This window comes from Notamacropus eugenii, chromosome 5 (genome assembly GCF_028372415.1).
Source record: "Notamacropus eugenii isolate mMacEug1 chromosome 5, mMacEug1.pri_v2, whole genome shotgun sequence".
In the NCBI taxonomy this organism is placed as follows: Eukaryota; Metazoa; Chordata; class Mammalia; order Diprotodontia; family Macropodidae; genus Notamacropus; species Notamacropus eugenii.
This window is the reverse complement of record NC_092876.1, coordinates 244,822,278-244,966,456: the sequence shown is the minus strand read 5'-3', so window position 1 is coordinate 244,966,456 and position 144,179 is coordinate 244,822,278. Positions and strand designations below refer to the sequence as shown.

Sequence of the window (144,179 nt, the reverse complement as noted above, 5' to 3'; positions counted from 1 at the left end):
GCTATAGTAGTACCAAGGACAGCAGCAGTGACTATTTCTGGAGCTCTGGGCCCACAGATTGGGGGGGAATTGAGCACTGACTGTACACCCTCCTCACCCCCACTGAAAGTAGAGATCGACCTTAACAAAGAGCTCAAAAGTCAAGTAAATGGCTAAGGAAATGAGTAAAAATCAGAAAAAAGAATCAGACTATAGAATCTTACTTTGGGGACAAGGAGGACCAAAACATGCAAACAGAAGAAAACAAAGTTAAAGCACCTTCATCCAAAGCCTTCAAGAAAAATATGAATTGATCTCAGGCCATGGAAGAACTCAAAAAGGATTTTAAAAACCAAGTAAGAGAGATAGAGCAAAAATTGGGAAGAGAAATGAGAGTGATGCAAGAAAATCATGAAAAATGAGTCAACTGCTTGCTAAAGGAGACCCAAAAAAATGCTGAAGAAAATAACACTTTAAAAAATAGACTAACCCAAATGACAAAAGATATTAAAAAAGCCAATGAGGAGAAGAATGTCCTATAAAGCAGAATTGGTCAGATGGAGAAGGAGGTTCCAAAGCTCACTGAAGAAAATAATTCCTTAAAGATTAGAATGGACCAGATGGAAGCTAATGACTTTATGAAAAATTAAGAAATTATAAAACAAAACTAAAGGAATGAAAAAATAGCAGACAATGTGAAATATCTCATTTGAAAAACAACTGCCCTGGACATTAGATCCAGGAGAGACAATTTAAAAATTATGGGACTACCTGAAAGCCATGATCAAAAAAGAGCTTAGACTTCATCTTTCAAGAAATTATCAAGGAAAACTGACCTGATATTTTAAAACTAGAGGGTAAAATAAATATAGAAAGACTCCATTAATTGCCTCCTAAAAGAGATCCTGAAAGAGATTTCCCAAAAGGAAAACTCCTAGGAATATTATAGCCAAATTCCAGAGATCCCAGGTCAAGGAGAAAATATTGCAAGCAACCAGAAAGAAACAATTTGAATATTATGGAAATATAATCAGGTTAACACAAGATCTAGCAACTTTTACATTAAAGGATTGAAGGGCTTGAAACATGATATTCCAAGGTCAAAGGAGCTAGGATTAAAACCAAGAATCACCTACCCAGAAAAACTGAGTGTAATACTTCAAGGGAAAAAATGGTCATTCAATGAAATAGAGGACTTCCAAGCATTCTTGATAAAAAGACCAGAGCTGAATAGAAAATTTGATTTTCAAACACAAGAATCAAGAGAAGCATGAAAAGGTAAACAGGAAAGAGAAATCATAAGGGACTTATTAAAGTTGAACTGTTTATATTCCTACATGGAAAGATAATATTTGTAACTCTTGAGACTTTCCTCGGTATTTGGGTAGTTAGAGGGATTATATCCATATAGACAGGGGGCCTAGGTGAGTTGAATAGGAAGGGATGATATCTAAAAAAATAAAATTAAGGGATAAAAGAGAAATATATTGGGAAGAGAAAAGGAGACATAGAATGGGGCAAATTATCTCTCACATAAAAGGGGCAAGAAAAATCTTTTTCAATGGAGGGAAAGAGGGGGTAGGTAAGAGGGAAAAAGTGAAGCTTACTCTCATCACATTTGGCTTAAGGAGGGAATGACATGCACACTCAATTTGCTATGAAAATCTATTTTACACTACAGGAAAGTAGGGGAGAGGGGATAAGCAGGGTTTGGGGTGGGAGGATAGAAGGGAGGGCAAATGGGAGGAGGGAGTAATTAGAAGTAAACACTTTTGAGAAGGGGTAGAGTGAAAAGAGAGAATAGAATAGATGGGTGGCAGGATAAGATGGAGGGAAATATAGTCTTTCACAACATGATGATTATGGAAGTCTTTTGCTTAACTACACATATATAACATATATCAAATTGCTTGCCTTCTCAGTGTAGATGGGTGGGGAGCGAGGAAGGGAGAGAAGTTGGAACCCAAAGTTTTAAAAATTGTTTCATATGCAACTAGGAAATAAGATATACAAGCAATGGTGTATAAAAATCTATCTTGCCCTACAAGATAATAGAGGAGACAGGGATAAGGGAAGGGAGGGGTGTGATAGAAGGGAGGGCAGATTGGCAGAAGGGGTAATCAGAATGCATGCTATCTTGGGGTGGGCAGAGGGGAGAAAAGGGGAGAAAATTTAGAATTCAAACTCTTGTGGAAATGAATGTTGAAAACTAAAAATAAATAAATAAAGTTGAAAAAAAGAAAAAAATTGTATGCATTAACCACTACATTAATAATTATATACATCATAAAGTTCACATAAAAATTGACATCATAAAGGATGAAATAATATTTTGACAATATTTTATTACTAGTACAAATGGGTTTTTTGATTTCATTAGAATATGAATAATGTTATTTTAGTGAAAGTAATATGATTGAATATGCTTTTATTTTGGAAAATCCTGTTTTTTTCTGGTTGATGCAGCAATTTGTCTAAAATCTAAGTTCTAAGCCAACAAGCATTTAAGTGTTTCTATTCCAGGCACTGTTTGTTTCAATACTTGTTTTAACAATTGTCATTGCTGGGGGAAAAACACTGGATAATACATCTCCATCTTCCCTGATTTCAATCAGATGTTCTTTAAAACTAATCAGAAAATGTTGCATTTTAATATTTTTGACACATGGATCTAAAATCCACTGAAGCTTGACACAATCATTTTGTCTGCAAAGTTACAGTCAACAGAATTACGTGAAATTGATCTGTTCTTCCTCTCCCCAGCTTTTTTTTTTTTTTTGGCCAATTGAACTAATTATTTTGACATCTTGACAACATTCAATGTATGCTTTTGATTATTGTGCAAAGATCATTTGGGTCAATTATCTATGTGACTATTTTTTCCAAAGGAATTATATGAGAGAATTGAATACACATGAGACAATGTGACTTGGGAGGTATTGGATAAACATCAATATGGATGGTCAAGTCCCCTAGTATGAAGGCACAGGTTGGGGAAGAGACAAAGAACCAGGTATTGAACTCTAAGAAAACGAAAGGGAGTGACCTGGGGGCCAGCAGAGAACTGCCACAGGGATCTGGATAGGCTCATAAACCCAGGTGGAGCGAACTTCAAATAAGGAGAAGCCGCTAAATGATGGCGGAAAAAGGATTTGGAAGCAGCAGCAAGGTGCAGAAAAATATGCCGCCTCCTCCTTCTCCCAATGCAACGTGTGTGTGTGTGTGTGTGTGTATGGGTACATGTGTGTGTGCATGTGTGTTTGTGTATATGCGTGTGTATGTGTGTGTATATGCGTGTGTATGTGTATGTGTGTGTGCATGTGTGTGTGTGTGTGTGTGTGTTAAGAGGTTGATGAAAGGGAGCAATGGGAGAAGGTGTGCATCTAGCACTGGAGAGGATAGTTAGGGATACATTATTCTCTGAAGGAAGCCAGATCTCTGTGACAGATGATAGGAAAAAAAGGAAAGTTTGTTAGTAATAGCACAGGGGTTCCAGAGGGCACAATGGAAGAGGGGAGCACAAGTGAATTGGGATATGAGATCAAGGAATGGTAGGAGGGAAGAGGGGTAGCTGTCACTTAGTTAGCCAGGAATCTGCTACACCAAAATTGGGAGAGGAAGAGGTGAGTTTGTTAGCCATAAAGTGGGGATGTGGTTCCTATTGACTACAGATTTCACACTCAAGGGTTCTGTGAATGGCAGAAGATGGAGTCAGTTCTGTTTTAAGCACTAGGGAAGAAGAGAGATCAAGTTTGGTTTCAGTCTCTTCCACTATCACTGAGGTTTTGATGGAAGAAGCCTGGTCTCTGAGACTTTGGTACTGCCTGGGTTTTTGTTGTAAAGTCCTGGTGCCAGAGGTTCTGGTCTTGGAGAAGAGAGACCTGGTAACCAATGCTCTGATCTTAGAGGTGAGGGGATCTGGTGTCTGAGGGTCAGGTTTGGTGCTGGGTCCTAGAAATAAAATACAGATATTGGGGTCCTAGTGATGAGAGATGAGGCATATAAGGTTTAGGGATCCAGTTCATCATAATACTTCCTACCTTTTCCAAAACAATTTTATCCTATCACTATGGGATAAAATTTCTCTTTTTAACTTTTAAGGCATCTCTATGTACCATTTACTTGTCAATTAATCAATAGTTAATAAACTACTTGAAAAGTACACTTAACAATCCTGACATTCCCCATAAGAGATATTCTTCCTTTGCAAATGTATACACTGTTTTATGTATGTTCAATTCTCTCACATAACTCCTTAGGAAAAAAAAATTAATCACATAGATAATTGCTCCAAATGATTTCAATAACTGAAAGTACACACTGAATGTTGTCAACAAACAATTGGTTGAATTGGCCACAAAAAGACTGGGGAGAGGAAGAAGAGGTCAAGTTCATATAATTTCGTTGTCTGCAACTGTGCAGACAAAAATAAAATCTACTTGATTGAATTTTTTTACTTCTGAACAGTATAACACAATCTAAATAGTTATCAATCAAAATACAACAAATTGTTAATTCTCTTTTCTTTAGGAGATTTACCTGGTTTCATAGGATGCAAACATTTAAGTAGTCCCAAAGATTCTGCTTTTGATCCAGCTTGACGCAACTTAGCAATTACAAGAAACAGATGAAGGTGTTTTTTCTAGCAGAACTCCAGGTCCCATCAGACTATAACTACTGTAATCAATCATAAAATGCAAACAGTGGGGGGATTTTTAAGAAGGCTTCTTATCATCACTAAATATAGTGTTCTGCACACACTAGGAACTGAAAAAACGCAGTGGAGGACTGTTTTTAATCATCATACATGGAGCCACCCAATCAAGTGATTTCATCGATGGTTCTTTTTGTATGAAAATAATCCTATCAGGGAGTCACAAAGCTGTCCACAAAGACTACAGGAGAACATTGCCCTCAGGATACTTTGTGCATGGTTCCATCTTAAGCATTGTTGCATGTGATGCTCCCTAAGCAGCCACAGCTATTGTGACATGTCTGGTTGTGTGTGTGTCTGTGTATGTGTGTGTCATTTTTGCAACCAGTTCCATTTACTGAAGACAGATGATACATAATCACCAGTTCATCTTTTGAGAACCTTTTATATTTTTTTAATGTGATATCCAGTAACATGTTTTACTCCACAGAACTAGCCACAGAAAATTACTTTGAGGATTCTAAAATACACATTTGTAAGACTTAGCCAATCCATGGATTGGAAGTAAAAATCCTTTAATTTAAGTGATAGCTGCAGGATCTTTTTTTTTTTTAAATACTAGCTAGTCAGAAACACACAGCTACTTACATAGGCTTGTTTGAGATTTTGTTTCGCTCTTTCCAATCAATGAAGGAGCTAAAAAATGACACATGACCTGAAAAATATATATATTAGATATTACATATTTAAAGTCAAGTCAATCATTTGACATCAATCATTTAAAAGGAAAAAGAAAAAATAAAGATGTTAAATGAATAATATGAAGTACTTTTATTATTTTCTACCCTTTTCCATTTACATGTGCTGAAATGTTCAACATTTTACGCACATTCTCTATATGCGTCCATACACATCAATGAAAGATAGATGAATCTAGACTGATCCAAACTGCTCCCTACTCTGTTTCAATTTGACCGAGGTCATTTCGCATTTGCTATTTGTCAAACTGTATCTCGTAGAACTGTACTTTGATATGGAACACTTTTGGAATGATTCAATTAAGTTTAACCAAATTCAGTCTAATACTAAAGGCAACCAAGATACAACTAGCATTTTTTTTTTTTTTTTGGTCTAGACCTATGATTTCAATTCCCAGTGTGGCAACTACTTTTCCTGATATAGATTAGCAACTTGTACGCAATTTATAGTCTTAGAATTTCCTTTGGGCACTGAGAGAATAAGTGCTTTGCACAGTCACGTTCTAGTATGAGAAAGGAAGTGAACACAGGTCGTACTGAATTCATGTCTTCTATCTATTATCCATACTGCCTCTCACAGCTAGCAATAATCTAAGCTAAACAGTGGTGGTCCAAAGGATTTTTTCTCCAATTCTTTTTTTCCCCTTAAAATCTAACAAAACTGAAAAATTTTGAATTATACCCTTTTTTTTTAGAGTGATGAAATGGTTAGCATAGGGTTGCTTATCTTAATGTATGCTTCCTAGGTCTTTATTTTCTTAAATAGCTACTAAAAATCTAGGCAATAAAAACATTTTCATCTGAAGTGAATTTGTCAGGCATTCTTTATCAATGATTTAGATACAATCAGCTATTGGAGAATCTAGGTGCGTTTACACCTAACAGCAGAAACTAAATGAAAGGATTAAGCTTAAATGGGAAGGATCTTATCTCTTTGGGAACCAAGATTCAACAGGTAGAAAGTGAAGAAAGAACTGCTACCTAATGGATTTAACACAGTAAAATACTTTTCAGTTCTACACTTATTTGATCCAGGAAAGGTAGTGTGGGATTCTGCCAAGTGTTTCCCTCCTGCATCAGGGTAGCAAAGCTTTTGATTCTTATTTCTTAATGGATTCAGACATTGGGTTCTGGAAAGCTATGCCAGAAAGGCTTTGATTACAGACCTGTATACCTATCATCTGATCAACTGTATACCTATCATCTGAAGACCAATCTAGTTAGTCTTTCATCATCATTGTCATCATCGTCATCACCATCATCATCGGCATCAAAAGTTTATCCTGTTATTTTTTTTTTTCTATTTGGAGATGGGGTGGGGGAGAGAAGCTCATCAACTGTCTACTAAGGTATAGAGGGTTTTTGAATTATATTAGTGGAGTGGGTAACAATACTGGGTTGTTTTTTGTTTTGTTTTGTTTTTAGCATAGAACTTGTAAAACATTCTAAGATAGAGAAGCTTGTTTCAGTTAAACCTATGACTTTCTTAAGTCCATGAAGATGATAAAAATGTATCAGAGCCTGACTTGAGCAAATGTTTTCACTCAGTTTCCACATCATTAAAATGAGAGGGATTAGACTAGTTCTAAATGAATATTCCTGTGAATCCAAAATTATTGATGGTCATCTCTCAAAAACTCAGACCAAATGGACAAGGACTCGTGTGTCAAAAGTGAATTTGGAATAAGGAGATTTTCCTTTTCCTAAAATCAGTATGTTCTGTATAAGCCTGACATAGTGAAGGCTGTCCCATGCAGAACACATACATTTTCTTGTTTTATTGTAATGCTAAAAGTATTGGTTTCTATAACTGTTTTAACTGGTAAAAACGGAGATGTTCAGTTCCTAAAAGGTTTGTAATCTAATTTACAACAAAAAATTAAAACTTTTCAAAATAAATACAAATAGAAATTTGTAATGATTTCCCAAGCAAACTAAACCTTGAAAGTTAATTTGTCAAACACAATTGTTTTATGATCATGCCAGTGTAAGCTAAGTTTCTCCCTGAAACAAAGGCCCATCTTTTTAATACCATTATACTTCCAAGGTTGTTGCAAGATTGTAAGTCATGAAACACTGTAGAACCCAAAAAAGTGAAACTGAAAATTGCCCAAAGGTCAGTCAGTCAACAAGCATTTAATTAAGTACCTATTATGTTTCAAGCACTGGCAATGCTTTACAAAGATAGGCAAAAGATAGTCCCTGCTCTCAAGGAGCTCACAGTCTATTGGGCAACAGAAAGACTTGTGTGCATCAGCAATCTGTGATACCTTATCAACCAGGCATCACGAAGAAAAAATGGTGCAAAGATTTTTAAAGAAATGCATGACTGAAAAAGACAGGCTGGTCATGTGCAATGCTTGAAGGATAAGTTGTTAATGGTCCATGAGAAGGCTTTCAAGCCTATTGGTTGGACTCTCTGTGGCAAATTTATAAGAGGATATGTACAAGAGTCATATAGGAAGGGTAAGCATGGATGGGGTATGATCTGCATCTTCATAAGGACTCAGATTCAGTTGAATATTTGAGTCAGGGATCAAGTTAGCTATATATTGTCAAGAATGTCAAATAAACAATTGCATATCTTTGACTCTCTCCTAAAATTTCTATTCCTTTTTTCCCTCGGAGAAAAGAAAATGAAAATTTATTTTTACCCACAGGGCTTTTAAATCTTGACCAATTACCTTTTCTGATAATTTGTAGTAAGTTTTGGGTTGTCCAAAGGAGGAAACTATCCCTCTTACAACAGAATTAATTTTTATCCCCTGTAAAGAACAGATTTTGCCATAAATGGAGTCAAAGTGCTATATAACAAATAATCATTGGCTCTTGGAGTTGAATAAACAGATCCAATTCAACCATGTAATTCTTACACTATGAAGGTTTAAATTAGTTATCTGTTCCATTCTACTGAGCATAGATCTAAAGATTTAAGAAGCAAATGAATTCTGTCATCTGGATTGCACTGGAAAGAAGACGAAAATTAGAATGTGCAAAAGAGGAACTGAGCTAATAAAAATCAAGGGAAAAAAACCCCATAGTTTTTCTGATATCTACAACAAAGCTCAAGTGCTATAATATAATAAGGCAAATAAATCATTTGTCATAACTCTTTAAGTGACTCAGGGAAAGATGACAGCTATGCAATAATAAATAAGACAACTTTTGTTTTTATTCTGCTTCCACAAAAACTTCAAATATTTAATACACACTCACACACACACACACACACACACACAATCTGCAACTAAATTGATTGCTCAAATCATATCATGAAAACAATTTTTAACCTACCAGATTCCTTAGATGCCATAAGAAATAAATTATAAATGAGAATCAAGAATTTTATACATACATTCATACATACACACACACATATGTATGTATGTATGTATGTATGTATATAATTTGGACTTACAAGGAAACCTAGAAGTTCAGAGACTACATAGATATTATGGGAATAGTTGTCATAAATATGGGAGAAAATGTATTTTATTGTTGAGGTCAATTCAAAATAGCATTACTAAGAGCCTCCACTAGATTGTAAGCAACTTAAGGGGAGGGACTATGTTTTTTATCTCGTTATCCCCAGGAAGGTCTTTTACACAGTAGGTATTCGATGTTTCTTCAATTGAATTGAAACCCCCAGCCCCAAAATAACATTGGGGCAATTCCTTTTCTATATTCTTATATAGTACATGATGCCAAACAACTTTGATCCTTAGTGTCCACAATCACATAGTACTACGAAGTTTCAAAGTACATTATTTTTTTTAAGACTTCCACAATATGGACATTTTCTGGTTCTCTTCTGTGACCACTCACTCCTCAGTATTCTTTGGTCTTGGGGTAGAGAAATAAGTACTCTCCCTTCATCCTCCATCCTGACTGCTCCTTCCCCCTTCCCCCTGCTGCCTTGAACATATCCATATGGGTTCTATATCTCTCAAACCCCTCTTCCAGTCCCTGACTTTTTACTTCAGAAGCACCACTTAGTGTGATTCAGGGTGCTCAGTATGACAACAAAATCAGCAGAGGCAGAGATCAGTGGCAAAAGTGGCATGTGATCACTACCACCCACTCCTGGTCCTTGTCCTCCTCTGCTCTCTCTATCATACTCTCTAGAATACTTATCTATTATTAATAAAACTGACCATTCTAGATCTCTTCCTTTTCCATCTTTTGTTGCTCAGTAAACCTAGTTTTCCCCAGAAGACATCACATCTTGTGGCATTATTCTCTCATCCTCTGATACACATGATCAAGGGAAGTTAGCAAACTTCTTGCGCCCTATTGTCACTTTCAGATACCAACTCTGCCATCATCATTCAACAATCATCTGCGCTTTTAAAATTCACCTTATTCTGTCTGTATCCTTGTAGCTATCATCTGTGGACTCTAAGTCACTCTCCTTCCTCCCTATAAGGTTAGCATTTGGTTCACAGTCTTTTTCCTATGTCCTTTAACCACCCTGGTCTGCCAGTTTCTCAAATTCTTTTTTGCAGTTCAGTTCAACCACACACAGTGATGGTCATACCTCAAATGACTTTCATTTCCAAACCCTTCCACTCTACTGATTTTATTCCAGGTACCAGAATTCCTAGTTACGGCTCTGGCAATGGAGATGGGATAGTGATAGAAGTTCATAAGCAGAATATTCCAGATAATAAATAATAGTCCATTTTGGGGAGACAGGATGGGTCAGGCAAGTGGTTGGTTCCCTGGCATTACTTAAAGTTTACATTCTGATCTCATACAGACTTCCCACTTGAACCCCCATTCCAGCAATGGGTTTTCCTACCTGTCTTGATTTTCTGGATTTTAGTATTTCATAGATATCTAGTAAGGCAGCTAAGTGGTGCAGCGGATAGAGCATTAGACTTGGAATCAAGATGACTCATCTTCATGAGTTCAGACACTTACTAGCTAAATGATCCTGGGCAAGTCACTTAACTCTGTTTGCTTTAGTTCCTCATCAGTAAAATGAGCTGGAGAAGGAAATGACAAATCACTCCTGTATCTCTGCCAGGCAAACCTCAACTCAGGTCACCAAAAGTCAGGCATGACTGAATAACAGTTATCAAATGGTAACTGATAGGGTCTGGCTTTTTAATTTATGTTTGCTCTTCTCCCAACTTGGATCTTGACCCCTCTGTCCATGGCAAGGACTGCCCCTTTACTCACCCCTGAGTTGATTGTGGCACATCCCTAAGGCTCTTCCTTTGTCTCTCCTCTCTATACACTCTCTCATTAAGGGTTCTTGATCATGTCCATGGCTTTATGACTTCTATTTAGATGGCCTGAATATCTATATATTTATATATCTATGTGCATATGTTTGTGTACACATACAAAGACTGTACATTTTAACTCAATATCCGTGCCACACAATCACAAACATACTTGGGGGGTGGGGGTGAACACAAGCTGCCCTTAATCATTGGAAGCATCTAAGGGAGAGTAATTAACAACTGTGGACAGCTGTTTCTTTCTTCTTCCCCACAAAGCTATGTGTCTTCCCCTAGGATTCCCAGCTGTAATAAGAGGGTGAGATCAGAATTAGATTTTACACACACACACACACACACACACACACACACACACACACACACACACACACACACACACACACACACACACACACCTTATTGGGTAAGGAAGAAACAGCATTCAAATAGCTCTCCACAACTGCTACTGATTAAGTATACTTTGTGTGACAATCTCACAGATACATTTGTGTGGAGTCTAACATGTTCACCAAATTATACAGAATGGGATGGATAAGGATTGTTATGTGGATCAGATGAAGGTATATCTAATAAGGGTAGAAATTTAGGGAAGACTATGAGGGAGAGAGGGTGTCTGAATGCAGGATCAGAATGAATTTGTGTTTACAGTGAATGAGAGGAAAGACATTCGGATGCCTCTCCTTTGAAGACATTCTGCCTTGGATCCATAGGGGTTGTATATGTGTTCCAGGACTAGGTAAGCTATTGTCTTACTTAGTTGGTCAGAGCAGTTCTGGGTCCTGGGTCCTCTGTAGATCTTCAGAGTGCTATTCACATTAGACAGTAGACAGTAAGCAGCTGACTGAGCCTCAGGATTCACTTAATGGGAAAAGGAAATGTTTAGGGAAAAGTCAATGCAACCAGAGTCGGATGTAAGGGTAATTAGTAGCAAACGGGAAGTGATTGGCAGGGTACACGTGTGTATGGGAGAGGGGGAAGGACAGGGAAGGGAAGAGGGGTTATCTGTGTCATCCCTGGGATCCAGGTCCACCTCGGCCTGCTTGATACCTCCACCAGAATGTTCCACTAACTACTCCAATTTAATGTGTCCCAAACTGAATTATCCTTCCCTCTGAAACTTTCTTCTGTTAATTTTCCCATTTCTGATGATGGTGCCACCCTTTCCGCAGTCACTCAGGCCTGAAACCTTGGTCACACTGTCCTCTTTCCTCTCCATCACACCCCACATCCCATCAGTCCTTGAGGCCTGTTGATGACTGTGTAGCACCACACTGCTTACACATACTTCCTTCCCTTCACTCCTCCCTGCCACCACCTTAGCTTAGGTCCTTGACATCTTTTACTTGTTATTGTGACATCACTGGAGATAATATTTATCAAACACTATTTAGCACAGGGTCTAGCAGTTATGTAAATGTTTATTCCTTCCGCTTCCCCTTTTAATTTTGGTCAATCTCAGATCTCTGATTCTCTAATCATAATTGCTGAAGTATTCTGCTAAATGACCAGGCTTCACTGCATTACTCCTCTGCTCAAAAGCCTTTAGAAGATCAACATTTTGTATAAATAAAACAGAAGCTTTTCAACCTGAATGAATGAAAAATCATTTCTCAAAAATCTACTATGTATCAAGCATTATACAAAGTTCCAGGGATACAAACATAAAAGTCCCTGCCCTTAAAAGGTAGCTAGGCTGCACAATGGATAAAGCACTAGGTCTGCAGTCAGGATCTTGAGTTCAAATACAGCCTCAGGCACCAAGTAGCTGTGTGACTCTGCACAAGTCACTTAACCTCTTTCAGCTTCAGGTTTTCCTGGCTAAATTTCTTTCTCAAAGACCAAATCTTAAACCCACTTTACTCAGGAGCTCATAGACTGGACAATAGGTCCCTGCCTAAGCACCACTTAAGGACTACTTTGGGGGCCCTCCTGGTTCAGAGTGAAAGTAAATAGTAACTTTTTCTCATTTTGGCCAGCAACCCTGAGGGTATTCCCTCCCAGTTTGATTTTTTTTTTTTTTATTAAATGGGTCATCCCTTGACTCACTTTTTAAAGAGGGCTATTCCCTGAATGGGTGTTATCTCACTCAAAATGAGAACCTGAAAAGATGTTAGCCTAAAAGGGCCAGGGTCTCTCATAACATCTGAGATCCAGATGGCTCTGGAGGAGAAAATGAGGCTGGTGACCTTGCACAGCCTTCCCTCACTCAAACTGAAGTCAACTGCAAGTCATGTCATCATCTCCCTGATGTCATGGTCCTCTTCAAAAACAAAGGTCAAACACAACAACAAAAACCTCAACTGTAAAATGGCCTTGCATAACTATTGTAGGATCAAATGAGATATTTGTAAAGCACCTAGAACAGTACCTGGCTGTTTGTCCTTTGTTCTTGAAAAGAACACCATAAGGATAATTTCATGACTTGCTTGTGAGGCAGAGCTTCACAAAGCAGTCTGCCTCACTCTCTCCTCCAGAGTAATCAAAGTATCAAAGTCCAGTGGCGAGACAACAGTAAAGGGTTGGGTGGATGACCTTGGCCTTTCTAAACTAAGGTCTTTCCCAGATCTCAGTTTGTCAGAGGCAAAATCTATTCAGTGACTAAAAATTGAGATAAAAGATGGCCTGATTTAGGAAGACCCTTAGCATTTCTGGCCAGAACAGAAAACGATTGCTATTTACACTCATTCTAAACCATCAAATCTAAACATGCAGCCACAGAGTCTTTGGTTGGGGATATTACTGGCCATTCAGTGAGAGCCAGAAATTTAGGTTTGGAGGCTCCCTTTGAAACACAATGGGCTTTATTAAAGCCAGTTTTTTCAGAGCTAGATGGTATTTCAATAAAGCCAGGTACACAGTAGGTGATAGATAAATGCTTATCCTCTTCTTTTAAGGAGCTTACATACTGATAAGGGGGAAATAACACATATAGGGAAATAGTGAAGGGAGTTGATTTCAGGAGAGTCACTAGATCCACAGGGCAGTGGATGGCCATGCCTTTCCAGAAGCTGTGATACTATCCATTTGATTACTGATCTCAGAGCAAGAAGTGGAAAAGAGCTATGTGAGTCAGGGTGGGATGCAGAGTAGGAGGTGATGGTAGACATGAAGAAGCATAGTTGATGGCAAGATGTGGATAGATGTGAAGAGAATTTTGGGGCTGGTGAGTTTGCACCCTTACTCACCAATCAAGGGAGCTCAGCCTCAGGGCAGTTCTAAATCTGAATGAATTAACTCTCTTGGAGGAAGAAAAAGATAGTCTATAGAAGTCTAGTTAACAGGGAGGATGATGGGGGGAAGTTCAGGGGAGATGGCAAAATGTCAGGAGTGAAGGATCACTGTAATTTAGCTTCTACTTACCTTTCAGGCTATTTCATGTCATAACATTCTCTATCTATTATCTCTATCAATATTCTATGGTTCAGTCAAAATGAATAGATTACTGAAACCAATCTTATCTTCTGCTTGCTTGACTTTGTATACACCACATACCATCACCCATTTCCATGTCTAGAATTTGTCCACACATTCCTTTTGACATCTGTCAAGATCCAACTTGGATGAGATTTTCGTAAGACTTTTCAAGTAGAAATGATCCCCAACTCGAATTTCTCAGACCACTCAAATAACTTATATGTGTACAAGTCTTACCCCCTCCTAATTATAATAATAATAGCTAACAGGTATATAGTACTTAACTATATTTCAGGCCCTGTGGTAAGGGCTTTACAATTATTTTGTTTGATTCCCATGACAACCCTGGGAGGGTGGTATTTTTATTATTCCCATTTCACAGATAAGGAAACTCACCTAGAAAAACTCAGATAGTAAGTGTTTGAGGTTGAATTTGAGCTCAGGTCTTACTGAATCCAGGCCTAGCACTCCATCCACTACATCATCTGCTAGACTGTAATCTTCTTGAAGGCAGGGGCTATGTCATTTTTCATCACAGTATTCCCTCTACCTAGGGTAGTACCTTTTACATAACTAACACACTTATTAAAGGTTTGGTGACCTGAATTTTTAAATTGCTCTCACAAATCCCCTATGAAATAGGACAGTATTTATCCAATGCTTTACAAATGCTGGAAGCACCACTAATCATAAAACAGTGGACTTGGGCTCCTGCAGGCTGGATGTAATTTAAGGCTTGATTCCGAAAAGGAGATAATGATAAGACTCAGCTTCCTAGCATTAATCTTCTGGCGGGGGTAAAGTTACTGTTTCTAAAATTGGATTGCTTCAAAATCCAAATAATTAAATCAAAACAGTGTTATGCAAAGGTCAAAGAATTATAATATTCTATCCTGAGAATTTTTTTTAACATGTAAGGATATTGAAATAAGGGCATTATAATAGAGGATTCAGAGAAAAAGGCTGCTGAACCCTTCTGGGGGCCTGTCTTTACACATCTTAGCCTCATCATTTCCATTGATTTCTACAAAAAGCTATAAAAGTCACGCAGTTAGTTATACAATAGTGCTACAAGTAGATGGAAATTTCATGGATTTTCTTATCAGCCTAGTAATTTTCAGTACATTTCCAAGTTTAAGAATGTTTCCATCTTAAAGTTTTGAAAGACAGTTTGTGCTGACACAAGCCTGTAGCATTCAAAGCCTTAACATTCACTACTCCTAAAGGCCCAGGGGCAAGAACAGGATTTGAAACAATTCAATCCAGCAGAGATCCAGGAAACCACGATCTAGTCAAAGATTACAGGGTTCAGTGGTGACTGAACTTCTCTTCCTAATTCTCCTGATAATATACATCAAACCAGGGAGCCGTCAGCATAACAATCACTGCCTTCCTGAGATGTAGTTTATGAGTGTAAGTAAGGACAGGTACTTCAAGGTCACTTAAGGTCTTTTTTAAAGTGATGAGGGAACATTTGGGTAGCTTACATGGGAAAACTTTCAGGCTAGCAAACTGTAATTTTGGAAAATGCTGGCAAGGAATATATGACCATGTTGGTAAATGTTCAGGCTGTGGTGGGATTTCAAGAGCTTCTGGAGGGAGGGTGGGATACAGGGTTGATTGGGATATGATCCAATAAAGTGAAAGAGTCCCTGAAAGCTAGGTCACAGAGACTGCCTTAGGAAAAATGGTTAAGAAGGGACTTGCCTATGCCTCTCCTCATTCAGAGTGCCAGCTAGCCTCCATGTGGCTGGAGACACTAATCTCAGACAATTAAAATCAATTCGAGTCTATCCTTCCTTCATAGTGCTCTGTTTCAGGTGCATTCCTCCACTTTCTTTTTTTATTAAAAAAAAAATACTCCTTTTCTTTAGCTCCCTATATTCTAGCTAGCTGGCAAGAAGTAAAGCAATGTCATGTACATTGTAAGAACCGAATAAATCTTGTTAGATTGGACTGGTTAAATCAAATCCCACCTACAGTGCAAGACTGATCACAGTTTAATGGGTTACCCATTCAAGGAGAATGTGAATTTAAAGGAAACCTAGAGATAGTAATGTTTTAATCCATTTTTAACTGCAGAATGTCAAGCACCACATGAGGTAGGTATAAAGGAGATTTTGTTGAACTCAGGGCCTTATGTTCTACTGGTGACATGTAAATCACTCAATGAAAGCATACATACCAAATTATGCAAATTAACCCAAAGGAAGAATGCTAATAACTGGAGGATCAGGAAAGGGCTTGTGTAGGAGGTAGTACCTACAATGTACTTCAACAGAAGTTAGGAATTCTATAATGCAAAAGTAAGGATAATAATATCTAGTGTTTGTAGAGCACTTTAAGGTTTGGGAAGCACTTTAAAATTTTAGCTCATTTTGTCCTCATAACAACACTTTGAGGTAGGTGTTATTATCACAAATAAGAAAAACTGAGACAGATAGATTAAGTGACTTGCCCAAGGTCACACAGCTAAGAAGAGTTTGAGGTCCAGATTTGAACTTGGGACTTCCTGTCTCCAGACTCAGTACTCTGTCCATTGTACCACCTAGCTGGCACTAGGAGCTTATTGCATTCCAGACCTATAAAAGATGAAGAGAAAGGAGTTCCTGAAAATGCAAGCTTAGCACCATTCTTGGTATACAGTAGTTGTTTAATTAATGTTTGTTGGCTAAATGACTGGAAGGGATGGAATCAGTTATACAAGTGGAAGGATTAGCCTTGGCAAGAATTTTCATCAGTTCTTCATCTGAGGCTCCAACAAAGGAGAGAATGGAGAAGGATGCTGAGGGTGTTGAAATGTAGAGTAGAGGACGAGAAATTTCTCATTACACATGGCTTCCATTTTCCCAATAAGAAGCAGGTAAAGTCTTCCACGGTAGGGATATTAAGTAGTTGAGGAAGTTGGAGAAAGTCCTTCCATTTGGAAGAGTTGCTATGATAAATGTGATATTTACAGGGCTCTATCCTGGACCCTCTTCTTTTCTTCATTTATTTTACTTCACTTGGGAATCTCATCAGCTTCCATGGATTTAAATATCATTTCTATGCTGATGATCCTTAAATCTACTTATCCAAGCCTAACCTCTCTGTTAACCTCCAGACTTGCAATTCTGACTGCCTATTAGATATTTCAAACTGAACATTCAGTAGACACCTTAAAGTCATTATGTCCCATACCAAACTAATTATCTTTCCTCCTAAATGTTCCCTCCTTTAAATTTCCCTACTGTTTAGCCAAGGGCACTGCTCAGGCTTATAATCTCTCTCAGCTCTCTACCATTGCCATACATAGCCTGCTTGGTTGATCTCTGCCTGCCAAGTTTCTCCCCACTCCAATCCATCCTACACTTAGTTATCAAAGTGATTTTCTTAAAGTGCTGGTACAGCCACATCACCCTTCTACTCAATGAGTGGCTCAGGATCACCCCAGGACCAAATATATAATCCTATTTGACACTCAGAAATCTTCACTACCTAGATACCCCCCTCATGCACACCCTTTCCAGTCTTCTTATGCCCCCTCATACTCCCCTACCTACTCTTTGGTCTAGTGACACTGCCTTCCATGTTGTTCCAGTCCAGCTCCAAACATTTTCTTTGTCTTTCTCCCATGAATGAAAAGCTTTTATTCCTCATTGCTCTGGCTTCCCTGCCTTCCTTCAAGTCCCAGCTAAAATTCCATCTTTTTCAAGAAAACTTTCCCAATCCCTCCTCAGTCCCAGTACCTTTCATTATTTCCTATTTGTCCTTATGCAGCTTGTGCATACATACTTATTTGTCTGTTGTCTCCTCCACTAGACTAGGAACTCCTCCAGGGCATGGCATATCTTTTGCCTTTCTTTGTATTCCTAGTGCTTAGGACACAGAGTGGTGCTTAATAATGTTTACTGACTGACATCAGATTCAGGGAATGGATGGCGACTCAATCAAGGAAGAATAACAGGATTGTCACACATCACCGAGGGCCCAGTGAACAAATTTAGAGTGAACTTCAGCACCACAGCTGAATGACTTTCTCTAGTTTTTAACAGCACGTAATTAGGAACTGAAAATGTAGAAGGTAGGGGTAACCCAGGGTTGGACTTTAGCAAGGTATGACTTGATGATAAGACAAGGGGACAAGGAATTCAACAGTGACTGAGTGTATGGTCTGAAACGATCAACCAGTGAAAGTTATGTCACAACAAGAGTATTAAAAGTGGAAGGAAGGGGAGAGGTAGAGAGTTGACTATGAGCAATGATGAATACTACATTTAAGAGACACAGTGAAAGACTGACTGATAGGAGGTTGTGGACAAAGAAAGGAATTTCAGAATTTGGGATGACATAGGTATGGATGATGGTAGGAAGAAGCTAAGTTATAAATAGCTTTAAATGACACACAAGACTTTCTATTTGATCCCAGAGGTAATAGGGAACCACTGGAATTTATTGAGTAAAACAAGGTGACCATGGCTATTTATACTTTAATAATATCACTTTGGTAGTACAGTGTAAGACTGAGAAGAAACTTGGGGCAGGGAGAAGGCTACTGAAAGAGTTCTGGCAAGAAATTACATAGGCTTGAATGAGGGTGGCAACATGAATGGAAAAAAGAGGACGTATAGGAGAGATGTTGTAAAGTTTAAACATGACAAGAAAAAGCATGGATTGCCTAGGTAGGGTGACAGATGTCAAGGATGACACAAAGCTGGGATCATTCTAAATGCCTAAAAATGTTTATCATGCCTCCTCTAAACCTCTTCTCCTCCAGGTTAAATATTGCCAATTCCTTCAATGGATCCTTGTATCATGGGGGTTTCCAGTTCTCTCAATATTCTATTTGTCCTCTCCTAGATATGCCCTGTTTTGTCTTTTTTCTTTCCTAAAACATGGCACCCAGAACTAAATACAGTATAAAGGATTGCTGAATTATTACTTTTCTTGTTCTGGGCTTGATGCCTCTCAAAATATAGCCTAAAACAGAATTAACTTTTGTCTGTAAGTCATGAGTTCCACGAAATCCTAGTTTTAAAATGAGGAAATGTCAAAAAAAAAAAAAAAAAGCACAACGAGCCTCACTGACATAAAACTTGGTAGTTTTAAAGTCTTGAACAAGCTAGATCCTTTGCATGCAAGATTTGCTTTATATAAGACCTAAATTAGAATGAAGGTTGAAGCATGAAAAATCAATAACTACTTTAATCACTCAATTAAAGCTCTGAAAAATCATTCCAGCTTTGTTGGTAACACTTTTAACCTTGCACCATTTAAAATGAAAATACCAACTGAGAAGTGCATTTATTATACAATTCTTATATCAATATTTACTGAGCACCATAGCAATGCACTGAGCACTTTGTCAAACGTGTCCCTAACCACTCAAACTGCTGCTGGAATTTAGGGCAATCCTCTATTTTCACAGAAAATCCAAGTGAAAGCTTGAAAATCCTACACTGTATTTCTGCCAGTTTAACTTGATTTATAGGGTTTAACCGAGAGCTCTTCAAGTAAACACTGTAAGTCAGGCATCAGGCACATCCTCTTGAATTATGATTATTTATAGTGATTTTCAGTGATCTGAATAAGTTCCTCTAAATTTGAAAACAGTGACAAACAAGTTTCAACAACATGCAAAATGAGGGACAAACCAGTATTTAATCTGTAATGCCTATGATTATATGCAGACTCCTAAATAAGGAAATTAGAGGCTCCGATTTACAATATAAGATATACTTCATATCCTGAGAGCCTTGAAGACTCTAAAAAATCACAGGTCACATAACTGTGCTTCTTTCCATTTCTGCTTATCAAAAGAAGCTCAAATGGAGAACATCAGTCACATCAAGCTAGTAGCTGACTCTGTACTTGACATCCTGCTATGGTATTTTTCTCCTTGGCAATTTTAATAGACCCCTTTAGCAGAGTCTGTTAAGGCTTTCCTAGTGAGTCAGAAAAAGGAACAAATTTCCAGTTCCAAAAAGGATAAGGACTAAACTTGCGATTTCATTGAAACAGGAAACTCCCAGATGAGGAAATTCCCTTTAGGATGCTGGGTAACACCTTTGCAACTTAAAATCTTAAGACTTGCTTAGAGTATTTAGAGGTTAAGTAACTTACCCAGAATTAAACAGCCAGTAAGTGTGTCACAAGATGGAATTCAATCCTGATTTTCCTGATGCCAAGGCCACCTCTCAAATGAGATAAGTAAAGCACATAGCATAGTGCCTGGAACACAGTAGGTGCTTAATTAAGGGTTGTTCTCCTTCCTTCCCTTCCTCTCTCTATGACAGAAGTAGTTCTCAAAGTATGATCCTTGGAGGCCTCCCTGCTGACCCCAGTCAAAATGCAGAAGCCCATAAGAGAATCCAGCTGACTTCTATCAAAAGTCAGACACTAAGGAGATTTACAAAAATATGTAAATCAATGCCACTCTTCTCACCAATTTTTTGTTTTTGAATATATAATTACTTTTCACTAAAAATATTCACATTACATTAACGTAATGGGTTTCCTATTGTTATTTTTAAATGAGCTGACAAATACAAAGTGGACAGTGTGCAGGGCCTGGTATCAGGGAGACCTGAGTTTCAACTCCAACCTCAGTTTTTCTAGCTTTGTGACTTTGGGCAAAACACTTAATCTCTGCTTCCCGTCTGCCTCCATTTGCCTCATCTGTAAAATGAGGATAATAATTATTTGCAGGGTTGTTATGAGGATCAAATGAGATATTTGTAAAAATGTTTAGCACAATACCAGAGACATAAATAGATGCCATAAAATGCCAGTTGGTATCATTATTTAAAATAATCAGTTTTAATTTCTATACAGTAAATATCAGTAGATATAATTCCTACAAACAAATTTAGAGAATCTTAAGTAATGTTTAGAATTGTAAAGGTATCTTCAGATAAAAAAGTTTGAGAATCACACTATAGCATGCTGAAGTCTCTCAAAATTTTGACATGTTTTTTAAAATTTCTGTGGCTTCCTCTTCTAATTCATCAAGGTTATTTCCTAAGTTGCCTTACCCTATCTCAATTATTATTTAAAAGGGATTATTTCTTAAAATTAATTCTCTAGCTCCCCATTCTAGGGTCTTAGTAAGGATAGTTTATCTGTATCTAACTCAAGCAAGGAAATTTGCCTTGAAGGCCTGCCTCTCAATACCACAGATAAAACATTTTTTACTTTCTAATTAGTAGGAATTTGCTTAGTTTTGTTTATACGCACTATTTAAAAGTGGTCCATAGAACAGGTCAAAATTCTAAATTAATTTACTTCTGGAATGTCTGCTGCAGAATTCTGTATAAACACCCAAACTGACAATTTCAGATATAGCATGGCTAGAGGAGTATTTATCTCCTAGAGGGCTTGAAAGAACAAAATTTCATTTAGTGACACACTGACATCTAGTGGAGATTTATTGTGTACTAAGAGATACCTGTAGTAGGCTTATAAAAGAAAAAACCAACCCTCTCTATTTAATGGGGCAGAACCTCAAAAGTAACACAAATCATAATGTAATACTCACATGATGCACGAGGAGAAAAAAATAAACAAAGGCAGGCATATATTCCTCAAATATTAAAGTTCTGCTAGTTTAAAAACCCTGTCCATCTGACAGGAGAAAAGTTAGATGGGGGTGACATGGGGGTCAAAGTCCCACCCTGTAGGTGACAAAGCAGCCCATCAGAAGTAATGCAAACCAAAAATCTCCTCCAAATTCCATAATTCAAAAAGCCCAACCACAAGAATGTTTTAAGTGGCTCTTTTTGTCATCTACATTTGGTGACAATATGTTAAAATCCAACAAAAAATCTAACAACTTTTCCATATCCTCAGAAATCATTTCTGGGTCTTTGAAGTGAAAATTTATTGGTTCCAAAGTAAGTTTCTGTAAGTAAATATGCATGGTAAAATCACTTGGCACATTGGCAAGAATTGATTCAAACCTGCTCATTTAACGCTCTGCATTTAGTTAAGGTTTCAAAATGTAAACCAAAACCAATGTTTCTACTATCCTGAGCTTTTCAAGTTACTAAGTTCACAAAAAAATAAATTCTGGCTTCTGTTTCCTCAAAGGGCTCAATTCCAAAAGACTGGAGGGATATACTGAAATGGCCAGGGGAGATGCCAATTTTATTTCCCAAGTCAAACTTGAACATGTATGTACATGTGAGAAAATGAGATACAATTAAATATCTGGTAGGAATCTGTTAGAACATTTTGATCTCTAATAGAACATAAGTAGCAAATCTATTGCATGATTTATGTGAAAAATAACAATAGTTGACATTGATATACTTTCTTGTTTCACAAAGTGTTTTGCATATATCTTGTGTGGATCCCAAAGTGGATCTTATCTTCACACAACACAGTATACTCAAATATAACAATCTCTAATATAATTTACCAGCTACGTATAATGAGATTTTATTAAATACATTAGAGTACTAATAGAATACTTAATACTAACTAAAGGTTTTTACCATTATTTCTTCCCTATAACAATACAGAAAAATTTATTAGTATTCTTATCCCAATTTATACTTCTTATTTCAAGGATCTGGACCTTGGTTTCCTTGTCTACTAAATGAAGGAATAAGGATAGCTTCTGAGGTTCTTTCTAGCTCTACCTCGACATTCCTATGAAAGGCCTATTGCTGTACTTTAATCTTTTCCTCTTTGGCAAGATCTGTTCAAACTTGTAGTCTACTTACATGGAATCCAAAATTCCAGGATCACTTCCATGCCACATGAGGTGGTATCAGATAAAATTAATGTCCAGAAAAATATGGTACAAAGATTTGATCACTTAACAAACAAGGTACAGATTGAAAGGTTTTAGAATTCTCAATTCTGTAACGAACTGTTCTGACTTCAATGTTCAAATTGTCCACTAAAAACTCAGGAACCAGAATCAAAATTAGTGAACTTTGCTACTGCTTTAGCATCCTGCCTCACTCATAAGGTTATTTTTACTGGCCAGTTGATGATCCAAAGATTCAAACGTGGCAATAAAGCCATAAATATAGAATTGCAATGTCCGGGCTTATGTCTTCCCAGACAAAGGGCTGAGATGCTTCAGATGAATTATTCAGAGAAAAAAAGCATTCATTAAGCATGTTATTTGTGCTGGAGCTTCCTTTGCTCCCACGTATACGCTACCAAATGAAGGTGGAGGCAATTATATACCCTATTGACTAGGTCCACTACAAATTTGTGTTTATAGTTTCAACTATAGATTGTCACTGTAGCAAGGCAATCCTTTTACACCATCCAAATGGCTATCCCACTCTCCAGAGGCTCTTACACACCTTTTCATCCCTCCTCAAACCTCTCCTGGTTCCTCCTCCCCCATCTTCTCAGCTGAGAACCTTGCCTCCTATTTTATTGAAAAATTGAGTCCATTCACAAAGAGCTCCTTCTCCTCATTTCATATAACCCAGATGCCTTCTGCTACCATCTCCCATGAAAAGGCAAACCCCTTTACATTCACTACTGATTCCATTTCATTCTATTTTCTCTAGCAGAGTGCCTCAAATTCATCTTCAATTCCTCAACATCTACGGGCTGGTTTCCTGTTGCCTTACAAACATGCCCATATCTCCCCCATCCTCAGAAAAACCTCACTTGATTTATCCATCCCTACCATCACCCTGCATCTCTCCTGCCTTTTGTGGCTAAGTTCCTTGAGATTATCTCCAATAGGAGCTCCCACTTTTCTTTTCCCAGGATTCTTAACTCTACTGCCTTCATCACTGAATGACCTCATCATTCAAATGAAGCTGCTCTCTGCAAAACTATCAATGATCTCTTAATTGCCATAATCAATGGTCATTTTCAGTCCTCATCTTTAAGGATCTCACTATTGATCACCCTATTCTCCATGCTCATTTCTCTAGTTTTTTGTGATACCACTCTCTCCTGGTCCTTTTAGGTGCTAGGTGGTACACTGGATAGAGGCCTGGGCCTGGACTCAGGAAATCCTGAGTTCAAATCCAGGCTCAAATCCTAACTGTGTAACCCCTGCCTGCTTGAGCTTCCTTGACTATAAAATGGGGATGATAATATGGCCTACCTTCCTAGGATTGCTGTGAGACTCAAATCAATCATTCAATATTTATTAAGCATCTACTAAGTGCCAAGCTACTGTGCTAAGCACTGGGAACAGAGAAGGACAAGTCTTTGCCCCAGAAGCTTCTAATGTAATAGGGGAGATATGTTAACAAATACATACAAAGCAAGCTATCTACAGGAGAAATGGGAAAAAAATAGAAAGCACTAGAATGAAAATAGGTTAGAAAAAGCTTTCTGTAAAAAATGGGATTTTAGTTGGAACTTAAAGGAAGCCAGAGAAATTAACAGGTAGAGTTTAGGAAGGAAAGCATTCCAGACATAGGGGGCAGCAAGAGAAAATGCAAGGAACAGAGATTGGAATGTTTGTGGAATACCCAGGAGGCCAGTGTCATGGCAGAGTAAAGGTAAGGTAAGTTTGAATGTCAAACAGCATTCCGTATTTGACATCTGTAAATCAGGTATTTCTATAGTGCTTAGCAGTGCCTGGCACATAAGAGGGAATAAATAAATGCTCGTTCCCTTACTTCTCTCCTATTTGATCACTTTTCCTTAGTGTCTTTTGCTAGAACTTCCATCTAGATCATACTGGCTAACAAGGTCTATCCTATAGGGCTCCATCCCAGACCTCTCCATTGGCCTGTTGGACGTCTCAACTGGATATCTTATTAGAATCAACAGGACCAGAAGTAAACTCATCATCTGCCTCATTAGAGGAAGCTAAGTGGGGCAGTGGAGTGCTGGACCCGGAGTCCGTAAGACCTCAGATACTCCTTAGATAAGAGCTAGGTGGTACAGGGGATAGAGCACAGAGTTTGCTATTAGGAAGACTCATCTTTCTGAGTTCAAGTCTGGCCTCAACCACTTAGTAGCTGTGTGACTGTGGATAAATCACTTAATTCTATTTTGCCTCAGTTACTCATCTGTAAAATGAGCAGCAGAAGGAAATGGCAAACCATTCTATTTTTGCCCAAAGGGGATCACAGAGAATAGGACACAACTGAACAATACCACCACTTGCTAGCTGTGACCCTTGGCAAGTCACTTGTCTGCCTCAATTTTCTCACCTGTAAAACTGAGATAATATAATAGTACCTACCTTTCCAGGGTTGTTATGAGAGTCAAACAAGGCATTTGTAAAGAGCTTCACATAGTGTCTGGCACTCCAAAATCACTACGTATTTCTTTCCTTCTTCCCCTTTACCTCTAGCCCTCTCCACTTCCAAACACCTCTATTAATGTTGAGAGCACCACTGTCACCCCAAGGGTTCCCAACCTAGGTATCATCCTCAATTCCTCTCATTCTCACCCTTTAAATCGCTCTTTTGCAGTTATAGGGAAACAGCCATCCAGGAACAATGGCAGAGGTGATTGCAGAGGGAAGGTTGAGGCAAGAGCATGTATACCTGCATCGGAGAAGGGTTCAGTGAGGAAGCTATGGCTAGGGCTTATTCCCACAAGAAACAATCACTAATCAGGAAAGCAGGAATCTCAGAGTGGAAGTTCATTGATTCAGATCTGCCAAAGACCTTAGTAGTCTAATCCAACTGTCTCATTTTACAGATTTAATGACTGATTTGCCACAAAGTAGTAATCTTCAGAGGCACTGTATGAACTAAGATGCAGTGCTCCTATGGCTGACCTTGTCATCATGTGCCTTATGTTTATGATTCCTGTTGTGTGGGAATTGGCTTTTAAAGTCTCCTGGCCTACTGCAGACAGGAACATTCCCATTCTCACCCTTTCAACCTGGTATTCCCATGGACTGGACTACTAACTATTGAACTTTTAGTAAGATTCAGTGCTATACTGGAAAAAACTGGATCTTCCAGGGGTACGGAAACTGAATGAGGGAAATGAAATTAATGTCAGTCAATCAACAAGCATTTAATAAAGTGTTTATTCTGTTATGTACCAGTCACTGTGTTAAGCCCTTAGGATACAAAGTAAAAATCCGAGTTCCAGCTCTCTGTGAACGAATGAAAAATATTTATTAAGTGCTTACTACGTTCAAAGTACTATGTACTAAATGATAGGGATACAAACAGAAGAGTCAGACTCCCTGCTCTCAAGGAGCTCACATTCTGATTGGGGAGAAAACACATGGAAAGTTTTAGCTGCAAGTCAGATGAAAAAGCCCCATTATCCTTAGGAAGGAACCAAGGAGCCAATGGCAATACCTCTTTAATGTCATTTCACTGACAAAATTGTATCAGTTTTTAAGGTTGAAGCATTCAACAGTGCCAAGGACCCTGGTGGCAAGAACTTTCTTTTCTGGGTCTTTAATAGATGTGTATCCAGGCCCTGCAAGAGCAGCAGGCATTAGAAGATGCTTCCCAGGATCGTGTCTGGGCTGCAAGTACTGCTATGTCAAAGGTTCTTGGGTTCAGGGTCCTGGACTCTCTTCATATGGGTCTAAGCGTAGACTGGTGGTGGTTTGATCTGCCTGGCACAGGCTACTACAAGGAGCTCATGGTTCAATGTGGGAATACTGTAAAATAAACACACTGTGAATGAAGGTCATTGGAATGGGAATGTAGTTTGTGTGTGTGTGTGTGTGTGCGCGCGCGCACACGCACACTCCTCCACGCTGAAGGAAGCCTGAAAATTTCCAGAAAAGTTAATGGGGAGGTAAAAGTTCATGGATTGGGGACATATGTAAAAGCCTGAAAGAAAATCAAATAGGACCAGTGTCCTTAGACTACAGAGTATGTAGAAGAGAATAAAGGATAAGGAAATTGAAAAGGTAGGAAGAGACCAGATGGTGACAGGCTTTAAAAACAAGAGAGAAAAATTTCTATTTGACTTTGGATGTAATGGAGCTATTGGAGTTTATTGAGGAGGGGAGTGACAAGGTCAGAGAGGCACTTTAGCAAGGTCACTTTGGCAGTCGGGTGAAGGATGAACCGTAGTACGAGACCAACCAGGGGGTACTGCAGTGGTCTAAGCATTATGGGATCAGAGCCTTCACAAGTTATTGTCAGTGTAAGCAGTAAAAGGGCGTGTAGGAGATGATAGTTAAAAAATGGCAGGACCCAGGAAGACAGGATATGTGGGATGAGAAGGGGGTGAGAAATTGTGAATGACACTGAGTGACTAGCACAGGGGTTTTCTGGAAAGTAAGGAAGTTTGGGTGATAAGTGTCTTAGGCATGCTGAGTGGGGGATGTCTTTAGGTTTTTCAAGTAAGGAGTCTCAGCTGAAGTCCTACCTTCTAGAAGAAGGCTTTCCTGATCCCCCTTAATGTTGGTGACTTCCCTGTAGGTTATCTCCAATTCATCCTGCATTTAGCTTGTTGCGATATCATCTCCCCTATCAGACTGTGAGCTCCTTGAGAGCAGGGACTGTCTTTGGCCTTTCTTTGTATAGAGGCGCAGTGCCTGTCCCTTAGGCACTTAACAAATACTAGCTAACTGACTCAGGAGCATGTGGGCTTTGATATTTTATGTCCACTTATCTCCTATACAGTGCATTCTCATGCCTATATATAGTATTATCTCCAGTTATGGCATTATTGATAAAGTTCATGATAAAGTTCTATCCCTTCACTGAAAGGGATAGAAGAGTAATCCAGGGTCTGGATTTGAAATCAGACACCCTTAGTCTGTATGATGGCTGACTAGCTACATGACTAGCAAATCATTTCATAAAATTAATGGCTAACATTTACATAGCTTTTGGGCAAATCATTTAATAATAATAACAGCTAATATTTATGCTTTAAGGTTTATTCAATGCTTTACATGTTGGCTCATCTGATCTCACTTAACATCTTAGGGCCTCAGTTTCATTTGTAAAACGAGGAGTGGAAGTTAGACATTAGGGGATTTCCAAAGTCATGATGATCTTCGAATTCCTTCCATACCCTTTTCATGTAAAGTTCAGAAAAACAATACACAGTCATGGTAGTATGTAATAGTGGAAAGAACACTGGATTTGGCATCAGAAGATCTCGACTTAATTCCCAGCTATGTGACCTATATGATCAATAAGTTTCAAACTGCACAGGCTTCAAGTTTCCTCATCCAGGAAATAGAGATTGGAGCAGCAATGGCACTGGGACTTAAGAAATGGTTTTCCCAGTGCTCCTCACATCTTCACTGTGCTCTCAGTTATGTATGCAGAATTTAATTGGTAGATGACTATGGTGGTACACACCTGTAATCCCTGCTACTGGAAGGCTGAGGCTAGTGGATCACTTGAATTCTGAGAGTTTGAAGTTCTGGGAACCTGTTGTGGTAACTAAATGTCAGCATTAAATCCAGCACCAATATTGGTAAATCCTCAGGAGCACCGTATTGCCTAAGGAGGAGTGAACCTAACCAGGCTGGAAATACAACAGATCAAAGTTACTCTGTGGATTAGTTCACGTGATTAGGCCTGGGTGTGGCTGGGAAAGATAAGAAGATCTAGTCTATAGGGAAGAAAAATGAAGCAAAAGAATCTTAACAGATGAAAGGCAACAAATTATACATAATCTCATAGCTTTAGGACAGTCAGCACTCAAAAAAAGAAATATCATACATACTCTGTTTCAAAAATTTCAATCAGGGTTTGGGATTTATGCCCTGAGATGCTCTGCAAATGGAACAGATGAATCACCACCCTGAACCCTTTATAACAAGATTCAAGTAACTAACTCTTAATTCTCATGACTCTAACGGATTGACTAAGAGATGTGAAGCTTGCTCAATTTACTGAGAAAGCTGTTGCTTCTGTTAAACGTCTTACATAGAAACATCAACATACAAAAATTCTTACTATAAATATGTTGAAAGAAATTTATATGATCAATTAAATTCTATATTTCTAATCCATCATATAGAAAATGTTTTATAATGACCTTAAATTTAAAATAATTTGAACTTTTTTCCCAAGTTAATTTTAGTCATAGCTATAATATACATAAATCAGCTAGCTTCAAATAAACCAACCAACAAACAAAAAAACCCCAAAGAGAATTATCATAGGTAAGCTCTAATCTTTAAGTCTATTGACCCAGTATCGAAAAAACATTGTTAAAGCTGCTAACTTTTACATAAAACTTCCTAGAGTACCATTTCATTGTAAGCTCTATTATACTATAAACTCTTGGAGAGCAGGGATTATCTTTTGCCTTTCTTTGTATCTCCAGAGCTTATCAAACTGCCTGATACATACTTCATGCTTAATAAATGTTTATTGACTTGGCTAAAAACTTGGTTTTATTAATAACCTTAATATATTGCTATTACATGTACACATGCATACACACACATACAACACACACACACACACACACACACACACAAAGTTCTAAGTGCCGAATTACTGCAGAATATTTGTTTTTTGGGTCCAAAGCTATGCATCAAAATCCTAGTTCTTCTTCATAAGTATTACCTCTGCGACCTTGATTTACTTCTGCTGACCTCAGTTTCCTCAAATGTAAAATGAGGGTACGAGGTTATTGGTATTCTAGCCCATTCTGGGGCCCTTTCCGGCTTGTGTAGTGCCAATACGTGAATGTCATTTCCAAGATACTTCCATATAATTTCTAAGGTGAGCCAAAACACTGAAATATCAAAATCCTGCAAAAGATTGTACTGAATTGCCCACTTGCCACTGAGTTATTTTGGTCTGAACAGAAGGCTCTCAATTTTAGCACTGCCAAATGTTCCCAGGCACAGAAGCAATACGCCATCTGTCCTGAAGTGGGAAGTATATCAATTCACAAAATCCTTGGTGAGCCCAACCAAGTATCTTAAATAACCCCATTCTTGGTTGCTTGAAAACTTAACGTGGCCATTAACAAGGTTAGATGGATCATAACTTTGAAAAGATGGTAATATTCATGCAGGGTGACTGGAAAGCCTTGACTTATATTCTTGACTCCTTAGTCACTACCACTACTGCTCTGAGAAAATATTCATTAGCGATGGACCTCAAAGCAGCCCTCAAAATACTACAGAAATAAGGGCTTTTGTCAGAACCAGTAACATACTCAAACATAAAGTGTTGCCAGGCAAGAGAGTGAGTTTGTCACTGGAAGTATTCAGGCAGAAAGGGCCGGAATCACTAATAAGGGAGGCTGCAGAAGGAATTCATCTATCATGCAGCATAAAATAAATGTCTTCTAAGCCACCTTCCAACTCTGAACTTCTCTGGAAGAGTACTAAATTGTTACTTCATTTATTCACCAACACTTACGGAACACCATGTGCAAGCTATGATGTTAGGACTGCAGGGAAATAAAAAATGAATAAGAAATGGTCCCTTCTCAAGTGGTTTACAATCTAGGAAGGCAGATACAACTGCGCACAAATAACTATGATGCAATATAGAATGTGATAGGAATTGTGGCTGCTTAATCCCATGTTAATATAAGCTATGAGGGAAGGCCTTCAGGGAGGATAAAGACTTGAGATATACCTTAACAGAATTTGAAATATCACTAGTGGAACAACTGAGGTGACTCAGGTGATTGTACAAAATTCCCTCTGGTGTGATTTTCATAGTTAAGCTTAAGGTCACTTTTACTGCTGGAAGAATTAGGAAGCTAGTCATTTATATTTCTCTAAACACATTTTCTTATGAACATCAAAACAATTCAAACAATTTAGCTTTCGAATACTTGTTTCTAGCTGTCACAAAAAGTAAGATCAAGATTCTGTACCCACAACTAATTACTGAATTATGATACTGATTTAATCATACTGACTTGTTATATAATGTGAGAAAGTCAAATTAGGACATATGTATATTGCCCTTCTGTGCTTGACTGCAATAGCTTTTTATGGCCCTAGAAATGCATTACATTTGCCAAGCTAACAACAATGGTGGTTGAAATCTACATAATTTGAAATGCATAATTTAATTTGTTAAAAAAAATTAAAGATTCATCCTCTTAATTTCAGAGTCCTACTTACACTGTGGTGTACTGGTATTTTAAATAAAGTAATAGCCTTTATATCATCAATACATTCCCATAGTAACCTGGTAGCGTAGAAAACTTTTGCTGACAAGACAATTGTCAAACTCAAGTGTGTCATACACATAACTAAGCCCTGCAGTACCACTGGCACTCCAGAGTATGCCCTTCAAGGAAAGGATGGAAGCTTCCATAAATATAGGTAACAGAACAGGAGAACTGTGTATAGTGTGGCTGGCATGATTCCCTTCATTCCTGTCAAGAATGGCAGAGCCTATTTGTCAACTCTAAAGGTTCCAATATATTTTTGCTTGCAAAGTCACATCAGGAGGTTCTTCTAGGACTGCCAATACAAAGCTGGTAAATCAGTCACTCATTCCAAAATGATCTTGGAAGCAATACCGGCTACTCAGCATATGTATCCTATTAGATGTTGGGAGAGAAAGGGTGAACTTGGAACAATGAAGGAGGCCATATAAGTGGGTAAAGGATTTACATAATAAAAGGGAGATAAACTGCTTTGAAAATCTGCAGGATTCATTTCAGATTCCTCTCACCCATGACAATAATGTCATGAATTATTTTTTACTATTGAGAAAATGCATTAACAAAATATCCAGTAATATGTTTAGACATTAAGTAAATGGATTTGTTTACATAATCAATGCAACTATAAAAGTACTGTTAATTGAAAAATGATAATGCATGGTATAATTATTAAAGAATTATTATGTAATTTATTTTTTAATTTGCATTGGCGTAAAAAAAAAATCAATTCATGATGTTCCAGGTCATGTCATTAAAATTCTGTCCAGGGATACAACATAAGTATAGATTAAGTAAGTCTGTATCACATGCCAATAGCACAGTAATTTAGTTGGAAATGGGTTAACAGTAGGATTCATACTCAAAATTTGCAGTTAAGGGTGGTTATTTTATATTGTGATAAACAAGCCAAACATTGACAAAGTTAGAATATTAACTCAAGTCCCTAGAAACACCTTTAACAACAGAAAATAAATAAAACTTCAAAGTTCCTTATTACAAAGGACAACACATTTACATCCTATTGTAAATGTTAAACTCACTTAAATTTTAACACACTGATGTATTTTATAAATATCAGTGAATGTGTAACACTAGAATACCCTGATAATTCTGTGGAAAAAAATGATGTATTTATTATTGAATATTTGACTTAGTCCACAATACAAAAGTCTGTGGATGAATATTTAGCAGTTGGATAAACAAATCAGTGTCATTTTCAAATATTTATAACAATCTTTACTCAAATCAACAATAATTACCATATAAATTCTATTAAAAGGCACAAAGATAAAAAGATAAAAATTATGGAAATTTCTAGCTACATGATGAACCCACTGAGCTCTCAAATAATCTGCCAAATTAAAAAAACCCTCTGATACCTAATAACTATGATATAATTTTCTGTTCTTCATGGGGAAAAAGTAAAGATTCTTTATAGCCACTAAAAGTGAGCTTGTAATTTTTAAAGTTTCTTTCTGAGATATTAAAACAGAACATTAAAAATGAAATGATTTAGTAAAAGAGAAACTAACTTTTGCCTGAAAAGTTGTCAAGATATAAATTAATATTGTAATATTTATTTAAGTTTATACAGAAAACAGACAAGTTGGGAGTAGAGCTTCAAAAAGCATGTTCAATAAAAATTGATGTTGTTATAAAAGCAACTAATAAATGGTATTAATTATACCTTTTGCTTAATCCAACCTTAAGTGATGCTTATTAACAGAACAGCTTCACATAGAGCCAGCCACCTGTTTGATGACATCTCTTCCAAAGCTTTACTAATACTAATACTAATACGCATAACATAACATAAATATAGTAATAATGTAATTTCACTGAGATTTTGCTTTTGTTGTAACCAATGAAATCGCAGAATGCTAAAGTCAGAAGGAGCTTAGAGACTGACTTGGTTCAGCATTCATTTAACAGAGGAAGAAACTGAGGAGTAGAGGGATTAAGTCATTTGCCTAAAATTATAAGGTTAACCAATGGCAGAACCAGGAGTAGATTCCAAGTCTTTTTCCTACTACACCAAGCCACCATTCTAAGGGGATAGATACTGTAGACATGAATGCATGTGTGAACTCATCACGTCATGCTATGATCATTTTGAGGGACTCTCGACAACTTATAAAAACATCTTTCGAACCTGTGTTTCTAGGTGTGGGTAAGGTCTACAGGATGATAAAACATGATTCAGTTTCTCTCTGGCTATACCTACTGAACACTGATTGAGGGGACCAGAACAGAGAAGGAAGAATCTGAAATTTTGGAAAGCTGAAGTGATGTAGTTAACCAGTTAAGTACCTGATGTGATTTGTAAGCATCCTTATCTTGAAATCATCCCTTTCTCACTAAGCAGGAGTGCTTAAACTAGGCTTTAAGAAAAAAATCTCAACAATCTTCTCTCTCTAACCCAAAACTTACCTGTCCATCCCATTTTTAGTATTTGGAAATTTTCATATGCCTAATGCATACACCAAATCATGAAATTTTTTTGTTCCCATATTTCAAGGGAAGTGGGCACAGGGGAGGCAGTAGTACAGTGGAAAGTAGGAATGGTTAAACACCTCATTTTCTCAGTCTGGTGAGTGGGAAAAAACCCACTGGTACAAAGTGAGCAGGACCTCAGAAGTATATTTTCACTCCTTAAATTAGCTACACTCAAGGATGTTCCAACAGTCAACTCTGACTATACAAGTACCACAGAAATGTATTTATTGTTTAACCCATTTCCCTTAGTAAAGAAGGTTTCGTGAAAGCTAGACCAAATGCATAATTTTATCTTTGCACACATTCCTCTAAGACTTTTCTATTTTAACAAAATTATTTTCCACATACACTTAGAGGCACTCTTAGTGATAATGCACACAACTAAGAAGAGATTATTTTTTGACCCTGAATCAATTTTCCCATTAAGGGCTACATACCATGAACTTTATGCCAGAGATTTCTAATCTGGAGGTTGTATTTAATAACTACAGAAGAGACCTTTATAAAATTACCCTGGAATTCCAATTGTTATTGGACAATAATACCTCAAAAGTTATCCTAGTCATGATATAGAACTTTCTACTCCCAATTGTAAAAATTGCAACAAAAATAAAAAATCCCTGATTGCTAATAAATAAAACCATAGGATGTGTAAGAGTGTGATATTTAAAAACACTGAAATGAATTTTTAAAAAAAGCAATACTATTATGTGCTTTTCTACACTAATTCTACAAATCCATTCCACCTTAATAACTAACCAATTTTTTTTTGCTTAACTTTGTCCTAGGAAGTATTTCTGCTGAAATTAATATTAATAATGTGAATGAATACATTCTATAAAAATTGAAGTCCAGCAGCATAATAAAAATCTGAAAAAGGGCCTATTCACAAGAAAATATGAGATATTCGTATTATATAGTAATATCTAATATTATTGATTTGATAGATATCAACTCAGAAGCAAAAAATCCCAAAGGCAGTAAGTTACAGTGGAAAGAGCTCTGGGTTAGGGTCAAGCAGCTCTGTGTGTGTTCGTCCTTCATTGATGAAGCACTGAATTCTAATCCCGGCTCTGCCACTAACTAACTACAGGTTAGTTAGGCTAACTACATATTACAGCCTAAGAAAGTCATTTCAACTCTTAGAACCTCAGTTTCCCCATCTATAAAATGAAGGACTAGATTGGAGTCATCTGTCACACACTGCAGCTTCATTGCAGCCCACAATACTCCCTAATGAGGCCTGAACAAGATTAAAAAATAATTGGGAAAATTTAACTAAATTAAATAAAAATACTGTAAAAAATTACTAAAATGTTAATTTGTGGTTTTCTAAGTTAATATGCAGCCCCAAAAGATACATATATATAGTTTCGTGGTCTGCTTTTCTATTTGGAGTTTGATACCACTGGATGAAATGATCCCTTAACATCCCTTCCAGCTCTGAAATAATATAATTTATATTATGAGTAACCTGAGTTATCTAAAATATCTCATTTTTTTAGCCCTGCATTAGGACTTTTTATATGATCCAGGGTGGTCCAAAGACTCTCCAGTAATTAATTACAGGTTAAGCTCATTATAACTCAGGGGAGCAAGTTTATACTTTCAATTAGGTTTAATAAAAATTAAATATTTAAGGTTCCACAATTAGCACTTAATAGTGTGCCCAGCATTTTTATCTTGTCCATAAATATACCAGATACATCTACTGTTGATCTATAAATCCCTTCAAAGATTAACTTAGAACATTAAGACAAGGAAACTACACCTCCGGGAACATGTTTATTGTGTTCGAGATGATACATTAGGTGCTCGCTCTCTGAGCTACAAAGGGTAAAAGGAAATCCTTTCATTACAAACTGACAAAGGTAAAAGGTAAAACATTTTCCACAACAGCATGTACCACATAATTGGAAATAGATCTGGGTTTAATACAAATGACATAATTTCTAGTCATCTAACAAGCTACTTTAATAACTTCATACAGATTATGAATTAGGCTAAAATGCACTATAATATTTGGTAGACTTCAGGAACAGTATCCTTAGTACATCACAAAATACATTTTGATATCCCAAAGAAGCAAGACTTGCAAGTAGGCATTTTAAACATAACTATTCTACAGCTACAAAGTTCTACTCATGATAGCATTTACCTTTTTGGGCAGTCTCCCAGTCTTCAAAGGATAAAAGCAGAGAGTAGAATCAGTATAACATATACACAGAAGTCCGTATTGTAAAGGCTATAAAGATTTGCTGCACAGTGTAAAGAGGCCTCCTGCTTCTTCGCACTGAGCAAAAAAGATGCCATTTATGTTGCATATCTCTTGGTCCACTGTCTGGCTATCCTGTCATGTTCTGCTCTGTTGGTCAAATACTGAGTGGCTATGCTCCCAACCAGAGGATCAGCTGTAAAAAGGGAAGAAAATTAGAAAATATTTTATTAAGTCTTTAATGACTTTAATGATCCAGTATACCAGTCTCCCAGAAACGAAAAGGCTGTTTTTTCCAGCAGTTACCTGACAGAATGGCAAGAGAATTTTTTTTCAAAGTCAAAAAAAAAAAATAATGAATGGTTGAAATTGTCATGATTGGCCGATCACTCCCCATAATCCACCCCACCATTTGCAAAATAAATAAACAAGTAAATGAATAAATAGATAAATAAATGAATAAATGAATGAATAAATAAATGGTCTTGCTCATTAAGGAGTTTCTAAGAGAAGGTATCACTAACAGGCCTGTTTCTATTTCTTGTAAGATTAGTGCTGAGATATATTATTAATAACAATGATGCTAACAAAATTTAAAAAATATTTTATATTGATTTTATATTCACCTACAATTAAAGAATACCAGGCATTTCCATCGTTTGAGATGAACATTTATTTTTTGCCATTGTGTATCTCTTATGGTTTAGTAGGTTATCAATTTCAACCACATTAGTTAATATCTTTGATTATTATGATGCAACAAAATCAAATGCAAAATAGCTCAGCTGAAACAAAAATTACCTCAATAGATATATAATTATCTTTAAAAAAAAAAAAACAAAACCAAAAATCAAGTGTGACAGTCAAGTGCATTTATGTATATTACGTATTTTAAACTTTAGGGTTATCCAGAAAGTCCTGACATAATATGGTTTGGCAGTCCATATCAAAATAACCAAATTAGAGATTTCAGAGCTGCAAAGGGTAATTTCTAATTACCTTAGAAATTCTTTAGTCCAATTCCCTCACTAGCAGTAAGTATTTTTATGTGCTGATTCAGCTTAATATACAATTGACTACTTCTACCAAGAAAGAAACTGAAAAACTCTTCCATTCATCTGTAAGTGTCTGACTTAAAGGGCATGGGGATCAATAGAAAAGAGACCCTGCTTTATTCCTCTCAAAAGGGAACAGTGACAGGGCAAAACAAATACCAAAAGATTAAGAGAAAGAGCAGCACTTCAGGATGAAATTGCTTTTTAAAAAAAAAAATACTGGAGAACTAACAACTGAACTAAAAATGAAACTTATACTAATGTTTTCTCATTATTTCTCCTATTCATCAGTAGTTACTTAATTTTCATTCCACATTTGAGATGACTGGGGAAAGACACAGAGTGAAGTGATTTGGATGTATTACTTTATGCTTAGGATTTGCTTACCAGGGTTGCAATCTGTCAAGAGGGAACAAATAGACAGCAAAACCTTTGAAATAGTCAGAGCAGGGCTCCAGTTGTCTTTAAGGATATCCAGACAGATGACTCCCTGACTGTTGATGTTGCAGTGATAAATTCTGGTACGGAAAGTAACCTAAAGGTAGTCAACAGTGAAAATGGAATAAAAATTCATCCTTCATAACAGAAACCTCAAAGTCTCGCTTATCAACAGCAGTAAGAAAGGTGTTATCACAGAGATCATAAAATACCAAGCAGCAGAAAATTCACCTGGGGATCCCCTTTTTGATATAGAGCAATTGGTCTAATATAGTAGAAATATATGGTTTATTTGGTTAATTAGGTCAACATGACTGATTTAAGTAGCCCCTTGTAGATAGCACTTTGAAAGAAATGACAGAGAAAGATTAAATAGAGTCAGGGAGTTGAAAGAGCTTATGTAAAAAGTTGGGAGGGTAAATGGGAGAAACCCAAGATGCTCTGTTTACCTCCACGTGTCTATCCCTTACCGTTTCCTTTTAAACTTCCTCATACTGAACTAAAAAACCATAATGAGAGTGCCAAAGAAGGCAACACAATTTCCTCAATTAACAAAATCTGTCTTACCTAAAAAAATCTGTTATCAGGTAGGTTTTCCAATAGCAAAAAGTATCATCAACTGTGTCAATTCTTGTCACAACAAAAAACTTATCAAAAAGCAATACAGTGGGGTTTGGAGGAGTGGCTCTAGAAATGGCCACTTCAGCTACTCCTCCACTTTCATTTCCCCATCTGTATTCTCTCAGATGGCTACCTCTCGTATTAGACTGATAAGACAGTGCTGAGCAAATACAGCTGCAAAAATGAGGCAAAGGCAGCCTCTATAAGATAAAGAAGCATCCTTTGAAAGTGAGGGTATGAGAAGAGGCAAGCCACAAGAAAGCATAGTAGGACAGGTAAGAGGTAGACCGGTGAGAATATGGATTATTCATGTGCAGAGTATTAAAAATGGACTACAAACAATGATGTAAAAGGAAAGAATCATTAATCTTGGTTTAAGCAAGGCTTTAATATAGCACACATTTAGTAATTTATCAGAGTCCTTCCAGCAACCAATAATCAATTAGTAACTATTAACTGGTGTTCCTGAGGCAGCAAGATGGCTCAATGAATAAAACACTGGGCCTGGAGTAAGGAAAAGTCGAGTTCAAATCTGGCCTCAGATAAAGGTAGCTGTTTGCTTTAATCCACTGGAGACAGAAAAAGCAAGTCCCTCCAGTAACTTTAACAAGAAAACCAATGGACAATACGGTGCACAGGATGATGAAGAGTCCGACATGCCTGAACCACTGAACAACAAGTGTTCCTGAGTGGTAAAAGAGAACGATATTTACATTATTTTTGAGGAAATTCCAATATCTTGCTTGAACTTAGATATGTTTTCAAACTTATTAATGGAGAAAAATGATGCTATCTAATATATAAGAGAACAAGAGAGAAACAAGAATTACATTAAGTTTTCATCAGCCACATCAAACTGTCAGACACCCTCACTTAAAATAACGAGGAATTAATAAAGGGATTACAATGACTTAGTAAAAGTGTGTGGAAAAAAAAACTATTCTTTAAAAAACCAAAAATAATAATAACAAGTAATAAAAAGTGGTAATTAGTGATGATACATAAAATTCACAAAGGGTGAGAGGAAATGGGAAGGTCCTCAGAGACCATCTTGTCCAACCTCCTCATGTTACAGATGAGGAAAGTGAAGCCCAGAAAGGCTGATATCTGCTGTACCACACTGCTCCCCTTTGTTCCTTGATTTGGCACCATAATTTTGGGGGGAGGGAAGGAGAACCCTAAGGGGGATGAAATACAAAGCATTTTTCAAACTCTGAATGCAGGAAATCATTTCTTTCTGAAAAGTATTTTTCTTTCTTACTTGTACGATTTTGTTCAGCAAGAAATTGTTTATTGACCTTTCAACATCAATAACTCAATTTCTACTTGAAGAAACTGAGCATGTAAAAATAAATGTCAATAATCCAGTACACTCACAGGCTTATTTCCTTAAGATCTGGCTTATTTTATACAGTTTAATACATTTATATTGTGGTACTTTTGAAGGCTAATGGGCAGACAAACGAAAGCAGTTACCATTTTAAGGGTTTTCAGCCAATTAAAGATTTTACTCATGTGAGACTATGTTTATTCTATAAGGTTGAATCTTCCAGGCACACTGTGATAGGGATTTGTTAGGATCCCAGGAACTTTGTGAGCAGTTCTCAGTGGTGTTAATTGTATTTTTAGATAGCAGAGATCATTTCTCCCTCTACACTAACCTAATCACAGGCAAAAATAAACTGTATTTGAAAAATAATGAGGAGTACGTACTCTCGCTATAGATATTAAATAGGACAGAATCATGATAAGGAATAAATATTTAAAAGAAATAAATGTTGAGGTACCTGCCTTTATACTATTACCTCTTAACAATGTTACTGACTTTAAATTAGGCTTCTTCACCTAGAGTTGTTAACTTATAAATTATAGATTTAAACCTGGAAGAAACCTCCTATTCTCCAGCCTTTCCATTCTTTGAAGCCTCAGGGACTGTTCATATTTATTTAGGCACCACTCTAAAACTTTTGGCCTCTGGCTTGCCTGTTCTTAGTCTGAAAGTGAGAGAGCTCTGTACATTGGTTAACTAAACTTCATTATGTTTTTCCTTCTACATGAAAATGGTTCAAAGCCATCTTCCCTACCCTTTGTCTACTCAACCCCTAAAATTCAGGTGGAAACTGATTTCACAGACAATGAGGTAGTGTGGCAGTTTTTCCCTATGACAATCTTTTGCTTAAGTAAGATAGAAAACATGCTTATGACTCCATGTATGTATTTGTTCTGAGTTTTCTCATTATTTGGTCTCTCTACTAGATTATAATATTTTTGAAGGCAGGGACCCATTTATCTTTGTATCTTTCTCAGCACCAGGCAGAATGATTTGGTCCTGGTTTGCTGAATGGATGAATAATGAAGAACGCAGTTCTAAGGAATAAATACATGATCTGAGAGGTTTGCCAACTCCTATGTTTCTGTCAGTCATGTCTGCTTCATTCCTCCAAGCCATTTTTAAGCTTCATAAATGCTGGCTGCCTGAGTGATATCCTCAGTTTTTATACTGCTCCCTTAAACTATCATTACATAAAACTCACATAAATCAAATTATTTCATCTATGATATTTTGAAATACCTCTTTTTTTAAGAGGAATGGGCAAATACTAAAAAGACCCTTCCTTACCTTTGGTGGCTTAAATGGATAATCTGATGAAAATGTGATATCCAGAAAAAACACACCACCTTCGTATACAGAACCTGGTGGTCCAAGTATAGTTGATCTCCATTCATAAATGTTATCTCCTTTAGGCCCAGCACTATTAAGAAAGAGAAAAAAAAGTATATCAGTAAACAATATTTTAAATGTGCTCTCACATTTAGGGCAAACTGGCATTGTGGAAGGCTAAAAAAGTTTAGATTACTCTAAAAGAAGTAAATTTGGCATTCTCTGATGCCCCTGTTTCTCAACATCCTTCTATTCAAAATGACTGTAATGCAATCATACTTTTATGTTGTTCATGATGCTTGATAGATGAATACTGATTGAAAAGAATACTGGGGTTAATATAACTGATATCACCGATTGTATCATCCACATTTTCCCAGTGATCTTTAAATTACTCATTATTCTGACTTTCTGAGCATGGGTGCTCAGACACATTATATGTGCAGGTTGTACTGGATTTTGGTATCATGGATCACATAAGAGCTGAAAGGGATTTTGGAGATCAGATTGTCCAACTTCCCCATCTTTCCCAGAGATGTGGAAACTGAGGCTCAGAGAGGTAAAGCAATATGTCCAAGTTCATATAAGTTTACTATAATGTGCTTACTTGATTAAAAATAGGTGATACCAACAATGATACATTAAACCACATTAATAACTACTGGCTCAAAGGCAAAATATCCAAAAAAAAAAATCAGACCAGTATTAAAATCATTGTCTGTATACTGATTGATTTTTAATAAAAATTTAAGATGCAAATTATATCTCTGGTTTGGAAGGGAGGGATAGTACCTATATCGAGATGAGGAAAGGAGGGTGTTGAACATTTTGAGGCACAGCTAACTACAAGTCATATCTTGAGTAACTGGATAGAGGCCAGCTTGAATTTTAAATACTTAAAAAATATTTTCTGTTTTAATTTAATGTCTATATTAACTAACGACAACTTCTTAGTCAATTAGCATCATTAGAAGTTGGGTGTTCTGTACAAGTAAATTTCCCAGATAACTGATACTTACCTATTTAAGGCTCAAGATTTTTTAAAAAATCAAATGACTTAAATTTTGAAGGAAAAAGATCACACACTTTTGAATACAAATTAGTTGGGGTTTTTTTTGACCAAGGGTCTTCATTATGAACACAAATTACAATTACTGTTGTTGTACTGTAAACAGAATGATGCCCTCAAGGACTTCTGAGCTATCTAGGGATTTCTCCCTTGAAAATCCTGGTCTCCTCCAGTTATATTTTTACAATGGCAATTCACTGAATCATAGGAACCATAAGATGGGTTGGTAAAAAAGCCAATTAATTCAATCTCTTCATTTTACAAGTCAGGGAACTAAGGTCCAGGTAGGTTGAGTGACTTACTTAAGATTACACAGAAGTAAATGTCAGAGATGGGATTTGAATTCAGCTTGTAACTTTTCATTACACCACACGGCCTTACTGTATATTCCCTGTGCACCCAAGCTACAATCATGTGCTACTGTTAGCATGTTGGTATTGCAAAACTGATTGGTGATACAGAACTGTATGGTGAAGGACCTAAGTGTGGTTTCACCTTTCCCACAAAATACTGCCTGTAAGTTTTATAGTTTCTGTTCAGTGGCCATTTTTGCTCACTTTTGAGTTCACAGTTATGTTTGAATTGTAAAGGTTGCCAAAAGGAAAGTGGCTTGCTACAGTATAGCAAGCTGTTGACAAGCCTAAATTCTGCCAGGACTACTTTAATGAACACACACACACACACACACACGCGCGCGCGCACACACACGCATGCACGCACACACGCACGCACGCACACGCACATGCACGCACACATGCGCACACACACACACACACACGCTACAGGTTTTAAAAATAATTTGCTCTCCTGGGCAATTAAATGCGCCTCCTTCAAGCTTGACTGCAATATTAATTTACTTAGTACACTCTTTCTTCACTGACAATAAAAAAGCAAGCCATGCTAATTCAGGACGTACAATTATAGGTTTGTTTTGTTTTTTTTAACTGCAAGGATCTCTAAGGGTCTCTAGTCCAAATCACTCCTTTTAGAGAAGAAGGAACTAAGACCCACAGATGTACAGTGATATGCCCAGGGTCTGATCTGTAACAAATAGGCTGGGATTTGAACTCATATGCATGAAATCCAGCACTCCCTCCTATACATCACAGTGGTGGAATTGTGAACTCAACTTTGCTTACAAAACTATCAATACGGCCTAATGCCAACAGCAGGGTAGATGAATGAGAAAAAAATCATTAATTAGCATCCCCTTTATAGTTCCATTATTTGTTTGAAATCAAGTTATTCTGTGAATGGAATATCATTATTCTTTCATTTCTTTCCTTCTCTCTGCCAAATATGATGCTTATCAGTCTTTTCAGTTCTACTTATATCTTCTTTACTGATGTAACTAATAATAAAAAAAACAACAGGCAGGTAAATAAAGTGTCAAAAACAGTAACGAACTTGGAAATTTTCAGTGAACAGCTGCTCTTACTGTTGAACAATGACATTACTTGAAACGCTAACAGCAGGGCTACCAATGTCTTAGCATAATCCATTTTCTCATTGCCTGAATACCGATTGAGTAATTACTCTTTGCCAGGGATCATAAACACTATTCACTTCTAATACTAACTACCACAAAGAAATTTTAAGCATTAAATTGATTGGAAGAAGCAGTGAGGAAGTGGAAGACTAGCTTTTTCTAAGTGAAGGCCTGTATTTAAAATCCCAAATCACTTACTAGTTGTGAGATCTTGGGCAAGGTACAACATTTCCGTGGCTCTCTTACTTACAACTCACAATAAGGTTCTGATGATCATCAAACGAGATAATAGCTGCAAAATATTCTTTAAATTGCCACGTTATGTAAAAATCAGCTATCATCATTATTAATTCTTCCAATGAAGACAATTGATTTTTCTCCCTCCTGACTTCCTATCTTACCATCTTTTTTGGTGTGTTCAGCCAAATGTCAAGGTTATCCAGAGACTGTTTTGTTTTTCTCCTCATGAAAAATAAACTCATAAAAATTGGGTAGGTAGATATACTAATGTACTATTTGTGGTATTTTGAACTGGTCTAGTCACTCTGAAAAGCATTTTGGAACTATGCCCAACACCACTAAACTGTATATCCATTTACCCAGCAATCCACTACTACCTATATACTCCAAAAATATCAAAGAGATAGGTATGAAAATATATCAGCTCCTTTGTATTATCAAAACAACTGGACATAATGGAGGTGACCATTTATTAGGAAATAGTTAAAAATATTGTTATATGAATGTAATAAAATAGCACTGTGCCATAAGAAATGATGAAGTAAATGGTTTTGATGAAATGGATCTGGAATGACCTACATGAACTGATGTGAACAGTGATTAGAACCAAGAGAACCACTGATGTACAGTAACAACATTATATTTAAAAAAAAAACCCCAAAACCAAAACTTTGAAAACTCTGATCAATATAGGCCACAATTCCAGAGGACCAAAGATATCCTGAAAAGGAGGTAATAGGACTCAATTTAGAATGAGAAATGTGTTTTTGAACACAGCTAATGAATAATCTTTTTTAATAATTATTTTGTTTTCAGCGTTCTATAATCACCTCCATATATCTTAGATTCTTTTCCCCTTTCTGCCCCCCTCTTTTCCCCCTCCCTCCCTGAGACAGCGTGCAATCTTATATAGCTTCTACACATACATTCATCCTAGTCATGTTGAAGAAATCAATTAAAATGAATGGGAGAAACCATAAAACAAAACATAACACAAGAGAAAATGGTCTGCTTCATTCTGTGATCCACTTCCATGGTTCTTTTTCTGGATGTGGAAGGCATTTTGCCTCAAAAGTCCAGTAGGAATTTTTAGGTCCTTGCATTGCTATGAAGGACTACCAGAAAAATTCCTTACACACTGTGGTTGTTGCTGTGTTCAAGGTTCTCCTGGTTCTGCTCCTTTCACTCGGCATCAGTTCATATAGGTCCTTCCAGGCCTCTCTGAAGTCTTCCTGTTTGTCATTTCTTATAGCCCAATAGCATTCCCTTACATTTACATACTACAACTTGTTCAGCCTTTCCCCAATTGATGAGTATCCCCTTGATTTCCAGTTTTTGGCCACCACAAAGAATGCTGCTATAAATATTTTTGTACATATGGGACCCTTTCCCATTTTTATGATCTCTTTGGGATACAGTCCCTGAAGCGATATTGCTGGATCAAAGGGTATGTACATTTTTGTAGGCCTTTGGACATGGTTCCAAATTGCTCTCCAGAATGGTTGGATCAGCTCACAGCTCCACCAACAATGAATTAGTGTTCCAACTCTCCCACACCTTCTCCAACATTTATCATCTTCCTGTTTTGTCATGTTAGCCAATCTGACAGGTGTGGTGTGGTATCTCAGAGTTGTTTTGATTCGCATCTCTCTAATCAATAGTGATTTTGAGCATTTTTTCATGACTATAGATATCTTTAATTTCTTCCTCTGAAAACTGCCTGTTCATATTCTTTGACTAATTATCAACTGGGGAATGATTTGTATTCTTGTACATTTGACTCAGTTCTCTATATATTTTAGAAATTAGGCCTTTAACATAGACACTAGTTGCAAAAATTTTTTCCCAGTTTTCCGTTTCCATCCTAATCTTGGTTGCACTGGGTTGCTTTGTGCAAAAACTTCCCAATGTAATGTAACCGAAATTATCCACTTTATACTTCATGTTTTCTACCTCTTGTTTAGTCAAAAATTTCTCCATTCTCCATAAATCTGACAAATACACTATTCCTTGCTCCACTAATTTGTTCATAGTATCAGTCTTTATGCATAGATCATGTACCCATTTGGATTTCATTCTTGTGGACTGGTCAGACACTGGTCTATGTCCAGTTTCCAACACTGTTATCCAGTTTTCCCAGCAGTTTTTGTCAAACAGTGAGTTCTTATCCTAGAAGCTGGGGTCCTTGGGTTTATCAAACAGTAGATTGCTATATTCATTGACTATTGTGTCTTGAGTATCTAACCTATTCCACCGGTCTACCACCGTTCCTTAGCCAGTATCAAGTGGTATTTGATAATTGCTGCTCAATTTGAGATCTGGTAGGCCTAGAAGAATAATCTGTTGTCTGACTGAATATCTTATTGCAAAGGTTTTCCTTTCCTTTTGTTTTTGTTTAATTGGGGATGAGGAATGGAAAAAAGAGAAAATGAGAATGCTTGCTAATTGAAAAAATTAAAAGGTTTTGGCAGAAGAATTAATGTTAAGATATAAAATCTTTAAATCAACTAATTCTCTCATATAATGATGGATTTTTCCCTTTTTTTCCCCCTATTTTTCCAACTAATAAAAAAGTCAGTGAATATTCCAATCTTCCCTTATATAGATAATGTTTCACAAACACAAAGACTTCACTATAACATTAGTTTTACTCTACATGAATAGTAAAAGCTTACTAATACAGGGAATAAAGTGATGTCTTATATTGACTAGATTCTTAGATTTTAAATACCTTAATTAAATTCTAATTTTAAAGATTAGTACAACATAGTGATAAAAATGATTTTTCTCTTCCCTAACAGCCCAGGATTGACCACTATTCAATCTTCTTTACCTGGTTATTCATTATACCCCTCCCACCCACTAAGGATGGTTAGCCTCCCAAAGTTCTGAATTAAGTCCTTTCTACACTCTATCCTTTTTTGAATCCAAGGTTTCCATTATTATCTTTATGCAGAAAATTCAGAAATCAATATAGTCTCCCTAACATCTATTTTGAATTCTAGTCACTTGTTACAGCCCCCATCCCCTCTTCCAATCATCATCATTTCTGTTTTCTTTTATCCTTCTAGGCTTGTTGGTTCACAAGCTCGGAGTCATGCATTTTCTCTTTCTGGACCTCTAAATCCAATCAGATGTCCCTTTTTGATCATTCTGCCTCCATATTTTCTCTCCCATCCCATCTCTTCTCTCCACTCAGCCTCTAAACTCTAGTTATGACCTTCATCATGCTGGTTTCTTTCAAGTACCAGCTAAAATTCTACCTTTAACAGAAAGCCATGAGCAATCCCTCTAAAACCTAGAGTGTCTTCCTTTGGTTGGTTATTTTCTATTCATTCTGCCCATAGTTTGTACACACACAGTTATCTGCATAGTGTCTCCCTCATTTGACTGTGACCTTCTCAAGCAGGGGCTGTGTCTTACCCTGTCTGGTATCCTCAGTGCTTAGCACAGTGCCTGGCACATAGTAGGCACTTAAATGCTTGCTCTGAATGTCTTATCTCACCACCTCTGGAACACACTCCTTCCTCATCTCGTCTTCAAAGCCAGGTGCTTTCACTTGAGACCTTTATTTCCTGATCTCCTCCCTGCCTTATTAGCCCTCTCCCTGTGAAATTTACTTTCTGATACCTTTGAATTTTATTACTTGCATACACTATATTCTCCTAGTTGAATGTAAAGCCCCTTGAGAAAAGGAGCTGTTTGGTTTTTATTTCTGTATTACCAGCACCCAGAAAACTGCCTTACATACAGGTGTTGAAAAAAATTGTTGATGCGGATTGAAAAAAAAATTGTACATTTTAGTACAAATAAATGTTTCTAAACTAAAGCAGGAAGTCATAGTTTTTGAAATACATGCTGTCAGATTCCAATGAAAAATTAATTGTATTACAAAAGTTCATTTATAAGTGCCTGAATTTCAGAATTCATTTCCACACAAAAGCAATAAATGGTTAGATTACTGAGACAGTCTATAGGACTCTATTTGATTGGAAATAAATAAATGCACTTCCTATGCAATAGTGATTTTTGAAAAGACCACAATGCACTCAGGCTAAACAGTCTGTTCCCAGACCGTGAATATGGTGATAGAATTGGGTCAAAGGGATATATATTTAACTCAAATGTGAAATGAAAGAAGGAAGGCAGCAGGAATGGAGAAATGCAAAAGAAGAAGGACTTAAAAACATAAAAACTGGCCCCCAAGAGGGAATGAGGAGATTCTTTTGATCTTTTAGAAGAGTCAGAAGTACTGCCCTTCATAATGAAGGAAATGAAATAGTATGGTAGAGATTGGAAATCAGAAGACCTGGGTTCCATTAAGTTGGGCATGCCCTTGCTTTTAGGGGCCTGAATTTCTTGGTACAGAAAATGAGGGGACAGACTACAGGTTATCTTCTAACTCTAAGAAATTACTATAGAGCAGCTTACCAAGCAGCTAAGCGAAAGCCAAGTGGAGTGGTGGAGGAGGGAGGAGGGGGGAGGGGGGAGAGAAAGACAGAGACAGAGACAGAGACAGAGAGAGAGAGAGAGAAAATGAACAGAAACACTGCCATAGAAAAGGAAGTAGCAGAGGACCCAAAGTTCATCATGTCTTGACAATGCTGTGTATGCTTAGAGTGATTCTACTTAGTAGTGTGTAAACTTAGAAAAGTCACTTAAACCATTCGGGGTCTTAGTTTCCTCATCTATAAAATGAGAGGATGGGACTAGATAGATAACTGTCCTCTGAGGTCCCTTCCACCTCCAAATAGGTAATTCAACAATTACTCCGGCTATGGTGATGGATAGAGGAAAGGAACTCAGATAAAAAAAAAAGTAACCAAAGCCACTGAAGACAAGAAAAGAATGCAGTAGATCCTAAGGAACATGTATAAATTAGACATTTTTATGTCAGGTAAAGTTACAAGAATCATCATTTTCTAGTACTCAATGAAAGCTGCCATTCCTTGTTCCCCTGGCCAATGCCAGGTTTGTTTTTTTTTATGTCTATTAATAGAGTGCTAGGAAGGATAGAGTATATATTGATATGGAGAGTATATAGTGTATAAGAGCATACATCTAGAACTGGAAGAGACTTCAGAAGTCATCCAGTCCAGTTGGGATGCAGAGAGTTGGAGTAATTGCCCAAGATCACAGAGACAGTAAGTATTAGGACTGGGATTTGGACCTAAGTACACTGAAGTCATATTTGGCAATTTCAAGTATGCTACCACAGACTGTTTCCTTGTTGTCCTCTTCACTGCCATTTCCAAACCCTCCTCTACCACCACCTTTGAAGCAATGGTTCTTTTAAAATTTACACCCAACAAAAACATGTCCAGATTACTTACTGCTTTGATCCTAGCTAGAATCTCTCTGCTGCTGCTCCCATACTCCCTACCTGCGGGGGTTAGAAAAGGTGAAACTACACTCAAGTCCTTACCCAGACAAAAATATGTGTAAAATAAGGAATGTCAACACAGGAAGTTCAACAACTAGAAATGACAGCTGACAGCAGTGGGAAAGGACACCTTAGTAGCCTGTCAGTTTCTAAGAAGAAATGTATTTAAGAACTAAAACAGTTGGATAAACAAAAAAAGTTAAAACCCACACAGGCTCTGAAGTGCTTTAATTAAATTCTTAACAAAGATTCTAACTAATTAGTATTACACCGTGACCTAAATTTCTACATAGCAATTCAATTTGGGAATTATTTATACTAATGGTTATTTTATCGTTTAAGCACTACATTCATTTTGTTTTATAGATGGGGTTACATCAACTACCTTTCCCTAAACAGGTGGATAAGATTCAATTTGATTAATGAAACAACTAACTGAAACAAAAGATTTTTCAGTACTATGAATCAGTCACAATTAAGTCAGGCTACATGATTTTGTCTTTGCCAAACTGTACAGAAACCCTTCAGTGACCCAGAAGACAAGAGCACTGATTAAAATAAATCTAGTGAGTAAGTACTCTCTATTCAAAGTGGTTTTCATGCATGTTAATAATATATTTTCAACATCTGACAATGATGAAGTAGCAAAAAAAAAAATTAAATTCAATTAAAACATTTAATTCAATCAACAAACATTTAGCAATTATTTACTCTGCTCAAGGCACTGTTCTAAGCATTGGGGATACAAAGATAAAAACCAGAGTCCTTAGCATCAAAGAAATTTTATATAACCAGGCTAATTTCCTAACCCAGGTTTTGTTTTATAATATTGTAACAATTATATTTAAAAGGATAGTTCATTTAAGAAATATATTTGTTGGGGGGTGGAAGAGAAGGGCAGATCTGCTCTAGCTCTCCCCCCATAGCCCATAAAATACCTGCAAAAAATGAACAAATTCTGAAGTCGCAGAAGCCACACACTGACAGAGTGAAACAGATTTTCAGTCTAAGATAGCCTGTGAGACTGACAGGAAGGGTCTATCGTACCCGGCTCAGAGGAAAGTGCAGCCTAGCCTTGGCCATGCAGCACAGACAGGACAGGAGCAGGCCTCAGGGCACGGAATCACAGGTAGCAGCTGCAGTTTCCAGATTTCTCAACCCACAAACAATGAAGACACCTTCAAAGGTCAGTAAGAAAGCTCTTTCACCTGCTTGAGAGGGGAGCTCAGTCTGGCCCAGCCACGGCAGCAGCATCCACTTTTGGAGCCCTGGTCTAAAGACCCTGGAGAAATCGAGTAGCTAATGTGAGTCTCAGTCCTGAGTGGCAGTCCTGGGGTGAGGCGAGCACTGGCCTGGTAAAGCTGGTGGTGGCTGTGGAGAAGAAATCCTAATCACAGTTCCAGGGCAGAAAAGAGTGCTTGTGGTTGCTCACAGGTCAGACTACATGCCAGAGGAAGAGTAAACTCCTCTCCCTTGATTGTGCTACCCTGGAGGAATTGAGGACTTACAGGTCCCTAGAGTATACCCTCCACTTGACAAAGGACTCAAAAGTCAAGTAACTGGCTGGGAAAATGCCCAAAAAGGGGGGAAAAAATAAGGCTATAAAAGGTTACTTTCAAATGAGGAAGAACAAAGCACACCATCAGAGGAAGACATCAAAGTCAAGACTTTCATATCCAAAAACTCCAAAAAAAATATGCAATGATCTCAGGCCATGAAAGAGCTCAAAAAAGATTTTGAAAATCAAGGAAGGTGGAGGAAAAATTGGGAAGAGAAATGAGAGCGATGCAAGACAATCATGAAAAGCGTGTCAACAGCCTGCTAAAGGAGACCCAAAACAATGCTGAAGAAAATAACACCTTTAAAAATGGACTAACCCAAATGGCAAAAGAGGTCCAAAAACCAGAGAAGAAGAATGCTTTAAAAAGCAGAATTTGCCAAATAGAAAAGGAAATTCTAAAGCTCACTGAAGAAAATAGTTCTTTAAAAATTTTAATGGAGCAGATGGAAGCTAATGACTTTATGAGAAACCAAGAAATTACAAAACAAAACCAAAAGAATGAAAAAAATAGAAGACAATGTGAAATATCTCACTGGAAAAAACAACTGATCTGGAAAAGGAATCCAGGAGAAATAATTTAAAAATTATTGGTCTACCTGAAAACCAAGATCAAAAAAAAAAGCCTAGACATCATCTTCCAAGAAATTATCAAGGAAAACTGCCCGGATATTCTAGACCCAGAGGGTTAAATAGAAATGGAAAGAATTCACTGATCAACTCCTAGAAGAGATCCCAAAAGGAAAACTCCTAGGAATATTGTAGCCAAATTCCTGAGTTCCAAAGTTAAGAAGAAAATATTATAAGCAGCCAGAAAGAAACAATTCAAGTATGGTAGACACATAATCAGGATAACACAGGATTTAGCAGCTTCTAAGGGATTGAAGGGCTTAGAATATAATGTTCCAGAGGTCAAAGGACATAGGATTAAAACCAAGAATCACCTACCCAGCAAAACTGAGTACAATACTTCAGGGGAAAAAATGGCATTTCAATGAAACAGAGGACTTCCAAACATTCTTGCTGAAAAGACCTGAGCTGAATAGAAAATATGACTTTCAAACACAAGAATCAAGAGAAGCATGAAAAGGTGAACAAAAAAGAAAAGCCTTAAGGAACTCATTAAAGTTTATCTGTTTACATACCTACATGGAAATATGGTATTTGTAACTCATAAGACCCTTTTCAGTATTATGGTATTAGAGGGAATATACATATATATATATGTATATATATGTATATGTAGGTGTGTATGGGTATGTATTATATATGTGTAGGTATGTATATGCTCATCGGTGCATGTGTGTATATATGTATATATACAACTCCCATATCTATACACACACACACAGGGCACAGGGTGAGCTGAATATGAAGGGAGAATACCTAAAAAAAATAAAATTTACTGCAGAATGGAATGTACTAGGAGTAAAAGAAAGGGAGAGGTAGCAAATCATCTCACATAAAAGAGGCAAGAAACAGCTTTTACAATAGAGGGAAAGAGGGGGAAGATGAAAGGAAATAATTGAGCCTTATTCTCATGGCATTTGGCTTAAGGAACGAATAACACACTCAACTGGATATGGAAATCTATTTTACCCTGCAGGAAGGCAAGGGAGAAGAGGATAGGAGAGGGAAGATAACAGAAGGGACAGCAAATTGGGGAAAGGGATAATCAGAAGCAAACACTATTGTGGGAGGACATGTCAAGGGAGAGAATGGAATAAATGAAGGGCAGAATAGGACAGAGGGAAATGTTGTTAGTCTTTTACAACATAAATATTAACGAAGTGCTTTGCATTGTTACACATGTATGACCTATACTGAATTGCTTGTTTTCTCAATGAGGGTGGGTGGGTGGGGGAGGGAGGGAGAGAATATAGAACTCAAAGCTTTTAGAATGAACGTTAAAAATTGTTTTAGCATGCAACTGGAAATTAAGATACACAGGCAATGGAGTATAGAAATCTATTCTGCCCTACAGGAAAACAGAGGGGAAGGAGGATGGAAGAAGGGTGGGTAATAGAAGGGAGGAAGGGGTGGATGGGGTGCATGCTGTCCTGGGGTAGGGGTGAGATGAGGAGAAAATTTTGAATTCAAATTCTTGTGTAAGTGAATGTTGAGAATTGAAAAATAAATAAATTATATATTTTAAAAAATATATATTTGTTGATGATGATAGTTAATATTTATATAGCACCACTATGTGCTAGGCACTCTGTTAAGAGCTTTACAATGACCATTTCTTTGATCCTCACAACCCTGGACATTAGAAGCTTTTATTGCCCCCCAAACCGAGGAAAACACAGTTTAAATGACTTGCCCAGGGTCTCCCAGCTAGAAATGTCTGAGGTCAAATCTGTACTCAATCCTTTCTGACTCTATGGCTCTGCACGACAGGGTAGCCCAATACTAAATTGTGTGTGTAAGTAGAACTTTGTGTGTATATGTACATATGTGTGTATGTATAATACATATGTGTGTATATATTTACACAGATATATAGGTAAATATTATACACACACACATACACTTTAAGGTTCACAAAATGTTTCTTTAAATGTTTTATCTCATTTGAAACTCATAGCAATTTTGTGAGGCAGGTTCTACTGTAATCCTTATTTGCTAGAAGGGAGTGAAAATGAATTGGAAAGAAGTTAACTGACTTGCCTAGGGTTGACCTAAAAGTGTTGCTTAAGATAGGATTCAAACTCAGGACTTTCTGACTGCATGTGCAGTATATCATCCACTGTGCCACTTCTCAGCCAAAGGAATACCAAAAAACCCCTAGGGAATAACCCATCATGTCCCACACTCTTCTTATCAGTTTCTCATTTTTTGGATAATACTTATAGCTTTTGACTCTTTTCCTGTACATATTCGGTATTTACTTATCTTAGACAGAGTTTCTACTATCCAAAAGCTCAGTAAGAATTCATATTGTGAATGTACTCAGCTCTAACTTTTGGTGGGATTTAGTAACTTGCCTACAGTCATATAGTTTATGTCTCAGGATTCAAATCCAGATCTTCCTGTCTCCAAGGTCCAATGTTTATCCCCTGAAAAACCTAGTTGCCTGTTTGAGTTTCAGAATGAATTATCATAACTACATCTAGAACTTTTTTCCATCAATAATTTGGGAATTTTTTTACCATGAAGTTTATCTTTAAACAACCAAAAATGTTATTATTTTACAACTCATAACAGTTAACTGGATAAAAATCAAAAGAGAATTAAGCGTAGGTCCACAATGCATAATGTGTCCTCTTCTATCATGCAGTTACTGACACCTCCTCAACGATGAGAAGAATTGAGAAGTAGCAGAAGAGAGTGTGAAAGGAATATTTTGTAAAGAGGTGAAGGAAAGGGGAATGAATGCCTAAATTTAATATACAACTTATTCCTTGACTGAGACTAAGATTTAACATACAATGTACTCCAAACCATTAACCTTTTGACAAATTTACCAGGATGGGTACCCCTTGGGGAAATGAAATAAATGTCATATCTAATTTTTTTGACATAACTAACAAGCTACAAGAACAGAATGAGTCTCATGTAAAAAAAAAATCAAGTAAACAAAAGATATCTTAATAAGGGCACCTAAAAACTTTCCATAAAAACTGCTAAACTAAGCTTTTGGTCAGATAGCATGGATAAAACTTTTATCAACACCAACTATTATGAAAATAAAAACTCCACTGTATTTGATTTCTCTAGCATTTTTATTTGTATAAGAAACCACATCTTACTGATAATCAACATTCACTTTATCACAGGGAGAAGATAGCACTACTACAATCTTTTAATAAAAATGCTTTAAAATAAAATTAAGAAACCTTCTTACTCCAGTGAAAATAACTTTTTAAAAACTTGTTATAGCAGTATCTCAGGATTATTATATCTCAGAATATCTGAAAATAATTGCCATGGATTTTTTTTAAAGTTCAGCAAATAGATTCTGATACTTCCTGGTTGTGAGTTAAACATTTAGAAATCAATAGTAGTATTTCTTTCTGGTCAGCAATGTACAAAAAAGGTCAGTTTTATTCCCACAAGGAATTTTCTTTTTTAATTATAAAGATTTAGTTTACAGCAAATCTATTTTTTAAAAAATCTTTTATTTCTTCAACTAAAAAGAAAATTTTAAAATTTCACATAAAAATACACAACATACTTCTCTATTAATGTAAAAAGGACATTATCCCTCAAAGATCAAAGGTCAAGAAATATAAAGAAACAAAGTGGTATTATTAACTGTGATTTCATTGGTGTAGATAACCCCCAAGGTGGAAACCACACCATGACCATCTTACTCACAATTTACCAGTAATTTATAATCTTAGACAACTGCCTGGGGCACTGAGGTTAAGTGATATACATGCCCATCATCACATGTCATTCTGCCCTTTTGTAATTTGTTTGAAGACTGCATATGAACATTGCTAACAAAATATTAGCAAATCTAGAAATGAAAGTACCAGTTGAAACATTAAAAATTAGTCTAACACACTAGCCTGGAGAAAATAATCTTTTTTGTCTGATGTAGACTGGAGGTCCATGACCTGCCTTACAAATCTTATCATTTTTCTATAAAGAGCCTAGAGAGGCCTTCTGTGGTTTAATAGTTATATAGATCATTGTCCAAGAGACATGTAAACTAATACATATAGTTAGCTGTCTACCTAATTTTTTTCCCTATCTATATATGCATTATTTTGAATGCTTTCTTGATCCAGGAATCAGGCCTTTATAATAATTACCATATAACTTGTGTTTTGTGTATCTTAAGACATATTATGACATTTGCTAAAATGCAGCTCAGCCTATTGTACAAATTCATAAGATAGTGCACAGTTGGAGAGCAAACTCTTAATTGCAAACTGCAGTTCTATAAATACAGGTGGAAATTTTTTTTAGAATAACATCATCTGACACAAGATGACATGATAAACAGCATCGAAGTCCAAGAATACTCACAATTCTTTCGAGTTCTGACATTCAAAGCTGCAGGCACAATCCAATTAGACTATTTTTAAGACTAAAGTTGTAGTACCTTGTTATTTATGGGTACGCATCCATTTACAGTACTCAAGTTAAAATATCCAACCACTCCCACTTAAACATAGTCTCTGACAAAAATCTGTCTTGAAGAAGAAAGAACTATCTTTCACAATAGCAAGACAGGCATTGCCTTAACTTAGTTCTTACGGACAAATGACTATCCTGGTCCAAAATTCTTGTCCCCAGTACCGCAAGGGATGCCGTGGGACTGCTACCCCACCTACCCCTCACCCTCCACTGACTTCCTAATTGGCATGAGCAATTTAGGAGGCTCACTCCTGTGGCTGTGGTCTGATATACATAAGAGTTTGGGGGAATCCCCATGGCTCACTAAACTAAGATACAGCTCTGGGTACCTGGAAGAAGTCAAACTAAAACTAGGAATGGAATTTCCTCCAAAACAACTAAGTCATACTTAACACTGCAATTATAATGACCAAGATGAGAAAATGAACATCTTTCCCTTCTCTGCAGTGATGAGCAACAGCAGGTATGAATGCTTACTATACGCTGGGTTAATGTACTGCTCCTCTCCCACCCCACCTCCCTTTTTCTTTTAATGCTTTGTAATAAGGGATGTAACTGATGGACTGGCAAGGTTGGAGGGATACATTCGGAAATGCAGGTAGTGAAAAACCAAAAGACACTAACAAAAAATTACTCAAATACTTAAAAGAACAAAAGAATGGTATGAATGGTGGGGCTTTTTTAAAAAGAAGTATTAATACGAAAGCTCAACTATATTATGAATAAATATACCACGTATTGGTTAAATGAGCTTTTCACAGACTTAAAGCTAGAAGGGACCTTTGAAGAAGGTCAGGACAATCCTCTTTTAATACACTAGGACATAAGTCACATTTCATAACAGTATTTCTATAGGGAAAAATGTGTTCTGAGTGCTAACTAGCCAATATAAAAAAAAAAAAACTTTTTGGAATACAAACTATTTGTAAATTGGCACCTGCCTACATGGGAATCTATAAAAACCATTTTGAATTTTTTCAATTCATTCTGCATATTACATTAAGTTCAATCCTGCAGTTTATGCAAAAACTAATGCAATGTTGATTGCGTTTTAACACAACTAAATTTTTATCACTCAAGGAAGTTCTCTTAACTCCCTCCTAGATTCTGGAGACCAGGTGTTTGAGGTTCTAGAACCCCTCAGCATTGCTTTGTTCTGATCAAGACTATAACCTCTGGTTCAATCAATGTTAGGGTGGAGTGCAAAGGCACGCAAGAACTATGTACATTCTCTTTAGGGAGTTCCTCAGAGAACATGGAAACTATTATTCCAGTCCTAACAGGAAATTAATATTATTGTTATAAATCAGGAGAATGAAGAGAACTACACATTTCCTGAGGCAGTTCATTCCAATTGGTCAAAAGGCATTTTGGGTTTTTTTTCTTCATAAGTGTTATTAACTGGAAGAAACCCAGCAGGGGAGCACATACATTTCCATTAGAATGTGAGTTCCTTGGGAGAGATAGGAAGGCTTTCTTCGTATTCCTAGCACCAAGCACATAATAAGGGTTTAAAAAATGGGAAGGCCCTAAGCAGCTCCAGGAAATTAAGAAGACCAGATTTCAAGTCCAGCTCGGTGACCAATCACTTAACCCTCTCAATATTCTGGGCACCTCCCCAACCGCTGTAAATTGAAGAGTGAATCTGCATGGGAAGGGAATTTTCACACAGAGGAAAAAACAAATTGTTTAGGATACCATTCATCCAAGGATTAGTATGCATTTCCCTAGGGTTGAGATACAGTGTTTCAAAATAAGAAGTAACTAAGAAAATAAATCAATTAACACTTGACCTACCTCAGAGACATATCTCACTAGTCAGTGCTATAGCTCTTCCATACTCAATAGATTGTATGTCTCTCAAATTATCTTTCCTATGATTTGAAAAACAAGAAGTAAAAAGGACTCACAAGCCTGGACTTGTGCACCAACTTTGTAGGAAGAATGAATGAATGAATGAATGAATGAATGAATGAGAAAAAGCATTTATAAAGTACTGAGTTTGCATCAGAAGAGCTATAACACCTTGATTTATATACTTGAAATATTTCTGGAAAGTGTGTAAAATGGATTTTTACAATCTGATTCATTTTAAATGCCTTATGACTGCTTAATATGATTGACCCCACTGAAAAAGTAAAGACTCCTTTTGCAAAATGCACAAATAGCTGGCAATGCTTTATAAATTCAGATATATTCATATCCTGATTGGGAGGGAAGGGCCTGAGGGGTTTAGGTATATTGCCAACAAATTCCCTCACCTTATTCACACTTCACTTCCTTGAAGGGGTTTTCAAAAGCAAATATTTATAGTGAAAACCTGACTGATCCTTACATTTGGTTTCTAATTCTGTAAATTAAAAGGGGATGGAGGGGCACCCTATCCTGATTTTTCCCTTTCCTCTCCTTCCATATGAAGTTTCACGTGGGATACCAATTTATTATTTTATTTCAAGGTCAGTTTCATGACACTATAATATTATTAGACCCTAAGATAGTTTCTTACATATATTATTATGCCTATTTTATACATGGAGAAGCAATAAACATTTATTAAGCTCCTGTTATGTACTAAGCACTAGGTTAAGCACTAGGGATATAGGAAAGACCATGGTTACACAATTGGCAAAAATGGAATCCAAACCCAAGTCTCCCTGACTCTAAGTCAAACACTAGCTCTACCAAAATGTTAACTGGATTAATTAAATTCTATGCTCACCCACAAGGCATGTTAAAGCAAACAGAAGTCTCTTTCCCCTGACAGGCCATGACTGCTTTTAGGAACTCTAGAACAGGACCGTAGACTATTTATTTTGGATACTGTTGTTTCCCTGCTATTCGTCTATCATGGTTAAGTTATGTGTTCTTTAAAATTCAAGACAGATACTCTACACATGGATTCTAAATCCCTTTTTCTTTTTTGACAGGGTTACTAGATTGGTTGATCAGGGGATTATCACAAAAATATTTAAATACGGATTTCAACACCTCCTGACACCTTGTGGACAAGATGGATATATGAGAGTTAGATGGCAGTAAAGACAAGTGCATTAACAACTGGGTGAATACCCCCAAAGAGCAATCACTAATGAATTTATGTCAAATTTGGAGGGAATATAATTCAGTGCCCCAGGGATCTGTCCATGGCCCCATTATTGTATAACTTACTTAGATGAAGAAACAGATGGCATGTTTCTTACCTTAGTAGATGACAGTCTGAAAAGAATTATCTATCTAACCGAGAGGTGTCAAATTCAGTAAAACTCCCTAGTACAGGCAAGAACTGGATTAAAATGTAATTGGGAACATGTTTAAAACAACACAACTTGGATAATGTTAATTTGTGGTTTTCTGAGTCAATATAGACACAGGGATCTGGTCCTATTTCAGTCTGACATCACTAAGCTAACCTACTATATGACAAAATCATGGTTCTAAAAATATATCTAGTGCGACATCCCCCTTCCCCCCAAAAAAAACATCACATATAGGGCTTCCCTCCATTCCTTGGTCATTTGACATCCAACACAGCCACCTTCCTCTACACACAGACACACACAGACTCTGGTCTTGCTGTTACCAAGATTTTTTTCTTTTGCTCCCTTACTGCCCTATATTTCACCCCCTTCTCAGTCTGTCCAACTCTTCTGCCTTCCAAGATGCTAGTGAGGCAACTGGAAAAAGTCATTGTACAATTAGGCTCACTGTATTAATGTGTAAGATTGTAGGAAAACCTTGGACTCTTCATTCATATTTCAAGGTCACTAGTCCCTTCTGGAGACCATAATAATCATTTGGTCTTCCTGCTGTATTTTATGAACTTTAACAACTAAAATAATGAAAGATGTAATAATGAAAACAGTGAAGACATATCCTCCATACAAAGCTGGGTTAAGATCAGCAATCTTCTTTGCGTTACTGTCCAGTGCTCTCCCCAACAGAACCCCACTATTATCCCATCTAGACTCTGGGTTATGGCTTAAAACAGATAGCAAGTAAAGGCATTAACTAGAGGTGTAAGTGTTTGACAAAACCTTAGTGGGGGAATCCTTGTGCCAGACAGTTACCCTAGAGATAAGAAAGGTGAACAGGCAGGTTGTTACAGCCACCTTTTCTGACACCGTAAAGGCCTTTCTAAGCATCAGTGCTGGGTTATATTGATCATCTATGAAAAATTTTCAGTTCTAAGGCTTAAACTATTTTGCTCCTTATGTGGATAAATAAAGGGCTTCTGCTCAAGTACTGTCTGTTTGACACTCTTTATGAGCCCTAAACCTACTTTAAAAAGAAAAAAAGCCAGCTGAATCTTTGAAGCATGACTTTTCATTGCAGAGAAAAGAAATGTGCTGAACCATTAGTGGGGAGGGGGAACCTTTAACTACTTAAAAAAAAAAAAAAGCCAAGTCCTTTACTTTTCTAAAGCAGAAAGAAGGTATTTCTTTTATTACCTAGTTCAACTCTTTCTACTCAACTTTACAATATGAAAGTAAAGAGAAACTGTTTTGTTATAACTACTGTTTTGAGATAGTCCTTTCCAGCTCATACTATAATCCTACCACCCCTAAGTTCATATCATCTGTTGAGAAAACTTTCAAGAAAAATCCTGAATCTATTTAAAAAGGAAGTATAGAACACATTTCTAATAGAAAATATTTGTATTATACATTAGCTTTTGAAATATTTCCTAGTATAGCCTGATTTAAGATTTTCCAGTGATTTTCAGAAATGTTTGGATGGACAGTTGTTAGAGAAAAAGTTGTTATTGAATATTTATGACAATAATTCAAAACTTCATGTATCTATAATTTCACTGGTGTAAGAATTTCTTCTACCAATCCATCTAAAACTTGGTCTCAGGGAGTTACCAGATGCTCAGAGACTCATCAATGGTCATATAGTGTCAAAGGTCAAATATGAACTCAGATCTTCCAAATACTGGGTCCAATGTTTTGTCTATATTCAATATTCCAAGCTTCCTCTCTAGGAAGGCTTCATATTTTGATGATAAGAAAAAGCAACATACTTGTACCACTGAATTTCTGAACATTTTTTCCCCTGGGTAGATGAAAAGGAAGACCTGGGGGCATTTTCCACCTCACTCCCATGTTAAAAAAAGTGATTAAAGATGTCAATTTATGTTCAAAAGAACCAAAAGATTAATATGCAGAAACATATGGAATCATTTCCACTGTACTCTTCTCCCATGCTACCTACCCCAAAAGCTCATTCTACCACTGGACTACTTCTCACACTGGAAGTACTCTCAGACCAGCTGGTCTTACCTTCCTAATGGCTGGTTCCTTCCAGAACCTCCAATTTAAGGAGACTCAGGTCAAACATGTCTCTATCTCTCTCCAAGCTGCACAACTAACTCATCTCTACAAGTCTTTATTTTCTAGCATCCCCACCCTGCTTCCATTCCCCATTTTTTTAAGCTCTAATTTAAATATAATCTTTCTCCATTAGAATGTAAATTCCTTCCAAGGGCTCAGCACAGAACTTGACACATAATAATACAGTGAGAGTAAATGCTTGCTGATTGACAATCCAACAAGCATTTATTAAGTACTTATTATATTATGTATATTATGTAGCAGGTGTGTTGACCTTGCACATTAATGCTTCAGTTTTCTAGTATGGTCAAAGAGGAAGGTGACCACAGAATTACAGGAGTACAGATTTAGGGTTGAATGGCACCTTAAAGGTTAACTTGTGAAACTTTCAAAAAGGTAAAGAGATCATCCAAGGTCAAAAATCAGGTTATCAGTGACAGAGCTGGAAATCAAATTCAGATCCCAATACCTAAGTCCAAACTGAGAGTTCTTTATGAACTAGTTATGCCTCAGATTTGTGAATTTTCTTGAAACCTGAGGCATACTAACCCCTTTAAGCACCAACTTTTTTTGTTTATTTTAACATGTTTAATCTTTCTAAATATATCACACCTTTTCCTGTGATCCAGAAGAGCATATAAAGAACATGATTTTGATAATTCAGGATCATCACTACTTCGAATGCTAATTATTGTACTGGGCTGTAGGATGAAGATGATCTCAGGAGTGCCAAGGTACTCAGAGCTGTTTTCTCCCCTATGCCAATGAACCCATACTGCTGTACTTTAAGTTTTGTCTACCTTTAAATGGGAAAAAAAAAAAAAGGTTTTGTCTGCTTCCTCTCTGTTCAGCTACCCTTCCTGTGCCAAAAGACAGATTTCTAATAGCTCCCTTACTCATCCTCTAATTTGTACTTTTTATTTATAAGGGACCAGGAAACTAGATAGTCAAGTTTGCTAGAATGACCAAAGTTTGAGTGTGGACCTGAGAGGGTCTCATGCAGACACTTGCAGCCTTCTATTTCTATTTCTCAGAGGTCTGTTTAACTTACTTCTAGATAGGTGTGATACTAGAGAATTATGCTTTCAGAGAAAGGTAATGAAAGAGCAGGACGGGATTTGTGTACTAGGATCTGCTTATTTGGGGGCAGAGCCTTTATAGGGATGCCTATATTTATATGTAAATGAGAAGCCTATCCTTTTCTATGGGTGGCTCTGTTTGGTTCTGACTCCACAAAACATCACGTCCGTGTACAGAAACCCTCTGGCACCAATCCCCTTTTCATTTTCCTTTTGTGTGTTATCTTCCTCCATTAGATGGCAGGGACTGTCTTAGTATTTATATCCCCAGAACTTCGCCCAGTGCCTGGCACATAGTAGACGTTTAATGAATACCTATTCTCCTAATTGTGATGGCATATAAGTAAGTCAGGCTTTTAACAAAAATAATAATAGCTAGTATGTATCAAGTGCCTTAAGAGTTACAAAATACTTTACAAATATCAGCTCATTTTACCTTCACAACGATTCCTAGGAGGTAGGTATTATTGTTATCCTCATTCTACAGATGAGAACTGGGTAAGTTCAGTGACTTACTCAGGGTCACACAGCTCATAAATCATGAGGTTGGATTTGAACTCAGATCTTCGTGATTCCAGGTCCAGTGCTCTGCCCCCCTGCACTACATTTTAAATAAATGAAAAGAGCTTTTACAACAAACACATAGCTAGTATTTGACTGCTAATATAGCAGCAATGTGGAATCCAGGAAATCTGGGCCAGGCAAAGCCCATGGGAAATAGCATTAAAATTCACAAGTAGCTAACAATTTTCTTTTAAATACTTTTAATATACATCGACAAATCTCAATTTATTTTATTTGAAAACAGTTAAGTAGGCATTATACTATTTTAACTATGTAGCATGAGGAGATGTGAGTCCCTTGCCGGGTTATCTTATTTCCTGCTTTAATTTTAAAGGATCTTTGGACCTACCCCTTCATATTCTGAGTGAGGAAAATGAAGTAAGAGACTACTGGCCCTCAGTCTCAGGACTGGGAGGCTGTTTCCTATTCTTGTAGAGGCTATGTTCCAAAGTACATTTCTAAGTACTGTGGAACTAAAAATACAATTTTTTTAAGGGAGCAAAGTTATATATGTTGATTAAGTTCTCATCGTAGATTAGAGAAATCTATAATGTGTCATAAGGCATTAAGAGTAAGGACAACAGTGGTGGTGGGGCTTCCAGCTAGTGGCTTTTCCCAGGATCTGAGAAAGAGACTCCAGAAGTTAGTGCTAGGGGTGGGGTTGTGTGGAGGGCTAAGAATGAGGTTTCTGGGTCTAGGGTTAAGGAGCTGTAGGAGGTAAGGCCTGGGCCAATACATACATTGAGACATACTCATCAGTCAGCTTTCCAGTAACTCCCTTTCTTCTCTCTTCCGATCAGGGATTGGGGCTTGCCAGCCTACAATTGCCCTTCTACCACCTGCAGTGTATGACCAAGGTTTCCCTCCTTCTTGGCTCAACACAGAACAGAATACTATATAGTCCCTCACAGCTTCTGTCCCTGTATCAATCACACCACCCTTTTGAGATTTTCTAAGGCGTTTTGATACATTTAAGGGCTAGTAAGGCCAATAATCTCATCATTTTCTCTTCCCTCCTCCTGACCTATATATAGACTTCAGCAATCATCTCCCCCACCTGCCATATATCTTCTATTTCATTCATTTATATATACATTGATAGTTGAGGACTCCTTTCCCTAATATTAGGATCCTTGGGTGTTTGGAAAGTTTTTCTGCCCATCACAAACATATCCCTTTCTCAGGAAACTAGGCTAACATTCATATGTAGAATCCCAAAGGAGAGCTCTAAGTCCTTCTATCAGAGAACCTTTGCCCTTTCACTCTAAAGGGCAACCTGAGGGCATTCTCCAGATAACAGCCAACCCACTCAAGTTAGAGATAGAATTCCCAGGGGATACTTAGGCCCACACTAATGGTTATTCTGCATAATTATGTAATTTTAATTGCTTTCCACTCTTTTTTGGGACCCTTTCCTCCAATAAGGACAATAAAATCTTCCCACCCAACACCCTCCAAAATTAGGAGAAGGGTACACCTGAGACCCCAGGAAACATATTTTGTGATTCTTTTGTGAATGGACCCTTAATGTGGGCACAGAGAAATGAGGATAGGAAGTTGCTGTCTCCCATCCTATTACATATCACAAATCCTATTTATTACCAATTACAAATCTCAAAGATCCCCAAATACAGATCTGTGAGTAGAGACAAAAAATAATTTGCTTTCACACCACGGCTCTCCCCATCTTGCTATAGAATCCTCAACATAATTCAGAGATGGGATTTTTGTGTATAATAGAGGAAACTGGGATGTCATATTTGGAGCTAAGCCCTACCATATCTTCTCTCCCCACCCCCACCCCAACTCAGGGTTATCTAACTGAGCCTTGGAGATTTGTAGAATCTCTGCCTCCCCACTACTAGCAGTAAAGAAAATCAATCAAATAATTATTAAGAGCATACCAGGTGCTATATGCTAGACATTGGAACTACAAAGTCAAAACCTGACTCAAATGTAACAGGTGAAACAATACATACACAAAATAAATCCAAGTTAATTTTGGGGGTGGGTCACTAGTAGTAGGAGGATGAGGACCCATACAGGGGTCAGTCAATATGTATTAAGAACCTACTATGTATCAGACAGTGAGCTAAGTACTGGGTATTTACAAAGGGCAAAAACCAGCCATGAAGGATAGGGGGAGGGAGATGAGAAAGGGGAGTATTCCAGGTATGGGGGACAGTCAATGAAAATGTCTGGAGCAGAAAGATTCCTGGAGTTTCTTGTTTGAGAAAGAGAAAAGAGGTCAGTAAGTGTAAGGTGGGGGAGGGGGGACTAGGTTATGAAGGGCTCTGAAGACTAAACAGAAGATTTTATATGTGATACTACGAGAGATAGGGAGTCAATGGAGTTGACATTTGAGCAGATCTTCAAAGGAAACCTGCATTCTATGAGATGAGAGACGCTGAGAAAAGAACACTACAACATGAGGGATGGACACCTGTGCTAAGGCATGGAGACTGTAAACTGAAATGCTCACAAAGAATGTCAATACAGACCAATCTGGTTGCACATACAGTCTGTGAAAGGAAGTAATATGTAAAAAGCTTGGAAAGGTACACTAGAATCACAGAGTAAGGGGCTTTAAATTCCTCTCCTCCCGGTCCCATTTGATCCTATATGTTACAGGAGGTATGTCAATAGGGGAGTGACATGATCAAAACTGGGCTTTAAGACTATCAATCAATAAACATGCATCAAGTCCCTACTATGCACCAGGCACTGTACAAAGCATTGGGGATATAAAAAGACACAGTCCCTGACCTCACGGATCTTAAATCTAATTGGGGAGATACCATGGAAGCAATAGACAAAGGAAGCTAGCTATGTGTACATGATAAAAATGAAATAATTACCAGAGGGATGGCATTAGAATTAAGAAGGGTTGGGGAAGGCTTCTGGTAAAAGAAGGATTTAGTTTATGATTTAAAGGAAGTCAGGGAAGAATTGGGGGGGAGGGGGAGAGTTGCTGGCATGGGGAACAGAGAAAATGCTGGGAGAAAGGTAAAGTCTCATTCCCAAAACAGCCAGGGGGCTGCTGCAACTGGAACGAAGAATGAGTTGGAGAGTAAGATGTAAGAAGACTGGAAAGGTAAGAAAGGGCTAAGTAATGAAGGGTTTTGAATGTAAACCAGAGTGTTTTGTATTTAATTCTGGAAACAACAGGAAGTCATTGAAGTTTTGGGGGGCAAAGGGAGGAAGTGTGTGATATAATTGGACCCAAGGTTCAGGAAAATCACTTTAGTGGCTTAACAGAGGATGGATCAGAGTGGGGAGATATCTGAGAGAGGCAGCTGCACCAGCAGGCTATTGCAGTAATCAAGGTATGAGGTGATGAGGGCTTGTAACCAGAGGGGTGACAATGTCAGAGGAGAGAAGGTAGTGTATTTGAGAAATGCTGCAAAGTTGAAACCAACAGACCTTGGCAACAGGTTGGATTTGGCAAGTGAGACACAGTGAAGAATCCAGGATCACTTCTAGGCTGTGAGCCTGAGGAACTGCTGTCCTCTACAAAAGGGAAGGTAGAGATAATAGCATTTACACAACTGTCTGGAGGTAAGACTGGAGAGGGGAGAGAGGCTTTTGCAATAGTCCAGGTGAGAGGTGATGGAAGCTTTAACTAGGGTGGTAGCTGCGTGAGTAGACTTAATGAGCAAAGAGCTGGTATGGTTGATGAAGGTGAAGACTAAAGACGCCTCTAATGTTGAGAAGCTTGGGGACCTGAGAGGATGGTGTGAGGAACATCATCAGGACAGTTCCATTCTGAACTCCCTGATTTTGAGATGCCTATTCTGAAATATTTAGGCTGAAATGTACAACCAGCAGCTGTGGATGACTGTTTAGATGGGAGGTGATGGAATGCTATATGTGGGTAGGATAGTAGAGTGTCATGTGTGAGATGAGAGGCCTGTCTGGCTGGATCACCAAGTATACAAATTAGCCTGCTCAGGCCCTGCTTGTGAAGACTTTAAAAGCTAAAGAGAGGAATAATTTTTATCAGAGGGATTCAATGGAGTCCTTCGAACAGGGGGAAGGAGGTCAGATTTGTTCTTAAGTGAAATACTTTTGGCTTCAGTGTGTAGGGATGGGAAAAGCTTGAAGAAGGGAGGCCAATTAGGAGATTGTTGCAACAAACTAGGCCAGAAGTAGTCCAGAAGAGAGAATGCGGTTTAAGAGATATGGTAGAGAACAGAGCAGCAGGATTTGGAAGTTTTTTTTAGAAAAGGACTGAGGAGGGGACCAGATGAAAAGAATCTTGAGGGTATGGTTTCATTAAAATCCTGAGGAGGGGGGTTTCAGAAAGAGAGTGGTCAATTGTGTCAAATGCTACAGAGAAAGAAAGATGAAGAATGACTTTAATAGCTGACATTTTGTTCCTGGATTCTTTTCTCTTTCTAGAATATCCACTATTTTACCACAAAAACCATCATTCATAGAGGCATTTGCTACCAAATGTAGGAATATGAATAGGAGAGATTGATCCTTTCTATTTTAAGAAAAAAATTCTATGAAGTCAGAAATTACATTGATCTAAATACTGTATGTTACAGCTATGCTGTTAATCTTCAGCCCCTGCCCCTACTGGATTTTTAGTTCTTGGCAACACAGTGCTTTATTTCCCTACCTAGCAGAGAGCCCTGTATACAGCAAGTGCCTAATATGGATGCTGTATATATTTGTATGTGTATTTTTGAAATATGTCTCCCTTTAGAATGACAGTTTCTTTCCAAGAGGGACTGGTTCCATTCTCCACATCTGAAAACCCCAGTGTCCAGTAAAGTGTCTGGCACATGGTAGGACCTTGTATTTACTGTAATGAAAGGAATGAAATAGTGAGTTAAAAGACTACTTCTTAGCCCCCTGTATCAAATTTTTTTCACTTAGGATCTAGCTGAGAAAAGTAAGTTGCATTTAAGTACTAATGAAAAGACACACAAAGGATAGAGACAAGATTCATGTGGATTTAAGAGAAAAATAAGACTCAAGCCACCACAGTGAAATGTAGTTGTGAAGATTAATCCTTTTTGCCTCCCCAGCAACAGCCAATCCTAAGGACACCTCAGACATTGCCATGGAGGTAAACTAAGAACTACAATGGGATGCAGCTCAGTAAAATGGAACAAACACTGGTTCTAGAATCTAGAAATTGTTGTTAAGTGTCCAACTCCTCGTGACCCCATTTAAGGTTTTCTTGGCAAAGATACCAGAGTGGTTTGCCATTTCCTCCTCCAGCTCATTTTACAGATGAGGAAACCGAGGTAAACAGGGTTAAGAGACTTGCTAGGGTCATAAAGCTAGAAAGTGCCAGAGGTCAAATTTGAAAAATATAGAAGATCTATGAGGTACATACTACTTGTATGACCTTGGGCAAATCAGTAATATTCTCTGGGTTTCAGATTCCTCACTTATAAAACGAGAAGAGGCTGCATCAGATGAGCTCCCCTACTTCTAGATTTATTTAGTCATGAAGGGACAAGGTGACTGAGGTAACGTAAGGGTGGCCCTAGAAAGGCTGAAAAGGAAGGAAAAAAAGATGTATAGGAATCTCAAGCAACAGCAAGGAAAGAAGAGATCAGCCAGTACGCAGAGACAACTGTTCTCAGTGTCAGATACATTTAAATTGGAGGCCACCAGTTTTTGATAAATGAACCGATGAATTCTTATTTATCTTTTCATTGGTATAGAACTTGCAGATCTAGATAGATCACTTGCTGATTAGCTCTAAGTAAGAAAGACAGGTAGAAAAGAAATTAAGAGTTCAGCACAAAAAAGATTACCTGGAAGTTTTCAATATTCTACAGTGTTTCAGAGTTGTGGTACAGCACTGTATGAGCAAAGCAGAATTGCAATACCTCAAAAGAAATGCGAGATACATAAATTTAGAGACAACTCCACTCTAAATGTTCATATGGACTACTTGCATCCAACTTGTTGTACAGCATTCCGAGCTCTTATTGGTCTGAAAAGCCACAGTTGGGACACACTACACCCTGACCTCAACACACTAATGTAATTTTGGTCCTCTTGGAGAAGGAACAACAACAACCAACCAATTACTGAATGAAAATGGTTAATGTGATTATACTATTTAAACATTTATTAAGTGCTTACTGTGTCCAGCATTGTACTAGGCCCTGGAACTACAAAGACAAGCCAAAAGCAGTCCCTATTAAAAGAAACATCTTGGAAAAACTGATTTAAAATAGTAAAGAGTACAGTTATTATTGGATAATAGCTTTAATATTATGTGATCTGCTCTCCTGGGTATTTAATTTAGTAATTAGTGTCATTGGTTTAGAAATAGTTTGTCTCTTCTTTATAAATACTGGTTCAAATTTATACTATTACAGTGCATATGGTTTAGAGAATTCATGAAATCGCAGAGTCTCAAAGTCAGAGACTATTTCTTCTAAGATCCACTTGAACAGCTATTTCTTAACAATTTAAGAATTCCTCAAGTGGACCTCATTCAGCCTCCATCTGAAGACCTACATGGGAGCATGATCCCTCTGAGAGACTCTACTCCAGTTCTGGATGGATTAATGCAAGGTAAAGCTTTCTCTACTTCCGAATCTTCAAGTCATCAGTTGCTCTAGTCACAGATACCAAAATCTCCATCACCTCTTGGTGAACACGGCAAAACTTCAAGTCAGGGTTTGGAAAAGACCTACAACTAATATTCAATGAATCTTCTGTGAAGAATACAAAAAATCTTAAAATATGATCTTAGACATTGAGAAGTCTACAACTGGGCTAAAACATTAACTTAAAACTAGAATTAAGTTCCATAAAACTTTATAAATAAGATTCAAATTTTGTTTTCAAAAATGAAAATTTATGGTGGTCACAAGTGACAAGTAACATCAAAATAATTTTTCAAAACACCTATTTTTCCCTAAAAGTTAGCTTTTTTAGTAAGTTTTGTTTTTAAATTGAATTTCCAAATATATCTCTTCCTCCTTCCTTATCCAGCAAGCCATCTCTAGTAACAATATAAAGTTAAATTTTTTTTTAAAAGGCCATTCAGCAAAAGCAAAACAACAACCCAATCTGACAGGATCTGAAATACTGCATACCTCCATAGTCTCCCATCTAGACTCTTTCCCTCACTGGACAGTGACTTCCTTAAGGAACAGACAACTGTCTTTTGCCTTCCTCTGTATCCCCAATGCTTAGCACAGGGCCTGGAATATAGAAGGAGGAGCTTAAGAAGGAAAGGAAGTAAATTTTCTCACCCCTTTTCCAGGGCCAAACTTGATGACATTGTACATAGTGTTGGCCTTGGAGTCATGAGGATGTGAGTTTTTAAACTCACCTCAGATGTGCTAGCCATGTAACTGTGGGTGAATCACTTAACCTCTGAGCCTCATTATCATTTGTAAAATGATAATAAAAATAGCACCTATCTCCTAGGGAGGTTATGATCAACAAATAAGGTAATACTGGAAGTAGCATACATAGATGCTGTTAAAATGTGCAACATTCAGTTTCCTTTTTTTTCTTCATTCTGTTTACATACTGTGGTTAGTTTGTAAACCTTCCCACGAATATATGAATTTTTCATGTGTAACTTCTTAAAGCACAATAAAACTGGTAAAATAGAGTCACAAAACACAAGTTAGATTATTTTGTTATATTTTGGAATATACAGATCTTCCTCTATGGTTGATCCCTGAGATAGGGTATATGAGTACTGGCTAGTGAGATCTCTGGGTCAAGATGGAATTTTAGTCACTTTCTTGACATAATACTGAATGGCTTTCCAGAACAAGTGAACCAACTGACAGTTCCACCAACAGTGCATTACTGAGCCTGTCTTTACACAACCCTTCTAGCATTGACTATTTCCTTATTTTTTCATTTTTGCCAATTTCCTGGGTGTGAAATGAAATCTTTAGAGTTGTTCTGAATTTCTTTTATTATTAGTGACTTGGAATACTCTTTCATATGGCTGTTGGCTTGTAATTCTCCTGGAAACTTAAAACATTTAGGGAGATTATATTGAACAAGATAGATATACAATTTATAACTGCTGGGATAAAAGTTATTACTAGACTTGGCTTCAGGGTTTCCCCAAGTCCTTACTTTAAATCTGAAGGATTCAAGACAATTACAATTGTCCTGAGGCAATTCTTTTTATTATTTATTTATTGAAACAGTGGTTTTTGAAATGTTTTACTCTTCACATCCCCTTAAAAAAAGCATCAACAAAAAATTCTTTTATAATAACTTAAACATTCAACAAATTCGATTCACTAAACATTTATCTAATTTGTACTATGCAAAATCAATATGTTAGGCATGAGGAGACAGAAATGACTAAGACATGATACCTGCCCTTAGGTCTTTTTATCCTGGTTGAGGAATTGACAAGTATATGCAAAACAGCTATAAAACAAATCAGAATGTGATAAATGTATAAAGCCCCAAGCAGGAAAGCTTCATGCAGGAGATGGTGGATGAGTCAGGCCTTGAAGATTTCAAAAGTGTGGGAAAGAAATCTAGGAATGGGGGATACAGAGATTGAAAGGGCAAGAAAAGTTTAGGGTCCAATATGAATGAACCTTAGAATGAAGGCTGAGTGAAGGTGAATATTATGAGACAAACCTAGAAAAGGAGTTTGGCACCAGATGATGGAGGAGAGAGATCCAAAAAAATATATGAATGGACTCTCAACAGTTGGAAAAAGATAGGATTCAAATACAACACTGAAGAAGATTGAGGGAATAAACAAAAGGTTTAAAAAAGGGACACTATGGTGCTTACTCACACTCTTTCCCTCCTAGTTTATGGTTAACTCTTTTAGACCTAAAATGGAAGTATTATCTTAAAGGTTTTTATGAATTCATTTAAATATAAAAATAAAACAAAAACCACAATCAACTTCGACCTGAAAAACAGTGCATTTGTGGCAGTATTATCATCAATTCTGTAAACTAGAGGAAATGACTACTATGCCTTCATAATTAATATTCTTTCCAATTTAAAACTAAAATCATAGTTCTGCAAAAATAATTCTAAAAAAAGTTAACCCCATCAAATCCATTATTTTCAATAAATTTTTTGAATTCTCCTGAATTATTTACTGGGCATTAGTAGCTTCTCCACAAGAAAAGGCACTGGAGAACAGACAGCATCAATTTTAAACACAAATGACAAGATAAAATTATTCAAAACATATCAGCAATGAACCTCAAAACCTGGTAAATGTCAAGATTAGCATGCTAATTTTAGTACTAGGAAAAAGGAGTTTTCACTGTTAAACTTTCAAAATACAGAAATAAGTATGTTCATTGATTAACTGAGCAGGAAAACAGCCATAAACCTGAAGGGTTTAAGAAATTGTTATTAATGCTACAAAATGCTAAATTGTCTTTAGATATGTCTCCATAACAATTCAATAATTCTTGCACTTTTTTTTTGGCAAGATTTAGCCTTTATTGTGATATAAACTGTATCAATATGGTTGAAGAGTTTTTGTAATGATCTTTTCTCATATAAAGCCTCCCTTCCACACCCCCCTCCTCCCTCTATCCTCTCAGCTAAAGACCTCTCTTTACTGAGGAAACAGAACCCATTCCCTAAGATCCTTCCCCCCAATTCCCTCTCTCAAAATCTCATGACTCCTCATTCTCTCCTTAATACAGGAAGAGATGATCCTCTTCCCTTCTTAACCCTTTGCAATCTGGCTTCCAACTTCTTAAATTTCTTTAGCCAGAGATCCATTTAATTACCAAATCTGATAGCATTTTCTTCTTCTTGTCTTCTCTGTAGTATTTAACACTATCACTCTCTCCTCTCTGGGTTTTCATAACACTTCCCCCTCAGTTCTTCCAAATGTCTGTCTGATCGTTCTTTATGGATCCTTATCTATCTCCAGCCATCTTTTTTTTTTTTAAAACATTCTTTCTTTGGGTGATCTCATCAGCTCCCAAGAGTTGAATGATCACTTCTATACCTAAGACTTCCACATCAAGCCCTAGTCTGTCAGTCTCCCAAGACAAATAAATAGCAAATTAATTACTTATGCACTAGACATGGTGCTAAGCACTGGGGACACCAAATGCTAGTAAGCGACAGTCCCTGCCGACAAGAGCTTATATAATGGGGAGGAATACAACACAAACAGGGGGTCAAGCAAAAGACATCAGCAACGTGGACTTAGCAGGGAGGCAGGGAGGTGAGATGAAAGGCTGAATCCAGGCAAGGTAAGACAAAAGCTCACCAATCAGAACTCAACCTGCTAATCCAGGGTGTCTAAGGTTCTGGTCACACTACTAACTGCCTACTACTATGTGCCACAAACTATGGAGACAAATGAAATATAAAACAAGCTAGACTGCTCAGAAGCTAGACGTTCTCCAAGAGCTCACACTTTTAACACAGAAAAGAGAATTCCTTGGCAGGATCTAGAATGTACTAAAGGAAGTTCAGTGGGGTGGATGGGGCATCAGCAAGAGGTCAGGTGGCAGTATCTGGGGGTTTGAAGAGATTAGTATGAACACTGAATGCTTTTTTCCCCCCACGCCTCAATGGTGTCAGAGGGCTAAGGGATTGGGGAGGCAATGTTCCAAAGGCATTTCAAGTTCAGCACACTTAAAACAGAAGTCAGTCATTTCCCTAACACACTCTTCTCAATTTCTGTTGAGTCAAAAGTCATCATCTTTCTAGTCATACAGTGCCAATTTTCCACTATTCCTCAGTCTACGTAGAAAATCAGTTGCCAAATCTCATCACCTCTCTCACCCTCTTAATCTCACCTCTCAAGTCTCTCCCCTTTCCAATTCTATCCTTCATATATTCCTAAAGAAAAAAATCTAACATCACTTAAATAGCTCCAGTGGTTCCCTATTCACTCTTTCTCCTTGCAACAATAACAAAAAGACAAAACTAACCAATATGTTATCATCACAGTTCAGGCATCAGGGGATTTGAGTTCAAATTCAACCTCTGACACTATCTATGTGACCTTGTGCAAAACCATTTAATTCATTTGGCACTCAGTGTTTTCAACTATAAATGAAATGAGGTTGCACGACGTGAGTTCTAAGGTTTTTTCCAGCTTTTGATCTCTGACACTTACTAGTCGTATGAACTTGGGAAGCTCACTTAACCTCAGTCTGTCTCAGTTTTCTCAACCATAAAATGGAGTTAATAGTACCTACTTTCCAGGGTTGTTGAGAGAATCAAGTAAGATAATTTTTGTAAAGGACTTAACACGGTTCCTCGGCATAGGGAGGGGAGGCACATAATTTTTAAAAATGCTTATTCCCTTCCCTTTTCCTTGCTATGAGTAAGAGTCAAAAACAGTGTATGTAAAGTTCCATATCCTATCTTTCTCCAACTCTGCAAGGAAAGGAAAATAAAAAAAAGGAAAGGAAAAAGGTATATTTTTGCATATTTTCTCCAGGGCTAAGCCCATGAACTCCTCCACTGCTCTTAGAACCCCACCATCTCACCACTATTCTGCTACTGCCTCCATCCCTGTAGCCATATATTGCTCCCCAGAGGGGGCATGTATTTATGTGTAGACCTCCCCTCCAGGCAACCACATCCCAGTCTCTGGGTAGCAGAGGTCTGTCCCTCCACTCCAGTCCTCATGCTTTCTTTCCTTACAGTCGCCTTCCTTTTAAAGGCTAAATCTAAAGGTACATAACCCAGGTATTTGATTAGCCTTGTCTTTATCACAGGGATGGTTAATCACGTTGATTAACAACTCAAGGCTACTTCAGTTCATCTGGAATTAGGACATAATCATACATTCATTATCAAAGAGGTGATATTGTATGAGTAATCTCATAGGCCAAGTCTTTCATCTCATCAGAGGCCATGCCAGGCTCCTCCTGGAGTGAAATTCTATTTTAGAAAAGAGCTCTGTAATCTATAAAGCTTTCCTTCCCTTACACTTGCCCCATACTTCTCAGTTTTAATATTGTTCGGCCCAAGATCTGGCATTTACAGTTAGTCCCCCTTCATCATTTTTTGGAGATTTGAGATGCAAATTGATTAATTATATGGTATGGAGACTGGGGGGTTAAAGTAGCTAAAGGCTAAGGTTGACTGGGGTACAGGCAAGAAGTGACTCATGTTCAAGGACACAAAAAAATTATTATAAATGCACCTGGAAGCTTTAGGAACTCAGGGTGGAGGGAGAGGGGAAAAGACTTTTTGTTTTCTCCTAAACCCTTGCTTGGCAGATGTATCTATACACCAAGGGCTGACTGATAACTGGTTGTCTGGGACTAGAGAAAAAAATAAGGAAAAAGATAATCAAAATTATAGCTACTATAAGAGAGAAAGGGCAACAGCATCTTGACACGAGGCCCAGGGATGAAGAGCACCTTGCTGAAGTGAACTGTAGCCCAGAGATAGAGGCAGGAGCCATTCAGCTACATATTAATAACTATATAATGAGGTTAAACAAGAGGACTAAAGATTAAGTGGCATTTGGGGAGGAGAGTTAAGAAATGGGCTTAATGAATGTTCTATGTTCTGATGCTTAAGGGGGTAGTAGAGCTAACATGTTCGGCAAGGCTATCCTTATCATAGCCTCTGGCTTGAGTTATGTACGCTGAGTAACGTTATTTAGATCATTACAGGTTTTCTCTAGGTCATCTTGCAACCCTGGAGGTCACAAGAGAAGGAAATAGTGTGGGAGCAAAAATATTAATTATACAGTTAATTCTATACAGAATGGTTAGCCTACAGTCATATGCTGGCTGAGTCATTTACTTTGTCTGCCTCAGTTCTCTCAAATCTAAAATGGAGATCATATTAATTGTTATGATCAAATAAGATAACATTTGTTAAATGCTTACTTAGCACAGTGTTTGGCACATAATAGGTCCCTAATAAATGCTTACCCCCTTCCTCCTTTTCCCAACTAATAATCAAGCTGAAAGCTGGTGGAGGATAAATGGAAGAATTTGGCTGCAAAGAGATGGCATTATTTACAGTGTACTAAATCTATCACTTACCTGTGTGGATAGGAAAATGCACTCAGAATACTCCAAATATACTAATTTTTCACATACACACTCCCAGCTTAGGTCAAGGCCTTTGTAAATTTGGATATGAGTAATTAATTCTTTAAAGGTTCACATCACAGGACTGCCCTTAGGCCTTTTACTCTTGGTGTATTTTTGAATTAATTAAGATATAGTAGGCCCAGGCCCTTGACTGGTGTCCATTCATAAATCAGGTACTAGGTAAAGTTTGGATTTTGATAGCTAAATGAGTGTTCAGTAGGCCTTGTATACTCTGCCTTTTTTCTGAAATCAAATTTCTTGAATCTATACAAAACAAATAGTGCTTCCTCTATCCACTGGAGTCTAGCCTCCACTTCTCCCTCCCACTCTCCTCAAACATCTCTTCTGATCCCCTGGCATCCTCTGACTCCCAAGCACAAAAGCCTCTTCTCAGCACTCCCCTCAGCATCTCTAAGGACACCACTGACCATTCTCCTCCTACATCGCCCAAGTTTGTCTCTGTCAACAGTTCTTCTTCCTCTTGCAATTTCAAAAAAAAAACCAAACAGGCATTCCTCGTGCTTCTGTCCTTAGCTCTCTTTATGCTCTTTCCCCTGGAAATCTTTTCTATTCCCACCTTCAAATAGTGCATAGAGACACAAACAAGTGACTCCAAAATGTCTATTTCTAATCCTGGCCTTGCTCCCAAGCCACATGTCTGCTAAACATTTCTACCTGTTTTTTAAACTGCACCACAAATACAAGTCCAAAATAGAATTATCATCCTTCAGAACTCAGTTTTTTTCATGGTTTCCCTCTATTCCCTCTTTCTGTTAATGATACTACCATTCTCTCAGTGCCCTAGACTAACACACTCGGGGGTTATCTTTGACTCCTTCCTAACTTCCCTAAATCCAGTCAATATTTTCAGACAATTCTTTCATAATTTCTCTTCCATCTGTCCCCACCACTGGTCCCTTTAAGTCTCATTCAATCCTGTGGGCTTTAAACAGAATCTTCCTGAATTTTCACTGAGTCATTCCCCAGCTTAAAACAATTAAATGGTTTACCAACCAAAGAACGATCAAAAGCCTTAGCTTGACATTCAAGTCATGCACAATCAAGGGGAGGGGGAGGAGAGAGGATAGGTGATAGCAGGGGTAGATAGGACTCAATTCAATCTCCCTCCCACTTATCCTATCCCCGCAACACACCTTGACCTTCCCACACCCACAATCTCATTTAGCTCTCTTGTCTCTAAGACTGTAATAATCGCATTCCTCTTCCTACTCAATAAAAGCGCTACATAATTGCGAACCACATACCCTTCAAGGCTCACTTCAAAAGTCACTTCTTCCACCAAGCGTTTCCTCATTATCCCAGGTGAAAAGGACCTCTCCTTTCTCGGAATTTCTTATGCAGAAATCATAAGATCACTTATACCACATTGCCTTGTATTACAGTTTTGTGTACGAGCCATTTCTTTAATTAATCAAGAAGCAATTATGTGCTAGGCACCGGAGACACAAAGACAAAAATCAGCCAGTCAATAAGCATGTATTAAGTGCCTAATATACGTTAGGTACTAAAGAAAGACCAAAGACAGTCCCTACACCATGTAATACACATTTCCTGCTCCCCAAAAGCTTGCATTCTATTGGGGAAGACAATATGTACATGACAATACACAAAATAAATGCAAGGTAATTTGGGGGGGGGGGCTGGAAAATCATGTATGGCTGAACACAGTATACTGCTTTAGTTGAGTTTTGAAGGAAACTAGAGGTTCTAAAAAGCAAAAGGGAGATGGGTATATCTTCTAGACGAGGGGAATAGACAGTCAGGCAAGGGTATGAATATGGAAGAATAAAATGTTGGTGTGAGAAACAAGAAAAAAGCCAATCAGGCTCCACCACAGAGTTCAGGTGGAGAGTAACATAAAATGAGGCTGGAAGGGTAAAATTACAGCCAAGTTATGAAGTTCTTTAAATGTCAAATACACAAGATTGCAATTGATCCCAGAGACTGTAGGAAGTCATTGGAGTTTACTAATTTGGGTATATACTGGCTGCTACGTGGAGAAAGAATTAGATGAAAGTGGAGAGAGAAGGACACTTGAGAGGAATTAAGGGACTGGACTAGATAAGAGGTTCTTAATTTGGGGTTCCTGAACTTCCATAGGTTTTACCAGATGGCCATTACCAAAGGATTCCACGACACAAAAAAGACTAAAACTCTTGAACTAGAATATTCTCACCAGCTTTCCTTTATCTTTCTCAATTTTAATCTCTTTCGCCCACTCAACATGCTTAAATAAATTATCAGGCTTTACGGTTTTCCCTTGGATAAATATTGCCTTTCTCCCAATGGACTATTTTTGCTTAAGTAAGTAGTTATTCTATCCTTTAATCAAGGCTCAGATACCTGATTCCACATGGATTTGAGAAACCTAAGGTTCAAAATCTAAGTGTCAACCCCTCCCCCTGTTGCCCCCATTCAATCTCCTGCCAAGTCCTATTGGTTTCACTTTTGTAACATCTCTCAAAAGCACCCCCTTTCTCTGCTCTGAAACTGACACTATCTTGATACAGGCCCTTCTTTACATCTTGTCTAGATTCTTGCACACAACTGCTGGTTGGTCTACCTCCCACAGGTCTCTTTCCACTTCAGTCCATCCTACTCCCCTCCCCTCAGTTGCCAAATTCATGTTTATTTCCCCAGGTTTCTCTCTGGATCTCATTTTGATGTTAGACCACTAGCTTTCCAATCTTCTTTACAGTGGGTATTTATAACAAGTCACATATTTTGGCCAATCCTTCACCAGTTCTATCCTTGAGTTCTTTCAAAATCCCCAGTTAGGTGTAAAACCATCTACTTGATTTATCCATAGTTTGCTTATTTAGATAAGAACATCCTGACTATTTGATCTAATACTTTTCAGACAATTTATTTCAGATACTCTACAAAGTATCCAATAGGAAAATTAGAAGGGGGAGCAAAGGGCCTCATGCTAACTAAATTGCATTAGCTTATTCAGACTTATATTGATGGATTTAGGGACAATTGTGTCTAATTAGTAGCTGGATAAAAACATGCTCTCTGGATTATTGCCACTAAAAAATATAGCAAGTAAATGACATATTTGCTTCATGATAGATGGAGAATATACACAGTGACTAGGTAAACACACACAAAAACGAATACCTAGGCAACTGAAAAAACTAATGTTCTAAGAATCTAGGCTAAGATACCATACACCAGTAATTGTTCTTCAAATATTGGGTTAAAGAGTAACACACAGTACTTTTATAGACCATTAAGAATATTATAAAAAAAATAACTAGTACAGTATGTACTAGTAAGAGTCATGATAATAGATTCAATACAATTTTGGCCTAATGGCCGGACATTCTTTTGCTGGATAAAAGCAATAATGCAGTAAGAATTTACTGATGTTTCTTCCACTAAGAAGCATCACCCCACAAAAAAAAATCTACTTAGAAAAATAAGCAAGTAGGCAGTTCTATCAAGTAGATACTCAAAGCCAGGTATCTTAGCAAATGGAGTGGTTTTCCAAATACCAGTTAGGTTAAGTTATATAATTAAAGCTTTACTTCCTATTTATTGCCTCACCAGGAGTTACTTCACCTATTTTATAATTTAGAATAGATTCATGTTATAAAAAATAAAATGCAGTAATAACACTGGATTTAGTAGTGTTTTTCTGGATTCATCCAGAAAATACATATTAAATCATGTATTTTCACATCAACCTAGCAAAGTAGTAGAGCTTCATCATTATGTCCTAATAAACCATTTCAACTGAAACATTTAAAAACTACATTACTTGGCCCCACACAGAAAAAGATGATGGATGCAAGACTGCAGACTGAAGCATATACTAGACATACATACACACACATGCACGAATGTATGTATGTATGTATGTATAGGACATGGCCAATGTGGGAATTAGTTTTGTTTCGTTTTTGCTTGGCTTGCTTTGCTTGGCTTACATGTTTGTAATGCTTTTTTCTTGCTTTCTCTAAAGAAGATAAGGTGAGGGGAGAGAATGCAAATCTGAAAATAAAATGGAAATTTTTCTTTAAAGATAGAAAAGATACTGCCTGATCCTAGAATTAAGCCCAAGTCACTAAATACTGCTAGCAGTCTAATGCTAGACATGAGTGTAGAAACCTAAAAATTGACCATCAATTTCTCTGAGAGCTCTTGAACCAAAAACACACATTATTAGTACTGTCTTAGACTGACCATTGCTAAATAAAAAAGTTTTAAATTACCTGAGTGAACCAAATAACAAATGCCTCACAGTTTGGAAATTCTCAGCACTGTATTTTAAGAGTTTAACGAAATGCCACTAATTGAAAAGGCTCACCTTTTAATACTAAGTAAAAGGCTCCTAACTTTCCTATCACTTATAAGACATTACAACCTTCCCAGTCAAGCTTGAAACCTGTTACCCTCAAATCTTTACTCTTTCCCTACTACTCCCCCCCACTTAATCTGCTGCCAAGTCTTATCCATACCATACCTTGACTGCTGAAACAGCCAGCTGGTTGGTCAGTCTGCTACAAGTCTCTCTTCAGTTCATCCTACTCCACCACTCAGCTTTAAATTCATCTTCAAAAATATAGATTTGACTATGGCACACTCTCTTATTCAAAAAATTTCACTGGCTCCCATCACTCCTATGAGGAAATATAAAATCCTCTGCTTGACATTCAAAACCCTTTCTGATCTACTTCCTTTCCCCACTGTGCTCCCTTCCCTCCCCCCTCCACCTCATCCCAAATTTCTGAATTTATAGCTTACTTCCTTTTCTCCTTCTGATGATCCATTGCCACCAGTCAGTCTCCTTTACTATTCCTCAAACAATATAATCCATCTCCAGGCATTTTCACTGGCTGTCCCAAAACCTGGAATGTGCTCCCTCCTCAGTTCTGCCTCCTTGCTTCTTTCAAGTCCCAGCTAAAACCTGATGTTTTAGGAGAAGCCTTTTCTGATTCCACACCCTCCCCCACCTTAATTCTAAAGCCTTTCCTCTGTTGATTATCCCTGATTTATCTTGTCCAACTCATCTTACAGATGAGAAAACTGAGGCAAACAGTGTTAAGTGACTTGACCAGGGTCATATAGCTAGTAAGTGCCAGATCTGAATGCACAAAGAAGTCTTCCTGACTCCAGGCCCAGCAGTCTATCCACTGTGCCACCCAGCTGCCCTCCTGCCCAGCATATAGGAAATGATTAATAATGCCCGCTGATCTGACCAAAACTTTTTAAATCAGTGTGAAAAATTACATATATACACAGATGTGCATATACCTCCAAATACAGAGCACAACATACAAATATTCAGGACCTGCTTTCTTCTTCCACCCTTGTTCTTTGATTATACAAACATCCTCTCTGATGAATCAAAAACCTTTTACAGTTACATAGGAATCTGGAAAGGCAGATCTTGCCTACTGAAGCGAAAATTTAAAAAAAGGCAAAGGCTGTAAAACAGAGGAAGAGATCAATAACAAGGTAGTTATTTTATGACTTCTGCCATTCACAAAGATTTCAACTGATAAAAATAGAAGTGAGATCACTTCAACCAGAAGATGGCATGCTTGTCCAGTCAAAAAATGAAACAAAACACAAAGATTATTCTTCACAGCTCTCTCTAATACTTGACGTTTCAAATGACCTTACCCTGACTCTCCTCAATGGAATACAAATAATGGATGTGACAGTGCACTAGCTGCAGCTTTTCCTCTGTTTCCTACATTTTCTTAACAATGGCCCCCAAACATCGAAAACAGCATTGCTAAGTAGCATGGTGAAGAGGGAAGAGCTCTGGGCCTGGAGTTGGGAGACCTAGACTGAAAACCAACTTCCACCACTAGTTACAAAATTCTGGGGAACTCAATCCCTCAGAGCATTAGTGTTCTCATCCATGAAACAGGGTAATCATATTTATACTATCACAAAGTTATGAGAAAAGCACTTTGTATCCATTAAAATATGATATAATAACCACAAAGAATAGCACCTTAAACTTTGGAATTTCAAAAATATCTTCTATTACTCACATTTTATCCCCAAAGCTTTTCACAATTCAAATAACAATGGCCTGCCCACTAGTACTAAATTTTACTAAAAAAGAATAATAAATTTAGGAGAATGGAAGGCAGGATTTTATTTCTCTGTTACTTACTTCATTCACTGAAGTAGAGTCTGAATACTCTTAGGTCCTGAATACCTCCTACCAAAGATATTTGTTGGGGAGTCTCACCAAGGTGGAAGTTCCATAACACGGATTCTAAGGACATCATCATTAGACTCCAGGGTATTTAAACACAATTCAACAAAATGACCACTTTAAATATTTCACAGGAAAAAAAAGACTCAGAATTATTGCTTAGAGGAACCCGAACCCCTTAAGGAAAAGAATTGTAATCTTGGTATCTTCTCAAACTGTAAGGCCTAAAACTATAATGGAAATTTCTGATATCCTGGCTTTACTCTTCTTAAATGAAAATATTATTGACTCTTAAACACAATGTACAGAAAATACTGAAACAATAAATTATTTCATCTGTTTGATATGAAAGTTAAAAAAAAAAAAAAAAAGGTAGCTATTAAGCCTGACAGCTTCACCCTTGATGGGGTGTGTGTGCGGCCGTATGTGTGTGCGTGCGTGTGTGTATGTGTATAAAATTGTTTCCATTAACAAAATAAATAAAAAAACTTAAGTATTATACATATTTTTCATAAAAATATACCTCTGTTTAAATATCTGTGGTGGCTATCCCAAGTGCTTCTCTGTTAGAATAACTTTCCCATGGGGAAATAAACCTCAAAAATAAGTTGATGGTGCTTACCCATCAACATTCTGTTGCTTCCCCCAACCCATTGGCACTATGCAAAATTAAGAAAATTTTCCTCTTAAAAGGAATATTCACAATTTAAAAATGTTTTTACTAATCACAAATCTAACATTTCTCCATTCTCAATACATCTTTGAAATAAAATAAATTAGAATGAATACTACATAAACTAGACTGGTGCCTTAGTTTTGCATTAGTCCCCTTAATGGTGTCAAAACATGATGGATTTTCAGAATGGTGTGGAACAATACAACATATACACCGAGAACCTTTGGTTAATTGTTCAATAGTCCTAGAGTCTAATTGCAACCAATTTGTTCTGTGTATTCTAAAGACAAGACTGAAAGACTATTAAAATCAGCATTCTGAATCAGAGTGGAATAAGGAGACAACTGTGAAATCTACTAATAATTTTTTAAAAACCTAATTTATTTTCTTTGCACATGGTAACAATGGTCATATGTTAACTTAACATCTCCTTAACTATCTGAAAAAGCACAAAATACTCCACTTTTCCTTAGAGACAGCAGATAGAATGCTGAGCCTGGAAAGACTTTTTGAAGACCTGAGTTCAAATTTGACATCTGATACTTACTAGCTGTGTGACTTTGGAAAAGTTGCTTCCTTAACCTATATTTACCTTAGTGTTCTCAACTATAAAATGGAGAACATAATAGCACTTACTCCCAGGATTGTTTTCAGAATCAAGTGACATATTATCTGTAAAGTACTTAGCAAAGGACCAAATACATAGTAGGAACTTAAAAAATGCTTGTTCCCTTCCTTGCAAAGACATTTCAGTGGGGTAACTGAAAGCTTAACAATAAAGTGATGAACATAAAAATCTGTCAGGTTCCAACCTTTTCAACAAAATTACAAAAAGAAGATTCCCTGAATGATAGCTAGGCACAGATATGATGAGTCACTGAAAATATTTCTCCCAAACTTCATCTTTCTTTATGTCCACAGTACCCATGGAAGAGGCTCCTTTGATCCAGGGCCAGTTGAGTGACTAAAACAAAGGATTTCAATGAAGTCCATTTAAAACAGAGAACAATACATCTTTATCTTATTGAATGGCAGAAGTTGGTTGTTCAAATGGAAAAAATACAGAACAAATTAAGATTTGGTCCTAGTCATGTGTTGTTATTTCATGCCACAGGAACCAGACTAGACATTTATCTGTCTTGTTTTTCTTTCCTTAGACAAAATAGAATTCCCCTTCAATCTTAGATGATTTCATGGATTAGGAAGTTTCTTTTATCAGAGGGCTCTCCCCCCAAGACAAGTTTCCTGAAAGAACTGAGCAATCCTAAGGGACACACTGGAATACTCCTTTGGAGAAGAACTCAGAAAAGAGTGGTTACTTTTTGTAGGGTTTGTTCACTGGTTCTGCAGCAGCAAAGTTTCCCATCTAAGAAAATTATCCCTTAAGGACAAGAATGAGCATTTTTAGGAACCTGCAAGCCTACCGATTAATTTGAGTGCTGAGAGAAGCCAGTGTCACTTCCAGTAGTCCTTACTGGTAATGCACAATATGATGCAGTTTTTTTAAAGCTACTACTTCTTGAAGAAAAACCACCTTTGAATTGACCACAGTCAAATCAATTCTACCTTTGACAATAGCTCAAAGACAGGTATTTGTCCTCCTCTGCGTCTGACTTTCTCTTTCTCTCTCTCTCCCCTCCTATTAGGTGGTTTCCTTTATCCAAGTTATTTTATGAGGGTGGCCCCAGTTCTGAAAAGATGAGAAGATACAGCAGTTGCAAACTAGTCAAAGCTAGTATGAGCAGATGCACTGACATACTGTATTAATATGGCCCTTTTTTTTCCTTTGGGGGGAGAAATAAAATCTTTGAGCTTATGTAGGAGTAAGTTACTACTCTTTTCAAGGTAGGGAAACAAGTGATCTGGAAAATGGAGAGTAGAACACCAGGAAAATGGTTGTGTTAATGTGACAAAAGATAAAAAAGGGGAGGATTTGGTTTGGGTATTCTCATCAGTAAATCCCAAAACTGCAACATATGAAGGGTGATGAACTGGTGAACTCTTAAGTTATAGACAGGTTAATTCTCATTCTTCATCTTCTTTTTACCAAGACAATGTTCTACTTGTTGAACCATAGACTCTTTCCTAACATCCTCTCTCCAAAGAAAGATCAGAAAGGAGTTTTATTTTTGAGGGGGGGTGGGGGGGTGGGCGGGAGGCTTTGCTCAGGCAGGAAGAAGAGTCCAACCCAGGGAACAGGATTAGCAAATAATGGTTAAGACTAGCAATAATGGGTAAGAGAGAAAGACAGAGAGAGAGATGGAGAGATTTAGTGGGAATTCAGTGGGAATTAATGCATCTTTATAAATAAAAAAGAGAAGCAAATTTTGGCTTTGGGGTGTTAAAGAGAGAACTTTAAAGGAGATAAAATGTGTTTCCACACCCTTGGTTTCACAAAAAAAGCTATTACAAACGTAAAATAAAAATAAAATGAAAAAAAATTTCTCCATATCTTCTATCCCACTATTACAAATTTTAAAAAAATACAGAATCTTAAAGCTTTTATAGTTGTCTTAAAGTTAAATGTTTTTACATCTAGAAATTTCTGGCAAAATCTTTCCATTTAATGGGCCAAATAGCTCTCCCAGAAGAGTACCTTCAAATTTAATAGGAGTTTTGCTTCACATTAACCATTCCTCTCACTTCAAATGAAAGGTCTGGATTACCACAAAGAGGTAACTAGATCCCAGACAGAAAACTAAGGCAGGGTTTCTGTGATAGTTAGATTTTTGCCATATTTGGGGGAAGGGGGAGGAATCCACATAGTATTTTACCATACTAATTTGAATTCAGTTTTATTTCTCTCAAATGATACTGAATGTTTTAAAATTCTTCACAGGATTTGTATAGATGTACTTGTTATAATAATAAAATATTGATTTAAAATTCACGTTACAAAAGAGAATAACTCAAAAAAGGTTTGATCTATCCAATCTCAGAGTTCCTAACGAGTCTCGAATAAAGTTTTAAATAAAAATATTAAGAATTACAGTTGCAAACCATGGTGAGGATGAAGAAGAATTCACATGGCTATGTCCAGAGTCTCTGCATACTGGTTATTTTCAATGGCAATTCCTCATTTCCCTCATTTTCATTTGTTCAACTCTGTGATCCTACTTGGAGCTTTCTTGGCACAGACGCTGGAGTGCTTTGCCATTTCCTTCTCCAGCTCATTTTACAGATGGGGAAACTGAGGCAAACAAGATTAACTGACTTGCCCAGGGTCATGCTGCTAGTCAGTGTCTGAGGCCAGACTTGAACTCAAGTTTTCCTGACTCCAGACTTGGTGCTCTACCCACTTTATCACCTCACGGACTCAGCAGCATTGGTTATTTTCATTACCAATAAATTAACTGGACCTAAAGATGCAAGATACTTTTGACTGATTAGGAAACTTCAGATCAACCAATATCCCGAAGGAACCACAATACACACAGCAGATCTTCCCTTGTAGATTTTAGTTTGATTATGTCTGCAGCAATCACACAACTCTTATTCAGCAGCGCTTCAAACTGCTTAAATCAAAGCCCTACCTGATGTCAAACTACTAAAGGTTTACTACATATACAAGCACACAAAAACTAGATGAAACTATTTGAAAATTAAACAACTTGTGACTGACCAAAAAAAGTTTAAGGGCACTTTAGGAATCATTAAGTTTGATTATTTGCCCAGAGTTATACTACCACTCGCTGGACACGCAAGAATGCCAAGTTCAGATAACTACCCTTCCTAAGTTATGGTTTGTTGAAGGTACTCTGCAGTTGTTCATTAGATATACCTTTTCTCCCCACCCACCATCCCAACCCCCCACCAAAAAAAATCTCCACCACTTTTCCCTTTTAAAATTGGTTTCACCACAGTTAACATTGGTAGAAATATCTGATGTCTTAAGGCAGTGGTAACAAACTCAAATAGAAACAAGGACCACTAAATCAAACATAAAAATTCCCACAGATTACATATTGACTTAGAAAACCACATATTAACATAGTAATATTAACATGTTAATATCTATATTCTATTGTATTTTTATTTATTTTGTTATGTATTTCTTAATTACATGTCAATCTAATTCACACCTGGGAGTGCTGACTCATGCTCTGTGTTTGTGTCTTAAGGTAAAGTCTGGACATAAGAAACAGAGTGGACTAGCTGTCTGGCCATGGATAAGTCAAATATCATAGTGTTTATTTCACACCAGTTGCTGTGAAGATCAAATGAGAATATACAGAATTCTAAAAATTTGGTAAAGTGTAATGTAAAGGTCCAAGTATATAAGTGTCTTTTGTATTATACAAAATAGACAGTGGGTGGTGATTCTATCAATTTCTTCTAGGAATTGCTATAGGATTTAGGGCTTGGGAGCTGGACCTGTAGTTAGGAAGACTCAAGTTCAAATGCAGCACAGATACTTAGCAGCTGTGTGACTCTGGAGAATTCACTTAATCACTTTCAATTTCCTCATCTGAAAATAAAGAAGATAATGTCACGTACATCCTAGCGTTGTAAGGATCCAATGAGATAATATTTGCAAAAGCTCTTTAAAACCATAAAGCACTACGTAAATGCTAGCTATTTATTATTATTATTAAAACATCAACTATGAGCATCACTCCCTCCCTACACATAAGTTATTAGGTTTCCTGAATTTATGAAAACTAAACTTTCAGCACTGATAACTATCTCAAAACACTGAACATAAACCTTCCAAGAGCTGATTTAAGCTTTTCTTGCTGCCTAAAATTAAATCCAATGAAAACATTTTGGTTCATTTTTGACACATTTGATTCTCAAGAAAACTTATTTTTACTTCTCCTACAGTCAGTTTACTCTTATTATTTGTATGAAGAAAAAGCTGAAACTCCTTTGGTGCTATTTAAATTTCAGCATCATTTCTTGAAGATACTATTCAAGGCAATATCATACCTTGTAGGAAAAACCATAATCCCAGGTAGAAATAACATTTTGCAAAAGTGCCCTCCTCTGTTCTTCTGAAAATTACTTGGATATCAATTTTATCAGTCCTGAGAGATTACCACTTACTTTTTGAAATCAAAAAATGAAACTGATATATCAAAATTTATCAAAAAAGAAGCTAAGAAGTCAAATTCTGTTTCTCACCTAATGAATCCAATAAAATCTCACTAAAATGATTCATTATTGTTCATAAATTTAGGATTGTTTCAGCCAGATTATTAATAGGTAATAATGTGATTCAAATACAGCTTTAATTTAGTATAATGACCTCATATTTCAACCATCCCAGTGACAAGTTCAATAACACAGGATAGTAGCAACTTAAATTGTGAACACAAAGTTAAGACAAGCCATTTAGCAAGAGGGATTTGGAGTTAATGGTGTAGGATACCATCTCTTTGAAAAGATTTGTTTTCATTCAATTGCTTAAAAATCCCATTGTGTTGGTTATAAAACAAAATTCACACATTAAGACACTTAGATCAATTCTCAAAAGAAAAAAATAACTACCAATGATATTTAAGTGGTATTTACCACAAGATAGATCATGATACTATAAAACATTTCAGGAAAACAAACAAAAACTACAAGATAATTTTAAAAAGGTAGGGTACCTCTGGTTCTATATAATCAAGGAATTTTACAGAAACCAGGGTGGGCTCTGAGAAAGATGTCTGAAGGAAGTCAATTCCAACTGGCCTGATGCAGTGCTAGATACACAGGCCTACCCTCAAGAGTGGCCCTGAAAGGCCACTTGACCAGTCTAACCAAGTAAAGCTTGGTTACCACACTACAGGTAAATCTCTGCATCAGGGCACAGAAGAATCTGTTTCCTGAACTATAGAAAGAGGATATTATTCATTTCATGCCACATATCATTGATTTTCTCTCACTGGACTGATTAAACTTAAGAAGAAACAATCAATTTTCCCTTGATTGTCCCCAAGCAGCTACTACCCCCATCTCTCTTCTCCCTGGCATCGCAGCTCAAGCTTCTTAAAAAAGTTTTCTATAACAAATGCATTTCCTCACTACCTATCATGACTGTGATTCCTGGAAATCTAGTGCTGTCCCCGGAACACTGAAATTGCTCTCTTTTGGGTCAGCACTATAATCATTAGTATCACCACTGGGCTATGTGTTCTGGACATCTTGAGTACTAAAGACCTAGGGGTTCAAATCCCCACTCTGAAAGCTACCACTTGTAAGACAACACTCAAATACCAATTTTCTAAACCTCAGTTCCATCATCTTCAAAATGGCAGAACCATCCCAGAAATACCTACTTCATATGGTTACTATGAAGTTCAAGTGAGATGATGACACACATAAATTGTTTTATAAAACTGAAAGGGCTATACAAATATCAGTTAAGACCAGGATTTGCAGGGCACCGTACTTCAAGTAAATACAAAAGACAACACCAAATCATACTTATTCTTGAGAAGTTGTGCCCAGCACACAGTAAGTGATCAGTAAATGCTTTCTCCATCTGTTTTGAAGGAAGATGAGGATTCTGACAGAGATGAAGTCTAAGTATACTTCAGAGGATGCCATTCAGCGTTGAGTTCAGAAACAACTTTTAAAATATAGAGTGAGTAAAGAGGAACAGTGTGAAATAAATAAGGCTGCGAAAAGTAGACAAGTCAGACTGTGGAGGTTCTTGAATTTGATGTGAAGCTGGGGAATTTGTATTTCATCCTACAAGCTATAAGGAGCTACTGAAGAGTTTTGATCAGGGGCCTTAACATAGATGATTATTACATAAGGTCTGTGCTTCTGGCAGTAATACAGAGAATTGACTAGATAAGTAGTCTAATTAGGAAGTTATTATAGTAGGCCGGGGGCCCAGGTGAAAGATAATGGTAGCTGTGTGAATGGAAAGGAGTGAATTTGAATTACGCAAGCATGTGTATGATATGGTTGGTATGTTAGGGCTACAGAATTAACAAGATACGTCAACCAACTGGATATGGGGGTGAGACAGAGGTAAGAGTCAAAGTATGACACAAACTAGGAGCACAGTTCTACCTTCCACAAAAATGAGGAAGTATACAGGAAGGGACAGATAAGCACTGAGTTCCCATGACTTCAAAGATCGACTCTATGCAAAAGACTTCCAAAACAGCACCTTAATTCTGGGCTCTTGTTAGATGTATATAACTCGAGCGGATACCTCAGCAGCATCTCAAACTCAAAATGTCCAAAAATGAACTCACTAATCTGTAGTAGGAACACTATCTATTGATATCCCTGAACTGAAGGCTAGCCTAGTTTTTTTCTAAAAGGCAACAAAACAGTATTTATGACTTAAGGGGTCCAAACCCATTGAGGCAGCTCCATGTCACCCAAGTACAAAATCCTGGCTCAAGAGTCAGAGGTGCCTCAGGTTTCTGATCAACGAGACCATCATAGCATAAGCAGAGGCAGAGTAGCAATGGCCTAGTGAATCAACAATCGTTGTTAAATAAATCTCTTTTAGTTAAATATTAGATTATCTAAGAGCGTCTCATTATGTTGTAATCCCAAACCTGAATTGTCAAATTTGCCTGAGTAGGGCTTCACCCAGGATACTGTCTTATCCCCTGAAATACCTTTTCTTTCTGTCTGAATTGACTGTTTCTGTCTGCAGCAGCACCATTCATTACATTTTTCACATCTGAAACTTCATATTAACTTTGAATTTTTTTTCTCTGTCACCTCACCTCTCCTATCCAGTCATCAAGTCTTGTTGTTTCTACTTCTAAGACATATCTTACACCAGCCCCCTTCCCTTTAATTCCACTGCTACCACTTTGTATCACAGGCAGGCCCTTATTACTCCTTACTGGACTACTGAAACAACTTCCTACCTCTAACTCTCTTCACAGAACTTCCAAAGCAATCGTTCTTGACATTTAAGACAGGCCACAGTCTGGTGGCACACTCACTTTGTAGTCTTATCTCATCTTGCTTTCCATCCATGCACTTTTTACTTCAGGCAAACTGGACTTTTCTTTGCTTCCTAAACATGACCTGTGCTCCTGCCTCGATTTTGACTCATACTTGTGACATATACCCTGTGCTGGGGATGTATTCCCTTTTCTTCATCACCTTTTGATTTCATCACTGATTTTCTATTCATCCTTTAAAGTTCAATCTGAATGTCACTTATTTGATGAAGTCTTCTGTGATCTCCCTCCTTTTACTTAGCAATAACCTTCCCCTTCACACCTCACACAAAACTTTGCTTTGCATCACTCTTCAAGCTATTCTGTAATAATATGTATTACTGCTATCCATGTTTGTATCTTATTCCTAGCTAGACTGTAAGCTTCGTGAGGATTAAGGACTGTTTTATCTAAAGTTTCCATTTCCTCCAGTGGAATGCAGAGAGTAGGTACTTAAATACTAATTTAAACTTTGTTGCTCTATTTTTTATTAATAGAATTTTTCACTGAAACTTCTATATCTATAAACAATTGTTTTTAGGAGATATGGTAATGTTAAATGCAACTCCCTTCAGAACCTACATTATCTGATTTACACATGCTTCTAATGATGCTACTTATATGAAAACAAAATTAAAGAGCTTTATTTTTATCAAAAAATGAAATTGCACTTTTTTCGGAATATATGATTTTACATTTGTAAAACTGTTATATCAAATTACTTTCACAAAACTAAAAATCTCACAGAAAAATTGATTCATCTCTATAAAGCAGAACACATCACTATCATTTCATCTTTATAATATCATCATATACATTACACGATCAATATTCTATTGAAAAACTAAGTTAGAGAGAAATTTCAAGACAATTTATATTCCTATAATTCTCTTTGGTTAGAGTAGTACTAAACAGCTGGCAAAGACACTAAATGATTTTTCTGTCTTTGGACATGATAAAGCCATGAAACAAAAATATACAATGCCCTCAGTTCCCGGGATTCCCTATCTGCTGCTCCTGCAGTGACAGTGAACAAAGAAAAGGGAGTAGAGAATGTTAAGATTCACATAGCTTATCTATACCTTTCACTGATACATCAGAATGAGATCCTTGTTCAAGGATCTCTTAGTTGACCGATACAGAAAATTTAACAGATGCAGGAAGAATGTCCTTTCCTCCCACTCTACTCCTGCATGGTGGACAGACCCTCTGTAAAAGACATTGGGAAGGACAGAGATAATAGTCACATGTAATAAGAAAACAGGGATGGACTACCTACTTCAACAAAACCATTAAGTAATGAAGTATAAGTAAAATTTGATAATTTTAAGACAGTATGGTTTAGTGGAAGGAACCCTTTAGAATCAGAAAAGCTAAGCTAGAATCGCAGCTATAGTACCTCTGTTGCACAGAGCAGGTCACTTTTCCAGGTCTCAGTTTCCTCATCTGTAAAATGATAACAGTTGGACTATCTAAGGTCGCTTCCAGCTCTAAAACCTATGAAATAAGTAAGTTAAGGAAAAGCTTTTTTTCCCCATATAATTTACAGGCAAGCCCTGTCCAAACTGAAAAACTAATACTCAGATAATTATCCATTTTTAAAAAGTCAATCTTAGCATAAAAGAAAATAGCATATCAATGAGTAAAGTCCATGAAGCAGTCTTCTGATTATTATATGAATGTAGCTTTTAGGTTAGGCATACAAGTAAGTGAGCTTTAAAACACCTGGAATATATAAAAATCAGATACCTGCTAATTTCACATTCAACAGCTTCTGATGATCAGAATTGTGAACTATAGGCATACTTTGGGAAAGATGCCAGCCTTTCAACTGAGGAATGCTCACTGACTTGAATTGGTTGATGATTACAGATATGGAAACCTTTCCCTTATCCCTTATCTCTGCAGCAGAATATAAGCTCTTTGGGAACAAGAGCACTCATTTTCATCTTTGTATTCCTTGCCCCCGGCAGTACCTTGTGCATGGCAAGGACTTAATAAATGTTTGTTGTACTGAAGTGCTGAATTAAACTGAGGACTGCTGTTCTTCCCAGAGATCGACTTTCTCCTCTCACTTTCTGTAGGTCTGATATCTAGCTATAGTGAAATATGGGGCACTCAATAATACTGTTCCATCATAGATCACCTTTTCTACTATCTTCCTTCTTCAGAAGAAAGCTCATGGTCTCTTTCCCCTGGCAGTCAGACTGCTGTCTGCAGAGTAGCTAATGGAGAAGTAAAAGGCACACTTCCTCAAAAATTTCAAATGATACTGGCTAGACATACTACAACCATAGAAGCAACAAGACTTCCCCAAGACAACCAAACTTCTTCTATTTGAGAGGCTGAACAAGAATGAAAAGGACATTTCAGTCCGCAGTATGGCAAGGCTCCTACATCAAACAATACCTTGGCTTTCTAGTCCAAAGGTGGGTGGTTTTGCTATCAGATATCTTCTAAAACAAGTCAATTTAAGGAAAGGGAAAAATTCAGCTCTGACTCTACACACTTAGCCTCTTTAATCTTCATACAGTACAGATGCTGAAGGATGGTAAAGAAATCCAAAGATCATGCAGCTTCCATTGAGGGTTGTTGCTAAGAGAGTTTGGCGAATTCAAACTTTCTACTGATATAAGCAACTGGAGTCCAAATGGAAACCTCTCTCACTGGGTGAGGGCCAAATAAAATGCATTGTCAATTAAGAAAAAAGTATATAAAGTGATATAAACAGTTAAGGTATTTTCAATAAGAGCTGCTGAAGCAGGAGAGACGAGTTCTGGGTACGAACACTCAAGCAGCTAGAGATGGCTCCTCTGTCCCTAGTTGACTTAAGAGTCAACCATCCCATTCCCCAAACAAATTCCCTGCCAGCACAAAGAAGACCAAAGCATCAAACCAGCTAAGTGAATAACGCAAAAAGATTTAATAGCATAAATATGCATCAACAGGAATAAAGAGAGGAAAGTGAAAGATGGATGATTTCTCCTGAGGCTTCCCTTCTATTCACTCAATTCCACAATCAATTTCCCCTATTAAGATAAGTTATATGCACTGCTTAAAGTTTAGAAGAGAACCTAGTCCAGATCACACCCTCTAACCACAGGTGTTCCCCAGGTTCTCTACTTGGTAATCTCATCAGATTCCATGGATTTAATTATCATTTCTATGCTGATGATTCTCAAATCTACCTTTCCTGCTCCAGTTTATCAGCTGACCTCCAATCTTCACATCTCCAACTGCCTTTCAGACATCTCAAACTGGATGTCTAGAAGACATTACCAGGTCCAAAACAGACCATGCTTTCCCCTTAAACTCCCAGCTCCCTGCCCCTTTCCCTGTTACTGTAGAGAGCAAGGAAAGTCATTCTCCTATTCCCTCAAGGTTCACAGTCTAGGTGTCATCCTCAATTCCTTATTATCTGTTGCCTAGATTGGTGGATTTCACCTTTGCAACATCTCTCAAATACTCCCCCTTCTCCCCTCTGATAAGGCCACCACTCTGGTGCAGGCGCTCATCACTTCATGCCTAGATTATTGCAAAAGCCTTTTGATGGATTTACCTGCCTCAGGTTTCTCCAATCCCACCCTCCATCCAGTCATTAGGTTAATTTTCTTAAAATGCAGGTCCAGTCATATGTCCTCCATACTCAAAAAACTCCAGTGACTTCCTATTGCCTCCAGAAGCAAGTACAAAATCCTCTGTTTGGCACTCAAAGCTCTTCATAACCTAGCCACCTACTTTTCCAGTGCTCTTGCACCTTAATCCCTTGCCATGTACTCTTAAATCCAGTGATACTGGCTTCCCGGCTGTTCCATGCTCAAGACACTCCATCTCCTGACTCAAGTATTTTCTCTGACTGTCTTGATGCCTCATCTCTACCTACTGGCCTCTCTTAAATCTCAACTGAAATCCCGCCTTCTATAGAAAGCCTTCTCCAACTAGTTTTAATTATAGTCCCTGCCCTCTGTTAATTACTTCCTGTCTATCCTATACATAGCTTGTTTGTACACATTTGTTTTCTCTCCCATTAGACTGTGGACTTCTTGAGGGTAGAGACTGTCTTCTGTCTCTTTTTGTATCCCCAGAGTATAGCACGGTATCTGGAACATAGACCCTTAATAAATGTTTACTCATTGACAGACAAAATGTTAATCCAATGATGCCTCTCACTAGTCAATACTGTTACAGAACCTTTTACAGGGACCTAATTAATCTTCATAATATTTTAGTGAGACATCGATAGAGTATTAAACTCAAATTCCATATAAAGGTAGAAAATTGTTAAGGAATTTGCTGTTGGTCAAAAAAAGCATTAAATGTCAGAGTTAAGATGAGATCACAGAACTAGTGACTGTTATGCCTATATTTGGGGCAGCCAGGTAGCACAGTGGATACAGTCCTGGACCTAGAGTCATAAGACTCATCTTCCTGAGTTCAAATCTGATCTCAGACACTAGCTGTGTGATCCTGGGCAAGTCACCTAACCTTATTAAGTAAACAGGAGAAGGAAAAGGCAGATCATTCCAATATCTCTGCCAAGAAAACCTCAAGTGGAGTCATTAAGAGGCATACACAACTGAAAAATGACTGAACAACAACAAATGCTTATATTCGGCAAAACAAACTATACGTCAAGAATTCATTCCTACATTTATTAACTTCCAATATGTAGAGAACTTAATACTTTCTAGTGTTTTCACTAACCACACACTATTTGTTTCTCATGGACTGCCAGTGAAGAAGCCAAGAAGGGTACCATTACATCCATGTAATGTCTAAATAAGACAGGCAACACTGCACAGTGGATAGACTTTGGATTTAAGTTATCTCTGACAATCACTATGGACCATGAGCAAATGACCACTGTGCCCAATACCTATACCACAGGTCACTTAAATGAGGTGCTTTAAAACTATGATTACACTCATTAAATGCTCTCAAATAATAAAAATGAATGCCATTTCCCCTCTGTTGACTTAAGTGCCAGTTTTACTTTAAAACATGGGAGACTACGCATATTCAAATCTTCCAATTATTTAAGCCAAGATCCTCCAAAACAAGAATCTTTAGGTTTAATGGCTAGAATTGTGGACAATTTCTCTTTTGCTTCTTCAGATTATGACTTCTATTTCAGTGAAAGCAAAATCATAAATCAAATCAGTAGTTAAATCAGAAGTTCCACATTTAAGCCACAACCTTGCCATGAATTCTGAGCTATGCTTTGGTGGAGAGGGGAGTTTTTATTAATGTCTTTTGTGGATTTTCTTTTTTAATATCACCATAATTTATGCGGTATCCTTCCTCATATAACAAATAGTCCTATTAAAGATGGAAAACATCATCATAACAGATCAGTACATTAAGTCTGAAAAATGTACAACATACAACACTTGTGGACTTCTGATCTCAGCAAAAGTGTGAGGCTGCCTTTTCATATCTCATCTTTTGAACAACGCTTGTTCTACATAATTTTATGATATTCACTTCTGATTTTTATTTGGTGATTCTGTTTACATTATTGCTGTAATTATGAATATTGTTTTCTTGGCTCTGCTCACATCATTCCGCATCAGTTCAAGAAGATCTTTCCATGCTTCTCTTTATTCATCTTTTTTTGCAGTACAGTAATATTCCATTTGTGTACACAATTAGTCTAACCATTCCCCAATCAATGAGCATCTACTACTTTGTTTCCAAGTCTTTGATATCTACCCTGTTATAAATATTTTGGTATATAAAGGGATTTTCTTCCTTTCAGCGGGGTCTTTAGAGTAATGGTATGTCTAAGTATGGCCATTTTAGTTCTTGATTTGCTAATTCCAAATTGCTTTCGAAAATGACTATATTCATTTCTAGCTCTAACTAAGAATGAATTAGTGTCTATCTTCCCACAACCCATCCAATATTGACTATTCCTATTGTCAACTTTGCAAAATATGTTTTCTAATAAATAAATGCTAATGGGCAGAAGCAATTGCTTAATTCATTTGGCCAAAGCAGCAAAATTCATTCATCATACACCTTTAAGGTAAAAATCTGGAGTGTGAATTCCTGAATTGTGTATTTACTTATTTATAAATTATGCATGCACTACACTATGCTAATTATGTACATTATAAAGCATATATAAAAATAGGCATCCCAAAAGAATGACAGAAATGAAATAACACATTTGAACCCAGAGTTTACTGACGTAAGGGATGTGACAAGATTGGACCCATGCTTTAGAAATATCATTTTGGTCATCTTATGGAGGATGGATTGAGGAGACAGACTTGAAACAGAAAGACAAATAGGAAGGTAATTTAAAAAAAAATCACAAGTGAAAGAGGTGTTGAGAGCATGAACTAGGGCACCGGCTGAGGGAGTGGACAGCAAGGGTCATATGTCAGAGAGTTTGTAAAGTAGAAATCTCAAGATTTGGCAACTGATTAGATCACATACTATCTGACATTAGATCACGGGTTTTCACTTTGGAAACCACTAGGCTATACTAAAAAGTCAAACTTAATTCTCTTGATAAAGCATTTACAATTATTCTTTCAGATAGTAAGCACTTGTTTGCTGAAATCAACCAACAAGCATTTACTAAGTACATACTACGTGCGAAGCACTGTGATACAAACACAAAAATGAAGCAGCCTTTGCTAAAAGTTTCCACAAAAATGAATTTGAAGCCACTTTATTCTGCATACACACACTTGACCCTGGCCTATGTACAAAGATATTACTGACCTATGTACAAGGATATTATTAGTTAAAGGCAATCAGGAGACAGCAAAATATACTGACTTTGTATAACTACATATTTGCTTAAAAAAATACATCCTCTACTAGTAATGAATCAATAGAATCATTTACAAATCAAAAACAATAAATTACAATAACAGAATATAACCACCCTCCCCAAGAAAAATGAATTTATAATGATTTGGATGGAAAGGTTCCAAATGTTGTTCTAACTTCACATTATAAGAAATAACAATTCTAAAATATGTTACTTCTAGAAGGGGGGTGGGAAATCCCACTTGATTAATCTGCTATTTATCTATAAGAAAACCAAAATCTTGAATAACCTCCATAAATAGATAATAGATTCCACTCCAATGTAACACATGCAAGTGCACAAGGGCTGGCATATTGCTTTAGCAATGATCTCACACACATTTCTTCCTCAGTAAAACCACCTTTCCAGAAATAAGCAGTTTTTCAGATATAGCAGGCTGTAAAACAGTTCAAGAGGTCTCCAATAACCCTTTCATTAGTTTCAGATGCAAATGCATTCAAAATATTGAAACATTTCCAAGTAAAGTCTTACGAGACAGGAAGAGTAAAAATTCCCCTTTCTTTCCCATCCTCCACACTTCCCTGAATCAGAAAACTTAATGAAGATTTTAAGTTGTATTGTCAGTTACTACTATATCTTAGGATTTTAAATCCTAAACCCACACTATGGAAAATTGTGACATTTTTATTGTACTTTAGAGTTTTCTAATTATTACTGCAGTATGCCAGTCTTTCACATTTCACAGAGAGAGCTTAACCTTCCTGTTACTTACACATCTAGGACTCTTTCAGAACCCTTGTACCCTACACATTGTCCTTTGGACCATATTCTCAAATGACCTTTCTCAGAGACAAGGGGTATTTAATACATCTAGCAAGCAGATGGATAGAGGGTGTGGTAATACTACAAAAATCAAGGGCCAAGGTCACACCAATCCAAATTCCAATATACTACTTGTAATTTAATAGTAAGCCTCCCCTCAACTCTTCTCCCCCACCACGCCTAAAACAGCAAAAATATTTCTTTTACAAAACCAAATACACACTCCCTTTCTCACTTCCCTAACTGAAGATGCATTTATTCATTCATCTCTTTCCCTTTGTCCCCCCTCCCATTCCACCTGGTCTATGCACATATTTTGTTGACAGAACTACCACTGAAGCTTCAATTTCTGAGGGGTCCTCAAATGTTATTATCCCTTTGAAATTCAAGGTACATATCAAATGAGATACTATGTAAGCGCTTTACAAACTTTAACATGTTCTAAAAATGCTGTTAGTTATTATAATTTTTATTGTTATAAATTAGGTCCATGCAATGTAATTGCTATAAAATGGTTAGGGGTAAAACTATACACTGCACTTTATTCACAAGTTTATGTTCAACTTTTAAAATTCAACAGGTTGTGTAAATGTAAATGAGTGCCCTGAAGTCAACGATATACACTGTTTGGATAATGCTGCAGCATTTTATTTTACCTCAATTACAAATTTTGTGTCCCAACTTATCTTCTAGGTAAGACACAATTCTGTCTCTTTACAGAATGAAGAGACACCATTTCTGGACCTCACGTGCTTCAAGAAATAAATCAGACATCAGACTTCTATATCAGTATTAGTCCAATATTTAGAACTGCTTGGGGGCGGGGGGAGGGGGGGGAACTAGAGGGAAAAGGCAAAAAGCTAGAGATTAGTGTAGGAAATCTACAGACGACCAAAGCAAATTAGCACTTGATCTTCCATTTAGTTTTAGAGTTGCCTAGGGGTACAGAGAAATTAAGTGGTTTGCTCAAAGTCAAATAGTATGTGTCAAAATCTGACCCTGAACCCAGGTCGTCCAGACTTTTGAGTCCAGCACTTTATTCACCAAGATACACACAGCCTCTTTTTACAATGTTACCTATTACAAACTTTCTTTTTGGTGTTGGATTTGTGAAGAAGATGCCTTAAAAAAAAAAAAAAAAAAACATTTTTCCCCAGGTAAAAAAGGTTACAAATGTCAAAGCCTTCACTCTCTTAACTTCTTACTGTTAACTAAATGACTATTGGAAACCAGCAAGCACCACACATCTAAATAGTACTTGTGACCAATAGCAACTGAAAAAGATGTAAATAAATGCTTAACTGCCTACTCTAACAGAGGACAAAACTGTCAAATTTTCAATGTGATCATTCACACCTCAGAGATTGGCAAACACTACCAAAAAGGCTTGATTTATTGTTCTGTTAACTGTCTAGACTCAATAAAGTGGAGAAAATGTTAATAAATGCAGATTAAAACTAAAGTGCATAGTGCTTACATTTCAGAGAATTGGTTGTCAAACATCTACTAGCCCATCACTCACTACAAAGGCTATTTAGATATAGTCAAACATGGCAGACAGGGTCTGGGCAAAGGAAGGAGCACATAATAATTAGTAGTAGGAATGAATATCATTGGACGTTTAATTCTCCAAAACATTAACTGAAGACATAGTCTTAATACAAGAAGGGTTGGAGTGGGGGTAGGGGGCAGGGAAGAAGGCAAGCAAAGAAAGTCCAAAGAACTAGTAATTCCTTGCCTCCCCTGTCTCAGCAGTTTTCTTCTTCCACTCCAAAATAAATACAGCTAAAGAATCACTTTTCCTGGGTGGGAACAGCAGTATTCCTGTCTATGAAGACTGAAGGATTGTATCTCTGTCCCCTTCCTACATACCTCTACCCCATTCAACCCCGCAACTCAAATCCAGTATGGGACTTAAAAAAAAAAAAAAAAAAACCAAAAAAAAAAAAAAACACCATCAAAACCCGAAGTAATACCCTTTCCCACCTCCAAATTCCTGGCTACCACCAGCCCACCTCAGCCTCAGTCTGAGAGTAGAATAATCCTCTGAGATTATTACAGCTCTTTATAAAAGCACTAGACAGACAGAAGTAGGCACCTAGCCAGAAAAGTATTTTGAATTTAAATACAATTTAAATTTTAAATGTTTTCAAACACAAAAGAGGACTCAGGTGGGACTAGAGCAAGTACTACACAAAGTCAAAGATCAAGTGATCTTTTTATAAAAGGGAAAGTTAAAAATCAGATCTTAAGAGAATAATTAAACCCTTCAGCCACACAGAGGGAGATAAGGACTAGTGGAGATAAAAGGGCTACAGTGTAAGTAGAAATAACCAACGATTGTTCCCCTCCCTCAAGAAAGCATCTAATTTTGGTTTAATGTATAGAAAAAAAATTAAGAATGCTGAAGGAGACACAGCACTTTTGTTACAATTTTGTCAAATTTTATACACACACACGCACACATATTTGCTCTTTAAAAACCTATGGATAGGGCTAGAAGGTACTTCAGAGGCTGGATACCTTTACAACCTTCTCATTTTACAAATGAAGAAACTGAGGCGCAGGGAGATTAAGTGACTTGCCTACAGTCACACAGGCAGGAAGCAGACCAGGAAATGAATGCTGATCTTCATGCCTTTGAATCATTTCACTATATGACAATGTGTATAGCAGGAAGGCAGTTTCTTATACAGGTCTCTTTCTTGTTGCTCTTTGCAAATTGGAATGTTTATATTCATTAATGACTAAGGTCACAATAAAAAAAGAAAAAACACTTATTAACTGCCATTATATGCCAGACACTGCGGATATAAAGTCAACAAAAATGAAATACTCTCTAACTTTGGGAAGTTTACATTTTATTGGGGAAAACACATACATATAAACATTTATAAAATACATACATGGTAGTATGAAGCAGGTGTCAGGAAAAGGCCCATGTAAAAGGTAGGGCAAGTCACTCTACCCGTCTAAACTTCAGTTTCCTCAACTGTAAACTTAGAGGATTGGACTAAATTAATAACAACAATAAAAGCCAATATTTATATAATGCTTACCACATGCCAGGCACCATGCTAAGCACTTTACAGTATTTATCTCATTTGATCTTAATGACGGACCTGGGAAGTAGGTGTTATTATTATCATTCCCATTTTACAGATGAGGATACTAAGGCAAACAGTGGTTAAGTAACTTGCCCAGGGTCACACAACTAATAGATGTTTGAAGCCAAATTTGAATTTAAGTCTCCCTGACTTCAGGTTTTGCACAATATAGCCACTGTGCCACCTAAAAGACCTCTGAGGTCCCACTGGTTCTGCCTGCTACCAAAAATTCTCAAAAGCGGAAAAGAATTTACCTATGTGGCTTACCTTTTATCTCCTGCATTCCTCTTTCTACTTAGGGTGGAGCGATTAGAGGCAACAGACGAGTAAATATAGTCTTCTCTCCATTCCCCCTCCCCCCATGACTAATAGCAAAAGTTTATGAGCAAAAGTGTCCCTGTGCAAACGTTGTACTTGTGAAGTATGCTGTCCAGTGATTACAACTGAGAATTGTGGAAAATGTTCCAGCCAAACAATAGTCACTCATCTCATTTAATATGAAAGTTGCATCACCCCATTGAGTGAAGATTCATTGAAGTGGGATTCACTGAGATGGGGAACAGATGGGAGCTCTGCTCTGCTTGGTTTTGTACACATTTTGTGACAACTAGCTTCTGCTTGAGTATGATACAGCAGTCCAGGTGGTATTATCTGGGCACTCAGGTGAATGAGAAGGAGAAGAAATATTTTCCCCCTTGTTCTATAAAAAACACAGTAACTTCAAAAATTCCATAACAAGCCTGAAAACTTGTTTTCAGAGCCTTTGATGCTGCCTCAAAAGGATCTGTACTAAGGTAAAAAGTCTAAAAAGGTTTCAAAGTGTTAAAGAAAATAAACATATTTTTTCTCTCCCCTTTTAAAATCCTTACAATCCTCTAAGTCCAATTTCACTCAGGTAAACTACCCATTTTCATGTGCAGTTTCATCATTTCCTCACTGATGCCTGATGAGAAGCAACTTGATGTAGTGGATGGAAAGGTGGCCTTAGAGACAGAAGACCTGAGTTGAAGTCCCCTGCTCTGACACATACTGGCTCTGTGACTCTGGGCAAGTTAATTAAGCTCTCAGTGCTCATGGCATCTCTCTAAGTCACCAAAAAGGTGAGAACCTACATGGGTTAAAAAGTTTCTTTCACCAACAAAATCGTATGTCCGGTTTCTATTCTCTATTTCTGTTGGAAAGCCAAAATGACCGTTGGTGGTAATTATCTGTTATTATGGCTCAATGGATAACAAGTCAGCATGTAAATATGGTAGAACTAGGTTCAAATAAGCCTCTAACAGGTATTTACTAGTCACAGTCTCTTAGTGTCACTAACTGTAAATCCATAAATTGTATTTTTGCATTGTTTTCCCCATTAAGAGCTTACTATTCTGATGAAATCAGTCTTGGGCAACAAATGAATGAAAGAATGAAAACACCACTACTGCCAACAAAACCTATTACATAAGTAAGGTGTGTTTCTATTGCAAACCTACAGTGATAAAAAAAAAAAAGACCACACAACCCTTGGAGGACATCTGAGGGATGAGTAATCTGAGGATCCCAAGTAACTGTTCACATTCTTATGGTGCTTTCAGGTTTACTTAGTATTTTCCACACAACAACTCTGTGAGGAACCAATAATAAATGTAATCATTTTTACAGGTGAATAAACAAAGTCTCAGAGGTGAAATGACTTTCCAAGAGAGTTGGTGTCACACAACCAGCCTCAAAGCTAGAATTCAAACCAGGTCTCATGATTCCAAGTATTCCTTGACATCAGCACTTTCTACATGACCAGGAATGAATAGTCATTAAAATCAGCACTACATCACTCTTACAACAAAAAATGATTCAGAAAAAAAAATGCTGAATTTGCAGTCAGAGGACTGGGATTTGAATCCCAGTTTTTCTACTTAGACACTCAATTAACCTCTTTATGATTCCAATGAACTGAAGACAATCTCTCAGAAACAGGAACTTAGTAGGAAATCCAAAGAGGGGGCAGGGGGCGGCAGAATGCCCTAAAATTCTGAAAGAATTCGGACTCTGGTCAACAAGAGGAGTCAACAAAAAGCAAGGGACGGGGTATAGGACTACTAGTTTAAACAGTCTAGATGTCTTTCTCTCTCTTACCCTCAAGTCCCACATCATCAGCTGTCTTTTGGACATCTGGAATGAGATGTCATGGAGGCATCTCCAATTCAAAATGTCCAAGGGAGAACTCAGTTTCTCCCCCACACCCCAAATCTCTTCCCAAATGTCCTATTACTGTTGAGTAAACACAATCCTTCAAGTCATTCAAGCTCACAAATTTCAATGTCATCAGACTTCTATCTAATCCTGTGCCAAATTTTGTTTTAAATTTGTTTCTACCTTCACACACCTTTCATGTACATTCCACTTCTCTTCACTCACACAGAAACTCACATCACTTCTCTCCTGGACTATTACAAATAGCCCAAGTAGTCTCTTTGTCTGGACTCTCTCTACTTCCCACCCAACTTTCACTTCCTCACTAACATAGGTCTGGCTGAGCTATACTCACCCCTTTCTTTCACTTAAGCTCCTATAGTTACTTATGATCTCTAGGATCAAATATAAAGTTTGTTGCTTAGCATTTAAAGTCCTTCACAACCCAGCCCCTTCCTACACTTTAATCCCTTTTATGAACTCTGTGATCCAGCTATACAGCTGTTCCTCAAAAAGGACACTCCATCATCTGACAGGTGCTTTTGGACTGATTGTCCCCCACACCTCGAATGCTTCCCACCTCACCACAGAGCGTCTCACAAATTCTGGCCTCCTTCAAGATTCTGCTCAAATTCCAACTTCTTTAGAAGGACCAGAAAAAGCATATTTAGGGGCTTTCCCCCTAAATATTCTCTCTTTAAAGTCAAGAATAAGTATTTTCTTTGCATCCCAAAGTTTAGCACAGTGCCTGGCACATATAAAATACTTAATAAATACTTCCTGACTGACTGGAAAAAGAAGAAAAAAAGTTTAACTCACTAAAGAACACAGGTTCTTGAGCTAAGAGACCTCAGGCCATCTAGTGTTAGCCCTTCATTTATAGATAAATCAATTAATCCATAAACATTTATTAAGCACCTACTATGTGCCAGGCAAATGAGGAAAGAATGAGGTTAAATGACTTTGCCCAAAGATCTTCTGAAGGACGCAGTTCAATATTTTATGAATGAAGAAAATGAAATTTCAAAAGGTAAAAGGAACTACTAGTATGTGGCTAAACTAGGACTTGAATCCCAAGTCCTCTGTCCCCAATCCAGAAATTTCCATCATACTATGTTGTCTCATCCTTAAGTAATAAGTGAATTAGATGCACCCATGAATCAACTGGATTTAAGCTTCAGCATCTCTTTAGTTGGCAAACTCAGCAACAAATACTCTCAAACCAACTAGATACAGACCACTACAAAGCTCCAACAACTTTATTACTGTTTCTAAGGCTACCATCCATCAATACTGACTGAAATGCTAACATCCATCTTACTTCTCGCAATTTTGCTGAAAATTTAAATACCTGTCATTTCTTACGGACTTTAGAAGTATCTCTCTTCCTACTTATTATGCTTTAGACATTTCCTCATCCATAGAGATTGAAGTTTGAGGGAAAGGTTGGCCTTAACTCCTTGTTTTATAACCCAAACTCTCAATTTTTCTGGCAAGTTCAAATTTGTATTTATCACTACTATAAGTTTTCAATGCCTCTCCATTGTTCCTTCCTAGTCTTCTAGGAGTATCATTTATTTTAGTTTCTGTGATTTTCCTTTTTCCCCCAAATAAAATCCTGTTTCGCTCTACTTGGGACTTAAGATTTAAATTTAATGCAGTACTTAAAATACTGAAGTGCAACAGCATTAATGTTAACTGTCAGGCTCTACCACTTACATTTTGACCTCAATGAATTGTGAATTTACAGGCAACCTTTAAAAACAATTACCAAAGTAATTACCAAGTAATCAATCCTGCTTAAAAGGTACACACAAAAGCTAAATGATACAAAAGCATGCAGATTGTGAGACCCCCACTCCCTTAAGATATAAATTAATGAGACTGTGTATAGGAGTCATACTATTTGCTAACTATGCCATGTTTTGATAATGTGGCAGTTTCCAGTTGTTCCTGGAGGCCTCCTTAGCTATGTACATATTTAGGCGGCATCCCTAAGGCTCTGCCCTAGGTTCTCTCTTAATATTAGGTACGGAAATGCATATTTTTGAATATGCATTTTAACAATTCTCATTATCAGCTCTAAGTATATTCCGATTAAAAACACTGTCCATGATAACATTTCACTTTTATGCTAATATGCAATGCCACCTAGTGACTAGAGAAAGATTTAATTTATTAATCTATTACCTAGCTTTCAAATAAATAAGCACATGTTACTGCTCATATATTAAATTCATTGGAAAAGCCAAATCTTCCACACTGGATACTGCCTAATAATAAAACATAATTACTTTGTGAACATTATATATAAAATAGCTTATATTTATACAGTCCTTAATAGTTTATGAAGTGCTTACCTCACAATATTTCTATGAAGTAATGGAAGTATTTTTATTCTCACTTTACAGATAAGGAAACTTGGACTTACAGATTAAAGTAATCTGCCCAAATTCTCTAAGTTAAGGCAAAAACTCAGGTCTCTAATCACTAAATTCAATATTTTTTTCCTTTAACTATGCTTCACTGAATACTTACCTATAACTGTCATATGAATCACTGAAGTTCATCTGCACTAAAGAAAAAAAACTGACCTTATTTACAAGAAATTTATTTGTTGCCTTATATTTAACATATAAGGCAAATAACTTGGAAATACCCTAAATACAGTTACAATTGTAAACTTCTGTCAATGACAGCTGGAAATAACTAACTAGCAAATGATTCTAAGGCAACTGCATATGAAAGTAAAAGAACATTTACATAATTTGTAATTAAAATGTGTGCTGGGCCATTTTATTTGATCTGTCAAAACATTGTACTGGTAAAATGAACTTGTATCAGTTTTGTCACCAGAGAAAAGAATATTTAAATAATAATATAATTTACTGTAAATTAGCTCTTCATAAAAGGGGTCAATAACATTTTTTCCCCTATCAACTGAGCAAGCCTTGAGTTGAAAAGCCCTGTAGGCCAAACCGATATCTCAATGCTGGAGATCACAAATTAACAGACAGGAAATGATATTTTTCTGTCATCCATTTGGTCTCAGAACAAGCAATTCAAGAATAAGACATTCAAAAAAATTCAGTTGTGTCATTATGACCCTAGGTTCTTAAAAACAGGGATCTGTGAACTTTTAAAAAATATTTTAACTATCTCAATATAATTGGTTTCAACAGAATGCCAATGGAATTCACTGTACAAAAAATATTATGGCCCTCTTACACCAGTGAGGTAGAAGTTTCAGTAGGTTCTACCATGATGTAAAGTCTTTGACTATGGCCCTTGGAACATTAAGTCTTTCTTAAGAGGCCATTCTCATTAAACAACTAGGAAACATCTTCCTGCAAAATAATTCACATCTCCTCTGTACCTTGCTGCCTGGGACCCCTCCTTTCCTCTGACTGGAGAGCTCTTCCAGATCCTCCACCATTTAAAGTGGTCTCTGAGCAGTCGTATGACAATTTTCCACCTTTCTACTTGTACCTCATAGTCCCTTCCCATTCCTTTTATGCTATCTCTCCCTATGCCAACCTCCATTATATTGTAAGGTCCTTGAGGACCTTGTCTTCTGCTTTTCTTTTGTACTTCCTTTGGGTCCTTAGCACAGTGTCCTTAATAAGTTTTTAAACTGACTTCACAATAAGGATTGCCACCTGATAAAAATGGGGGGATGGGAGGAGTCTGCATGGAAAGCCATGAAATAAAAAAAGAAGCAAATAAAAACCATGTATTCGTAAGACAAAAAAACAAAACAAAACCACAAAACATTGGAATGCTAAGAAATTCTTTGACTCTTCATCTCTTTTCCTAAAAGCCATTAGAAAAGAAAGAGAAATAATGATTTTTTTCATTCACTTTTAATTTGAGCCAAGGCTCTATGTTATATCTATCTTTGTATCTCTGGAGCCTAGAACAGTACCTTTCCTATGACTGGCACTTAATTTTTAATTCACTTCAAAAGCAGCTATAAAAACAATAATAGAATATAATGTTATCACATTATATACCTCAGCATATAACATAATCGCAGTAGTTAAATTAAGCCTCACAATCACCCTTTGCAAGCAAATGTTGTATACCCCTAGAGAAAGGGAAAGGTGGAAGTGCTCAAGCTTCACATCAGGTAACCATTATTAGAGCGAAGAATTAAAGTGCTTTCATTTTCTTTTCTTTTTAGGTTATGGCACATAAAAAGTGCACCAGACTAGATGCATTTAAAATCCTTCACAATCTTGCTCCAATCTACCTTTTCAGGTTTATGGAACATTATGCCCCCTTTACACAGTCTTCATTTTAGCCAAACCACACTACTGACTATTCTGTTGAAGCAGGACCAACAAAATTAACTTCTGCAAAGCTTTCCATAATGTCTAGTCTCTACATTCTCTTTATCCTCCTTCTAATTATGTGTATAAGGATATGGTTTTGTTTCTTAGAAATTTTTAGTGGTGACTATATCCTTCTCTACTTTGAGGAATATTTATAATCAAAATTACTTTCTGTACACACATTTTTGTACATAGCTATATTAATGGATAATAATTAGGATTTCTGTATAGGAACAGTTTATCTTACTGCCACCATTGGAATCTAAGTAGCATTCCAGAGAAAAAAAGGCCTAAACCACTTCCACGTTACACATTCCTCTCACTTGAAAGAGCAGAAACTTCTGGTGCTTGCTAGGTAACTGTCATGTATCATTTAAGTATAGACTGCCCCTTGTTTTTTTGCTTTTGTCCTTAAAACCAGTCAAGGTCTCCATCTCTTTACTTACTTCACAGATAAAGTTGTAATGTTAATGAAAGGTTAATGGTGGGTAGGGGGCAGACTAAAGATCTTCCCTGCCCATTAACAGGCCTCAGATACCTTCTGTTAATTTCTTGTGAGGCGCTGTTCATGATGGTGCCCATGATGGTGCCTTCCAGCCCTGAATAGAGTACGTACATACTCTGAGGTGAAGTTTTACTTTGGGGCTTATTTTTTGGAAGAAAGTTGGTGTGCCGGATGAGACTCTGGGTAGCCACTAAGGTGCCGGCCCTCCCCCACTATGAAAATCCAGATGTTGGTGCTTGTCTCTCTGGTAATGATGTATGTACATATTGTCTATGGTCAAAGAGTTGGAAGCTTTATCAGTTGGTCTTTCTGTTTGTAATTTCTGTTTATCTTTTCTCTGAAGTTCAGGGTGCTGACTTCGTCCCCCGAACTAAGTGAATGATGTATGTGCTGACCCCTCCAAAGTTGCTTTCCTTTTAGAAAAGCAGATATAAGCACTTATATAGCAGGCCCTCCTGTGTATGCCAGGGTCCATGCTGTTAAAAAAGTGTCCACCTGGACCCAAAACAGACTCATGGTACCTGGAGTCACAGATAAGACTTTCCCCTTGTTCGCCCTTAGGCAAATCAGGTAACATTCCACTCAATCAATTACTGTACTCAAAGATACCAAAGAGTACATATAGAAGCAGAGGAGCTGATATACCTCAGAACCACCATTTTGAAAACCCTGAAAACGAGAATACATCTCTAGTGTATCAGAGATTTTGTTTTTCCCCATACAGAAAAAGAAAAGTTGGGAAGCCATTTATGAAGCTGCCACACCACTACCCCAATTTGGAAGACTATAGTCCTCTGCTTCAGCCTCAGTCTTCTTATGGCCTTGACTGTCTATGTAAAATATCCTTTAATAAATCTCTCTTTGGACACATGTCTGGTGTCAAGATTTACTTTTCCCCTTCCCAGGACTGATACAGGGTTACTACATGATCATTCATTTGGAGAGGCATCTCCAATGATCATGTAGTGATGTGCAATGTTTGAAGGAACTGAAGTGAGTACTAGAATCTGAGTCATCCTCAAAGAAGCTTCATTCCAAATGCTACAGCGAGAGGCCCCAAGTTACCTACCTACAAGATTCCATCTCCCATCTCAGTGCCTCTTCATTCTTAGCCATGAATGTCTCGTAGGACTCTCAGAATCCTTACCTAGCTTCTTCAAGACTCAGCTTTAGTACCACTTTCTATAAAGAAACATATCCTAATGTCCCAAGTTGTCCATGTTCTCTTAATTCCCCTCCCCTAAATGATCTGTACAAATTTTATATTTACATTTCTGCTGTACCTGTTGCTTCTCTTTCAACCATACATACCCTCATCCCCAATCTAAGTTCTTAGAGGGTAGAATTAATTTTATTTTGGTTTGTGTAACCCAGTCACCCTGAATGGCTCTGTCACTAGTTTCAGGCGTAACAATACTGAACATTTGTCTACCTTGGCCCTGAATTTGTAAAACTAGATAACTCGGCTTATGATGCCAATTCTCAATATTCTGATGGCTCAGTAGCAACTTAGAATGAGCTGATGAACCCACTAATTGCAATTTGATGAACCCAATTTAAATAATTTAAAATGGGTTCGTGTTTTCTGAGCACATTGCTCTCTCACAAAAAGATGCAGAACTTGTGCGTAAGCTTAGCCAAGACAGAATGGAGCCCTACTTTGTACATGGATGGGAAGTGAAAGCCAGAGTGGAGAAATAATTTAATGAAGATGGATGGCTAGGGATGTGTATACAGGTTTACACATCACACCTCTTTCTGCCAAAAGCATTTTTTCTCTAAGCTATGCACACCAGCCAAGTGATGTTTTAATAATTAAGGGTTGATAGCTTGAAACACTTTGTTTACCTACATCTTGGGAAAATGACGCATTTAGCTATTCTGGTTTGAGGAGCTACACAGAAAATGAAAAAAAAATCATTATGGGAGGCCACTGCAAAATTATCGAGATCCAGCATGCATACTACAAATTGTTAAGACTCCCCATGAGGAAACTTTCCCCCTTCTCTTCTGGTTGATACTCTGAGAAACACCTGCATTACTTTTAACTACTAGTTGTAGATGTGAAGGGAAACTAAAAGTCACTACGAGAGCACCCAGACTAACTTAGATAAGTACTTAGAGTAGGATCCATTATTCAACACAAAGAACCAGTTTTGTAAAAATAATAGAAAAATAAAAGTTACTTCTAAATGTAACCTAGCCTGGAAAGTAACCAAAAATCTTTGTGCTACAGAAAAACAAATACCTATAAGCATACACACAGTTTACTGACACTGTTACCAGTTGTGGTAAACTAGTTTTCCCTCTGTCTTGAGATTAGCTTCCACTTTATGACAGAAGTTTAAATGACAGGAAGAAATACAGTATGTAACATACTATATGTGTAATTTCCAAATACCTGTCTTTTAAAGTTAAAATAATTTTTAAGAAGCATTAATCCAGCAGTTTCTGACTGCTATTGAAAAGAAAGAGAGTGAGAAGGGGAAGGGAGAGAGGAAAAATCCTGACATGCCTACAATATGAACGCTTCTATTTAGTTTTGTGTCAGATATCTTGTTAATATCCAGCAAAGAGTAAAGCACACTAAGAAAATAGGTAGTCAATTGAGCAGAGTAATCTGAAGTAAACACAAGTTAAAAAGTAAGCCAAGGAATAATTTTAATGACTAGAAAACACTAACATGGATTAAGAGGTCAGATGTGTTACAAGTGCTATTAAACTTCTGGTAAGGCTTGATAGAAAAGCAGTGTGATACAATGATATAGACTGATGAACTTGCAGTCAGGTATACTAGGGCACAAACTGCACTGCTTGCCCTTAGTACATTGTGCAGCCATAGATACGACACTTAACCTCTGAGGTGATACATGACAAATAATTGTTGTATAAATGATTAATTCAAAACAGCAGACAACCTACTGATTTTCTATTAGATAACTGGTCCAAGGATGAATTAGACAGAATAAAGGAAGCCTGTTCAATGTCTAGTTCAGTTTCAGGAGAGTACTAGATAAGCAGATAAAGGGGAGAGACTTAGTCTGGGAAAACAAAGACTGAAAGGGAAAAAAATCCAAGTCTACAGATCCTGAAAGGTATTAAATACTGCCTGGTTCACTAAATCTAACATTTTTGAGAAATGTTAGATACTTTTTACGTTTTGCAGTAAATATGAATTGAAATAACATATTATTCTTTTCAATGTAGATTTATGGAATTCATTCCACAAAGAGATGACATGGGCACAATAATATTTTTAATATTTAACAGTAGGACTGGAGGGTTTTTTTAAGTTTAAATTCATGGATAATGATATCCCACAGGACCTCAGTACTAATCACTTACCAATGGACATTTGGGGACATTTCCCTGACCTAAGGTAGAGGTCCAGGAAAATAAGCATGCCTTCCCACAATAAAAGACGGCACAGAATGGGTTAAATGGAATCTGATCCAATGTAATAATCTTGGGATCAAGCTTACATGAAACAATTCGGTAAACGTTCAATCGATATAACTAAAAGTTATCTTAAGAGAGTCACTTAAAACTGTATTTAACATATCCCTCTAAAAAATCACTTTGCCTTTTAATATATCAAAGATAACTTGGTAATTCTGAAATATTGTGGAAACATCACAAAGGTGTTAAAAAAAAAGTAAATGCAGACCTTTAAATTGAAAAGAAAAAAATACAAACAGCTCTTTTAACAGATCAACAGGAAAGATAAACTCCTAGTTTATATCTGAAGTATTTTAAAATCATTTTCTTAGTAGATATGATAGTCTATTTTAAAATGTGACATAAACACTGGCCTTCAATTATATAATTGGCGAAAGGCCAAGAAGAGATAGGTCATGGCTGTCACTTGCTACAGAATATATAGATGGTTATTTTGGCAGGCAAAACTGAATTCAATAACAGTGATGTGTATTTTTTTTTCCCCCTTAAGCACCAGAAAGAATTTTTAGTACTGAAAGCTTTAAAGAAGCCTAAAGCACCAAGTTGAATTTGGAACCAACTGTATAATTTATTTAGTTTAATACTAGTATTACATTGTTTCCCCTCAAAGAAATTCAGTTGCATGGCAGTCAGTTTAATCAATTAAAATTCATTTTTGGAAAGAAAGCCTAGGACAGTATTTTAGTTAATATGAGTATAGCCTACCTTGGATCAAGAAGAACTGGTTCTAATCCTGCCTGACACATATTAGACTGGACAACCTCACAGGGTTGTTGTGAGAATCAAATGAAATCTTGAACTGGATGTCCCTAGCCAATGTGTCCAAACGGAACTCATATTCTTTCCCCCAAAGCCTCCTTTTTCCCTAAGTTCCCTATTTCAATACAGGGTACACCATTATCCTGGTGGGCTTCCTGGACTCCTCACTCTCATACCCCAGGTTCAATCAATGCAAAGGCCTGTTGTTTCCACCTTAATTAATATCTCTCACATAAACTTCCTTTTCTCCTCTGGTAACTCTGGCCTCTCTGATAGAAGCAATCATCACCTCACACCTGGACTGGTGCAATAGTCATCAGTCAGCAGATTGATCTCCCTGCCTAGAGTCTCTGCCCTCTCCAATCCATTCTCCAGTCAGCTGTCAAATTGCCTTCCAAAAGCACAAGTCTGACCACATCAGCCCCCCATTCAATAAACTCTGGTGACTATTACCACCAGGACCAAAGGCAAAGTGTTGTTTGGCTTTTAACGCCCTTCTTCCTAATTTGGTCCCTTAGTACTTTTCCAGTTTTCTTACACCTTACAACCCCTTCCCAAGTACACTGATCCAATGCCACGGGCCTCCTCACATACTACACTTTATCTCCCACTCTGAGCATTTTTAATGACTATGCCCTGGGCTTGGAAAATTCTCTGCCTCCTAGTTTCCCAGGCTTCTTTCAAGTCTCAGATGAAGACCCACCTTGTGTAAGAAGCCTTTTCTAGACCTTAATGCTACTGGCTTGACTCCAATTGACTCTAATTTCCCCTGTATATATCCTGGTTGTACATAGTTGTTTGCAAGTCTCTCCCAATAGACTGTAAGCTCTGCTTTGTGAGAGGAAGGACTCCCTTTTGTCCTTCTTAGTAACCTCGACATTTTCCACAGTGCCTAGCAAATAGCAGATGCTTAAGCACCTGCAGGGAACATAGTGCTTAAGAAAAATTAGAAGACCAACAGAAGAGAATACTTGCAAAAGTGCTTTAACTCTATGTTAATGTTGGCTATTATTAGCTATTATACTAGCAAATGACCAAACACAAGTCACCAATTCTCAGTGCCTCAGGCCAAAATCTCTTTGTTAATAAATTAAAGAGTGGTTGATCTACATTTGAAAAGTGCATTTTGGCCAGCCATTAAGTAATTGGAGGGTGGGGTCTCGAATCTATAAAAAGAAAATAAAATGAAACATAGTTAAATATTTTTTAAGGTAGGTCATTCAATTGTATGTTAAAATATTAGCGTCCTACTTTATTAAGTAAAACAAAGCATGCATTTTTAGAGTAAAGATCACCAGTCTGTAAAACATTTAGAAACTTATGACATTCTAAAAGAGAAAAACATTAAGTTCAAGCTTTCCATCTTGACATACTGGAAAAAGCACATTATTTGGAGTCAAAGAACTTGGGTTCAAATTGGGCTGAACTTATTTACTACCTTGTAATTTTAGGATATAATTCAACTCTCTGGGCTTCATTTTCCTCATCTGTAACCTTTGAAAAGGGAAGGGAGTAAGTAGCAGGGCGTTTAAAATGGCATTTCTGCGCATAGGACTTTCTATTCTTACAAGTATTTGCTCCCACAACTGTCAAGTACAAAAGCAAACATACTTGTTCAGTTGTTTTTTTCAGTCCTGTCCCTCTGTGATCCCATTTGGGGGGTCTTCATAGCAAAGATACTGGAGCAGCTTGCCCTTTCCTTCTCCTTCTGTTTTTTTTTAACAGATCAGAAACTGAAGCAAACAGGGTTAAGTGACCTGCCCACGGTCACACTGCTGCTAAGTTGAGAAGTCTATCCACTGAGTCATGTAGTCCTGAGCAATTTATTTATGTGTCAGTAAGGGGCACTAGGCATAATTCATCACAAATGTGCAAATGAAAAATCTGCAATGGAAAAGACTAACACTAGAAATAATCTTGGAAAAAACAGTTCAATTCATGCTAGTAAATGCTAAGAAAAAATAATTTTTGGACATCTTTATTATGTTCAACTTTGGTGCTTGAAAAAAACACTAATTACATGATATTAGTAAATAATTCAGGCACGCAAAAAAATACCCTGGCAAATAAACATACCTACAGGATGCTAAATAAAATCCTATGGTAATTTATACCATGCTTACATGCTGAAACAATGATGCAATTCCTTCTGAAATTAAGTTACTGAAAAGAGAACAAACAATTTGAAGCAAATTATTCATGAAGCATCCCTAGAAATTTGTGTTAGGAACCTTATCATAAGGTTAAGATAGATTCCAGGAAAATCTAGGAGTTATAATTAAGAATATTACCTCCTCTTTATTTAACTAAGACTGATCAGGGTAAAACAACATCACTAAATAAACAAGATATAATAATTCTGATGCAGTAGGCAAGAAGCAGCCTGGGGGAGAATATAGCTAGCTAACTTTAAAGCCAAGATGACCATCTCTGCCATCTACTGGCTGTGTGACTGTGGGCTAGTTACAATTTCTCAATGCTATAGGAAATAGAGTAGACTTAATTATAGAGAAGGCACAGATCTGATTAGTAGAGTGAATTTCCTCACCAGGGAGGTTCCCCACCACCAATGAATCACTGGTCGAGGCATCTATCGCCCCCATGCAAGTAAATAGACTACTTTTAAGGGTTTATCTGAGTCCAAAAAAATCTATTGGCTCATTACTAAAATATTGAAGAAGATATTTTATTCTAAAAACAAGATTCAGGAAGCTACTACTTCTGGGAAACTTAAAACACTCAAATATACTTCCTGTCACAAGAAAAGTTAAAGTGATGTAATAAAGAAGACATTCTCTCCATTGTTGGGGGATAGCTTTTAGATACAGAAATGTGCAAATCCTGTTGTACCATCCCAAGCTACAGGCAAAGAGGAATTTATCCATGATAAAGACTTATTAGAGGGATTTTTTTTCTAACACAAAATGTGTCTACAGATGACAGTGATTCATCTTTCTTTTAATTCAGGGTTAAGTGACTCACCCAGGGTCACACAGCTAGTTAAGTGTCTGAGGTTGGATTTTAATATTTGTTGATTCTTGATAGAAAGGGAAGGAGCCATCTCCAGTCATCCTGATCTATATCTTGCCACTGGACCCAGAAGGCTCGGGAAGAGAGAGTAAGGATGGTGACTTTGCACAGCCATCCCTCACTTAAATCCAATTCACTTGCAAGTCATGATATCACCTTCTTGATGTCATGATCCTCTTTGAGAAGGAAGGACAAACAACAATTCTTCTGATTCAAGAATATGAGAGTGTGAGAGTACCCCACTTTTAGATAAAAAGTTCTCTCAAACACATCTTTCAAGCTTCAGATTCTGACAGGTCTCCAAATGAGTACAACTAGTAATCTGCCCTTTAACAGAGAGGGTGTGCCTCAGCTAACTGCCTATCTGCAGCCTGCAAGCAATAACAAACATAATAAGTCTAGGAGGGGATAGCGTTAGGGAAATTTGAGCTGAACTCAAAATGGGCTAGCAGAAGACAATGTAAACATTCGCAACTTTTCATCCAGAATCCAAGAGTTTCTACTATATGTTTTCTCTTCTGAACGTAGGCCTAATATCTTTCTGTAGTGCATGGAAAACATTTTTATGAATAAAAAAGTGCTGTTTTTGATTTTTGCTATGTCAAGTCCCCACTTTTCCCAATCACTACACCAAAAGCATAAAATTAAATAAGCTTATAGACTAAATTGGAAAAGAAAAAAGAAGGGGGAGTTGCTAACACAAGTGTTGGTGATGTCATGATGAAGGCATCCAAGGTTATACACGTTCTCATCTTGCTAAAATAGAAACTCATTGAAAGATCTGGAGACTGTAACTTAGGCCAAGCATGAAGTCAAGTTAATCCCCAGAATTACAGTACCCATTGAGCCTCAGGTTTGCAAGGCCATCTGTGCCTCCTGTGGATACCACCACTGGTCTGCCAGTTGGGCTTTTATGACGACTTTATTGAAAGGCCTGCTGTTCCTGTTGTTTGGACACCTGTGTCTCCCCAGCTGGAGCAGCTGTAAAAAGTATAGTATACTTGTAAACTTTAACCTATTAGAGATCAAGGAGGCACAAATCTTAGTAATATTTTTTGGAACCAAAATGACACTAAAGCATGGATAAATTTCAAGGGGCCAGTGAACCTGGATAGGGGGAAAATTGCATCTTTACTTCAATGCAATTGCTTTCCTTTATTTTTTTAAATCCCCCAATTCATGTGCATTTAAAAATATTATTTATAAAAGGTTCTACCCAACTGCCCAAGGTGTTCATGGCAAAAAAAAGGGCAGGGGAGGTGGGAGGAAAGGTTAAGAACCTCTACATGGAAAGAGATTCCAAATTTCTATGATGACTTTTTTTGGGCAGTAGTAAATATAAGCATTATTACTAAAATAGTCTTTTCTAAACCAGAATACAGATTATTTTTTAAAACTTCCTCCCCTTGAAAGCTGAAAGGTTATAGATTTGACAGACTGAATTTTTTCCAGATAAGTCTTTCTAATCATCAACCTCTGGCAGTTATTACAATCAATCTAATCACAGAGAACTCAGTTAAAGAGTAATCTGTTTCAGCCAAGTCACAATCCCTCTTCAAGACCTCAACAGTGCCTTATGAATCAGTATCCTCACCTGTGGTTTCAACAGCCCTCACTGGGCCACTCTAGACTTAACCCACTTCATTTCGTGTACTCCCCCTTCTTGCTTCACTCCACCGCACTTAGGCAAACCCTCTCATCGAAGTTCCATCATCCCATTTGCTTTCCCTAATGCCTTGTTGCCCAGGGCAACTAATTTCCCCTCCAATCCCCAGGCACAGGCACATAAACCTCACATCTCTCAAATCTCCAAAAATCCATCAAGTTTTTGTTCTCTCTACAACTCAAAAAGTTGTGGAATTGCCACCTTCCTCAGCAGTTTCCCAACTTCCTGTAAGCAGCGCAGTGATTTATTCCTGCCCCCACCTTTTCTGATTAACTAATACATCTCACCTCTTCACACTCCCTCACACTTATTTACACTAATTGTACTAATGTACATAGAATCATAGCGTATAAGAGCTAAAGAGAACCACCTTAAAGACCATCTAGTTCAGAGAATGAAAAATTCTGATCTGAATCTAGGAGGCAGCCAACAAATTTGGGAAATTATAATTTTGTTCATCAACTCTCAAGGAAATTAAAGCAAAAAAAAAAAAAGGGAACATTTTGCCTCAGGATGTTGATTTCCAACATCAGATCAGGCTCAAAAACAGCACTAAACAAGTCTAACCAGGGTATTTCTTACTTCTCCAAGTTATTCTAGTAAGTTATGAAAGTGGACGACAAGAGCAACGAAGAATACTTCTATTATTTCAGGTATAACTTCACTTTCAATGAAGCTGTTAGATTACTATGGTGACAGAGTGACTGACTATGCTACTTGTCCAAGGTTACACAGCAGAAAAACCAGGACTAAAAGCCAGGTCTCCTGAGTCCCAGTATTGTGCTGCTAATGATAACAATAATGATAGTGCCTTAGCATGTGCCAAGCACTTTACAAAGATTTTCTTGGGGCAGGTAGGTAGTGCAGCAAATAGCGTACCAGTCCTGGAGTCAGGAGGATCTGAGTTCAAAATCGGCCTCATGCACTTGACATGTACTAGATGTGTGACCTTGGGCAAGTCACTTAACCCCACTTGCCTTGCCTCCTCACTCCAAAAAGAAAAAGAAAATATTTTCTCATTTGATCCTCACAAGGACCCTGGAAGGTAGGTGCTATGTATATGGAGGTGTCATATACCATACTGAAATGCTTATTCATTTAAGAAAAGTATGTTTTCTGACCAGATATAGTCTTCAAAAGATCTAATGCAATTATCAATAGGCATATTTTTTAAAAGTTCCAAATCATTCATGAGCTGGGAAATTCAAAATAAAACAATTGTAGTTTCAGCATGCACCAAAGTAAACTGGCCAAGATGACAAAAAGAGTTAATGCTGGAAGAACTACGAGAAGTCAGGCATATTAATACACTATTACTCAAACTGTGAGACACAAGGATGGGGGCTGAGTGACACGCAGGCCAAACAGCTAGTATGGCTTGATCAGAGTGAGTCCAGGGGAGCAATCTTTCCTGTCTTCTAGAAGACTGGGTAGGAGTTACGTTGCGAAGAAATCTAAATGCCAAATAATAGTTTGCATTTGATTCTGGTAGTAATAGAGAACTTAAAGTTTACTCAGTAAAGAAGTTGAAATGATCAGACCTGTACTTCAGGAAAATCTCAAAAATCACTGGTCTATACTCCAACAAGGAAGATGGGACCGGACTAGGGAGAGGGGAGAGGCTTGACTTAGTGCAAGTCCAAGTCTAAAATGGGGTGGAGGCTGTGTGAGTAGAGAGCAAGGAACAACAGCACGTAGTGTTACAGAGCTAGAAATAACAAGCCTTTTCTAGCTACATGATTAATATTTTCTGCCTATGTATTGGCGTTTGCACTCAAATATGTCCTTAATGATATTTATCAGTAAATTATTCATTTCAGTGTCTGAGTGGCCATGGCCAAAAAAGTCTCTGTCAAGTAACCAGTCTACCAACCAACTCCCACCTAACAGTTAAACTCAGAAATAACATCAAAGGATATTAGCATATCTAATAAAGCTGTTCAACCTGGCAAAAGCCTCTGAGTACAAAAGGGTGAATGTCACTTAACACAACTCTTGGTGGACTAAGAACCCCTCCTCTCCACCTCCCCCACAAAAGCAGCTATATAAATTATTAGGTTAAAACTGAAAGTCTACAGCCTGCCACTCTGCCAATAAGTGATGTACAACAGCTGGTTCAGAAGTAAGAACTGCACTTATGTTAAGACTATCCCAATAAAGCAACAAGGAAGAACATTAGCATGCTTTCCTAGTTTAAATTCTTTCGTTTTCATTGTCTCCAATCATTTCTTTGAGTTACATTTTCTTGCCCTTTATCTCATTATATATCTCATCATATATCTCATGTAAAAACAAACATGTCCAATTTTTCTACTAGAGACACCCATTTAACTTTAATTGTCACATTACTTATCATCTTCTTAAAGAAATACATTATAAAGAGCACTCTTCTGGAGTCAGGAGACCAATGTTATCTGCCTGTAAGAGCCCTTACCCATGGGAACATAATTCAGATAGTATAAAATGCCCTTCATAATTTAGATCCCCTCCCCCAGAAAAATTCGGTCTTTTTCCCAATGATCTAATTTTCACCACCAAACTGCAAGTCCTAGAGGATAGGAACTCTACATAAAATTAATTGCCATTTATACATGGTGTCTCCAAAGTCTTAGGGCTGCTCTGAGATTCTGGAATCAATAGGGAAAAAAAGACATCACACTTTGGGGGGGGGGGAATCCAAATGGTGTTGGATGCCACTGAATCCTATAACACCCCAGAAAGATAAGGACTACAGGTGTAACTATTCCCATTTAATGAAGAAGTTAAGGCTCGCTCAGATAGGTCCACCGGGCCCTGGGCCCCTTAGCTATTAAATGTCAGGGGTAGGATTTGAACTCAAGTTATTCTGACTCCATGACTTCATGTACAATAAATGTTAAAGGAGTAAAGAGGGAAGAAAAATCAATTCAATCTGAAGTGGTCAGGAAAAGGAATGAGTTGGACAGTGAAGAACGTGCAGCACTTGGACTGGGGTAGAAGGGCTGGAAGGGAGAAGAGGAGAAAGAGGAGGGATCTGGACAAAATCACAGAAGCAGAAAAGCACACAAGGTGTGCTCAAGGGACAGTGAGCGGGCTGGTTTGGCTGGAACAGAAGATTCTTATACAAGGGGATAAATGGGAGATAAGGCTGAAACACAGATGGGGCCAGAGGGCAGAAGGACTTGATGAAAAGCCCTCAGGGTTTTCTGAAGCAGAAAATGGCATGATCAAAGCTATATTTTGGGGATGATTAATTTGGCAACACTTATAAAAATCACAGATCTAGACCCCAAAAAAATTGGCAGCATTGTAAGGGAAAAATTGGCCCTGGGATAAACCAGAAGTAGGAAGACCAGTAAGATGACTATTTTAATAGACTAAGTTTGTAAGGTGAAGAACCTGATTGACTTTGTAATGGATTACAATGAATGGACTCTCTCGCCTTGCCTCCCTGTGCATCTCTTTGGAGGCAGTCAAGAAATGGAATACAACAGCAGAAAACCCAGTTTAAGGAGCAGGTAGGATTCCAGAAGGACTAGTGATGTTACTCACAAAGAAGCCATCATGAATACTGATAATAAAGATATGATGGCCCATAATTTTTCATTGACCTTTGCTGCCTCTTCTCTAGACCTATATAGATAGACCTATAAAGATGATTTTAAGCAGCAACAATACAACCTTCTACACTAAACTTGATCTTATTATACAGATTGCAATCCCAACCCTGTTTTTAAGAAAATAAAAATATAGTGAAACCTGAATATGATTCCCCATAAAATAAAAAAGAAGCTAAACTTAGGCCAATGGAAATGCTGGCCAACCATTTTTGAGTAAGTTGTAAATGAGAATGGATCAAGGAGTTTCAGAAAGAGGAGGAAGAGAGAGGAGACAAACTATATCTATCAAGAAATATTAAAGAAAAGTAAACAGCAGAGAAAAGATAAATATTAGGAACAGAGAGAGAAAACCAAAGGTCCAAATTGTAAAGGAGTAGTAACACAAGTGAAAAGTCATAAAAAAATTAATGTAAAGAAGATAACTTCCTAACTCACAAGCATGTCAAAAGGTAACCCTTATAACTAAGACTTTATGATAGAATGGAAGTGGAAAATCCAGATTACAATAGATGAAATGACTACAGAGCATAAAAATGAAGATAGTAATTACAGAAGAGTCAATTCATCTAGGAGATAAAGAGAAGAAAATGTTGAATGACAGAAATAATTTTTAATAAATTACAATTAATTATTGAAAGTAAAACACTTTTAATTGACTTCTCTCAATTGTCTAGGAAGCAGGAAAAGGTTAATAAAGTGGGAAAGAGGTTAAAGATAAGGACAACAGAATAAACATTTCAAAATCTGATTTCTGGCAGCTTACATGAAAAAATCTTGTGTAGAGATAGAGCTTTTTCTACAGGTAAAAGTCACTAACGAATAGCTCAAATGAATCTAAACATAAGCATATGCCACCACATGTGTATGTGTTTTTAATTCCCTGTAGGAATTTTCCTGTAAGAGGGTATGAAAAGTAAGAAACATAGGTTGGGGAAGAAAATATAAGTTATGAATATAAAAAATTGTAAGAATCAAAATCTTTTGGTTTTGGGGTATGCACAATGCTATATTTTATATACATACAGCATTCTGACATTAATAAAATAAGTATTTCCAAATTTCTTGTTGCAATTTTGGAAAAATTTATTTTCACTACAGAATTATGACTACTATCATAATATTGTACTAGACATAGATGAAGGCCTATATTAGGCTCAGACTGTGTGACTGCTCCACTATCAAAGCATTTGAGTTTCGTTTTTGTGACAAATTTTATTCCAATAAGAGACCTTACCTTCCACTTTGATTTGTAGTCTACCTTTAACATAAAATATAAAGCAGATCTATAGTCTAATAAAGATACCCAAATTATTCATTGCTAAAATCTTATGAAGAAACATGCTAGGTGAATAGGAAGTATGTAAATGGGAGCTTCAGAAAGTGCTCACCTCTCACACTTGGTATAGGGGCTATGTAAGTTTAACAGATGTAGTAGCTACAGTATTTTGCTACCAAATATTATATTATTTTTTATGCATCTATGTTTTCCTAAGGCAAATCATTTAAATTTGAAAGTCTCCTAAGGTTCAGACTTAGAAAGTCTAGTCCAAGGCTTCTTAAGCTTTGTCCACTCTCGACCCCTTCAGCACGTCTTAAACTGTGGGAGGCAAACGTACTCTAGTCCAGCCCCTGTCCAATGAGGGAAGTAAAGTGAACAGCTGTTGGCAAGGAGCCTGAGTCAGAAGACCTAAATTCAAATACAGCCTCAGACATTCACTGGCTGCGTGACCCTGGGCAAGTCTCTTAACCTGTCTGCCTCAGTTTCCTCAACTGCACAATGGGAGTAATAGTACCTACCCCACTGAATAGCGAGGATCAAATGAGATATTTGTATAAGTGCTTAGCCCAGTTCCTGGCACACAACAGGTGTTATAAACATGCTTATTCCCTTCCCCTTCCTCCTAACTTAAGGTCATATAGTAAGTAGTATGATTAAGTAATACAGCCTGGATCATAATTCAAGTCTTTGGTCTCCAAATCCAACGTTCTTTTCCTGCACTGCATATCTTGGCAGGGTGATAAAAATCACTCCTTTAACTTGTTTATTTTAGGACGGGGAAAAGAATATTTGGCATACAAATTTTCTGGTAGTCCAAGGCTTCTGGAGATGTATATTGGGGGGTGGGGGAGAGTAAAATTAACCTCCCTTAAAATGACTATGAAACAGAATAATATCCCTGTAATTCTATGGACCTATGTGTCCTGTTTGTATAGCAAGGCCTCCCCCAAACAATTTAGTTCATAGCCAAATTTCCCACAATTGTGATTCTACTCCAAATTACAAGAGGTCAATCTATCAAAGATGCAACAAAAGTGACAATGACCTTCAAAACTAAATATGAAATGTGAATAGAATCACAAAAAGCTCTATTTCTACAGGGCCTTCCATTTCTTAAAAATAAATAAATTGAGAAGACTTCTGAAAGCACATGTACATGCATGCATACACACACAGTCTTCTGAGATCATTTCTCTTGGGTTCCTGAAATAGATGGATCCCCTAATCTACTGCAATTTAATGTGTAAAATAATCCACTTATGAAGGGCCTAAAAGATTGTAAAAGGTAGAACTAACTACAATTACTACCCTCAGAAAAATGAATAAATGATGTTTATAAAAAGTCACACATGTTAGAGGTTAAGGTAGGATCAAAAAGATGATTTATTAGTAACGAAAAACAAAATAAAAAGTAAATGAATTCATGTTTCCCTGGGTCTTTCATTCAGACCAAAAGATGTAGAGCTATGGTCCCATAAAGTGATTTCAGACTAGAGATGTCTTTATTTTCCCCCAGACAAACTGGAAGTTAAACAGGATGACAAAGTATATTTGCTCTGGAATAGTGACGGAACAAAGAAACTTCTGAATGGCATCACTGGTACATCTGGCCTGAAATACCTCCAAAATACAGAAGCAGACAAAATCCCAGAAAATGAACTGAGTATCACAATCCTATCCAAAGGTTTTACTACTAACCATAAAATCAAAAACTAGGCATACACACAAAGGGCCAAGTCGAAACAAGACCAGGATTAAAATAACTTTAAAAACAAATTACACTCCACACAGACACTACTCTTCAGGCTACAGAAGCTCACTACCATCACAGGTATCACCATCATGACACAAATAGACATTCAAAGGAGCAACTCCTAAGTGTTCACCTCTTTTTATAAAAGTTGTGGATTGTCAGCATACATAGAATTTCAATGCTTTTCCTTTTTTCTCTTCAGTGCTCTACTCTGGTGAGAGTGGAGGCACAACAGATTAAAGACAACATATTCATTTGAATCTACAATACCACTAACTTTTCAAATTATTTCCACCAATCTAAAAAGGCATCACATAACCCTGACAGTTCACTCTAGAATATATTAGGAGTGTTTTGCTAAGTGGACCAGTGAGCTAATGTACTAAATGTGCTAAAGTACCAAATGCACTAAAGAAAACAACTTACACATATTAAAATAATAATAGCTCATATTTACATAGCACCCTAGGAAAATATCATATCCACATTTTAGAAGAAAAAAGTATTTCAAATAAAAAAAAAACTTATCTGAATCAGCATGAAATACCTCTGACAACACAAGAAGTTTCCCTGTGACACCTAGACTGTAACAAAATAACATTAGACTTGCCACCAGGTTAGAAAGATAGGTAAATAAACTAGAAAAGTGTATGTATATGTCTGTTTCAAGGCATAACCTCTAAAAACTACAAAAAATCCCAGATGATTAGGTAGTTTTTCCCAATAAACATATTCTTAATATCCAGGAGTTTCCCATCTTCCAAGCAATTTACAAACAACTTCAAAACACCCTAGGGAGAAAAGTAATGATAGATAAAATTTTGCTAGACATTATTTGCTCAAGACAGGTCAGCCATGTCTAATGAATAGAAGGCACCAAAGTTCTCAATACCACACCAAAACACTCCCCCAAATAAAGACATGTCACAGAATCGCTAGGTTGGAAGATTCCTCAGTTCATTATGTTAGCTGAAATCCTGTCTTCAATATACCAAACAAGTCGTCACCGAGTCCTGGGTCAGAAGACGTAGGAGGCCATTTGAGAACCTTGTTCTAATCTGCAGTCCCCCAGGTTTCACAATTCTCTTCTGTTCCACACTCCAAAGCAAACCTTATTTCCATTTTTACCATGCTTTTAAAGCATTTCAACTGTACCTCTTATTATGGGTGCATGATTTGTGGTCTCTGTCTTATCTCACAGATTTGAAATTGTATTTGCATACTATTTCATAATTTTTAAAGTATTTTTACATTTATCATTCCATTTGAAACTCACAGCTACTCTATGAGGTAGATAAGTATACATATATATGATTGAAAACTTTACAGAAAGGTACACAGAAAAATGGTCAGACCTTAGCATATTCATCCAAGTAGCCTATTACCAAAACGGAGTCCCCACATAATATGTATCACGCTACAGGAGAATCAGCCTCAGAATATTATCCCAGCTTTGCTTGGTAACTAATTGTAATTCTGTCACTCACAATTATATCCAAAAAATTTTTCATATATTTTAAATATCACCTTTTTGAGAAATGAGCTCTACTAAATTTATTACTAACCATAACGAACTTAAATTGATAAAATCACAAGGATTGCATACACACACACACCTACCCACCCCTAGAATTTTTAGGGATTTAATCTGATATTCACCAAATATACCACAATCACAATTTTAGAGGTTTCACTTAGGTTTTCTCAGTCGTCCTTTAAAGACCTTAGATTTTGATTTCCTCACAGAAGGGTCTCCCCTTCCCCTCTCTACTTTCTCCAATACTTTTAAATTCTCTTTACACTTTATGAGTACCTTGAGGGGGTGATTTGGAAATGAAAAGCTGTTTATGGTTAATGGAGCTAATACCCACCCAAGGTGACCCTCCTCCACTCCTCCCAGGCCTTCCCTCAGAGATCACCTCCCATTTACCATCTCCCTCATGAGAACATGAACTCCAAGAGGGAAGGAAACATTGCCCTTTCTTCGTGTCTCCAGCATTTATGACAGTGCTTCAAACATGATAAGCCCTGAATGAATGTTTTTTGGCTGATGGACTGAGAGTTCTTGAAAACTATAGAGATTGGGAAAAAAAATAAAAACAAACCAACTTTTGGTTTTTTACTGCCAGTACTAAGACCTGAGTCAGGAAAAAATTGACTTCAAATCCTCAGTCATTTGTGAGTTCCATAACTTTGTAAAATACTTGAAGTACTACCTCGCAGGGGCGTTGTGAGGCTTTGGTGAGATCATGCATGTGCATTAAAGCATTATGTGAATGTCAGTGTTATTATTACTTCTTTTCTCTTGCAAAACCAACATGACACACAGCCAAGAGAGACATACCCTTAGCACACGGATGAAAGGCTGGGCTAAAACCTACGTGTATTTTAGAGGCTTCTTTTCCCAGGTTACAAGTGATCAGTTAATTTTTTCTTTTGGGAAGGGGGGGAGAGGAACTATATTAGCTTATAGGAAATCCTACAAATACCTTTTGATTTTATTAGTGAATCAAAAATACTTTGAAATGCAGATAGAATGGATTTTATCCATAAAGATCACAGCCCTGTGCTTGACCATGAAAGAACATTTTCTCAGCTATCTGAACTTTGTGTTCTAATTCACATCCAGGGGGGAAAAAAGCAGCATGCATTTTGACCACAAGATGTTACTAGTGATTAAAAAAAAAAAAAAAACAAACCCAACCTACTCAAGTCTGGCATTGGATGGAAAAGCATAATAAACCTCAATAAAAATATCATGAACTCAAAAAGAAAAATGAAATATCTAACATTCCATCAAAGGGGAAAAAAGAATTATTTAAAGAAGTCTGTGATCTGGCCATCAAAAGAGTTAACAAATATAATTTTGAATTAACAGCATGATAGCAAAAAAAAGGCAATAATCTTGAAATTAAAAAACAAAACTAGAATTAGTCATTAAGAGTCAGGCTTAACAAGAAAAAAAGTACAATAAAGCAGTAAAATACACTATTACAGTATTAGTTAACCATCAGTAGAAAACTATGTTGCCTTAAAATGGTCACATTAATTTAGCAATGACAAACTTCAACAGGTGCATGGAACAGTCATGCCAAAGGCTTCACATATGAAATGAAACATACATATCTCCGGTAACAACAAATGTTCTCTGGTGGGCAAGGGTGAATAGAAAGACAAGACACTATCTCAGAAGAAGGGATAAGGGAGCATATTCTCTGCTGGTAATCATCAGACGTAGAGATGTTAAAGATAAAAAGGTCATGTAAATAGCCTCCTCTTTTTCCTCAACGAAGTATAATATCTAGGAATAGCTTAAAGACAAAAGAATCAAGCCTGTTCCTTCTATACTTTAATGAATTTCAAAACAACAAACAACAAAAAAAACCACCCTACTTTATCAAAATAGCTAAGAAAAAGTAACCATTGTTCATTACTTTTATAGGATTCTAGGACCCTCTGTACCATTCTTCTGAGAATCAGAATGCTAAAACGAAAGTATTCCATAGTCCATCTGGACAAAAAGATTTAAGGAGCAAGGAAAAGGCTAATGACTATATTACTCAGTAAGAATAACAGAAAGAGTTTTTGCAAATCATAAAAGTTCCTGAAAAATCTTCAAGCAGGACCCCAACTTAGTTGTCACTGGAAAGAGGCAATTTAACAAATACTTATTGAGTGGCTAATGCATGCAGGGCCTTCCCTGTGTTAGGTACTGGAGTTAATTTGGGGGTTTTAAATAGCAATGCTTTAGTGAGGTTAATAACATTACTAAAAGAGAACAGAGTCTCATCTGCTGATTGACTCAATTTTATTCAGCTCAAATTTTTAATAATAAAAAACTCAAAGATTTTTTGCAACTTTTTTCAGTTGCAGTCAGGGGGTAGTTCTCCATCATGTTAAGCAATATTCATTATTACTGTTATCCTCACACATTTGGCAAATAAAAGTTTTAATGCTTAATTTTATGATCATCACTCTCCTATTTGTAAGGATAGAGAAGCTTAATTTACTAGTCAAATCTTAACAGATAGGTAAAATTCTCTTCTAACCACTATCATATCTTAATAAATATTTTAGTGAATATTTATGGCCCAGAGAGCCTAAAAAGTGAAGAGTGATACAAACGAATAAGTAATTACTGAATAAAGCCACTATGTTCAACATGATTATGGGAAAAAAAACCATAACAAGGACGTACAGCTTTCAACAAAGCAGGCAACAAGTACAATCTCTCTCCTTTGCATGTAGTTTCCATGTCTATGGCAGTCTAATGGAGTGAACATTCAAAGAAATGCAATAATTTGGGTTTTAAAATAATTTTATGTTAACCACATATTATTAAAAATCTCTAAGATAAAAAGCAAGATAGTATTTGTGAAAGAGGCAGTAGAGTTGAGTTAGAGGGCCTGAGTTGGCAATCTTGGTTCTGTTATATGGCCTCAGTTTCCCTCATTTATAAAAGAAAGTTGGACCAGACAATCTATAAGGTCTTTTTCACCACTAAGTCTGATGAAACAATGACCAAGTCTTCAATAAAATTAATTCTCACCATTATAACTTTTGAAGTTTATACTTAAATGTATTCATGAGCTCATCAAAAAGTTCCCTCCAACAAAACTTATATCCCATTTTGAACCAATAAAAAGAACTACCCTGTGACTTTCCTTCTCAAAGTCCTCAATTTTCTCAAGAGCAAAATAAGAAATTGCATTAGATGACCACAAAGATCTGTTTGTATCAAGCTATCAACAAACATTAAAATCCAGCCTCAGACACTTACTATAGTTGTGTGATCTGAGCAAGTCACTTAATTCTGCCTCAGTTTTCTCATCTGTAAAATGAGCTGAAGAAGGAAATGGAAAACCCCTCTAATATCTTTGCCAAGAAAACCCCAAATGGTCTGACACAACTGAAACGATTCAACAATAGCAATGTTAGGAGAATTGTAACTGAGATTTCACAATTCAATGAAAACACCATACACAACCTGAACCTGGCTCAGTCATCTAACAATAGCCATGTGAACAAATACAATAAGAACTAATTAGAAAAAAAATGAAGGAAATAAAAGTCTCTCCAACTAAACTGTACAATATTGCAGTAGAGGGGGAAAGAAGGAAAGAAAATCAATTATACACAATCACCAAAAAGACAGTTCCTTTTCGATCCCATGCAAAAGCCCCATTTTCAGAAGTTCTTCCTGAATCACTGAGAAACAGCCCACCACCCCTAAGGAGCAGCATTAAGACAGTCTTCAGGCATCATATGCACTTAATAGGAAAAGAAATCAATCTCTTACTGATGGGCAAGGACAGCCAGTCAGAGCTTGGCAAGCCCACTGGAGCTTTAATTGTTCCTTAATCAGAAGGACCAGGGCCATTGCAAATCATCTATTACAGTAACTACTTTCAGATCTTTGAAGTATACCCATTCTTAACATTATAATCAGATGCTGTGAATCAGCCATGTCATTCTGATGTCAAGTAACTGGTTACTTATGAATATCCATGCTCATTCAAACTTTGTCTGAGGCTGTACAGATTTCATGGTATGAAAAGTTCCACTGTCATATATTAAGAAGCTTTAACTGTACATTCCTGTCACTTTTCCATTTTTTTAAGCTAGCTTAATTTAGTGTTAAATTATACACACCATTGCAAACATCTGCCATGTCACAAGGCTGCCAGGGTCGGGGTAACACTTTGATTCTTTTTTCCCCCAGACTGGCTCTATGATTTTAATGGTAGGAAACTCCTTCAATCAATGCAGGCTGGTGTCCTGCTCAGCAACTTAGATTTAGTGACCTGGAGCACTGAAAGGTTAAATGATTTAGTCAGGGTTACACGGCCAATATGTGGTAGAGACAGGATGTAAACCCTTATCTTCTTGATTCTGTGGCATCCAGGTCAAATACTACACTAATTCCCTAATACCACACTAATTCAAGGTTATCTGCCTGAGCCAAGAAGTATCTTTGCTGAAAATTAAATATTCTAAATATACCGTAAATGTTCAAGGTTAAGTATAGTTTTATAATGCCTAGATCACTTAGAATACTTTTGCATTCATCAAATACCTGTTGATTGACATTGCAATGCCACAAATACCATTATTTTTGTACTGAATGTATGACAAGTACAAGAATCTAATATCATAACCGGACATTCATAGGTTAGATTCTTTCTAAAGTAATCATCAATGTGTTATGTCACGAATGGCAGTATTATATAACAAATTTGGGCAATACAATATAACCTTACCTAAAAACTGATAGAATGATTACCATCAAGAACATACCTAAATTCTCCTTCTGCCCCTAAATATATCAGGATATTTATGCTATAGGCTCAAATGCAATAAGTAAATTAGAAAGTCTCACTGACAAGAATTAGTAAAATATTATGTACTAAGTTATTAATCAATTTTGGCCTGTGTTCTTCCATCACTCAATAATTTTAATTATGAAACAGAAACATTTGGAGTACAGAAAGAATCTCTTTAGCATATTTCATATCACTCAGGAAAACAAAAATATTTTCATATATGAAAGTAATTTTAAAAATCACACTTAATTCAACAGTAAATCTACTGTAGAATGACCCAAATGAAGGTATTACACAGAAGTTGTTTAAAAGTTAAGAAACTTTTGTTAAACATTATCAGAGATGTAAGGAAATATCCCTTTTTGGGAGATGACTTTGTTCAGCTAGTTTTTTTTACTTATTTATTTAATTTGCTCATTTGATTCAAATGTGTAGAATATATATGGATTCAAATTTTTATCTCTTTGGGGAGAAACTTATTTAAAATGATTAAGATACAAATGATAGAGGGGTTTGTCTTAAGAGTCAGGAAAACCTGAGTTCAATTCCTGCTTGGCATACATTACATATGAGACCATGGGTCAAATCCTAACTTCTCCATAACCACAAAAAAACTCTTTAAGCCTGTAAGTTACAAATCTGCATCAGTGGCTGGAGTTTCCCATACCCAAGTTTTCCAGATTGATGAAATCACAAGCCTAGAAAGAAACAAAGGACACTGCCACTGGCAACATACCTTTGGAGTAACTCAACACACCAAAATGTGGCACAGAGAATTATATGATTTAGAGAAAGGCACTTTTGAGGTCACTGAGCACAAACCCCTTATTTTATAAAGGAAGACACAGACTCAGAGGGATTAACTTTCTTGCCCAGTCACATAAATCCAAGACTTAACCCAACCCCATATTCGGTCCTTTCTCCAGTTTTCCAGGCTGTCTCCCCATAATGCAACTCTCCCAGAGCCCCTAAACTCTCTAACAACTAAATATGCCAACTAAACCACTAACTATCTAAGTCTAGTGCTGGGACCAATGTATTCGTTTGTTGACTGATACAGTGAAATTAAACAAATAAGGGTTTTGGCACTGAAAGTGAAGAAGAATCCAGGAAGTTAATATATATTTGAATGATCACATGTTAGACATAAACTTAAAAAAACTGTTCTCTTCCCCAAATGGTCATATTCTAGAAGTGATGGTCCAATAAACATAGGCATGCTCTTCAATTTTCCCCAGAAACATATTTAAATGCCTAAAAGCCATCAATTGATCAGTATGGGAAATCTATGGAAACAGTCTGCAATCCCATCATAGCTGATGAGTGACTGGGAATTTCTGTAGCCAAAAAAAAGTCATCACCCAGTAACAAACTTTCTGGTAATGAGCCTCTCTGAACTTGGCTCTTGGACAAAAGATATAGACCAAAGCCTGGCCCACAATCAAAGCCTTTCCAGCTTGACAGCATCTACCAGAGCTTAGGTTCTGTTGACTAAACTTTCAAAAACCTAGGATCATACCTCTGCTTCAGTGAGGTAACTGAGTAGGTAGAGGGTATACGTACGAAGTACAAACCCAAATATATAAATGTGCATAATATACATACTTGTGTTTGTGCATTACCTATGTGTCACCCAGATATTTACCCATTAAAAGAATGGGGGGAAAAACATGGAAATAGTTCATAGTTTGCATTATTAAACATATGCTTGAGTCTGTGATGTGAAAGCAGAGTTTAGGAAACCTGTTCCTTTACACAAACGAGTACATTAGTTCATTTCACCATTTTGCTAGTCTAACAATTAAACTTGAAATAGGAATTTCATTGTCTTGAATGAGCCCTGATCGAGAGAGAGAGAGAGAGAGAGAGAGAGAGAGAGAGAGAGTCAAAAGATCAAGGAACCCTGTTCCTGCTCTCTCTAAAATAACTTTCAAAGGACTTTTGGAGATACTTTTGAGTTAACTAAGTCAGATACACTTCTTAATTATTTTAACACCGAACTATTGCTAAAGTGCATGTCACATTCCTACCTTATACAAAGAAAACACACAAAATCATTTATATCATTAGCAGATGATAAGATTTGTTTTTGAAAATTTCTGACTTTCCCTGTCATTTTGAAATCCTTAAATGGCTCGAAACAATAGATCATTGACAGACAGATATAGATATTTTTTTCTTAGTAAAAAGAAAAACAAAGTCAATTCTAGAAACTGTAACTCTTCTAACAACTTATCTATAGACCACATAGACTATTCGGTAAAAGAGTCAATACCGTGGCTACAATTTGTCCTATAAAGTCACATTCTGAATTCTGACAAGGTTGACTATTCAAAATTAGTCTGTGTACTCACTTTACGGAAAAAAAAAAAGGCTTTTCTTTTCAGCTCACCTAAAATGTAAAGCTTCTGTGCTGAAAAGAGATGTCATACAAAATCACCACCATATAAGCAGGGATCAGATCACAATGATCTTAAGATCCAGTTAACACATAAAATACAAAAGTAATTGCATTGCTCTAAGGAGTATGAATCACAGATTTCAAAGAAATGTCTCCTCTTTAATACCATAAATTGTTAGATGCAACAAAGATACAGCTAAAAACACTAAAGCATCGTTATATCAAACCTATTAAAAATTTTTCCCAGCAACCCATCATCTCTTAAGTACAAACACTAGATGCTGAATATTTACAGCAGAATATACTTCTAAAGTTTGACCAGTTGTAAATCAGTCACATTCTAAAAACCAAACATAATCTAAAAGGAAGACTAGTGAAATGGAAAATATTATTAGCTAATTTTATTTTTTTAAAACTTATTCTGCTAATTTACTTCAATTTAGCTTTCTTAGGTTGCACTAAAGGTAATTCTTCCCATTACAATCATTTATTTTTAATCTACACATTTAAATCACCTAGATCACCAAGAATTCTCCCAAGTATTGGAGACATTTGTTAAAATGTAAATAAATCCAACAATACAAGCTCTGGTAACAACTAAACTCATTATTTTAGCACATAAAACGTGTCCTTCAAGCACACTTCTCTGAATAAATCAAACAGGAACTGCTACACTCTGTACTTTACATTTTTCTAACTTTATAGTCACATTTTCTGCACTTAGCTCAGTTAACATTTCACAAAAGCAGTAAACTTTAAAGCTTAGAAATTTTTTTGAAGTTTTCACAATATACTTTTGAATCTGACACACTCAGCAGCACAAATACCACAATAAAAAACAGCGCCATTCATAGTGATCTCCCTTCAGAAGCACAAAATCAGTGTATTCACAAATCAAAATCGCATGACATTCCATTAAACATTTTTTTCTCTCTTAGTTATTTAATTCACCTTAGACAATTTTTATTTTATAATAACCTACCTACAAAAGTCAAAAATGAAATAGCTTGCCTGTTTTGCTAACATCCAGGCACATTTATTAATTTCTCCACGTAGTCCATAATTTAAAAAACAAACAAACAGAAAAATTCCTGTTACATACCTGCAGTTTGGAGGTGGATCAAGGGTTATTTCAGCTAGCTCTTTCTGAATTCTGTTGGTGAAATGAGAACAGACACAAAGCATTGGAGATAGTCTATAGAATAATCAGGGAATTACACTGCCCTCTACCAACATGCAGTTAAATGCAAGACTGGCTTTGCCTTCAGTAATGCTAACATGGCTGCTTCCTCTTTGTTCTCAGAGGCATAACCCAAATCCCATAACAGAAACTTTGCAGCTTTTTTCTTACTTACTACTATAAATAAATGAGACGTCAGTACCTGATTTGGGTAGTAATCTTCCACTAGCATTGAGTAAAGTGAATAAAATCCATTTTGGGACACTTTTTACTTAAGAGATTCTCTTTTCAAGCTTATATGCAAATGAGACAAGAAGGGAGGAGGGAATGCACTAGAATATTTGACAATGACTTTAAACGAGTTTTACTGAGGCAGAATTAACAAGCTACAGCAGGGAGCACACAAATAGTTTTGACAATATTTTATCTGTTTCTTTGTACTTAAAAACGTTTACAAATCAATTGGTGGAAATTTACAAACATCATCACATGAACACTTTGAGGATTTTTTACTTTTAGCATCTGACTGAATCTCTTTCCCACATCCGAAATATAGTACTGAAATTGAAAAGTGTATTTTCAGATTACAAACTAAGCATGTGTTGCAGCTTCCGTCAGCTTCAGAAACTTAACTTTTCCTTTCCATCTTTATCTTCTAAAAAATGTTAGATGCTTTGAAGACTTCAGACTTGTTAAGTAAGTCCTCTGACAACAGGTTACAGCAAAATGAATCATTTATGTCAACAATTTAACTATTTCAAATACGGCACATTTGATAAAATTGATCTCCAAACTAAGCTGACTTAGAGAAAGGTAAATAGGTGTGAACCTATAAACAATATCCCTGAAGTCCTACAAAACTAATCAAGTTAAATAATTTCCCCCAATTTTCTATGTACTTTTACGAAGATTTAAAAAGCACTGCCTACAAATAACTTTAATGTTGCTTAACGATAAGACTGTGTAAGTCTTCAGAGACAAGGAATAATTATATGGGTTAATGACTCTCTTCTGCAATTTCAACACCAACATTGATGGATTTCCATTGGAAGAATCTGTTTTTCACACCCATCAAAGTGTAATATAAATCAGCAGAAAACAAATGCTTTTTTCCACCCAAAATATGAAAACATGGATTTTTTTTCCCTACTGCCGATTCATATGAATGTGGATACTCAAGTGCACCCACAACTTTCCTGATGAACAGGCAAAGGGGCAACGTAAGTTCTGAAATGACTTAACTGGAAAACTCAGGTTCCAGAGTTTTATTTGCTGTTGCATAACAAAATGCAGAATGATTCTACTTACATGCAAAAAAAGAACTATAGAGCATTTTAAAGCCTCTCTTTGCCAAGGGTGAAGATGATGACTAGTTTAGCTATAATGATGTCCAGTATTTTTTTAGGACTTGACAGTTTTTTAGAGCAAACTAATACATTTTACATGCCAAGAGGATCACACAGAATTCCAAAAGATTTCTAAAACTTAGGAGTTACTGCTGACCTAAGTCTCTCTTATACAGAAGTTGAGAAAGCAGAGTAAATGGGGAAAAGCAACCTCAAAGCACCATCTAATTTGAGAATACACAGTTTTTACTAAAATAAAAAGTCAGGGTATGTGACAATACATCTCCACATAAAGACTCTTTTCCTCAAACCAACACATTAGTGAAGTTTGCTTTAAGGTATTATTTTTAAAAGTTTATCTTATATAAAACTCAGGGAAAGGCAACTTCTCATTTAACAACAAAAGTTTGTAATTTAGTATTTTGGTTTCTGTCTTTAGAGATAACATAACTGAAGTCCTACTCCACTTAAACTACAGTTTACAGACTGTGCTTTCAAAAAAAGTCACCTCTCATAGGTATTACCTTTTAGCACTAGTAGATAACTTAGCAGTGGTTTTGCTAGAGAGTTTGGTGTTCTTTTTCTGCTGGGTGGCAGATGGTTTTCTTTCTTCTTGTTCCTCAGGTTCTGGTGCTGCTGGGTCCCTCTGATCTGCATCTGAACTGCCACTGCTGGTACTTGGACTTTCATCATCTGACCTTTGCCTATCACTGGACATCTTGGTCAAGTTATTTCTCTGAAAACTTTTAAAAAAAAGAAAAGAAAAAAGGGCGTTAAACCTGAAGAACAAATTCCACATCATTCCTTTCTGCAAAATATTTCCTAAAATCTGTCTTTTAAATGATAAGCCTTTTAAAGTGTCTATACACTTATCTCATTGTTACTGCAAGGTTACAGAGGGAGGTGATGTATGTACCAGAATGCCAATATTTAAAGATTTACAGAACTCAACTTGGAAAACCCACTCAGAATTTTTTTCGTCCCTTGGACAATCTATCAATTGTCTACTTTCTCAGAAGGCACGAAACAGATCTGCCAGGGAACTTAAGCAATGAACATTAATAACATCTGACACATTGTAAATAACAGACCTCGCTGAAAAATGTTACAAAGTTACTAATAACGTCTAAATATTTACACATTTACGTGGGTCAGAGCTACCAAATTCCCTCTCTGAAGGAAAAACACGTCCTGCTAATCACCCCTATGCTTCCTAAACGTGGCAACAACCCCTTTCTCTTGGCACTTAAGCCTTTAAGCGCTGTACCTCCCCCCCTTCCCCAAGGAAAAAAGGGGGGGAGGCTAAAAAGCAGCCTCCTTGGTTGGCACGGCCAGCAGCAAAGATTCATTTGGCCACCACAGGGCTGCTCCACAGCGAAAAGCAAAATTCAAACTGCACCTTCTGCAAAGCTCCCAACGCCACCGTTCCTGGCTCGGTTTTGATATTACAGACCGACATTTTGGCCAAAAAAAAAAAAAGCCCCCCCGCCCCCAAAAGAACTCCGAACAGAATTTGCAAAAGAGAGAAAAAGAAAAGCTTTCGATAGGAAATTGCAGCGGCGGCGGCGGCGGCAATGCAGCTTTGCAGCCCCCTTTGTGGGGAGGGACGGGGAGAGGGTTTGTTATGGTAGGAGGCAGCGCTCCAATATCAGCGTGGTGTGTGCACCAAGTGATGCGTGAAGTCAGTCCTGGCTCCTCGGGCTCCCGGAGACCGGCAGGGCGAGCGCCGAAAACAAGAACAAAGCTCCCTCGGCCCCCCTCCCCCTCCCCCCCCACCAACCAACCCCAGCTCGCCCCGGCGGCGGCGGCGGCTCCTGCTGCTGCTGCTGCTGCGGCTGCCGCGGCTGCTGCTGCTGCTCCTGCCGCCGCCGCCGCCGCCGCTGCAAGCCGCCCCCCCCACCCCTCACCGCCCCCCCCAAAAAAACCCTTCCAGCTTTACCTTCACCGCCGTTCTGCCCCGCTTACACGCAGCTGAGATGTGGGGGAGGGAGAGAAAAAAAACCCTTCCTTAAGGAAATGGAAGCAGCCGGGAGGGGGGAAGGGGGGGGGAGGAAAAAAAAGAAGCAGAGGAGGCTCTGGCCGGGGAGTGTGGAACATTGAAAGTCGTAGGGGGTTGTGTAGTGCGGCGCTCTGGCCGGAGGGTGGCGCCGCCCAGCGCCTTTGCAAAAAAAAAAAAAAAAAAAAAGAGGGAGAGAAAAGAAAACGGGGGTGGGGTGGGGGTGGGGTGGGGGACGGAACGGGGAAGAGGAGGAGGAGGAGGAGGAGGAGGAGGAGGAGGCGCCGCTGCTGTGTGAGGGCGCGAGCTCCCCGGGAGCCCAGATGGAACGGGGGAGATCCGAGAGTTCTACGGCCTCCCCTGTCCCCGCTCGCCTCCCGATCGGTGCAGTCAGCAAGTTCCCTGCGAGCTGGGAGGGAAGGGGAGGGGGAGGGGAGGGGGGAGGAGGAGGCGGCGCGCGTGCTCGCTTGCCTGGCTGTGGGGCGCGCGCCGGCAGCCCGGGCTGGCTCCCTCCCGTCGTTCGCTCGCTCGCTCTCTCTCTCTCCCTCTCTCGCTTTCTCGCTCGCTCGCTCTCCCGCCCCCCCCGCGCTTCCCTTCACCCGGGGGGCGCACGCGTCTGCCCGCCTGGGCCGGCCAAGGACAAAGAGTGCGCCGCCCGCCGGGGACAGGGGCGGACTGGCCCGGAGGAATGCGCCGGGCCGGCCAGCCAGCCAGCCCCGGGGAGGGCGGGGGCACCCGCCCGAGGGGCCAGAGGGCCGATTTTGCAGCAGGGTGGTTTCCGGCCTGCACCGCTCCACTCTCCCTGCCCCACCGCCCTTCCCTGAGCTACCCACTGGGCTACCCACCCGTCGGTTCTGCACGGGGGAGGAGGAGGAGGGAGCTCGCCGTCTGGTGCACCTCGGCAGCGCCAGCAGGGAGGGTCACCCCCAAAGGCTCTCCTCCCCCGCCTGGCACCCTTCCCCCAGTGCGGGAGGAGGCGGCGGTGGCTCTGGATACTAAAGGGTTGGGTGTGGGGGGAGGGTGGATCCTCAGGGCCCAGGATCTCGGCCCTGCCACCCCAGACCTGTAGTTGCTGTCGAAGGCCACCTCGCCGCCTCCCTCCTGCCCGGGAAGATGGATTGATATTTACCGAGGAGTCCAGGGACCGGGGAAGAGCCATCTTCCCTTCCCTGCAGTCCGAGTGGGCAGGGACGGAGGGGACTGGGGGCTTGGGAAGGACGGTCCTGGGCACCGGGGGCAGGGAAGGATCTCAGGGGGCTTGGTGACCCCGGCGCCTTCTCCGCCCTTGCCCTTAACAGCGCTCCCCCACGGGATGGGGTTCCGGAGGCCCTGGAAACTTAAAAGGGGGAATAACAAATTTTAAATGTCCCGCTCGCGCTGGAAAGGGGCGCGACCGCAGCACTTTGTGCAGCGCGAGGCTGGCATGCAGGCAGGACCCCGGCCCTGGACACATGCACCTCGCTGGCAGCGCGAGTCAGGCTGAGCCCCAAACTCAAGATTCCTTCTCTCTCCCCCACCCTCCCAGTACTTCGGATTAACCGTTCCTTTTTGGTCTCCTGGCAGGCGGCCCCAGGCCCAATCACAAGGTGGCCAGAAATACAAAAACTTCCTGTTTACAGCCCAGACCTGCCCCTGCTACTGAGCAGCCCTGGTTCTAGGGATGGAGCCCGAGAGGGATTTGTGGATTCCACTTACACAGATGTTGGCAAAAGAGAAAAAGAGATCCGAGTCCTGACAGTGTGGGAAGTTCAACGGAAAGTACATCAAAAAGGGAAATGTGCCCCCATACTGGGCTGATTTTTTTCTCCCCAAATAGAAAGGTTTTTGTGAGAGGTTTCCCCAAGTAGATCTGATCAGTAAATAACATTCGTGTATTTACTGAAGGACGCAAGTTGGAGAAAAAAGGTATTTCTGGGAAAATGGACTTTGACCCTTGCTAGGAGTTTGGACTTTGTTCTGGCAGCAGTGGGGAGCCATGGAAGGTTTTTGTGCAGGGGAGTGGGTTGATAAAGTGCGCTTTATTTAAGCAAGATGAACGGGAGAGAGAAAGGCAGAAACACCACTAGCAAGGAGACCACTTGGGGGTTGTCTGGCTGTGAATTGTTAAAGCCCTGGAGTTAGATGGTAATAGTCAATGGAAAGATGTAGAAAGTTGTGAAGAAAGACTCAGGAGGATTTGGTGACTGGTTATAGAGGAGGATAAGGGAAAGAGAAGAATGTAAGATGATTCAGGTTTTGTACCTGGGAGATAGAAATAGAGCAGGCAAGTAAAGAACTTGGTTTTGAGGAGAAAAGATAAATTCATAGCGACAAAATTTTATAGCACAAAGAGGCTTAGAGGTCTGGAAAGGACATCATTTGGAGCCATTAAGACTTGGACTCAATTTTGCCATTTACTATACTAGCTCTGTGACCTTAGGCAAGTCACTAAACTTGTGAGTCTTAGTTTTCTGCCTCCATCTGTGAATTTATTTAAATATATATGGGTTTTAAATCAGTAATTCCTATTCTGTTTACCTTAATTAAATTAGTTTACCAATGTGAAAATATGAAAACACTTTATACATTTTAAAGGGATATACAATTCACTATAAGGTGGTACTGTGATTATCACCTCCCTCATTTTACAGATTTGGACCCAAAGTTCTAGCTAATGATTAAGTGAAAAGAACAGTAAACCATTAAGTTAGGTGACCCAAATTCTAGTCTTTGCTTCATCTGACACTAACTAAAGGTAAATGACAAGTAAATCATCTTTTTCAGTCTCAGCTTCTTGGTCTGTAAAATCGACTGGCATCTAAAGTCACTTCCAGCTCTTGTCTGTGTTATGTACGCAAAATAAGTTGTCTTGAACTTTCTCCTCTTTTGTTAAAATGTAAGCTCCTTGAGGGTAGGGACTTTAATTTTTTTTTGTAGTTCCCTTTATAAATGAATTCACATATCCAGTCCCTATCCCTAACCTAAAGAGGGCTTCCCATGTAATCAGCACTTGATAAGTGAATATCTGTTGATTTACTTTTTGTTTCTCCTATCATTCCTCCAGCCTGAAATGTGAACACTTTTTCAGATTTCACTTATTCTTCAAGATCCAGTCAAAATCACATCTTTTTTAAAAACTTAGATCCATGATGTCCTCTTCTGAACTCCTAGCGCACTTAATCCTTATCCTATTCATCCAGAAATTAGTCATGTAGTTCCTTTTGATGATTTTAAAAATATTTTTCTTACTTTCTTTTCATTTCCCCCCTCTGTTTAAACATTTCAAATATCTCTACCTTATATCTCCAACCAGCCTGTTAACTCCTGGAAAACAAGGACCTCAGACTTGATATCCCAAAAAAGGATTAGGATAGTGCTCAATAAATGTTTGTTGATTGATTCCTTTTGTTGATTTCAGCTGTTTTCTTTCTTTTCAAGTGCCCCCCAAGCTCTCTCAGTATTCCTTTAACTCCCTGCTTGCTCTTTATTTTTCTTCTTTCTTTCTCTTTTCCCTTTCTTTCCATCCTCCCTCCCTTCTTTCTTACTTCTTCCCTTCCTTTCCTTCCTTCTTTCCTCCCTTCTTATTTCCTTCTTTCCTTCCTTCCTTCCTTCTTTCCTTCCTTCCTTCTTTCCTTCCTTCCTGTTTAGTTTTTGGGAGCAACATGATGCTTTGCAGATAGTACTAGACTAGAAATTAAGTTACCTGAATTCTAGTTAGTAGCAGAGTTAGAACTGTGTGACGTTGGACAAGGCCCTTCATTTCTCTGGGCCTCTATTTTCTTGTTTGCACAATAAGAACATTGGACTTATTAATTAAAATCCTGGCCAGCTCCGAAATATTGTGATATAGGTATCCATTTACCTATACCCATACTTCTCTATGCTATCAAGGCTTTACCAATAAAATGGGAAAAGAGAAATTTTATCCATCAATAGAACTGAACTGGTTCACTAGGAAGACATATTTTTTTTTTTTTTGCAGGGGGTAAGAAGGGGGTTGCTTCAGGGTTTTTTTAAAATCATTTTCGCTCATTTTTATCTGAAGTGGTGAGCAGCTCATTTCAGTTTTCCCCCACAATAGGGAACTTAAGGATATTTTCTGGAAGAACAACACCTCTCCTTTTTCAGACAGTTTTGAAAAAGAGTGGATGAAGTGGATACTGTCTCTAGTTCCCTCCTGGTCCTGGGATGACTTCCGTCTTGGAGGATTTTGATACAAAATTAAAAAGTCTCTTTTTTTTTTAACATCAGTGATGCTACTAAACAGTGTTATTGAAGTTGTTGGAGGTATTGTTCCACATTAAACATTCTATTACACAGTTCTGATCATGGCACTGCCAACTGAATACAGTCTATTCTTGGCATTTAAAGTCTTCCACAATCTGACTCTAACCTACCCCTCCAAGTTTGTCTCACATTAGTGCTTCACATATTTCCCCTCCAGATTATTCAACATTTCCTAAAATCATACCCTGCTCTCCTCATCTGTGCTATTGTTTATGGGTTTTCCTGATATAAATCAGAATGGTTAAAGAACCTAAAATTAATGCCGTATGAAGAACAGTTGAAGGAACTGGGGATGTTCAGCCTGGAAAAGAGAATATTTGGACTTGAAGTGGGATTGGTGAAGAAACATGACTGCTGGCTTCAAGTGTTTGAAGAGATGTCATATAGAAAGGGGACTAGACTTCTCTTTAGCTCCAGAGAGAGAATCTAGAACAATAGTTGGAAATTGCAAGGAGGTCAATTTAATCTTGATGGAAGGGGAAAAAAATCAATCAGAGCTATACAAAAGTGGAATGGGCTGCTTTGGATTATCAGGTGTATTATAGTGAGGATCTTTTTTTCAGGTATAGGTTGAATTAGTCCTTTCCAATTCTGAAACTAATTCTCTAAACTGGCTTTCAATGAAGGGAGAGATAATATAAAACAAGTTGAAAGTACTAACTGTTCCCAGATAAAGATACCAACCCCAGTACACATAAGATTTGTCTTTTTCCACTTGAAAATGGACAATGTGGCTTGAGCCACATTGTTTTGGATCTCTCTCTCTGTCTCATCCACCCTCCCTCCATTCCCTACCCTCCTCTAACTTAATTGAGTACTGGTAGATTCAAATGTGTAGCCTAGATACATTTGTTTGAATAGTAAAGATCTGCATTTCCAGATCAAAAAGGCAAACATTAGTGGCATTCTTATTCAGTTTCTCGCCCTCCCAAGTAGTCCTCTGTTTGAGGCTCAGAAAAAAATGGATAACAAAAAGACATTTTCCAGAGGATGGCTCCTACAGCTTTTCAAGAGGACACAGGAAAAGTGAGATTTTTACCAACCAAATAGTCTTTGCGCATATACGTTTTGGACATTAACTTTTTCTTCTGTATTCCTTCACGTTTGTCTAAATTAAGGTTACCCAATAAGAAATAATACATGTGCATCCAGAGTTTTGAATTAATTTGATTGGTATTCAGTCTTGTGGAAAAGATTGCAGACCCGAAGCCATTAAAGAAAAAGAAAGAAACTGAATTACCACAAGATGGATTGGAGAATTTTATTATGGCTGAAAAACTAGCTGATTGAAAGCAAAGGTTAAAAATAAATAGGTCTTTCTTGGACAGACAAGTGTTAAAAATGGGTACTTCAGGGATCTCCACGAGGAAGAGTCTTTTTTAACCTTTTTGAAAGTATTCTAGAAGAGGGCATATACAGTAAAATTTCAAAGTACAAATTATATTAGCCCTTCTAGGTAGTAAAATCCCTGGTGAACTAGGATAAAGTAAAGAGGTCATCAGCCTATGCAAGCTAGTGAAAAATGGCAAATGAGCTTCATTGTGGGTAAATGTATACAGAAAAATAAATCTAACCTGCATTTAAGTGATAGCCCTGGGCCTGCAAGGTATAACCTTAAATTCAGAAGAACTGAGTTCAACTTTTGGTTCTGCCAGTAACTGTAACTGTATAACTTGGCACAACTTAACTAATCATAGCTACTGTTAGTACTTCATAAAGGCTGTGTGAGTCTCAATGTAAAGTACACATATTTACAATGTAAAATACACATATTAAATATTTTTAAAGTGTTATATAACTGTAAGCTTTATTTTTTTAGACATTTATGAATTTTTTTTAATTTAAATTAATTTAAGAAGGAAAAAAAATCTTAAAAGTCATGTGACCCCTGTACAATTGGTTGCATGGGACCAATAACTTATGTCCCGAAAACTCAACCCTGGATTTACATGGACTGGGTTGAGTCTTGGAGACTTCTCCCAGGAATTTCCCTTGGGCTCATGCCCCTACCAAGAATTTCCCTGGAAATATGAGAATGTGGCTCTTGTCTAGGTCTCTAAAGTGAAAATAAGGGGTCCTCAGCTCTCTTTCAAGGACTCAGGCTAACAATACCTTGAATGTGGGACAGACTTTAGTTTGCTTAATAGAAAATTCACCCAGGTCCGTGAACAGTCATGAAAGCTCTCCTTCCCTCTCCAGTGGATCTTTTGCCTTCCTGTGGATCTAAACAGTCCTACAGACTTGTATTATTTTTCTGAGTGGGATCTTCCTAGAAAAAAATAAAAATAAAAGCACTTAGTGGCCTATAGAATCAAACTCTTTCCCTCCAGCGAGTTTCACCTTCCTCAGTAACTATGCAGTTTCCCTATAATGAAGTTACACTCCCCACAATAGGGGAAAGCATGAAGGGTTGCTGGAGGGCTATTATCACCTCCATTTTCAAGATGGGAAAACTGAGATTCAGAATGGTTATGTGACTTGCCCAAGGTTACAAAGCTAATAAGTATCTGAGGAAGGATTCAAACTCAGATTTTCCCAGTTCTAAGTCCCATGCTCTATCTACCCTGCCACTAGCTGCTTCTGAGACGGACAAGAAAAGTGGGGAGAGAGCAGGTTATGAAGGCCTTTGAAAGCCAAACAGATTTTTTTACCCTTCCTTCCATTACTCCCCCCACCAACACACATACCTTTCCAGAAATCTATACAGCCCCTCAGACTTAAGAGAATTAACCTGTTTGGGACCTACCACAAAGGAGAAAAGAATTCAGGATCAATAGGGAGTCCCCAGGACCTTCATAGCCAATATAATTCATAGTACTAGTGATGGGCAAGGTTTGGGTTTGAACTTTTTGACTGATTCTATTCCATTTGTTTCTCAGTTCCAATTACCACATGATCCAGAACTCTGGTGTAAAAACTCAGTGTGGCTAGGAGTTTCTCCATAACCTCTGGCAATTCCTTATCACCTCTAAGATCAAATAAAAAATTCTCTGTCTGACATTCAAAAACCCTTTCTAACCTGAGTCTCTCCCTACTTCTCTCTGTCTCTGTCTTCTCTTTTCTTCCCTGTGTTCTCTCCTCTCTATCTCTGTCTTTTTGTCTCTCTCTGTCTCTCTCTGTCTTTGTGTTTCTCTCTCTCTTTCTCTCCTCCCTTAGGAAGTCCCTTTAGCACTCTGTCTCAGTTTCCTCATCGGGAAAATGAAGGTG

General features: G+C 37.5%; 1 protein-coding gene across 8 annotated transcripts; it reads right to left on the bottom strand.

The window, feature by feature from the left end:
- Window positions 1-35,338: 35,338 nt before the first annotated feature.
- On the bottom strand, window positions 35,339-138,229 carry UBE2E3 (ubiquitin conjugating enzyme E2 E3). Of its 8 annotated transcripts, none has more exons than XM_072612542.1 (6): window positions 137,836-138,229; window positions 135,235-135,453; window positions 133,287-133,337; window positions 40,516-40,648; window positions 37,224-37,371; window positions 35,339-35,977 (listed from the first exon to the last, which is right to left on the bottom strand). In XM_072612542.1, exons 2-6 carry the CDS (start codon window positions 135,426-135,428, stop codon window positions 35,880-35,882), a joined length of 624 nt encoding a protein of 207 aa, XP_072468643.1. In that variant the 5' UTR covers window positions 135,429-135,453; window positions 137,836-138,229; the 3' UTR covers window positions 35,339-35,879. The 8 variants fall into 8 exon arrangements, with proteins under 8 accessions (XP_072468643.1, XP_072468648.1, XP_072468647.1 ...); XM_072612547.1 differs by lacking the exon at window positions 137,836-138,229 and adding an exon at window positions 137,552-137,738; XM_072612546.1 differs by lacking the exon at window positions 137,836-138,229 and adding an exon at window positions 137,178-137,544.
- Window positions 138,230-144,179: the final 5,950 nt, after the last annotated feature.

What these genes read in the sequence shown, in the direction of transcription:
- UBE2E3 (XM_072612542.1), bottom strand. Translation starts at nt 135,428, where the DNA reads ATGTCCAGTGATAGGCAAAGGTCAGATGATGAAAGTCCAAGTACCAGC. An exon ending in ATCCATTTAAGCCACCAAAG is followed by an intron (nt 37,372 to 40,515) that starts GTAAGGAAGGGT and finishes GACTACCTTTAG; the next exon opens with GTTACTTTCCGTACCAGAAT. An exon ending in CTTGACAGATTGCAACCCTG is followed by an intron (nt 35,978 to 37,223) that starts GTAAGCAAATCC and finishes CCCTTTTTACAG; the next exon opens with CTGATCCTCTGGTTGGGAGC.